The sequence below is a fragment of the Dendropsophus ebraccatus genome, chromosome 1 (assembly GCF_027789765.1).
Source record: "Dendropsophus ebraccatus isolate aDenEbr1 chromosome 1, aDenEbr1.pat, whole genome shotgun sequence".
Lineage (NCBI taxonomy): Eukaryota > Metazoa > Chordata > Amphibia > Anura > Hylidae > Dendropsophus > Dendropsophus ebraccatus.
This window is the reverse complement of record NC_091454.1, coordinates 185,219,498-185,337,737: the sequence shown is the minus strand read 5'-3', so window position 1 is coordinate 185,337,737 and position 118,240 is coordinate 185,219,498. Positions and strand designations below refer to the sequence as shown.

The following is a 118,240-nucleotide window of genomic DNA, read 5'->3' as shown; positions in this document are numbered from 1 at the left end:
AGGGGTTGCTCATAAGTCTTTGGCTTTACCCAGAAAGATACGAGATAGGAAGAGGAAACTTTATATTTATTCCACTCTCCATGTCTTACATCGGTATTCCAAGTTCTATAAACCTTGCAAAAAAAAAAGGATTTCATCAGGTTTGGAAACAGATGATAATCGGTGGGAGCTAAATTTGGGGAATAAGGTGGGTGGTCAATCAGCTGGAAGCCTACCTCCACCAGTTTTGCCGTGGTCGCTTGTGCAGTGTGAGCGGAGGCGTTGACTTGCAGGAACAAGGTTCCTTTGGACAGCTTGCCGCATCTTTTGGCCTTCAGAGCTGCCTTTAATTGGTCCGAAAGTTCAATGTAATACCATGCATTGATGTGGAACCATTTTGAAGCTAGTCCACTAGCAGCATACCCTCCTTATCCCAGAACACAGACACCATCACCTTTTGCACCCTGAACCTCTTTGGACCAGGAGAACCCCTGTGCCTCTACTCTTTTTACTGCTCCTTGGTTTCAGGGGCAAACAAATAAATCCAGGTCTCATCCATATTGACCAGTTAATCCAGAGGTTCTTATCAATCTGGAAACGTTGACAAATGGACTGGGAAGCTTTTACTCACATGCTTTTCTGATCTGTTGTTAGACATTTGGGGACCCACTTTGCAGATAGCTTCTTCATGTTCAAATCTGAGATGGAAACTCAAAGACTTTGTCTGCTGATGTCAAAATAATAAACAATCTATACTCACCTACCCTGAGCCCCTGCAGCCTCCTTTCCAATGCTCCTGTCAGGAATGTGCAGTGAGCCTGGTGTGAACTGGGCTTGTTTTTACCTTTTGTCTGACACACCCGCTTTTCTTCTAGCCTCCTGGTCAGGAGTTACACTACTCACTGCTAGCCTTGATTGCTGCAGCTGAGCAGTGTTTTTGATTAACAGATGCCTCTACCTGTCTGGAACCTTGAGGATCAGAGTGCCAGTCTAATGGGGATCCGGACCGGGCTTTTGATCCTTATAAATGAAAGCAGAGCCAGTTATTCTCTGGTGGCAAATAAGGTTCATTCCCTGATCCCAGCTCCCCCTGTCTACTCCTGCAATGCCCGTTCCTAATTCCTCTGTTTGCTTGACTCGTTATCTGACCTCCCGCTAGACCTTTTGACTATCCGTTTGATCCCTCATTTTGTACTGTGTTGTCTGTTTGTGTTGTGTCCCATATTGTGTTTGTCTGTCTATCTCGTTTAGTGTTACACTTATTAAAGGACAACTCCGGCAGGACCCCCCCCCCCCAAAAAAAAAAAAACACAGACACACACAGACACCATACTCACCATCCCTCCGGTGACGATCGCCACTCCATTCGCCCGCCGTCCGCCTCACTGTCACCTGCGTCCGCCGTCCAGCGATGTCTCTTGCTTCCGGGTCCATGAGAGAGAAAAGGCTGCCAGTGCGCTTGCGCACCGGCAGCCTTTTCATTGGCTGGAGCGCATCACATGGCTTCCAGCAAGCTCAGCCAATCAGGGCTGAGCAAGCTGGAAACCATGTGATGCGCTCCAGCCGATGAAAAGGCTGCTGGTGCGCATGTGCACCAGCAGCCTTTTCTCTCCCATTCACTCTCAATGAAGACGCCGAAGAGGAAGAAGACCCGGACCGCCCCCCAGCTCTGACGTCACCCGACACCAGAGAAGAGGACCGTGACGACCGTAATAGGTAATGTATACATTCTTTAACTTCCGGGGTGGGGGGTCGGGGGTCGGAAAGTGGGGGAAGGGGGCCAGACCGGGTATTTAACCACATTACAAAGTTATATAACTTTGTAATGTGTGTTAAATAAGCCAAAAAAAATTTTCGCCGGAGTTGTCCTTTAAGTGTAGGGAACGTCTTTGTGGTTGTCCGCGGCCGCCTAGGGCTGACTGAGGCAAGTAGGTAAGGACAGTGGGTGGGTTCAGCTTCAGGGCCCACTGTCTAAGTCTTGTCTCATAACCCCCATCCTGACAGCTCCCTGTTCTTCGCTGATCACTGCCTTCTGGTTCCTGTAACAGAAACTGCCCTGTTTAGTCATTTATTGACCAAGATGTAACTTTGCAGGAACCAGAAGGAATCTGTTACCTGCCGAGTACCAGAAATGTCCACATGGCAGCTGCGGAGGAGTGAGGTAGGTGAGTATAGCTTGTTTATTGTTTTTAAGCAACTCCTAGGTTTGTCAGAGATTTCTTTTCCCAGACAATGCCCCTAATACTTAATTAAAATACTCAATAAAAGTTTCATAGAGTTTTGATAAATACAAGAACATAGCGTACGTTTCCATTTAAGCTTGTTGTATTTTGATGGGATCAATGCATCTAGTAAAGGGGTTAAATGGGTGAGATTAGACTCGGACAATAACCTATAACAGCCATGCATAGTATTGCCACTGTTTTTGGAAATAGGGCAGATCTTTTATCTAATTTTAAATACCTTAAAAAAAATTCTTAGAAATGTAAGCAGGTGCAGGCTTCACATTCAGCAGAGATGCATTATGATGCAGTTTTATTATTAAAGCTGGGAATGGATCCAGAAAGAGAAAGCGTATATAGCTATTAATTATACTTATCCTTTACTATTGATTATGGCTTTAAAGGAATGCAAAATCGGTCTTGTGCTGTGAGCTGTCCGTCTTCTGCTTTGCTTGGCTATGGATACATTTCTCTGCATGGGCATTTTACCCACCAGAACAATTCGTGCATCACAGTAAACCACCAATTACATGTGTAAATTTACATCCAGCCAGCTATAGTGCCACAACTACTATTACCAGCCACATTGCTCCCTAATAAGAGTCAGCCAGTGCCTCCATCCAGGGCCTGTCAATGTCCTCGAAAAAAATCGGATCACAGCCCTGGACCCCATTGCTAACTACCGCTCATTGCTTCTGGTGATGTATAATGTGAGCAGGAAATGCCCTGGGGTCCATTGATTGGCTCAGTGGGGGCTGTTTAGAAAGTTTAGTCAAAAGTTCTTGTAGAATCTGGGCAAACAAAACAAAACTACAAGCAGTAATTGTTTGTCTGCCCAAATCCTGCAAAATGAACAGACACCAGAAAGAAACTCAACGGACCCCATTGAGGTCAATGGGAACTTTCAGGTATCCATCTGTATCAGTTAGTGTCCATTCTTCAACACTCCGTTCTGTCGCACTGAATGGACTAGTTGATGGGGGGATCCAAATGGAGCCTCAGTGGAAGTGTAAACCCAGCCCTAATAAGATAAGAAAGGGTCTATATCACATCAGTCTATCTGTCCCACCACCCTGCACCATGACTTCATAACCAGCCAATAGCGGTGTGGCACAAAGACATTCTAGAACTCATTGTTCTTATGAAAGGGGTTATCCAGCGTTAGATAAACATGGGCACTTTCTTCCAGAGACAGCACCACTCTTGTCTTCAGGTGTGGTTTGCAATTAAAGTGTCACTGTCATTATAACTTTCAAACTCTAAATCCACAGTAGATGTGATATAAAGCAAGTTCGCAATTTACATGGAAAACGCAGCAATTTTCGCGGCAATTTTCATGGAAAATGCGGCACTTCCTGTTTTCTGTTTTTTTTTTTTTTCTCAAAGAGTCAGTAAATAGGAAGTCCTGTGTATCCCAGGCCATCTGAGCGCTCACAGAGAAGGCAGTCATGTGACTGATGGACACATTGAGCTGTGACTCTCTGTACTGGACCCAATTCCTGTGTTTAGGCTTTTTTTTTTAACAACCAGCACAAGTCAGAAAATCTGCCTTCAGGAGACTGGACCTGGATTTCTGGTAAGTTCTGCTTTTTTACAGCATGATAACAGCAAAAATAATAATGAATGTATATTGCAAACTTGCTTTATATCCCATCTACTGTTGATTTAGATTTTGAAAGTTATAACAACAGTAACACTTTAAAGTAAAATAGGTCAGTACAAAGTATTGGTAAGTGTACTCACTGTATATACTGACAGCAGCTCCCTGTGTACCTCATAGAGCCAAAATCAGACTCCCCTTCACCAGGCTGGGCTGCCCTGCTCTGTGGTGTTTCTGTCCATAAAATGGCTGACATGGAGGACCATGTGACCAGGCCCTGTCCCCTGTGTCTTTCATAGACATATACAGGCTCAGTGGTGGACACTGGGGGGCGGGGCATGGTCACATGCTCCTCCATGTCAGCAATCTTATGGACCAAAACACCACAGAGCAGGGCAGCCCAGGCTGGAGGAGGGGAGTCTGATATTAGCTCTATGAGGTACACAGGGAGCTGCTGTCAGTATATACAGTGAGTGCACTTACTAATACTGTACACTGAGCAGTTTTACTATAAAGTGGCCAACCCCTTTAAGCTCCATTCACTACAATGGAACTGAGTTGCAAACCCCACCCAAACTGGAGACTGGAGACAAGAGTGGTGCTGTCTCTGGAAGGAAGTGGCCATGTTTTTCTAATGATGGATAACCCCTTTACCTTATAGCTCCCTTCTTTCTTTTTTTTTTTAACATAACAGAAAATATAACACATCATTTCCCTTGTCAGCATTAAGATGGTTAAAATAATTGATCATTTTACAGTGGAGACTACCAATGATTTTTCTGTCCCGTTAAAAAATTCTCAATGCGTCGGTCCTTTTTTAGCAATGTTATCAGCTTGGCAGCGAATGCAATGTATGCATAACCTAATGCTATGCTATATGACTACCTTCCCACCTGCAGGATCTGCAGCACATCTGGCTGTGTGTTCAGTCATTTCCTTACATTGATAGCTACAGCAGATTCTCTACATATGAATTCATGTATGTATGTATGTATGTATATATATGTATGTATACTGTATATGTATGTATGTATATATGTATGTATGTATATATGTATGTATACTGTATATGTTTGTATGTATATATGTATGTATGTATGTGCATATATGTATGTATGTAAGTATGTATGTATATATGTATGTATGTATGTATATATGTATGTAGGTTTGTATATATGTATGTATGTATATATGTATACTGTATATGTATGTATGTATATATGTATGTATGTATATATGTATGTATGTATGTATGTATATATGTATGTGTATATATGTATGTATGTATGTATATATGTATGTATGTATGTATGTGTATATATGCATGTATGTATGTATATATGTATGTATGTATGTATGTATATATGTATGTATATATATGTATGTATATATATGTATGTATGTATATATGTATGTATGTATGTATATATGTATGTTTTTTTTTCCCAGCCATAAGTTATTGCAAAAAGGTGTGTAAGAAGTGTCTGGTTGTAAGGTGATGTCAGCCCAGTCTGCTGGGGCCACTATACTGCCTCCTACAGCTAGGGGACCTGGTGTTACACATCTCAAGGTCTCCATCCCAAAATCCAGCCTCACTCATGCAACCTGTTTTACTGTAATGCTGCAAACATAATTGCACGCTTATGTGTGGCTGTGTAGGTAAACTCTTTTCTGCTGTATGACACCATATATAAAGTGAGACCACTGTACATTGCCGCGTCCACAATGCCCCCTGTCTGCACAGCGCCCTATCACTCACACACACACACAGCTCAGTGTCGCCGTCCTCTCTGGGTACCAACAATTATTGTAGCGATGATGGGGATGCGAGGCCACGCCCCCTGACCGCCCCTCTCACCAATTAGCAGAGAGGGCTTCTTTCTTTCCTGACTCTGTCGCTCATTGGACTCCTGGACGTCAGTCACTTTTTCTGCGGCTCTGATTGGTCGGCTAGATTGTAGAGGCGGGCTGTGTCTGCAGCACAGCCCGGCGGGCGCACTGTGACCCGGAGCGGGTGTGTACCCGTTGCGTGCCCGGTTTCGGGATGATGTTAAGTCGCTTAATGAGCGGAAGCAACCGCAGTCTGGACCTTCCATGTGTGTGCACCGTGAGGCTGCTGGACGACTCGGAGTATACGTGTAATGTGCAGGTGACAGGAGGGAGCAGGGGGACTGGATGGTGGGGGACACGAAGGACAGGCAGGGCACGGGTGGGCCTGTGTGTGGCCGGGGGGTGGCATGTCATGGATGTGAGCTGCAGCTATCGCCTGGTGCACATACAGTCACCTTGTGTAGTACAGACAAGTCCATCAGTATGGCTGGGGGCAGCCTGGCACACAATGCCCTCTCCTGTGCCCACACTGGCTATAGAGTTCCTCCATATCCTCAGTGCATTGGATTCCTAGCTATTCCTCTTGTCTTCTCCATGGCTGCTTTAGGTATCTTACCCCTAGGGGGCACCATCTAAGGGAGATTACTTTGCATGGGGCAGTACCCATCTTTGACTGCAGGGGGCAGCATTTTTGAAGCTGCACCCTCCATCATTGTTATTGTCACTTACATACTTTATTATAGGTGAATGCACAACTGTATGCAGCTCCTGTGCAGAGCTATAGCACCCCTAGTGGTGGAGGCAAGCACTGAGATCTTTTACTAGTAGCTGGAGATGAGCTCAATCTACTGGACATTAAAGGGAACCTGTCATCACTTCCATGCTGCCTGAATGACAAGTCATTGGACCGGATCCCTGGTGGCTTCTCTTTGCTCCACTGGCTTTGTTTCATAGGTTTCTTCCTATACCCAAACAAGAAAAGATATATCATTTCATGTTGACAGGTCGGGAGAAGCCTCCTGGGATCGCCATGATGATTCGGGCAGCATGGAAATGACGACTGGTTCCCTTTAATCTAATGAAATGATTCATTTAGTCTTGAAAAAGTCATTCTGCTTTCCAAGGGTTTCAGATGCCTTCGGGAAGTCTGGAATGACACTGTCCTGGGAGACCTCGGAGTCTTATAGAAGATTTCTCCAGGGAATCAGAACACTTGGAAGGGGAACTACTTTTTTCGGGACTAAATGAATGGACGACTATTTCATTAGATTCCGTTTGGGTGACTGTTACTGTAGACTCACTCATCTCTCTTAGTAACTGTAAGGGGATGGAGGACTGATGCTCTTGGCTATAGATACCCATATTAGAGTGTTGAATATAACCTATAGAGGACATTTACTATTGAGTCTAAAACGTACGATTTTTTACTCGTATTCGTTTGTTTTATTACCCTAATTAAACAAACATTCATAAATTTGTGGATAAAAATTTTTATGTCTGAATATTCACAGAATAATCGCCAAAAAAAAACTGATTAAAAAGATTCACCTACTACAGGCCAGATGTGGACGGCACCTTTTTGTGCAATTTTTTTTTTTTTTAATTTGCAAATGATTAATTGGGCGCTAATCCCGGATTATCTAGATTTTTTGGTGAATACTCAAAACAGGCAGACTTTAAAAAATTGCATCTAAAAAATATCCGCCTATCGAATACTGGTTCATAAATAGAACTTGGGTGCAAAAACATATATATTCACCAAAAAATAGGCACATCGTCCTTGATAAATGTCCCACTATGACTTTTCTTAATGTATAAGTAACTTGTTTTTTTTACCTATTGCCTTTAAAGGGGCTGTCCACTTTGAACAATGTCTAGTCGATGGGGTCATTCTATGGTGCGTTTACACAGAGAGATTTATTAGACAGATTTTTTAAGGCAAAGCCAGGAATGGATTTGAGAACAAGAGAAATCTCTGTTTTTTCCTTTTGACCTGTTCTCTGTTTATAGTCTGTTCTTGGCTTTGGCTTCAAAAATCTGTCAGATAAATCTCTCTCTGTAAATGCACCATTACATAGAAAGATTATCCTGCAGATTATCTGCCAAAGATTTGAAGCTAAAGCCAGGAATTGATTTGAAAAGCAGCAAAAATCTCAGTCTTACCTTTATGACCTGATCTCTGTTTATAGTCTGTTTCTGGCTTTGGCTTCAGATCTTTGGTAGATAATCTGTCAGATAATCTTTCCGTGTAAATGGACCTTTAGTTCGGAAATAACCTGATCACAATGAACCCAAATGATCAGGTGGAATTTGTGGAGAAACCTGGAAGTAATTGTTTAGCTTCCCTGCAGCGCCACCACAGGGGAACCTTGGCACTACACCTTGTCCATTCATGTGAATTATCTTTATAATCCAGGACTGGACAGGTCCTCCAGAATGAGAGATGTTCTTTACACTCTCCCCTTTCATTTCCCAACCTCACCAGCTGCTGCACGACTACCACCCTCATAGTAGTAATATTCTTATTTATAGAGCACCAACAAATGCAGCTCTTTACAAAACTTGATGATGGTGAGAGTTGTAGTTTTGCAGTAGCTGGTGAGTTATAGTATATAATATAATAGGACACTGGCGTTTTCTAAACTTTTAACTCTTTAAGGAGACTATGTAGCATGCCAGTCATGTATGTGCTGTATGGCCATACAGTAGGCTTTTTGTTACAGGGCATTTGATCTGCTGCGTGCAATACTATCAGCCACACAAGAGGACGTCTATTCCTGCGCCTGTCACGCATAGCCAAGTGCATTGTGTATAGTACATTGCAGTCGTAGCATTGAGTCCAGTTGTGTTGCACAGCCAGATGCTTATTGTAGTCTTACCATTGGATATATTGCTAAAATATCCATCACTTTTTTAATTGGTAGAGATCTGACCGTCAGACCACAATCCTAAATTTAGCTGCTTTAGCCTTGCATCCCTGCTGCAGTTTGTTCCCCCAGAGCAGCGCTTTCAGCCACCCAGCTGTGCAGGGAGCTGCAGAGCGGCCCCATTTATCCCATGCATTTCTGTCTTTATCTTCGTCCTCACTTTTTGAGATAAGAAAACCCATTTAAGATAGGCATAATCACAGAGCTGGGCTAGCACTGGGCGCTCTCGGTAGAGAGGGTGATTATGCATGCACGACCTGGTGTCTACCAGTAGCCGGGGGGGTCCCGGCAGCTGGACCGATCAGTGTTTTATTATCCATCCTATCACTATGTCATAAAACTGTTGGGGGAATAGCCCTTTAATTGCATTTGTCATTGACTCACAAAAGAAATCTTCTTGCAGCCTTTGTTAGACTGTATGATTGTAACAATTACGTCTAGTGACCGAGGATAATTCTGGCGATGGATCTATTTTCCGGTCAGCTGGATCTGATTGTCCCCGCAGACATGATGATTATCACTGTGCAGTCAGATTGGCAGAAGTAGCCTCACTTATGTGGCATATGTAGATCTGCCAGGATCAGAATATATGGAACATTATGCACAGGCACAATGACATTTACATTGTACGGGAAACTCCAACAAGAATTGGGATTAAGAAGGGTATGTCCACATGACACATTATTCCGGCGGACCCTCAAATTTATGCCGCAGATTAGCATTTTCACGCTTGGATTTGGAGGCAGATTATCGCCCCATTCAGTCAGGCTGACCTGTGTCTGACTCCTTGTGTATCAGGAAGTGACATTTGACGTCTTTCTTTTTTCCATGACTTGCGCCAATGTCTTTGGCATACTTCATAGGTGAGATCAATAGAAACCAAATTTTACTAGGATTCCAATGTAGGTTGAGTGTCAGAGTCCATTTGTTGTGTGAACATCTCCTAGGAGTATATTCACATGTTCCAAACATGTCTGCAGCAATGCCATGACATCCCTGTACTGAACTCTGAAGCAGCGCCATTTAGACTTATGAAACTGATTGTAAATTTCTGAAAAAATCTGCTGCGTGTGAATTTACCCTTACTGTTCAGAAAAGCATTTCCTCCCAGCCTGTGGTTCTACAGCAGTTACGGTATTACAACTCCCATCATTCGGCAGTAAAGGTTCCAATACACCTTAGGGCCCTATTACATCAAAAGATGTCTAACAGATTATTTGAAAGATTTTTTCAGCCAAAGCCAGGAATGGATTTAAAAATAAGGGAAATCCCAATATTTCCTTTACGACCTGTTCTTTGTTTATATTCTGTTCCTGGCTTTGGCTGAAAAAATCTGTCAGATAATCTGTCAGACATCTGTTGGTGTAATAGGGCCCTTAGACTATAGCTGTCTGTACCCACCGCTCAATCTGGGATGTATGGGGCTCCCCCGTACAACCACCCACAGATGCTGTTGGTGGTGATAGGGGTCAGGTGTTTTTGAAAATTATAGCCCGACCCCTTTGTTCAGGGAGAGATAAGACACAGCTAGAGCAGCTTGTCCCCATAGAGAATACAGGAATGCCCAGCCTGTTCCTGTGTAAGGGGAAGACGGGTGGTGGGCGGGAGAGATAACTGATAATTCGGACGTAAGTTATTGAAGGTGTATGGACACCTTAAGGATATGATGGGAGTTTTGCTATAACTGGAGAACCCCACTGGATTAGATGCTCTATACAAATCCCTGATGTATACCTCCTTACCTGCGGAACTGTACAATACAAATATTGTTGACCAGCTGGTTAGTCACAGTAGATATAGATGGTGGATGACAACACTCCAGGTCTTCTAGGTGCTCGGGGGAATTTGTTTAGTTCTTTGCCATATGTTTGCACGGTGGACATTTGGTGCAAAGAATAATGGACTCCGTAACATTAAAGGGGTAGTTCACCAAAAAATTTTTTTCTTTCAAATGCCAGAGATTCATAATTTACTTCTATTAAACATTCTCAAGTCTTCCAGTACTTATCAGCTTCTGTATGTCCTTCAGGAAGTGGTCTATTTTTTCCAGTCTGGAAAGCAGGAGAGGTTTTCCGTGGGGAAAACTGCCCAGGACAGTTCCTGAAATGGACAGAGGTGGCAGCAAAAGCAGTGTGTCAGACTGGAAGGAATACACCACTTCCTGCAGGACATGCAGCAGCTGCTTAGTACTGGAAGACTTAAGATTTTTTAATAGAAGTAAATTGCAAATCTCTGGCACTTGCTGGTTGATTTTAAATAAATTTTTCTGGTGAACAACCCCTTTAAAGATAATAGGACACCCGGTAAACCTATGTATATGACATATGCCTGTGACATGTGGCTTGGACATGGTGTGAAGACCCCTAAGCAGAACACTCTTCCTCTCATTTTCTCTTATACTATCTCTGCATTTATTGCATTGCTACAAATAGTAACCTGGTGGGATAATGGTAATTTGTATCTTTTTCTGTGTAATTATGTAAATCATGGCAGCTGCACATCACAGTACGTTGTGTGATAGTAATAATAATCTTTTTATGACAATTTATTTATTTATTTCCCATTGTTTGCATGGTGCAAACATAGTCCAGAGTTCTGTGCATGACAATGGATTGTAGTCATGTAGTAAAGGGAACAATCCCAGACCTCCAGCAGCTATCCCCTGGGTGTATGGCGTATCCTCCATCCCTCAATCACCTGCAGTTTAATTTGACTATATTAAACACACATAATAACCTACCCTAGTGTGTGCTATGTAATTGTATTAATGATCAGGACTCCTATCCAGCTATGCACAACTAGGCGGCTATATGTCTACATATGTTGATCCCCATGAACAGTGCTAGTCAATATGTTCCTCCTCGCTTTATTATCTTTGGATGCTGCCAAGAAGTGACACGTGCAGCCAACATATTGCATGCCACTTCCTGGCACTGATCTTTATGAACAGAAACTGGTGGGGGATTGGTATCAGGTCTCCTCTTGTTTAATGAATTTTGTATTTTAACTACCATTTGTATATGATATTTCATTCCATTTAAAGTGTATCATCAGTACATTCACTTTAAGATTTTCACATGGATAGAACAGTGCCACGGTCCATTTTTTAATTCGCGGCCCATTTCCCGCGTACGCCGCCGTTCTATTCCTGGAAACTGGCAGGGGGTGAAGCACTGGAGGCGGGCCGTCCAATGGGAGGAAACCCCCACCCCTCTATGATGCGGCTTCATTAGAATCAATGGAGTCGCCTCATAGAGCGGCAGGGGGAACCGGGCTGCAATTCAAAAAAAGGACCACGGCGTGCCGGCACCGTTCTATCCATGTGAAAGTCTTAAAGTGAATATACTGATGGCACATTCGCTTTAATTATTATTTTTGCCCCGCAGCCAGTCCAGGCATTCATCCCTGATAGAGTCAGCGTTGGGCCTGGTTATCCACATCTGAGATCCCTTCTTCTTTTTAGTTTCGGTCACCAGAAATGAGACCCTCTATCCCAGTGGTGGGGATGCCGTGACCCTCCAACCATAGCAAAACTACAATTCCAAAGCATTCTGATGGGAATGTTAGTTTTGCGACATCTGGAGGGCCAAAGTTTCTGCCTTATAATAGAAAAATAAGAGAAAAACTTCTTCTGAGACCCCCTATCGGTAAAGACCAGACCAGATTATTGTTGTCTTTTTAAAGGGTTTTTACCAAAATAATAAAATTCTTTCAAATCAACTAGTGCCAAAAAGTGCCAGAGATTTGTAACTTACTTCTTACTTCCAATACTTATCAGCTGCTGTATGTCCTGCAGGAAGTGGTGTATTCTCTCCAGTCTGACACAGAGCTCCCTGCTGTCACCTCTCTCCAGAGCAGTAGCGAATCCCCATAGAAAACCTCTCCTGCTCTACAGACTGGAAAGAATACATCACTTCCTGCAAGACATACAGCAGCTGATACGTACTGGAGACATATTTAAGATTTTTTTTTTTTAAATAAAAAAAGTAAATTACAAATCTTACCAGTTGATCTGCAAGAAAAAAAATTGGTGAACAACCCCTTTAATTCTTAATAGATTCTTATCTGGTTCTTGTCTATGATTCTGTGAGAATTACTGCAATCTCTCTGCATTGATGGCTCTTGACTATGATCACTTTGTCTACAGCACAAAACACTTCTTCTCCTTGTGGCGTCTCCGGCGACTGAATGAGGCTTTGTAAGCGGTGAATGCTCTGTATTCTGTCCAGTCTAACGTGATAACAGGGACAGTGAGCTCTGTGAGAGGTTTCCTAGCACCATTTGGCTCTAGTTCAGTAATATATAGTGTTCTGACTGACTACTGTGCGTGACACACAGTTCATTACATGTGAACACCCTAAGGCGGCCTGAGCTATGGGGTGACATTTCTGGGCCAGAAGTACGGTATATGGACGTTTTTTTGCAGGAACAGCCTGACTCTTTCAGGGAGGCTTGTCACCACATTGCTGCGAGTGACAGTAATTCAGCCACAAGCCATTGGCGGATAGTAGTCAGTTCAGAGCCCAGTGCTTTTTGTAAAGTAGGAGAAGAGTCTTCTAGACAATCTTATATCTTTTGCAGCCATCACTTTGTACACTGTAGAAATAACAATATTTCCCTTTATATTACTATTGGCAGTATGCATTTTTCAAGCATATTCTCCTGGCAAGACCTCCACCAAACCTATTTGATATAAAATATATCCATAGCCCTATGGCGGTGTGGTTTCATCCCAACGTATGTCATTGCATTAGGCTGGGTTCACACTACGGAACCCGAGCGGAGAATTTCCGTCAGATTCCGTCGCTTGTAGCCGTTCACGGCCGTGCACCTCTCCGCCCGTGCCATAGACACCATTCTATGCACGGGAAGATTCAGCATTCCGCCGAAAGACTTGACAAGTCAATTCTTTCGGCAGAGGCCTGCGGCCATGAACGGGTACGCGCAACGGAATCCATCGGAAATTCTCAGCTCGGGTTCCATAGTGTGAACCCAGCCTCACAGTGATTTTGGGGGTGTGTGTGGTTGCTCAGCAATAAAACATGGAAGTATATTATTGCATTATTTTAAAGGGATTGTGCAGAAAAATATATTTCAGTGTCTAAACATGCTTAGGGTAGCAGGGAGTTTAAAAAAAAAAACTGTGTTCCCCTCCCCCTTGTGGTATACTGATGGTGCCAGTCTCTGTTGCAGAGCACCTGCTGTTTGCATTCTGCATGAAAATGCCTGCACAGCCAATAAGTGACGGAGGCGGGTCACTGTTTTGGCCAGTGATTGGCTAAGCAGGAATTTCTTGTGCATTAGAGAACAGGAAGCTCTGAGCATCAGGAACAGCATAGGCAGAGGATCAGTGGCAAGTGGAAATGTGTTTTATATACTTCCAGTCACACAAGTCATGTAAAGACATTAAAATATATCTCCATTTCCAGACAACCCCTTTAAGATGAGACTGTTAGTAGAGACTATTACATCCAGAGACAGAGGATTTTGATGCATTTTGGGGGAGATTTATCAAACATGGTGTAAAGTGAAACTTGCTTAGTTGCCCCTAGCAACCAATCAGATTCCACCTCTCGTTCCTCACAGACTGTTTGGAAAATGAAAGGTGGAATCTGATTGGTTGCTAGGGGCAACTGAGCCAGTTTCACTTTACACCATGCTTGATAAATCTCCCCTTTGTGTTGCGGCTCTTCTTAGACCTGTATTGTGTTGATCTCAGACATTTCTACTTTACAATATCAGGATTTTTAGCTGACTGCGAGCTAGCTGTAGGAAGGCAGAAATGTGCTGGACTTATGACAGTGAAAGATTAAAGGTGAATTGAAGGTGTATTGTCAAGGGAACACATGAAAAAAAAAAAAAGGTTTTCTTCAAAAGATTGTTAAGACATGCAGCTAGGGCTTATATTGGCCTGTTCAGTATTTTCGACAGGTATAGAGCAGTCTGCAGAGCTATTCATGCTGTTAAAATACAAGAATTTAAAGGGGTAATCCGGCAAAGACCCTTTTCATTCAAATTAACTGGTTTCAGAAAGTTAAATAGTTTTGTAATTTACATCAATTTAAAAATCTCAAATCTTCCGTTACTTATCAGCTGCTGTATGTCCTTCAAGAAATTGTGTTTTCTTTCCAGTATGACACAGTGCTCTCTGCTGCCACCTCTGTCCATGTCAGTAACTGTACCGAGCAGTAGCAAATCTTCATAGAAGACCTCTCTTGCTATGGACAGTTCCTGACACGGAGAGAGCACTGTGTCAGACTTGAAAAAATACTCCACTTTCTGCAGGACATACAGCAGATGATAAGTATGGGGACACTTGAGATTTTTAAATAAAAGTAAATTACAAATCTATATAACTTTCTGAAACCAGTTGATTTGAAAGAAAAATATTTTCACCAGAGTACACCTTTAAAGGGAATGTGTCAAAAAAAAAAAAATGGAATGACCTCTGTGAAGGTCATAGAGATCACCCAAACACCTTTCCTATTCATGTCATGGGACATCTCCTGTCCATTGTTGCCCATATCAATGGGGTTTGCTCTAAAGCATATTTCTAAAGGCTCTTAGAAAACCAACTTAGAAAAGATGAGTACCCACATAATAATGAACAGGAAAAAAAAAAGAAAAAAAATATAATTGGAAAATAGAAACCAGTTAGAATAAAGAACATGTTTCAGTATCTGACTTTAATCAGTACAAAAATAAATCTAGGAAATACATTCCCTAAGGGTGCACAGCAGATTTGATGGCGCAGATTAGATACTGTGTTCACTTATTTAGCTACATTGATATCAAATCTGCTGCAGATTCTGTACGTGTGAACACACTCTTAGGGTATAAACCCACACACCGTATAAGCAGCGTATTTACTGCTGCGATACGCAGCAAATACGCAGCAAACACGCAGCAAATACGCAGCAAAAACGCAGCAGATTATATCTAAATAACTGAACACAGCATCAAATCTGTACCAACAAATCTGCTGCGTATTTGCTGCGTATTTGTTGCGTATCTGCTGTGTATACGGTGTGTGGGTTTGTACCCTTAAAGCAGAAGTGGATATGGCATCAATTATAAACACATCGATAACCTCTTTATAGGAGAAGTCCGGGGGAAAAATTTTATTAAAGTATTATATTGCCCCACAAAAGTTACACAAATCCCCAATATAGACTTATTACGGGAAATGCTTATAAAGGGCTTTTTTTCCCTGCACTTACTACTGCATCAAGGCTTTACTTCCTGGATAACATGGTGATGTCACTTCCTGGATAACATGGTGATGTCTGCAGCATCACACTATTCAGTTGCATGGTACAATGAGCTAATGCCTTGGACAACCTCTGAAATGGATGCACCTTCCAAATTATGTAGTTAATAGTTTATTGTGCGCTGGGTTCACACTATGTATATTTCAGTCAGTATTCTGGTCCTCATATTGCAACCAAAACCAGGAGTGGATTAAAAACACAGAAAGGATCTGTCCACACAATGGTGAAATTGAGTGAATTACCGGCATATAACAGTAAATAACGGCCATTATTTCAATATAACAGCCGTTGTTTTCAAATAACAGCAAATATTTGCCATTAAATGGCGGCCATCCACTCAATTTCACCATTGTGTGAACAGATCCTTTCTGTGTATTTAATCCACTCCTGGTTTTGGTTGCAATATGAGGACCACAATACTGACTGAAATATACGTAGTGTGAACCCAGCCTTAATGGTGTGTTTACACAGGCAGATTTAGCTGACCGATTTTTTGAAGCCAAAGCCAGGAACGGACCATAAACAGGGAACGGGTCATAAAGGAAAGACTGAGATTTCTCCTCTTTTGAAATCCATTCCTGGCTTTGGCTTCCAAAATCTGTCTGATAAATCTGCCTGTGTAAATGCACCATAAAGAACCACACTGACACACTTTTTTTTAATCAATTGTTAAAGGGAACCTGTCACCCCCCGTGCCGGGGTGACAGGCTCCCGACCCCCCGTTAGAGCCCCATATACTTACCTAATCCCGCCGGATCCCGCTTCTGGAGGTGGTCGGGTGACGGAGATCTCAGCCGCTGCAGCCCGGCGCGCGCGCTGAGAGATGAGTCCAACACCCATAGAGAATGACAGGAGAGTCCAGCGCTCCGTCATTCTCTATGAGCGTTGGACTCATCTCTCAGCGCACGCGCCGGGCTGCAGCGGCTGAGATCTCCGTCACCCGACCACCTCCAGAAGCGGGACCCGGCGGGATTAGGTAAGTATATGGGGCTCTAACGGGGGGTCGGGAGCCTGTCACCCTGGCACAGGGGGTGACGGGTTCCCTTTAAGAGCAGTGCTTCTCAAACTTTTTCTACTGGAGCCTCACCCAACAGACCAAGGCAATGCCTGGGCCTCACCAGACTGACCAAGAGGGTGCCTGGGCCTCACCATCTGTGGTGAAAGTCCATTTAAAAGCTGAAAATAATGCTAGGGTTACCTTTCACCTATCTCCCAAGCTCAATATACTAATAAAGAAAGTACAAAATAAGTTAATAATTTTGCTAAAATGGAGATTTTTGCAAACAGCAAAAAGAACTGTGCAGATCATAGTTGCTTTGTGAAAAATGGCTCCCCAGCTGGGCCTCTCAAACAATTATGGATAGATAGATTAGATAGATTGTCCAGTCCGTTGAACACACTAACACTGTAATGGTTAAAGAGGACCTGTCACCCTCCGTGCCGGTGTGACAGGCTCCCGACCCCCCGTTACAGCCCCCTAAACTCATCTGATCCCGCCGGGTCCCGCTTTTGGATCCGGTCGGAGAATGAATGGGGAGTCCGATGCTCCGTCATTCTCTATGAGCGTCAGACTCTCCTGTGAGCGCGCGCACCGGGCTTCGGGAGCTGATATCTCCGTGACCCGACCGGATCCAAAAGCGGGACTCGGCGGGATCAGGTGAGTATAGGGGGCTGTAACGGGGGTCGGGAGCCTGTCACCCCGGCACGGGGGGTGACAGGTCTCCTTTAAAGTGGATCTCCTTTATTCAAAGATGGCAGGCAGTATATATATCCTGGGCGCGGGTGTTCTTCTACTAAGGCTCGTGTCATTACTACATACATAAGCTTTAAGGAGTGTGAACATCTCTACGGGTTCAGAAGGTGAGCGCCATATTGTATTGGCTTCCCTAAATATACAAAATATAATCTCGACATCCTCAACACCGCTACTAAAAGTATGGTGATGGGAGAATGAGTGCTGGTAAACATCAAAGAGGCAGCAGCACTTGCCTAAGTTCCACGGCACCTTCAAACAGCTGATCAGGTGAGGTGCTGGGAGTCCAACCCCCTGCCAATATAATATTAATAGCCTTTCTTGAGAATAGGGCCACTAATTTTAACCGCTTTACCTATGACTAAGCAATGTTCACACATTTTTGACAATCTGCAGCCACCCTGCACGCATTGCACCTGGTGTACCATCTGGTGACCCATAGGCTGAGATTGGGCGCGGTGCCAGACCCGGCATAGTTACTATTCAGTGTGGTTGCATCACATTGCAATTTTTTTTTTTTTGCTTGTGACAATAACATGCCAGATGTCGGTAACCACAAGAGATATGTGAACTTGGACTAAGTAAGCTTATAATAAACCACACAAGGGACCAAAGTTAACCCCCCAGTAATTCTCTCTAAGCACCAATCTCTATGAGCTGAACCATGGAGCACCCACAGTGACTGAGTCGCCTATTAGGGTTGGCAGGGATTCCCTGCACCGCTTAGCTGACCGCCGTGAAAAGTGGTTTTGGGTGGTAGCAAATAGTAATGGTACCTGATGAATATTCATAGTCTCGGTGAAGTGGGTCACATTAACTAACAATCCCACTCATGACCCAGAGGATCTCCTACGCTAGTTTTTGGGAGGTCTGATCTAAACAAATGTAATGTGGGACTGAGAAGACATCAAACACTTGCAGGATTACAGGTCGCCTGGGCTAAAGGTAATAACAATCCAATATTGATAACTGTATTTAAAAAGTATCCAGGACCATGAAAATGCTGTATAATCTACGGAGGAAGAGGATTGATTTATAGCTGAGTGGAAAAAGATTACGTAGAACTGATTAAAATCCTTGTTTTTACTGTGCTTTGGAGTCCAGGACATTCTCACTTAGTGAGCCTTTTTCATTAGCTTGCATAGAGAAATGTCTGTCAGTCACTGATTAGGACCGCCCACTTGACTCCTAAGCTCAGAAGGAGCAGTGATGAATGAATATTTTTTTAGGTCTCTGCACATCAGGAAGCTTTTTAGCTGTTCTCTTGTCTTGACTTATTTGGGTATTTGCAAAGTGCCTTATTAAAGGGATCGATTTAACTGCAGCTTCTTCTTAAAGATAACCTGTTATCACTTTCATGCTGCCCGAACCACAAGTCATTGGTGGATTCTGCCTTTTTTGCATTAGCCTTGATTGATAGATCTCTACCCTATACCCAAACAGGAAGAGATCTACCAATCAAGGCTAAAGAGAAGCTGCCAGGGACCGCCCCAATGTCTCTTGGTTCAGGCAGCATGAAACAGATGATAGGTTCCTTTTATGAATATATATATATATATATATATATATATATATATTTATTTTCTCAGAAGGTCATAGACTTTTCCCTTCTTTAGTGGGGGTTGCGGGTGTGAAGGTGCGGATGGAGGAAGTATTTGGTGATAATAAGGAGTTGCTGGCACGTGCTTGTGCGTTATCACAGGAATTAGTCAGGGTGAATTCTATTAAGAGCCGTGCGAGAGAAGGAGGGGAAACTATAGCTGGAACAGGCAGAGAGACTCCAGTAAACCAGAGCTCAGGGAATAAAGAAATTAAATGGCTTGATGAGAAATCTGTGTTCTTTCATCAGACACTTTCTTTTTGTGCGACGTCTCTGGGGGTACGTGCTAAAGCAAATGCTATTTAAAGGGTAAATATGCTGGCAAAAATGAAGATATAGCCGGCATACTTCTGCAGAGGCTCAGAGCTGCTCAGATCAGTATCATCTCATTACAAGCATTAGCAAATATTATATTACACGCAATATGGAACACGGTCATAGCACATGCGGAAATTATTCACAGTATGTGAACATTGTCATGTACACAAGATGATGAGAACATGCTCCTTACTATGTCCATCATTTATATGGCCCATGCATAAAGCTGTATTACAAATCTCGGTTGTGCTGATCCGTACCCGCGTCCATGGGGTACCATAGCATTCATGGCATACCATAGAGTCCATGGTGTACCATAGCGTCCATGTCGTACCATAGCGTCCATGTAACGCAGTCAGTTCAGGTCATTAACCCTGCGGATGCAGAAGTACAGCCCTATTATGCTCCAAACCTATGGCAGTATCCAAGTTTTCCAGGCGGTTCTCAGGTTGCGTCCACCTTTTCCCGGCAGTGGGATTCAAATGCAGATCATACGTAATGCTGCCATACGTAATCTTCTTGTATATAAAGGAAAAAAACAGGGTGCTTTACAATCCCATGTATCATGATAATACAGTTGTTATCATTTTTGTCCCCTGATATTGTGCATGTGGTGGCTGCAGAGCCATAGCCCAGGAGTAGGAGCACAGTGTGTGAGCGGCCTGATAGTGTATGCGGCAGGTGAGGGGAATAATGCTGAGCCACAGACAGCACATCAGCTCACTCCACGCTCCCATTTCCCTGCTAAGAGATTATAGCCCACTCAAGCACACAATAAGATCAGAGCCGCTCAATTTAACCCAAGCCCTGCAAGCCCCACGCCTGGCATCGATAGGGAGAGGAAGGCAAGGCCTAGCAAGAAAACAGTTTTTTTTTTTTTTTCACTCTGCTTTCCCCAATTGAAGATTTTATTACTAAAAATTGACTCACCAGAATATTGTGTAATGATCTGTGAACCATCATTGCCTCACAGAGACGGGACGCAGTAATGGCAGGAGTCTGGGAACGCTTTGAATTTGCATATGCCCAATGCTGCAAAAATGCTACATTTTTGGATATTCTATTACAAGTTCTGGTCACATCGGTCAGTTCAGGTAATCAGAAATGTGTTCCGGCCAAGACTTTTGGCCATAACGCAGATGCAAAAATGTGGAGGTATAATAGCTGTGGGAAAGCGGTCTTGGTAGTGTTTTTCCCAGTTAGTATGTTTTAGTGCATGTAGATTTTTCTCTTGCATCATATAATTCATTGACCATATGATTAAAGGGATTCTGTCATCACTAGTATGTGAGAATTATTATAATTATCACTTTCATGCTCCCCGAACCACAAGTAATCATGGCAGTACCTAGTGGCTTCTCTCTGCCTTGCCATCCTTAAACGGTACCTATCATTTAAAACTTCTTACATGCATGTCATATCGACATATGAGAGGTTTGTATCGGACTGGGTTCGAATGCTGGGACCCCCGCCAATCGTTAGAATGAAGGGGCAGACGTCGACGGAATTATAATAAAGCCTTATGGAGCTTCCAGTACAGTGATTATCGGAAGTTTGATAGGGCTCCAGTATAATTACATTGACTTCTACTTTAGTAGTGAGACAGAAATGAAGATGCAGAGCATGTCTGCACCTTCATTTTAACAAACGGACCCGGACCCCGACCAATACAAACCTCAGAGTTTTGTTTAAATGATAGGTACCCTTAAAAACTGATTTTATCTGCACATTAAAGGGAAACTAATTGCAGGTTAGACACATCTAGCTTGCTGATATGTCCCTATAGTTTCCTTACCTAGATCCCTATGCTAATAAGGCTGTTTGGTGCAATGGGGGATGAACTACCACCCTCATTGCACTGCTGCTCCCCCGCTGGCCCCCCCCTTCTTATGATTATTGGTGGGCGCTAAGTGACGTCACTCCATTGCGTATGACTGCAGAGTGCCGGATAAATATTCATAAAGAGGGACTGGTCGGCTGGGGCGGATCATCAGTGGTGGCCCCACCCCCCAGTGCACCAAACCACTTCATTTGCATAGGGAATAAGCTACAAACCTAATAAAGATAGCGCTGAGGATCAAGGTAAGATAGGTACATAACAGCAGGTTATGCTGGGTTTACACGGAACAATTATCGTTCGAATTTGCACGATAACGATCGAATTCGAACGATAATCGTACGTGTAAACGCAGCGAACGATCGAACGACAAGCGAGAAATCGTTCATTTTGATCTTTTATCTTGTTCTTAAATCGTAGTTCGCAAAAAATTAGCCGATCGTTCCATGTAAACAGTCGACCCGCGAAAGTCCGGCCGCCTGCAGCCCGGCCCCCCGCTCATCCGCAGCCCGGCCCCTCGCTCATTCGCAGCCCCCTGCGCTGGCTCGATCGCCACCCCCACTGCCCCTATCGCCACCCCCGCCGCTGCTCCGATCGCCGCCTCTCCGATCGCCAACCCCCAAACTGCACCCCCCTGCCGCCGCCTCCGCTCCGATCGCCCTCGATCGCCACGAGCATACGTTACCTGCTCCGTGTAGCAGGTCTTCGAAATCCCCGGCTCCCCTCTTCAGTGCATTGATCCCCTGCGCCGCCCCGATCGCGGCAGCACTGATTGGTTGAAGAGGAGCCGTTTGAAATTCCCGGCTCCCCTCTTCAGCCAATCAATGCACGGCAGCACTGATTGGCTGAAGAGGAGTCGTTTGAAATTCCAGGCTCCCCTCTTCAGCCAATCAGTGCTGCCAAGCATTGATTGGCTGAAGAGGGGAGCCGGGAATTTCAAACGGCTCCTCTTCAGCCAATCAGTGCTGCCGCGATCGGGGCGGCGCAGGGGGCTGCGGTTGAGCGTGGGGACGGACTGCAGATGAGCCGGGGGCCAGGCTGCGAGTGGGGGGGGCGGGCCGGGCTGTGGGCGCGCGATCGCAAAACGATTTTCCGTACGATATATCGTACCGTCTAAACGCTGATCGTTATGAAAAAAAAATCGTTACTCCGACATCGTTAATCGTACGATCGGGCCAATTATCGTTTCGTGTAAACCCAGCATTAGTGTCTAACCTGCTGTTAGTTTCTTTTTATTGGCTCTGTTCATCCAGATCATGCTGATTCATGAATTTGGGATCATTGTGTAAAACATTAGGTGCCCATTAGTGGCAACTGTTAATTTAGGAAAATATATATATATCTATCTATATCTGAGCACAACTAATTTAAAGGGATTATCCTATCTTCCTAAACGCCCTATTCTATGATACGGAGCTGCCGGGGCCTTTGCAGCCAGTTCTGATGGGGGGAAGGGGGGTTCCCGGTTTGCGGTCCTGCTATTGGCCAGAGTAGTCATGGGTTCACAGAGGTACTTAGCATTCCTCTATTCCTGGAAGCATTTCATTAGCCGTGGCTCATGAGTATATATAAAAGGCAACAAGATGAATGAGAAGTCGGCGTGTGCTGATAATAAGCAGTAAATGAGGAGCTCCCGGATGTGAGTGATCTCCAGTAATGGTGTCTCTCCCGGGGTGAGATGCTGGTGCCCTGCCTCCTATTTTCCTCTTGCATTATTTTTCATTACTGGCGTAATCCTCGGGAGATTTAGGAGACGTGTTTTAGCGGGAGTGTACTTAGTATTAGGCATGGTAGGGCTTTGCCTGGGGGAGATAAAGGCTTCCCCTGCGCACAACATTTGTCAGACGGATTTTTCTTCTCTTCTTTTTTTTTCTCTTGAGAAACAAAAGTATAAAGTGTGTGAGGGGAGACAGCAGTATACACATACAGTGTATACATACAATACTCATAGCTGTAGTATATACATAAATACACACCCACTTAACACCACTATATACATGTGCTTAGTAACAATATTCACATAACTACATACACCCACCCACATAGCAGTATATATTTACATAAAAACACATAGTAGCAGTCTATATATACCATATGCATAGCTGCAGTATATACATACACATAGTAGTAATGTTTACATAACTACATACACCCACCCACCCACCCACAAAGCAGTATATATATATATATATGTACAAACACATAGTAGCAGTCTATATATACCATATGCATAGCTGCAGCATATATATATAGACACATACTAGAAATATTTTCATAACTACGTACACCCACCCAAGTAGCAGCATATATAACAACAGTAACAACAGTATATACATACAAACAAACAAACAAATGCATAGCAGCATATATATATATATATATATATATATATATATATATATATATATATATATATGTATATTTACCATACACATAGCTGCAGTATATACATACACATGGTATCAATATTTACATAACTGCATACACCCACTCACATAGCAGTATATACATACACAAAAACATAGCAGCGGTATATACATATACACAAACACATAGCAGCATATACATATACAGACCCACATAAAAGCAGTGTATGCATATACACATTGCACCAGTATACACATACACGCACCCACCCACCCACCCACCCACCAATATTACAAGAGTATATTTAAACATAAATGCACATTCACGTAGCAGTAGTATATACAAATACAGTATACACATGTCAGCAGTTTATACACACATACATATAACAGCAGTATATAAATCTACACATATACATTTAGCAGCATTACAAACATCCACATGCTCACATAATAGTGGCAGTATAGACACACATGCACATACATTAGTAGTATATACTGTACATATATACCTAAATAAATGTATACTGTATGCATACTCACACATACACATAGCAGCAGTATGTACATACAATCCCATAGATACACAGAGTACCTATATATACATACTTACATTTACACCTATCAGCTTTATATAAATACACACAAGAATACGCATAGCAGCAGTGCATATATACATATCTGTAGCAGCAGTATATACATACACAATAGAATCATATAGCAGGACTTTATGAAATTCCTACTGAAAACAGTTTCCCATCCCAGACACATCACTTCTCTGATTGTAGGTGATTGGTGGATGGATGAGGAAACCATTATGGGGAATAGGTAGTTGTGCTTAAAGGGTTGTGTTCCCAATGTTTTCAGCTTCTCAGTTACCCAAGAGGAAAGATCCACATTAAAAATTATAAAAATCACGTATAGAAAATAGTTTATTTATATTGCTTTATGATTGATGACCTAAAGCGTGATTACTATGGGTAAATCTACCATCGTCAGCTGTTTCTTTTTGCATTATCAGCTAAATTCAGGGGCGGAATAACTGCTGGACATTGCTTCAGTAAATGATACCAGTGACAGAGCAAATTCTCTATGTCTGAATCACTGCATAAACATACTGTATTAGAATAGTGTATAGTAGGATGGCCTGCTGCTGCTGGGACACACATCAGTTGCTGCAATCTTTACAGGTTTCATCAGTATAGCGCCACCACAGGGGAGAAGAAGCATTACACATATACGCTTTTTTACAACTTCTCTCTGCTTCAGGAAATTAATGACAGTCTGGAACAGGGAAGAGGGACCTTCGTCCTCCATGTGTTGCAGAACTGCAATTCCCATCATGTCTGGACAACCACAACGTTGGCTTTGACTGTTCAAGCGTGATGGGAATGATAGTTTTACAGCAGCTGGTGGGCCACAGGTTCCACTTACCTGGTCTAGAATGAGGGACCCCCTGCTATTAGCACTGAATGCCTCAACAGGGTATTTGAAAATAACTTTTCTTACCCAGACATTACATTTAAAGGGATTTTAATGGGATAATAATGATGGGTCTTGTGTTATGTGATAAAACTGGACCTCAATTACCATTGCTGCACTTCATCCATCGCACCTTCTTCTGGAAAAATGTTATTTAATAGTTATATACTGTTGTTGTGTTGTCTTGCAGAGAGATGCTAAGGGCCAGCAGCTGTTCGACCTCCTTTGCCACCACTTGAATCTGCTGGAGAAAGATTACTTTGGCATCCGATATGTAGATCCCGATAAGCAGAGAGTAAGTGAAAGAACATCTGTTCATGTTGTTTTATTAAAATAAGAGAGCGATACTTCAAACCATACTTGTGACCTTGATTGCTTTGACAAACTTATTATATAACACTGAAAAGATACAGGTCCACCCAGATTTAGGTCATGTTCACACAATGTAAGTTTTAAATTAATCACGGCCATTGTTGCTGATTTGCAACAACAGCCGTGTTTAATTCAAAACTTATGTGCACTGCAGACTGAGGAAATCCCGGCCAGAGTGCATACACATAGTATGCATTCCCGACTGACATATCAGTTTTGTGCGGCCGCTATTCATTGAATAGTGGCCGCACAAACCTGACAGGTCACACAATGGAGAGTGCAGCTCCGGCCACACTCTCCATTGTCGGCTATGGTGAATTAGGATGTGGGCGCACACAAATGCTCCAACATCCCAATTCAGCACAAATGAAGATCATCCGATGATCTTCACAAACACCTGCCGTTCTGTGACCCAGCCGGGTTTTTTCCAGCTACAAAAACTGACCACAAAAACAGTGAGTGAAAATGGTTTAAGGCTGCTCTTACAGGCTGGACCAGGAATTGTCACTTTGGGCTGCATTCCACCCCCCTTATGTTGTTACCAATAACCACACAATGTTGCTGGCAATAATCCCAGCAACATTACGTGGTTATTGGTGAAGAAATTGGAGCATGGTTTCTGCCGCATTCAGAAACACAAATATGAGATTGTAGCCTTAAAGCGGTACTCCAGCTATTTTTCTTCTTTCAAATCAACTAGTTTCAGAAAGTTATATAGATTTATAAATTACTTCCATTTTAATTACTTCCAAGTCTTCTAGTACTTATCAGCTGCTGTATGTCCTCCAGGAAGTGTTGTATTTTTCCAGTCTGACACAGTGCTCTCTCCTGCTACTTCTGTCTGTGACAGGAACTGTCCAGAGCAGTAGGAAATCCCCATAGAAAACAGAGGGGGCAGCAGAGAGCACTGTGTCAGACTGGAAAGAATACACCACCTTTTGCAGGACATACAGCAGCTGATAAGAATGGGAAGACTTGAGATTTTTAAATGACAGTAAATTACAAATCTATATAACTTTCTGAAACCAGTTGCTTTGAAAAAAAAAGATTTTCACTGGATAACCCCTTTAAGCAGTGGCAATTCCAGATGCAGCCTGCATTTATCAGTAAATTGCCAGCATTAGCTGCAGTCACTAGCGCTGGCAATTTACCGATATTGATGGGCTGCACTAAACAAGCCACTGCTTAATGTTAACAAGTGTAAGTTAGTAAGTGTATCTGACATAGATTTCAGTCTGTGACTCACAAACAGCCAAAGTTGTGGCTATTTTTATATGAGCTGTGCACCTCCTTTATAGATTTAGTTTAGATGGACAGACCCATGCCCTATACAAGTACCAATATAGTAGATAGATGCTCATTCAATGATTGTCCTTCACTTACATCATTGTAATATGCAGATCTACTGTCTAGACTGGGAGATGTGCGGCTGATCAACAGTGATTTTTCAGTGCGCACAATTCCAGCAATCACATGATCGAGCAGAGAACGTTGTGCACTTCGGCACCACTAAGGGTACAAACCCACACACCGTATATGCAGCTTATTTACTGCTGCGATACGCAGCAAATACGCAACAAACACGCAACAAATACGCAGCAGTTTAGATCTAAATAACTGGATACAGCATCAAATCTGCACCACCAAATCTGCTTCAAATCTGCTGCGTTTTTTCTGCGTATCTGCTGTGTATACGGTGTGTGGGTTTGTACCCTAAAGGTAGTTGTGGTTACAGGCCGGGGTATTAGAGGATCATTGAAGATCTCTCTGTTGACCTTTCATATATTTATACATTACACTTAGGTCACCCCATAATCCGTCTTTTCTCCAAACTCAGTAATCTTTCTTTGCACAGAAATCCACACATTTCCTAATGACCTTGGTCATCAGTATCTAAACCCTTTCAGCTCTGCTATGCCTTACCTATATAGTGAAGACCAAAACTATATGTACTATTCCATGTGTGGTCTATCTGGTAAGTTCTAGGAGTATACTTGCACGTGTACAGATATGTTGCAGAAATTTTGTGTGAATTCACCCTAAGGCCATGTTCACACACAGTATTTTTGCTTTGTATTTTTCTCAGTATTTTGCAATCAAAACCAGGAGTGGATTGAAAACACAGAAAGGCTAGGCTCAAACACGCAGGCTATGTTCACACAACGTATATTTTCGCAAAAGTACATCCGTTGTTGCAATCGGCAACAGCGGCCGTACTTTTTACGAAAATATACGTTACCTTGTCTTCTATGGAATCCCGACCGGAACATATACACATGGCACACGCTCCGGCCGGGATCTCTCGCAGCGCTGTAAGAAACTGACATGTCAGTTTTGTGCGGCCGCTATTCAGTGAATAGCGGCGGCAGAAAACCCTGTCAGTGCACACTATGTAACGGAACGAACGGTGTCTTACATAGTCTGCACATGGCCACACTTTTGAAATTGAGTGGATGGCCGTCATTTATTGGGAAATAATGGCCTTTATTTTAAAACCACAACTGTTAATTTGTAATAACGGCCGTTATCTGCCATTGGATGATGGCCATCCACTCAATTTTAACAGTGTGTGAACATAGCCTTTCTGTGTTTTCAATCCACTCCTGGTTTTAGTTGCAAAATTACTGATCAAAAATACTGTGTGGGAACATAGCCTAAGGCCAGTTTCACACGTAACGGATCCGCTGTGGATTTCACACTGCAAATTCGCATCAAAATCCACTGCGGATTCCTTGCCTGTCAATTTCAATGAGAAGACAAATTATTATTATTATTATTATTATTATTACGTATGTATGTGACAGCCCCCTTAACCCTCCCCCACTGGCTTGCTTCAGGGGCTCCCGGCGTCTGGACATCCCACTCAGCTGAGCGGGACATCCAGCCGGGAATCCCTGAAGCAAGCCAGAGTGTGGAGCAGGTAACGTATGCTTTGGCCAGCAGGGGGTTAAGGGGGCTGTCACATACATATGAGTATGTCTGCTCATTGAAATTGACAGGCAAGGAATTTGCAGCGTGAAATCCGCTGCGGATCCATTACGTGTGAAACTGGCCTAATGGTATGCTCCCTTGTCGTGCCTGAGAGACAGCCATGATGTATTTGAGAACTGTCCAGAAATACTCTTCATGTGGTTTTCTAATTGACTGTTTCCTCCAAAAACAGCAAAACTCTTCTCCTCAGTGTGTGTGCAGTATTGCAGCTCACTTCCATTGAAGTGACCTGAGCCGAGCTGCAATAACATGCACAACCCGAACACAGATCCAGCACTGTTTTTATAAGATGACATGAAATATTTTACTATTCCTGGATAACCCCTTTAATAATCAGTGTACTCTATGGAAACATAATTTTAGCAAACATATTGATGCCTATTAAGAATCAATAGAATAAAGTGCACAACAGCATGTTTATGTGACCTTACCCTAAAGTGTGCTTCTCATGTACACCGAGGCCTCATACACTAATATGCTTTGGTAGCAGCTGCCTGACATTCCACTGTGCAGAATGGAAGTTTTCCAGGGTTGGTTTATCTAATTATTGCTGGAGGATTTCCTGGTTTATCTCATTATTGCTAGGAGAACAGCCATAGATTTGCTGCCTTGAGTCACTGCATGTGTATTATTCTAAGATTTCTAGGAAGATGATAGTGTGGCCATACAATGACTCATGTGACCATGCAGTATCTCTTGCACTATGCACTTCCATGCCAATGTGACAATAGGATAAAAAACGTCCATCCAAATTGAATGCCAGCGGCTTTTGGTTAATGAAGTAATAACTACTAAGAGATCTGGGCAGAAATACATTGGCTTGGTGTTGTCTTATCCAGACCAGAAGTGGTCCTTGGGGCAGACTTCATAGTAATGGTTCCAGGGCTTTGGCTGGAGGTTTACGCATCTGGCAGATTATCTACTCGCAGTGTCTATACCATCACCGCCCTATGCTGCCATACACATAAGGAAGCTGTTGGCTGAATGCTCCTTTGGCTGATGGCTAGCACTCTCTTCTTCCACATAAACATGCATGCAGGGACCGGCCAAGTGTGCATATTTATTTCTTCAGGGAGAAGGAGACGAGCCGCTGCCAGAGGCTTATCCTTGAGTGAATAAAAGATTAGACATGCTGAAATCCACGACACCTGCTTTCACGAGCAGCCGGGCAGCTCTTACACTTTGTACTACCATCTGATTATAATGGAATTGCAGGTTTTGGTTGCTGTTTTCCAATTTCTTTTTATTGATTTTCAACATATCCACATATCTGCAAATATAGGTATAGGCTAGATTGTAGATGACACAATGCCTTATTATGCCTGCATGGAAAATCACTTGTATATTGACTTTACTGTCACATCCAGCATGATGCTACATCCACCCAAACACCTAGGAGAAAAAAAACATTCATGTGAACCATTCCCATTGCTGTCATAGTGAATGCAATTGTGTAGCTGGGTGCAAGGTAAGGAGTATTTTTAGTGAACTTCCCCCTCACTAGCTAAATATAGTTATCTGCATTTACTCTAAGAATAGTCCTGCTCAACTTGTGGAGCATGGTTATAGCATACATATCCCAAGAGTACGTTGTTACAGCTGCAAAGATACAGCAACACCTAAACCCTCTGTGTTTTCCCAATACTGTTCTCCAGCTATAATTAAAGGGGTAGTTCACCAAAAAAAAGTTTCTTTCAAATCAATTGGTGCCAGAGACCTATAATTTTTATTCGTCCTCAATTCACTTTTCTTTAGACCATGATTAAGCGCAGAAGCGTGAAACGCGTAGGTCTTTGTTTGCCCACCATGGGATTTTAATGCACGAATAAAAGTTATATTTTATCCACTACGTCCCGGAGTGCCGACTTCCCAATCCCCCTTCTCCTCTTGCTGTTATTACTAACCCCAGGGATATTACCTTTTGACCTTTTAAATCACCAGGAATTTTGAGGTCTGTAATACACGACTATTAGAATAAATACCATAGATCACCAGACATATAACAGGGCTGTTTAATAAAGCACCTTCTGGCCATAAAACCACAAGGGTCTATACATCTACTCTTGCACTGGATATAGGATATAGACAGTGGAAAGTAGGTCTATACAAATACACATTGTCATATGACAATGGCTTTAGCCTAAGGATAAAATGTGAAAGAACAGCCACTTGGCATTGGGTATATGAGCAGTACAAACACTGACATGCTTTGGCCACCAGGTGTCACTGTAGTTTCAAATTGCATTGATTTATAGTTGTAATACAGAGATGGGGAACCTTCGGCCCTTCAGCTGTTGCAAAACTACAATTCCCATCATGCCTGGAAAGCCTTTGGCAGTCCAGGCATGATGGGAATTGTAGTTTTGCAAGAACTGGAGGGCCAAAGGTTCCCCATCCCTGTGTAACAGTCGTAACTTTAGCATCTTTTCTTATTTCCCAGTCATTTATACGCCATCTTAACAGACCACAAAGAATGTAACTTGTTTTCTCCTTAAAAAATACACATTTTATAGGATTCAAAAGTTGTATTTATGCAGAGACTGGGCCAGATCTTTACATTTTTGGACTCAAGACACAATTAAACCTAACTTGGGCAAACCTGAATATAAATGTTGTCCCAGCTATGATAAGCCTTGTGCTGAAAATCTGGTCAGGGGCTATCACATGAGGACTACATTGGGTTGCACCATGTGTGTGGCTGTGATGTAGCAGTCCCTGATTTCTTGCACTACAATAGCATCCCATACAAGGGAACTGAAACAGGTGTACTCCAGTAGACATAAATGAGAACAAAGGCTCTCATGTAACCGTCACACAATGATTCCTGTGCACTTTTATTAAGATGCATGAATGTGGTGCCAGATTGAGGATGCATTGCCATTGTCATCATCCAGCACTGGCCTACATGTTGGTCATGTAGTGGAATATAAGATCTCTGGTCTATATGTGACTGTTTTTTCTTCTTTGTTTTCTAGCACTGGCTGGAGTTTACTAAAGGGATTGCCAAACAGATGAGAGGTAAGATAGAACAGGCTTGACAGCTCATTTGTGTTCTTATGTGCCTGGTACATAAGGTGACTATATATGCCCAGCACATTCAGGACTTGTACAGAAGTAAGCTTGTGGTGATGTCTGGAGCTTCAAGGTAGGTTATAGGATGCATTGCCTTCCTCAGAAAATTGCTTAGATGGTGCTTGTACACTAAGTGCACTACCCAGTCATAAAGAACAGATATCTGTCTCACCCAGGAGGGAATAAAGTATTCTAGACCTTGGAAACCAATAAAACTAGCCCCAGTTTTAGTTTATTTTTTATTGACTAGAGATTAAACTTTCTTTAATAATGCAAAGTACTGGCACAGCAATCTGACAAATACTATAGGAAGGCTTTAGAGCAGTGCTGGGAAAGAACCCAGGAAAGCATGGATACAGCCTATGGGCTAGGTTCACACTACGTACAAATGACAGCCGTCTTTGATAACAAAGGCCTTAATTGCACAAATAATGTCCATTATTTTAAGGGGACATTATTTACACAATGACGGTCGTTATTATGAAGGATAGCCGTCATTTGTTTGCAGTGTGATCCTAGCCTAAGGGTGGTATTACACGAAGCGATTATCGTTCGAATAATCGTTCAATCGGTCGTATTTGAACGATTATCTTTAAGTGTAATAGTAGACAACGATTAAACGACGAACGATTGGTCGCTGGTCGTTTAATAGGTTTTGAATCTATTTTTATCGTTTGTCTTTTACACATCGTTCGCACATCGTTCGTTTGAATAAGATGTCGTTAGCCGTTCCCTGTTCATTCGCAAATTGAAAGGGGAGTGTTTTTGAATTTTGTTGCTCCAATATAACCGATAATCTTTCCGTGTAGTAAAACGAACGATTATTAGGCATCCGCTATTGCGATCGTTGGAGATCGTTTATCGTTAATCGTTAATTGAAAAAAATCGCTTCGTGTAATACCACCCTAAGGCTGTATCCATGTTTTCCTGGCAGCCCTAGGGCGTCATCCAAATTCTGCAGCCATTGGGAATTGAACACTAAGCGATTGGGTTCAGATAAGATTGCCAAACCCAAACATTTTGACAAATCTGCTCAACACTACCCACAGACCATCTTCACAACCACTCTGCCCTACCCCATAACTCACTTCTCTACTAATACTGACAAAAACTCCAAACTACTCTCCACATCGCATCTCAACACCTGAGCACACTCCTATCCCACCTTATCCCCCAATCATATTACAATGTGTAATCCAGCCCTAACCCATCTCTTCAGTCTATTACTAACCACTTTCCTTAACTCTGACTCAACAAGGACTACTGCAACATCCTCCTCTCTGGCTTTCCATCTAAATGTCTCGCACCCCTCCAGTCTATCCTCAACTCATCTTGCTCCTCATCTTCCTCTTTTCACTGCCAGCCCCATTTCTGGTTACCCATTGTCCAATTAATTCAGTCTAAAGGGGTAGTTCCGCAAAAACAAAAATTCTTTCAAATCATCTGGTGCCAGGGATTTGTAATTTACTTCTATTTAAAAATCCTCAGTCTTACAGTACTTATCAGCTGCTGTATGTCCTACAGAAAGTGGTTTATTCTTTTCATAATAATAATTTGCTGGAAAAACAAGTCCCATCCCAGAACTTAATGGATTGGCTTCCTACGTCTTAAAGTTAGATACCGCAGGACACCTTCAGGGATCCATTGGTTGAAGCTGCGTTGGCAACAGGAATATTAGGTTTCTTTGTTTTTTTAAGATATTTTATTAGAGATTTTCACATATAACAATACAGGTATGATTTCGGGAAGGTTTTTAGAAATAATACAGATTATGTCACGTCTGATCGAGATGCGTATATATTTCATTCTTAAAGAGATCTGAGCTGTGTGCTGGATCACCAGACACTGAATAAAGGGATCCTTTGACGCATTAACATTCGGATTCACCGACGTCCATTTTTCTGTATGCAGATGGCTGCACTGATGCGTGTGTTGATGTTTTAGTTGAATGTGTATGTGTATATAATTGCAGCAGATGGTAAATATAATTGTTGGATGAGGTAGTTGGATTGTATTACTAACCTCCTTATGTTCATTTCCTGGCCATCTCCAGCTCGCCCTCCCTTCATTCTCTGCTTTCGGGTAAAGTTCTATCCTCCAGATCCAGCAGCCCTCAAGGAAGAAATCACCAGGTGAGTGACATGCCTATTGTTTATCATCCAGTAGGATTTTTAAGATGTTCCAGCCTGGATGTCTGACACGGGGTCTTTTCTGCAACCCATTGGCACCCATATGGACAGGGGGAGCAGCTTCTTGTATTTTAGAGGGGGGTGCAGATTCTTGTATTATAGACAGGGGGAAAAGATTCTTGTATTTTAGACAGGGGGAACAGCTTCTTGTATTATAGACAGGGGGAACAGCTTCTTGTATTATAGACAGGGGGAACAGCTTCTTGTATTATAGACAGGGGGAACAGCTTCTCGTATTATAGATGGGGGAACATCTTCTCGTATTATAGACGGGGGGGGGGGAACAGCTTCTCGTATTATAGATGGGGAACAGCTTCTTGTATCATAGACGGGGGAACAGCTTCTTGTATCATAGACGAGGAACAGCTTCTCGTATTATAGACGGGGGAACAGCTTCTCGTATTATAGATGGGGGAACAGCTTCTCGTATTAAAGACGGGGGAACAGCTTCTCGTATTAAAGACGGGGGAACAGCTTCTCGTATTATAGACAGGGGGAACAGCTTCTTGTATTATAGACAGGGGGAACAGCTTCTTGTATTATAGACAGGGGGAACAGCTTCTTGTATTATAGACAGGGGGAACAGCTTCTTGTATCATAGATGGGGGAACAGCTTCTTGTATCATAGACGGGGGAACAGCTTCTTGTATCATAGACGGGGAACAGCTTCTCGTATTATAGACGAGGGAACAGCTTCTTGTATCATAGATGGGGGAACATCTTCTCGTATTATAGACTGGGGCAACAGCTTCTTGTATCATAGACGGGGGAACAGCTTCTTGTATCATAGACGGGGGAACAGCTTCTTGTATCATAGATGGGGGAACATCTTCTTGTATTATAGACAGGGGGAACAGCTTCTTGTATCATAGACGGGGGAACAGCTTCTTGTATCATAGACGAGGAACAGCTTCTCGTATTATAGACGGGGGAACAGCTTCTCGTATTATAGACGGGGGAACAGCTTCTCGTATTATAGACAGGGGGAACAGCTTCTTGTATTATAGACAGGGGGAACAGCTTCTGGTATCATAGACGAGGAACAGCTTCTCGTATTATAGACGGGGGAACAGCTTCTCGTATTATAGACGGGGGAACAGCTTCTCGTATTATAGACGGGGGAACAGCTTCTCGTATTATAGACGGGGAAACAGCTTCTCGTATTATAGACAGGGGGAACAGCTTCTTGTATTATAGACAGGGGGAACAGCTTCTTGTATCATAGATGGGGGAACATCTTCTCGTATTATAGACTAGGGCAGCAGCTTCTTGTATCATAGACTGGGGAACAGCTTCTCGTATTATAGACGGGGGAACAGCTTCTCGTATTATAGACGGGGGAACAGCTTCTCGTATTATAGACGGGGGAACAGCTTCTCGTATTATAAACGGGGGAACAGCTTCTCGTATTATAGACGGGGGAACAGCTTCTTGTATTATAGACGGGGGAACATCTTCTTGTATCATAGATGGGGGAACATCTTCTCGTATTATAGACTGGGGCAACAGCTTCTTGTATCATAGACGGGGGGAACAGCTTCTCGTATCATAGACGGGGGAACAGCTTCTTGTATCATAGACGGGGAACAGCTTCTCGTATTATAGACGGGGGAACAGCTTCTCGTATTATAGACAGGGGAACAGCTTCTCGTATTATAGACGGAGAACAGCTTCTCGTATTATAGACGGGGGAACAGCTTCTCGTATTATAGACGGGGGAACAGCTTCTCGTATTATAGACGGGGGAACAGCTCCTCGTATTATAGACGGGGGAACAACTGCTCGTATTATAGACGGGGGAACAGCTTCTCGTATTATAGACGGGGGAACAGCTTCTCGTATTAAAGACGGGGGAACAGCTTCTCGTATTACAGACAGGGGGAACAGCTTCTTGTATTATAGACAGGGGGAACAGCTTCTTGTATCATAGATGGGGGAACATCTTCTCGTATTATAGACTGGGGCAACAGCTTCTTGTATCATAGACGGGGGAACATCTCGTATTATAGACTGGGGAACAGCTTCTTGTATCATAGACGGGGGAACAGCTTCTAGTATTATATATATCAGTATCATTTATACTGTGGCTTTTAGTCATCAGGTTTATTGAATGTAAGAACGGGAAGGTCACATACATGCAATGCATAAAGGGTTTGTAAAAGTCTCATTACATCAGTAATACAGAACAGAAGATCAATATGTACACATACAGATATTAAACCAAGACCCTGACTGATCTAAACCTTTGACATGTCTATGCCACTTGTCAGAAGCTTATTTAAATTACACTTTAAATGCTTTGCTCCATTCATTAGGAAACTGCATTTATAGTAATCTCTAAAATATTCCTGTATCAAGAGATATCCTGTGTCAGCAGTGATATCTGGCCACCCGCAGTCTCCTATTACAGACTGCTCTCTTAATATCTACTGGGAAGTGCAGCCACACTTCATATGACATTACTCCTGTAAAAAGCAATAAAGAGATTATCTATGATAGTGTTTCTGAATGATCTCAGAACTGAAGATATGTGAGATGACAACATGGGGTAGACATATGTCTATTGGTCAGCCAATGTCTCCTCAGCATGAAAAACTGGAAAAGTGTGAATTGGACCTCATAGGGCCCCAAATGAAGATCTGCAGGAATAGTCCAGCATCAATCTATATCAATCAATAAATAGACCCTCATCAATCAACTGTTATGATCTCGGAAAACAAACACATTAATATTTCTGCTATAGTGGCCACCACTGGAGAAATGTGGTATTACATGACAAAAAAATGTATTACATCACAGTATTGTAATCGACAAATACAAAGCAGAAAATAAAACAATACACATCACTCATATTCTATATTGGTCAATGCTATGTTTTAGCCAGTGGTTACAAGCAGAGAATTTGAATATGGACGGGACTGCAGTGTAAGAATCACATCTACAGCTCACAGTCACATCCTTATTTACACACTATACTATGCTTCTCCCTTCTTGCCTTTTTTTTTACCTCTTGCTAAGAAATACTTTGTGGACATGGCCATACTATGTACAAGGGGTACTTCAGAGAAAAAGAAATCTTCTAATTTTCAGCCCTACCTCCGGACATAAAACATAGCCTCTTACTAAGGGACACAATTAAGGCATGGCAGCAGAGCAGGAAGCTAATGGGTCTACATAGCCAGATTAGTCAACATATGGATCTCTGGCATCACCCCGAGTTCCATCAGGGACGCCAAACGGCAGCTTTCACACACTGGAAGGAGGCTGGTATAGTGATAGCGAAAGATATGATGCAGCTTTCTTCCCGGAGATATATGACATTCCCTGAGATGCAAACTCATTACGGGCTGGGACAGGGCCACTTCCTGGCATATCACCAAGTTCATAACTTTTTGTTTTGCAGGCTGAGGAACTTAAAGGGGTTGTCCGGCGATAAAAAATTATTCACAGAATAACACACATTACAAAGTTATACAACTTTGTAATGTATGTTATGTCTGTGAATGGCCCCCTTCCCCGTGTTTCCCCCCACCCACGCTAGACCCGGAAGTGTGGTGCATTATACTCACCGCATGTCGTGTCGTCCACGGTCTCCGATCGTCAGCAGTGACGTCTTCTTCGTGAGTCCGGCGGATCTTCCCGAGTGCTGGCCGCCCTCTGCAGCGTCATCAGCTGCTCAGCCGCGATTGGCTGAGCACAGTTATGCTCAGCCAATCGCGGCTGAGCTTCGGATGACGCTGCAGAGGGCGGCCAGCACTCGGGAAGATCCGCCGGACTCACGAAGAAGACGTCACTGCTGACGATCGGAGACCGTGGACGACACGACATGCGGTGAGTATAATGCACCACACTTCCGGGTCTAGCGTGGGTGGGGGGAAACACGGGGAAGGGGGCCATTCACAGACATAACATACATTACAAAGTTGTATAACTTTGTAATGTGTGTTATTCTGTGAATAATTTTTTTCGCCAGACAACCCCTTTAACCGGGGAACTAACCTCCAACCCCATAACAACATATGTAACAACACCTAGTCCCATACACACGCTCTCATTTCTTTATCTTACACTACGTGATGCCATTACAAGTGACGTACCACATACCATGTTTAAATATTGGAGAGAGAAACTCCCCCTTCCTGAGCTTCAGGAGTTGATCCTAAAGGGTTGGGGCGTTATCAGGAAGGCCATAGTAAATGACCAATGTAGAGAGACACAATTCCGCATAAAACATCATGCCACATATGGTTACGCCCGGACAGGATAGATGCATGTCCGAACTGGAATATGGTACTGACCTGTATCATGGTCTATTTACGTGTCCAAGGGTTTTCACCTTTTGGCAAACCCTTATATCCTTCATGAACGATAGGTTAGATGCCTCCATGCCGGTGGACCCCCACCTGTTGGTATTGCACATACCTCCAGATGAGATGCAAATTACCCATTTACAGCATGTCTTTATACTAGTCGCAAAAAGATGCTTGCTCTCGAGATGGTTGGTCTCGGAATTGCCCACGGTGGAACAGGTCCTCCAGCAGGTTAAAAGGTATCTGCACATGGACCAACTAGAGGTGGAACCCGCTAGGGAGAAAAAAGCCTCACCCTTCTTTAAAAAATGGAAAAGGTTTCTGGTTAGTTTCTTGGAACCGTCTGAAATTCATGAGGTGGTGAGGCCCTTCAAAGGTACGAAATGGTACATGGAAAAAGAAGTAGCGGGCACCTTAGGCTCTTTACAGATCCCGACTACGCGTAGATTAGCGGGTGAGACGCCCAGCAGTAAACTGTGTGAATTTTTTTTTGCTGAACCGTTTTGGCTAGGCAGTTCTAGTTCCGCGAGCCTGGAGGGGGTGTTGGGTTAGGGAGGGTGGGGGAGTTTGGTCAGGGGTTGAGGGGGGTTTATAGTACTGTATACTTACCTTCTATGCTTGAGCAGCACCGTGTTTGACATACAGAGACTAAGGGTCTGTGTACCCTACTGAGGCGTATTGTGCCAGTTGAGTGAGGTTGAATGTATCATTATTATGGAAAACGAATAAAAACTAAGTTTGAAAAAAAAAGAAAAAAAAAAAGAAATCTTCTAAATCAACTGGTGTCAGAAAGTTATATAGATTCGTAATTTACTTCTATTTAAATATCTTAAGTCTTTTGGTACTTATGAGCTGCTGTGTGTCCTGCAGAAAGTTGTGTTTTCTTTCCAGTCTGCCAAACCTCTTTTGTTATGGACAGTTCCTGACACGGACATAGGTGGCAGCAGAGAGCAGACTGGAAAGGATACACTGCCTCCTGCAGGACATACAGCAGCTGATAAGTACTGGAAAGCTTAAGTTTTTTAAATAGAAGTAAATCACAAATCTATATAACTTTTTGGCACCAATAGATTTAAAAAAAAGTGTGTCTGATTGGTGGGGGTCCTGACTGCCTGCACCCCAACTGATTACTAGAATGGGGTCCCATGCTCCCAGTAGGACACCAATGCTGCTACACCGTTTAACTCTACAACCCAGAAGAAGATAGCCAGCCGCTGTTCTCAATATCAGTTGGGTGCCTGTAGTTGGACCCCCCCCCCCCCCCCCCCCCCCCCCCCCCCCCCACAGCAATCAGGTACTCTTGTGAAGATAGTTAATAAGGGTCCTTTGTGGTAAAACTTCAGTACTCTGCAATGTTAGGGCTCCCTATAGAGAATTACTTGAGCGATAGCCATGCCCATGCAGTGTCCTCCATTAATTCGGGGACATAGTTTCCCTCGATTCACATAATCCACCCCCCCCCCATTGATCTTCTTTTTTCCTCTGTCCCCTGTGGATAGGGGATAACTTTTAGAGATGGTGTCAGAAAGTTATATGGATTTGTAATTTACTTCTATTAAAAAATCTCAAGTCTTCCCATACTTATTAGCTGCTGTATGTCCTGCAGGAAGTGGTGTTTTATTTTCAGTCTATGAATCCCCATAGAAAACCTCTCCTGCTCTGGACAGTTCCTGTCTCAGCCAGAGATGTCAGCAGAGAGCACTGTGTCAGACTGAAAATAAAACAACATTTCCTGCTGGACATATAGTAGCTGATAAGTATGGGAAGGCTTGAGATTTTTTAAATAGAAGTAATTTACAAATCTGTATAACTTTCTGACACCAGTTGATTTGAAAGAAAAAGTTTTTCGCTGGACAACCCCTTTAAGCCATACATGATATGGGGTGCCTAAACCAAGACTTTGTCAGTAAGTTTTTTTGCATCATTTAAAGGAATTGCACAGTAAGACAGCCTGCATTAGCTGTAAGCCATTCTGGGACTATGAGTTATTCTAGGACTGTTTCATTTCTGGGATAGCTGCCCTGTACAATGCTGAGTTTTTCCCCTCTCATAGATCCTTCTTTGCTTCTGTAACTTCCTTAGACTTGATCCTCTGCCATGTATCAGTTCACTTGTGTCTTAATCTTTCCATCTTGTATCTCGCTAACCAACAAATCCTTTCCTCATTACTACGGTGTCTTATTCCCCTCTGGGATGTTTCAAGCAGTCTGCCAAACATGTGAAAGTGATGTCATCTCTAAAAGGTGTTCACTACGTGTAAACTGTACGGCCGTGTGGAATTGTTATACAGAGGTTACTTTATCTGCTGACTTCTAGCCAGTGCCAGGAAACTGTTCAGCGATGTTGAAGTTATGAATTAAAAATGAAGCTCCAGTTTGGTCCTGTTAGGGCACTGGATAAGTAACAGACCTGTAATATAATGCTATTGTTAGAATCCGGCCCTTTACAAGGTCCAATAATAGCCCTGCAGGGCTGGGAGGAAATCAGCAGTCAGCAGTAGTGCACTGTCAGAATACAGGCTGCCAGCAACCCACCTGGGATTGGGGGCGCTCAGCTGTTATATAGTTGTCATTCTGAGGGACTGGGACAGATTCCCAGTAATGTATACATCAGAATTTACAAGCATGTAAAATTGCTTGATCAATAAGTAAGAGGGTGTCAGCTGGAAAGAACCATAGATCTTACTCAGTCTGCCTTTTATTGTGTATGCAACCATACATAAACATATCTATGCACTATATTTCAGCGGTGTAAAGAGGTTTTGTGTTTTATATGCATTTCTAGGAACATTTACTACTGCTGTTTCATTATCAACTATGAATGTGGTAAAAACATGCTAAGTGACTCTGTACCCACAATCTGTGCCCCCCAAACCACTTGTACCTTCGGATAGCTGCTTTCAATCCAAGATCTGTCCTGGGGTCCGTTCGGCAGGTGATGCAGTTATTGTCCTAAAAAACAACTTTTAAACTTGCAGCCCTGTGTCAAATTGGTGTGGCCTAGAGTATCTGTGCCCTAACCTTGCACCACCCCTCTGTCCCTCCTCCCCACCCTCTTCGTTCATTAGGAATGCCACTGGCAGGATTTTTCCTATCCCTCTGCAGTGAACACTGCACAGGTGCCATAACGATCCAGCCCATGTGCAGTGTTCACACAGGTGAGGAATAGGAGACAATCTGCCTGGAGCATTCCTAATGATGAGGAGGGCGGGGAGGAAGGATGGAGAGGTTGTGCCAGCCTAATGCACAGACACTCTAGGCCACGCCAGTTTGGCACAGGGCTGCAAGTTTAACAGTTGTTTTTTAGGACAATAACTGCATCACCTGCTGAACGGACCCCAGGACAGATCTTGGATTAAAAACAGCTATCCGAAGGTACAAGTGGTTTTGGGTGGGCAGATTGTGGGTACAGAGTCACTTTAAATGGGCGCTGTCACTTTAACAGTTAAATTTTACATGTCAACAGTGTTAATCTGTCTTCAGATTTAGAATGAGCTTGGAGAAATGCTTTGTGTCAGGTTGCTGAGACAAACTCCTCATTTAAAAGGTCCTTTTACATGGACAGACACAGCAGGACATACTTACCAACTTGCGTTGCTGCAGTGATCCAGCATCCTGTTCTTTGTCTCTCCCGTCCAGCTGCTGTGTCTTCAGGCCCCGACTCCTCCATGCTGTCAGTTTGCCTTTATCGGCCTCACATTCCCTGTTTACACATGATAATTTAATGATAAATTTTAAAGTATGTTCTAAACGCATGATCAGCTGAGGATCAGGTGTTTTTTTTCTATTCTCAGCTGATCACTGTCACTTTTACCCTAGCCGATTGGCAGCGTTTCCGGCCCAAAATGATCAGAAAAGTCAGGTGACCCTCCAATTTTGCAGAGATCAGTCAACTGGCTAATGTATGCTTATGCAAATGTCAACTGGTTCTGAAGCTGTAGCTTCTTTCTCCAGATCAGAGGGGGGCTAGAGCTTGGACCACCACCAGCTACAAAGGGATGGTATAGCATTTTGTAAGGTATCAAAAGCAAAAATTGGGTATAAAACTTCAGAAAAATGCAAATACTACCTGAAAAGTAGATACTTTGTAACATTTCAAGAGCATTTCCAAAACTTTATAAGATAGGAGTACCCCAAACAGCTGCTGCAGCCTGTCGCTGATGTCAGCAGTCCAATGCCTTATGTACTGGTGCAGGACATCATTGCTTCTCAGAAGTGAATCAATCCTATCAACTTAAGGTCCTATTCCACGGAACTTTTTCGAACGATTATCGTTCATAAAATCGTTCAACTGACCGCTCGTTAACGATATTAGTTCTGTGGAATAGCTGTAAACGAGCGAACGACAACAGCGAAATCGTCGTTGAGTTGTTCACAATTTTTTTTAACATGTCGAAAAAAAATCGTTGGTCTTTCAACAATAATTCGCTAATCTTTTCGTTGAATAAAAAATCTTTCAGTCGTTCTTGAAATGTCTACCTTCATTTCCCCACGTTTTAAACGACCATGTAATGATGTAACGACCGCCAACAAATCGTTACACTACAGATATCGTTCACGTTCCCACACGTATTATGTGTTATCGTTCGCTTTAAAAAATTGTTAAGTGCTCGTTAACGAGCGATCGTTGGATCGAGTCTATGAACGATAATCGTTCTGTGAAATAGGGCTATTACATTGCAGTACATTTGCCTCCACAACAGAGTGATAGTTACCCTTCAAAGTGATTCCAGATGTACTTGCAGTATGCCAATCGTCAGTCCAGTATCTAAGTATGGTTTAGCATCTTTGCCATGCTGTAGCTGTGTGGGCATGCTAATGATCTAAGTAATTGATTCTTACAGATACCTGGTGTTCCTACAAGTAAAGAGAGATTTATACCATGGACGATTACTATGTAAGACCTCTGATGCCGCTTTGCTGGCAGCGTACATATTACAGGGTAAGTTCTTCTGACAAATTGTCTCTGCTTTGTAATTTATGGCTTTGTTAATGCTGTCTCTGATGGTTTTGTGTCCTTACAGCTCTGTTCACACTGGCACCATGATCTCCATTTTTAGGAGCCATGATGGATATATGGTATCCATCATGATCTTTTTCTTCCCATAACTTATAATGCTACTCTACTGTAATCACCAAAAACAATTGCACCCAGACCTAAAGGTGCTACACAAGTTATACTATGTTCACAACCATACAGCTATATGCATGGTACAGATTTACCATTTTTTTTAGCAGTGGGACCCTATGATGGATGTACTTATATATTTCCTAGGTTTCCATCAAAGGTATACTTTGGGAGCTTTTCCAATGTATAAGTCAGATAAATCCATTACTATGATGTGAATATGGCCTTATAGACCTTATTCTTTTATTTCCTACCATCATTATGTCACATTATAACCCCTGCAGACTGTTTGATAATTTATTAATGTTTTGTCCCTTAACAGCTGAAATTGGGGATTATGACCCGGGGAAACATCCAGAGGGTTATAGCTCCAAGTTCCAGTTCCTTCCCAAACACTCAGAAAAGCTGGAACGACGGATTGCTGAGATTCATCGGAATGAGCTGAGGTGACTACCAGGATACAGTGCAGATGTTATGCATTTGCTGTGTTAAAGGGGTTGTCCAGTGAAAAACGTTTTCTTTCAAATCAACTGGTGTTAGAAAGTTATATAGATTTGTAATTTACTTCTATTAAAAATTCTCAAGTCTTCCCATACTTATTAGCTGCTGTATGTCATGCAGGAAATGTTGTTTAATTTCCAGTCTGACACGGTGCTCTCTGCTGACATCTCTGGCCGAGACAGGAACTCTGTATAGCAGGAGAGGTTTTCTATGGGGATTCATAGAAAACTGAAACAGAGTTCCTGTCTCGGCCAGAGATGTCAGCAGAGAGCACTGTGTCAGACTGAAAATAAAACAACATTTCCTGCAGTACATATAGCAGCTAATAAGTATGGGAAGACTTGAGAATTTTAAATAGAAGTATTACAAATCTATTTAATTTCTTACACCAGTTAATTTGAAAAAAAAACTTTTTTTTCGCTGGACAACCCCTTTAAAGTGTCACTGTCGTGAATTTTTTTTTTGCAGAAATCAATAGTCCAGGCGATTTTAAGAAACTTTGTAATTGGGTTTATTATCCGAAAAATGCATTTTCATCATGAAAAAGCAGTTTGAAGCTCTCCCCCCTGTCTTCATTGTTCTCCTATGGAGAGAGCTAAAGAAAAGACCAAAACAGGACAACAAAGAGTTAATCTACAAATCCCTCAGGGGATATCTCCTGTGACAGTCACCAGTGACCTGTCTGAGCTCAGATTACAGCTGTCACCCAGCTCCGTGCCTGTAATCCTCTGTTATCTGCTTTCTGCTGCCGACTAACTCCCTCCTTCCTCCTCCCCCCTCCCCTCTCCCTAGAGCAGACAGGGGACGTCTCCTGCAACAAGTCACAATTTTCAGATTTTTCAGAGTGGATGAAAAAGAGGAAGGAGGGGGGGACCTGGGAAAAGGCTTTTTACATGCAGATAATGGCAGATTTGGCTAATAAACCCAATTACAAAGTTGCTTAAAATCGCCTGGACTATTGATTTCTGCAAAAAAAAAAAATACGACAGTGACTCTTTAAGTTAGCAGCCTGTGTACAGCCGATCACTGGGGAGTCCCATCATCAGGACACCTGACCACTTTATGTTTGGGGGATTGTTTCACAGAAGCCACATCTCCACCTGTGTCTTCTGTCAATTCAGCTTTGTCTGTGTTATATAGACCCCCACATCCCCCATATCCTCCCCACAGCAGACAGAACGGGATGCGGAGGGTAAAATGGAATCCACTGAATTTACTTATGACAATGCTGAATTAACATGGAGTACAGACAGAAGCATTGTCAGTGAAAGACTTAGGCCCTACAACGCCTATGTCTAATTTTAGAGGTAAGACATTAAAATAATTTCCTAACAAGCTTTTAAAGGGGTATTCTAGGTTAAAACAACTTGTCCTATCTAGTGATTGCGAGGAGATCTGACTGCTGGGACCCCTGTACTCTTAAAAAATCAAGTCTTTGTTAAGAATGGAGCAATAAGTTGCGCACCACTGCTGTATTCATTCTCTTTGGCACTACTGAAGATAGTTGAGTATAGTCCTTGGCTACCTTCCGCAGCTCCCATAGAGAATGAATGGAGCAGTGGTGTGCTTTGCCGTCTGGTATTTATCAGGACCTGTGGATAATGCTGATTTCACACGTCTTTTGGAAAACTGTCTGTGCTGTTTTTGTGCAAAAAAACAGAAGTGGATCCAACAGAAAAGAGAAGCACAAGTTTTCCCTTTATATTTGCCATCCTGTTTGAATCCACTTCTGGGTTTGGCACAAAAACTGCAATGGCAGTTTAAAAAAAAAAAACTGCCATGTGTGAAACCAGCATAAAAGAAACATTATTTTACCTCAGAATACCCCTTTAAAGAGCTTGAGGGGTCCCTTAAAGAAGGGCTTATTGCAAGGTTAAGCCACGCACTAAAGGCACTAAACCTAAAGACGCCCTATCTTCACTCACCAATTAGCATAATGAAGAAATGGGAGCGTGGTTTCAGCCACATGCATTTCTCCACATGAAGAAACATTGTCTGAATCATGTTTTTCATGGTTTTCATAGTAGGTAATAGCTCCAGGCATCACATTTAACACCGCCACACTAGAACTGGCCAATACCACCACACCTCCCTCCTCCCACCCCCCCTCGAAAAGACACCAGATTTACTGGCAAGTCGGAACAGAAGGTGGAAGACTAAAAAATAAAAACAAAAAAAAAGTTGTTTCTTTCCCCCTGCTCCTTGGTACTGCCCCCCTGGAAGGTGCTGCCCTAGGCACCGGACCACGGGTTCCTAGTGGTAAATATGGCCCTGGCTTTAGGACAACACTCTGGTCCATGCCACCGCTCTAGTCACTGTCTATGGTTGTTGCGCTACGTGCAGAAGTCCCATAGGCCATAAGTGGAGCTGTGGCCGAGCATGTGCAGTGCCACGTCATTCACTAGGGAGACAAATGACTGCTGTTCTTGTCATCAGTGTGAATCCAAACAATCAGCTCCCCATTGATCGGCTGTTGTTCCCTATACTGTAGATAGGGGATAACTTAATCTTGTGATTGCCCCTTTTAAAACACATAAAATACCATCTTACTTGTGTATATGTAAAGATGTTGTTCTTCAGCCCCGTCTCTGGATTCCATTGCAGCGGCCTGTTGCCTGCTCAAGCAGAGCTGTGTTTTCTGAGGAAAGCTCAGACCCTGGAGACATATGGAGTGGACCCTCATCCGTGTAAGGTACCTCATACCTCAGTTGTTGTTATGTGCAGCCTCCGCTTTCCTCTCTCTAGCTCCCACCTTTTCTTTCCCTTCTATTCTCGGTCTCCCTATCTTTCAGGATGTCTCTGGGAACTCTGCATTTTTGGCCTTTACTCCTTTCGGCTTTATCGTGTTGCAGGGAAATAAGAGGGTTCACTTTATAAAATGGTGAGTCTAGAAGAGCACTATCTCCAGCTGTATAATTTCTTGCTCTGTGTCTTTCCTCGCTCTGGATGGTGAAGTATCCACATAATGCAGTTATATAATCATATGAGTATTGGAAGGAGCAATAGCATGATGCATAATTCACACTTAACAACTCGACTGCGCCGTGTTGCAAGCAACAGCAGCGAAGCATAATTATTGAATGTGCTGGAAGCCGAGGTTGTAGAATGACAGACAGGTTGCTGCGGAGCATACAGGGACATGTCCTTTATGTACTCTTTAACCCCTTTTTGACCACCTATGTATTTAACCAAACTGTTGGGGTACCCTATGGAATTGGCTGTATTAGCTACAGAGTATGATTACCAGAACAGTCCATCTTTTTGTCCTTTTATATTTGCTGTGTTTGTATATCTGTAGAGATTGCAGCGTTCCTTTTCCCCAGGGCTTCTCTCCTATTTGGTAACATACCCTGTGGCTATCATATCACGTCTCCTTGGGAACACCGCATCCTCTTCTCTCAGGCTGTAGAAATGCATTAAGGATACCTCTCATATGTGAAAACTTCTGATATGTCATAATGTTTTGACTATTACAGGTCGGGGTGCTGAGTGCACTGCTGATTGCTTTGCGAGTGGTGTACAGATTCATAGAATACCCCAAGTCATCCTTCTAAGAAAAGCCTGGGAGAAACAAGCAGAAACTAAGGGGCACTTCTACCCCTGCTTCATAGCTTATGGCATGTCAGACATTTGTAAAAATTATAGGCTTTTATTATTCAGTAGGTAACAATGAGTAGTTTAAATAAGCAAAACTGTAGCAAAAAGATACAGTGCCCGGCACTACTGCACCCAGCAATCCAGCTCCTTTATTGTAAACTTCTTTAAAACATTATTAAAGGTTTAGCCGCAGCGAGGACACCAGTACTCGCGAGGCAGCGTGACAACTTGTTACGTGCACATACGCAATGATGTTTTAAAGAAGTTTATAATAAAGTTTACATTTTTACAGTGAGTGCCCCCCACACTATAATTTTTCTACTTATGAAGATTTTAAATGGGCAAAACTTTTGAAGTGTCCTAGAGATATGTCACCAGTTTTGATAATTTAGGATTTGGGTGCTCAGGCCCCCAGCGCTATAGGTATCAGTAGGTTAGATGTTTAACCTGCTGATAGATCCCATTTTAAGGTTTACCTGTCTAGATACATGTTAAAAGTTTTGATCAGTCAGGATGTGGGTTCTCAGACCCCTATCAATCACTAGAATGTACTAAAGCACCTGCTAAGCACAGTCTCTAATTGCACTGTTCTTGGGGCAAAAGACAGATTTTATAGTAAGTCTATGGACCCGTCTCCTTAGCTGCATGCTGCCCCCAGTGCACTGATATGCTCCCAGTGGGCCGGCTGGGGTGGATCAGTGCACTGGGGACAGTAACCCTGCCCCCAGTGCACCAAATTGACTTATTAACATAGAGATTAAACTCCTAATATCAAGGAAACCTGCACAAAGGATGAAGGTAAGAGTTTTACCTTCATCCTCAGTGCCCCATGCGCAATAGGGAGATACCAGCAGGTCAGTGGTTGTTTCAGTCTGTCTAAAATGATTGGATGACTGTTTTCTTTTCATACTGGGAATATATAAATCAGGGTCCTTAGAAACACTTGCAAATAATATCTTTCATCCACTATGTTTCGCCCAGTAGATCCAGATAGCCTCCTTCTTATAAACACCACTGGTTTGATGCCGATACAGAAAGCAACGGCCCGGAAGTTTATTTAGCTGAACCTGTTTCCCCATTAGCCAAATTACATATTCTTTATAGGAGCGATTTTCCTCTTAAACATGGATGCTATTCCCTAATACATACAAGAGAACTTTCACCTAAGGTCCGCTATTTTGCTTTTAGTAGGAGCCTCACAGCTCAGAAGCGAGTTTTCCCCATAGACTAAGCAGTGACATTTTGTAATTGGGTCAGATGCTCCTGTGCGTCTTCTTGGGGAGGCATCGGCTCGTGATGCCTCACAGCGGGTGCCAGGGGCTCTATCCAGAAGGCACACAGTTTCAGTCTCGTCTTGTAACCTGTTCTGCAGTGTGCGCTGTCATCATCTGTGTCTGTGTTCTGTACCCCTTCCGAAAGTCCTGTCTTATAACATTGATGTGTTTTTTCTGGATCTTAATACAATGATACTGTACATAAAGTTTGATCATCTAATGATTTTCATAGATGGGACATAAATTGGTACTATGGATCATAGTTCATTGAATCACATGTTATCATCCAAAGGTTTTACCGGCTTCATTAGTTTGCTACATCAACTTGCAGAGTATTTTTCATTTAGTGCAATTCCAAGAATACATGGAAAATATTTTTACAGTAATAAATGTTCTAATCCAATGGGTGAATGGTTCCAGTAGTACCAGAAGTCCTGCTTACTGCACATGAATGTGAATGATAGCTTACCTGCAGACCCTCATTGCCAATGGCATCGTTGTGTGAATGTAGCATCATTGCATCTAATGTGAAGGCAATGTTTAGACGGATAGATAAAGCTTTCTACCATGACTTGTCCAGCTTTCATGTGATCTGACATCATAGGCCAACCATCCTCCACCGCCATCTAGTCCACTGTTGAGATCCCCCATGCCACCTCTGTCTTTGTAGCCCCATGCTTCTTGCTGGTCACACAATGCACTGTTTTTGTCGTATGTCCCGTTGTTCTGTTTTTCCTTGTGGAAGTCTTTGTGATTTTTATTTCTTTTTGTTTGTTTTGTTTCAGGAGTGATGCCACAAAAATGAAATTTGAAGGAAAAACATTTCATTTATATGTGAGAGAGAAGGAGGTAAAATGTCAATATATACCCTGACAGACTGGTATATACATATGGACTGGTATATATACTGGGTGACTAGATGATATGTAAACCTACATATATAAACATATATATATATATATATACACTAACTGACTGGAATGGTTATTATACTTGATTAACACAACCTAGGGGCTGTGAGCTGAAGCTATATATACCTTTACTGAATGACTGATGTGTATACATACAGGATGTGATAGGTATACACACCAACCCTAATACCACTATTCAGCGGAGTGGTGGCCCCAGGTTTATGTGGGCCCCTTTTCAATGCAACTCACGCAGCGGCAGAAAAACTGCAGAAACTACTGACACCAATTGTAAATGCTGGGCAGCTTTCAACAGCCTTCAATGTAGTAAGGCCCTCTATAGGCATCCATATAGTGGTTAGGTCTCTTTGTGCATCCATACAGTAGTTAGGCCTCTCTGTGCATCCATTGAGTAGTTAGGTCCCCTTTTTACCCCTATAGCAAGGCCCCCTATGTGTATCCATATAGTAGTTAGGGCCCTCTGTTCCCCACAACTTCCCCTCCTTAGGACGTTAGCCCCCATACCCCACCAGGTAGCCATCTCTTCTCTGTAATATATATATAAATATATAAAAAAGAGCACAGTTGTGACCTTGTCCTAGCTATTTCTAGCAGTATCAGAATTAAGACTCCGATAGATCAAAACTTTTGAAACGCCTGTGCGAGATGTAATGCTTTAGGCTAAGAATTACACAGTCTATAGGAGGTTATTAGGGATGATCAAAACATTTCCAAGCATATACAGTTTTTAGCTGGACTCAGAAGTGGCTCCAAATAGTTTTTCTGGCCAGTAGCTATAGCTTTATTCCTCCATTAAGGCTGGATTTTCCCTCTACTTTTTAAACATGTATGTTGGGAAATGTATGCATAGGGATCCGCTAGACAGACAGTCTTTTCCATCTGGCATTACTTTGAAGGCAAGGCACTGTGTTTCCCTGAAAATAAGTCAGGGTCTTATATCAATTTTTGCTGTTAAAAATGTGCTAGGTCTTATTTTCAGAGGATTTCTTATTTTTCCACTAAGAAGAATTGACACGTCACATGCACAGCAGGGACAGAGCGTACGGTATGGTGGCTTTTGGCCACCAGGGGGAGCTCACCACAACACACTCGTACAGCACAGCAGGGACAGAGTACGGTATGCCATATGGCGAAGGGATAATGGCAGACTGTGTGCAGCTCTACATCTGGCAGTAGGGAACAATAGGGATGGCGGCAGGCAACAGACCTCTTGATGCCTTTCCTGCACATTTACAAGTGACGGACGCAAACAGGAACATCAGGGTTAGCAGCAGGTGGCAGTCTTCATGTCCTGCATGCAGTTAGTATGTAATGGACGATGAAGGTAGGGGACAGCAGCGGCGGGCTAAAAGAAATCACAGCTGCATGCCCTGGTGTTCTTTTAAAGGGTGCTTCCAAATAAAAACTTTGCTAGGTGTTACTGTTGGGGAGGCCTTATATTTAGCAATTCAGCAGAACCTCTACTAGGCCTTATTTTCTGGGAAATAGGGTAGTACTGCAACTCACAGGCAGCCAGATATTTTTGTGGAGTCACTTGTGTCCTTCACACTTACATAGTATTTCAGTGTTTTAAAGTGCAGGAAAGAAACAGCACATGGCACTAACCCTCAAAATGCCACAAACCAAAGCACAAACCACAAGTTGCTTAAAACTATACCTTAGCTTATAGTAACAAATAGAGGGATTATTACATTGTCATCCATACTGTACTGAAAGAATGACTGATTTGACTGACTGTAATAGGCTGACATTTTTACTTCTTTCAGTTTGGGTAGTAGTTTTCATAAATGTCTGATTATATATATAAGTTATTTACTTATCATAATGGGCACCAGCCCTCACGTGTAAAAAGCGTATTTATTGTGTGTGTATTCATCAGTCATATAAGCCCTATATATACCAGTCAGTCAGGATATATATAATGTACATGGGTAAGCAACCATCAGATAGTGAGGCTGTCAATCTTTAGGCCCTTCCCTGGTCAGGAGTGACATGATTTGACAGCACCTTAGTTGTTCTTCTCAGATGTGTGTAATTTAGGTTAAAGTGTCTATTTGAATGTTTCTCTCTATAGGAAAAACGCTTGGTGCTGACATTCGTAGCACCTACTCCAGAGGCCTGCAAGCACCTGTGGAAATGTGGAGTGGAGAACCAGTCTTTCTACAAGTCAGTATTCTGTCTAGCAATCCAGCCATTATAAGTGACTTTCTGCTTACCATTCTATGTGTGTGGTTACATAGACAACACAGTTTCTTCTTAACCACATATCATATCTTCTCTCTGCAGACTTGAGAACTCCAACCAGGTCCGCACAGTTTCCAGTAGTAATTTGTTCTTCAAAGGAAGCCGCTTTCGATATAGGTGAATCTTCTTAAATTGGCTATACAAGTAATAGTTATTGAGGCTGGAAACTGTATTCCTTATTGATCGTTGGTGTTTTTTTCCCATACATTTACTATGCGAGTTTGGGAGCGTCTTAATAGGCGTACATTAGTTAAATACTCTTTTGGCTTCCATCTGGTGGATATACATCAGTATACCTCAGCAAAGTGGTAAAGCAACACCACAATGCAGAAATAAGTACTGCTCCACCTGTAGTAAACCAATGCTTTCGCTCAGAAATAAATAATGCTTCCCTGTAGTAAACCAACACCACAGTGTACCAATACATACTGCTCTACCTATAGTAAATCAATAACACGATACAGAAATAAATACTATTCATTGTGTAGTAAACAGCACAGTGCAGAAATACATACTGCTCCACCTGTGGTAAACCAGCAGCACAGTGCAGCAGTCCTATCCCCATTCCCACCCTTTTACCCCCCTGGGCTGTTTCCACATCCTTGTGCACCACCTATATCCATTTAACAGATCCCACATTAGTTGCTGGTTGGCATGCCACTGGCATGTAACAGCCTCCATTTAATGTACATGTATAGAGCTACAGTATACAGCACTACCAATACTATTTGTCCTGGGGGGGGGGGGTGATTATGGTCCCTGTAATCCTCCTAAATTAGAAGGTCCCCAGTCCTTTCTGGCACATTATTCTGCACAGTAATATCTGCGTGGTCTGGCAAAAAGTACTACGAGTGTGTGGCTGGCATTAGGCCACAGAAGCTCTACTGAAATTTTCACCACTGGTTAGCTCCCTGCCATGTCCTGTGTTGCTAATTCCACCATACTTTATGGTCCTCTGAAGTGTACTTTGCAGTCCACTTTTAATTCTCCCAAATCTTGATCATGTGTGCCTCTTTTGTCTCTAGTGGTCGAGTCGCTAAAGAAGTAATGGAGTCAAGTGCCAAAATCAAAAGGGAGCCTCCTGAAATCCACAGGTATGGCGGTTTATTAAACCTCTGACTTCTTTCTAACAACATGTGCTCACATATTATAGTTGGTCTACAAAGGGATTATACAGGATTAGACTGTTTACTGTGATATACATCTGCAAATCCTGTATACCGCAGAATACCCTTACCATATCCATTAAGTAGAGTGGACTCAAGGTGATCTAATAGTAACAGTGATAGTAAATGTAGTGTTTGTTGAGATGTAATACCTTTACAAAGGAAAATAGCATTACTCTTCCCCATGAGCTGTTTCGGGATGTGCTACTTGGCCTCAAGAGGGTCGAACTGCAATACCACATACAGCCCGTGAAACAAAGTGTTTTTCACTTTTAGGCCAGGTTCAGACTATGTAACTGTGCGGCTGTATTTGCGGCTGTAATTGTGCGGCGGTATTTTTGGTGGTTCATGCGTACGCTGGAAAGTATAGGATATACGGCTGCACAGTGCACACTATGTATGAATCTACGGCCCGATCGTAAACGGACCCGTAAAAAATGAACAAGACCATTGTTTGCGGCTGGACATGCGGCCGAGGATTGACAGGCGGTCCGTAGGGAGTACTTCAAAAATAGCCGGCAATGATGCCGAATGCCGATGCCTCTAATAGTTAATATATTAAATTAATAAAACACATTTTCTTTGTAATAAAGTCCCTTTCGTTGGTCAATAATTTAATTCTAACGAATCCATCATTTTGCAATTAAATATACTGTTAAAATAAATAGATATATAAATAAATGTATATTTATATATATATTTATTTTTTGACAGTATATTTAATTGCACAATGATGGATTCGTTAGAATTAAATTATTGATCAACGAAACTGAATTTATTTAATCGAAAATGTGTTTTATTAATTAAATATTAATTAGTACAGGAAGCTCCATAAGCCGTTAATTCATATTCCCGGTAATAGAGCATTCTGTACTAATCATCACTTTACTTTAATGAAAACATCAAATGTTTCTTCTAATTATGTTATCACAATAGCATTATTAGAAGAAACATTTAGAATTATATGTGCGCTCAGCTGATTGGCTGATCGGCTGAGCGTACATATAATTAGCGGGTCCGCAGCACAGTGACTTCATTGTGCTGCAGACCAGCGAAGAGGACACATCGGGGTGAGTATAAAGCTCTCCCCACCCCCTCCCCAGCACTGCACCCCTCCCAGCAAGGAAGGGGGGGTCAGTTAACCCCTTCCTTGCTGGGATGGGTGCAGTCTGACATCAGTCTGGCCCCCAAGGGGTTAAGGGGGATGCAATACATCCTCCCTTAACCCCTTGGGGGCCAGACTGTAAGCAGCGATCTGTAAAGATGCTGCATACTGTAAGGTGCACAACACCGCTCACAATGATGGGTGTTGTGCTCCTGTTGGTGTGTTTTTTGTGTGTTTCTCCCTTTTTGTTTTTCAGATATCGGTATCCTGTGGACTACGTCGATGACCAGCGTTTTTTTAATGTGTTTTTTTTTATAAAATGGTCAATGAGGGGTGTGGGGGTGTTTTTATTTGAATAAAAAATTTTTTTAACTTGTGTCTTGTCTTTATTTCTTTACTTTATAGACTTAGTAGTGGAAGCCATCTAATAGACGGAATCCATTACTAAGTTGGGGCCTAGTGTTAGCCGGTATAAAATGGCTAACACTAACCCCCTATTATTACCCCAGTACCCAATGCCACCAGGGGTACTGGGAAGAGCCGGGTGCCAGTGGTCCCGGAGCGTCAAAATTGGCGCTCCTGGACCGGGCGGCAGCAGGCTGGTAAGATTTAGGCTGGGGAGGGCCTAAACCAATGGCTCTTCCCACCCTGGTGTTACCAGGCTGCTGTCGTTTGGTTTTTAACCCGGCTGGTTATAAAAATAGGGGGGACCCTATGCGGGTTTTTTTTTTAAATAAATAAATAATTTAAAAAAAACGCATAGGGTCCCCCCTATTTTTATAACCAGCCGGGTTAAAAACCAAACGACAGCAGCCTGGTAACACCAGGGTGGGAAGAGCCATTGGTTTAGGCCCTCCCCAGCCTAAATCTTACCAGCCTGCTGCCGCCCGGTCCAGGAGCGCCAATTTTGACGCTCCGGGACCACTGGCACCCGGCTCTTCCCAGTACCCCTGGTGGCATTGGGTACTGGGGTAATAATAGGGGGTTAGTGTTAGCCATTTTATACCGGCTAACACTAGGCCCCAACTTAGTAATGGATTCCGTCTATTAGACGGCTTCCACTACTAAGTCTATAAAGTAAAGAAATAAAGACAAGACACAAGTTAAAAATTTTTTTTATTCAAATAAAAACACCCCCACACCCCTCATTGACCATTTTATTAAAAAAAAAACATTAAAAAAACGCTGGTCATCGACGTAGTCCACGGAATCCGACGTAATCCACAGGATACCGATATCTGAAAAACAAAAAGGGAGAAACACACAAAAAACACACAAACAGGAGCACAACACCCATCATTGTGAGCGGTGTTGTGCACCTTACAGTATACAGCATCTTTACAGATCGCTGCTTACAGTCTGGCCCCCAAGGGGTTAAGGGAGGAAGTATTGCATCCCCCTTAACCCCTTGGGGGCCAGACTGATGTCAGACTGCACCCATCCCAGCAAGGAAGGGGTTAAGTGACCCCCCTTCCTTGCTGGGAGGGGTGCAGTGCTGGGGAGGGGGTGGGGAGATCTTTATACTGACCCCGATGTGTCCTCTTCGCTGGTCCGCAGCACAATGAAGTCACTGTGCTGCGGACCCGCTAATTATATGTGCGCTCAGCCGAACAGCCAATCAGCTGAGCGCACATATAATTCTAAATGTTTCTTCTAATAATGCTATTGTGATAACATAATTAGAAGAAACATTTGATGTTTTCATTAAAGTAAAGTGATGATTAGTACAGAATGCTCTATTGCCGGCAATATGAATTAACGGCTTATGGAGCTTCCTGTACTAATTAATATTTAATTAATAAAACACATTTTCGATGAAATAAATTCAGTTTCGTTGGTCAATAATTTAATTCTAACGAATCCATCATTGTGCAATTAAATATACTGTCAAAAAATAAATATATATATAAATATACATTTATTTATATATATATTTATTTTAACAGTATATTTAATTGCAAAATGATGGATTCGTTTAAATTTAATTATTGAACAACGAAAGGCACTTTATTACAACGAAAATGTGTTTTATTATTTTAATAGATTAACCATGAGAGACATCGGCATTAGTGCAGAGGATCGCAAACCCCGGTAATAGCAATTCATGTAAACTGTGTTCCCTGCTTTCCCAGATGCATCCAGAGGTGTTTGCATCACTTTCTTAAGATTTTGTTTGTTATTTTTAGTTGAACCAGATTTCAAAGTAAATGACCGTATGTTTTGAGCCGCATGTCTATTTTTTCCCACGGCCGGAGTTTCACCCGCACATTTACAGCCGCATAAAAAATACAGCCGCACAGTTACAGGATATAATATTAAACTATGGTAGCCTGCCACACAAATCAAGGCATTGGCTAAAATGCTAATAATAAATTTTATCTTTTTTGCTGCATAGAGCGGGGATGGTGCCAAGTCGTAGTTGTCCATCAATTAGCCATGGACTGAGGTTAAGCAGTGTTCCCCGGACACGCAGACGTGCTGTTCATATATCCATCATGGAGGGTAGGTAAAGCTGTGGAGTAGAGTCACCCCTTGGATGCAGTAAACACTGTTCTATGCCCCTGCCACAGGTGTAAAAAAGTGGGCTTTTCTTTTTCTGTGCATGGTGCACATGTCTGCCCCCCTCCTCTCATGTATTATTGACACTGTTAGCATTCATTCAGAACACCTCTGGAGCTGTTAATCATAGTGGTCCAGAGTGGCCAGGAAAGCTTTTAATGCGGCCTCTACTTGAACTTGCATTAAAAAGAGACAAAAGCAGACAGCTCTGTTCACTGTGCAGTGACCTTGCTGTGTTACTGCAGAGCTGCAGTAACCCAGAATGAACACTACACAATGTACGGCACTGTCTGCTTCCAGGTCCATTCACTGTATGAGCTGGAGCCGCTGCTCTGGCAAACAACTGATCGGCAAGAGTGCTAAGGGCCCTATTCCACCGGACGATTATCGTTCAGATTATCGTTAAATCGTTCGAATCTAAACGATAATCGTTCGGTTGAAATGCAGTAACGATTAACGACCGAACGAGAAATCGTTGATCGCTTTATAAGGGCCCTATTCCACCGGACGATTATCGTTAGCATAATCGTTAACGATTAACGATCTCAAACGACCGCTATTGCGAAAGACCTGAAAACGTTCACTCATTTCCATGGAACGATAATCGTTACTTATGATCGTAATTGCGATCGTTTCTTCTTCCGTATTTATTCGCTATTGCGTTCGTATCTATTGCGAACGACCGAACGATGTCTTATTCAATGCGAACGATTTGCGAACGAGCAACGATAAAAATAGGTCCAGGTCTTATAAAGCGATCAACGATTTCTCGTTCGGTCGTTAATCGTTACTGCATTTCAACCGAACGATTATCGTTTAGATTCGAACGATTTAACGATAATCTGAACGATAATCGTCCAGTGGAATAGGGCCCTAAGACCTGGACCTATTTTTATCGTTGCTCGTTCGCAAAACGTTCGCAAATCGTTCGCATTGAATAAGACATCGTTCGGTCGTTCGCAATAGATACGAACGCAATAGCGAATAAATACGGAAGAAGAAACGATCGCAATTACGATCATAAGTAACGATTATCGTTCCATGGAAATGAGTGAACGTTTTCAGGTCTTTCGCAATAGCGGTCGTTTGAGATCGTTAATCGTTAACGATTATGCTAACGATAATCGTCCGGTGGAATAGGGCCCTAAGTCTGATTCCCACCAATCAGATATTAATGGCCTATCCTGAGGAAAACATGAAAAACATGGCTGCTTTCTTCCAGATACAGCATCACTCTTGTCCTTTCTTTGGGTACGGGTTTTGAAACTCAGTTCCAATAAAGTGAATGGAGCTCATTTGTAATAACACACACAACTTGAGAACATGGGTGCCGCTGTTTTTGGGAGAATGCATCTATGTTTAAACCCCCTTAACTTGCCATTAGTTACTTTATACAAAGGCATTCTCTTTGCACCCTTTATGACAGTATCATGCCATGCAAATTTGAATGTTAGTATTAAAGCATTACTGAGCGCTTCACTACCTGGCTCTGTGGTCAGTCTGACTGATTAAAGGACATTGGCACCATAGACTTGAGTGAAGAGTTGAGGAGTAAAGAGCTCTGCTGTATGCTTCACCCGACAATAACTAATGATCAGAAGGGAAATCAGACTCATTATAATATTAACAATATGTCCCCAATGGTAACAAGCTTAGTTTCAGAAACCCAGGAATTATATGAAAGTGGAATAAGCACAGTACTGAACAGTTAAATCCTCTTCATTTGGTTATTGAGTGTGTAGATGAGGACATTTGTCTGGGAAGTGGGACTGTGTCTGTGAGGGGCTGCCGTCTTCCATGTGGAGTGGTAAATGACAGCTGGGCACGTATTCTCCTGATTCTGCTCAGTAGTAAATATACTGGTTCCCAAAATAGCGTTCTGGAGCCAGAAGCTTCACCTTGTATGTCAGAGCATAGAGAGCGAGGAGGTGGAGAGATACAGACTGGAGATGAGGAGAGGCAGAAGTCAACGGAGAAGAGGAGAAGTGGAAGGCTTAAAGAAAGTGTCTATAGAGAGAGGGGCAAGCAAGTAGGGATCAAAGATAGAACTGTAAGTGAAGGCTGTGTGCATTATATAGGAAGTCAGTGCAACCAGATATCAGGACTAGCCTCCATTCATCATGGTGAAGTGTCTCATCCGTATCAAAACCAAAGTCAATGTTCACCTGCGCATGATCAATCACTGTTACCGCGATGTGAAGATTCGGGTGCTTAGTCTGGGTCCGCGACTCTTGGGTAGAGCACTGGGGGCATTACCCCTTTTCCCAGCTCTTACGGGAGTGATCCCTGTGTCCACTACACCACCTGCAACTGAAAAAGAGACAGGAATAACAAGCGAAGGAGGAGGGGCCCCTGCACCGAGTAAACCGTCAGCAAGTGTGAGAGAAATTGGAATATCAGGTAATTTTGACAATGTGGAGCATGGTTGTATCTGGAAGCGGCTGGGGGGTAAGTCCTGTCCCCTTTACACACAGCTCTGAGCTCGTGTCGATTTACATTACAATTTGGGCCTGTGCACAGGTATAAGTTGTAGTAAATTAGATGCAGGGGAAGGTCGCACCTTGCCCCTTACCTCTGCCCCATGCTCAGTATAAAATCTATGCTTAGCGAACATTTGATAAATTTCTATGGTCCTCATATGCATGTCTTTGTGTGGTCCATTGCCCAGGTATACATGATTTTCTTTACTCTCCTAAAGTGGTTATCCGGGATTAGAAAAAGCACAGCTACTTTCTTGTGAAAACAGCAACACCACTGTCCTCAGGTTGTGTGTAGTATTACAATTCAGCTACATTCACTTCAATGAAACTGAGCTGTAAAACCCCCGCCCAAACTAGGGACAAGAGTGGTGCTTTTTTTGGAAGAAAGCAGCCATGTTTTTCTAAGCCTGGATAACCCCTTAATTCATGCTTCTTCTGCAGGTCTGGAATCTCTACGTGACAGTGCCCACTCTACTCCGGTTCGTTCTACAGACAGCCTTGATGCTTTATCTCCTTGCACCTCTCGGGAGACGGTGATAAGCGATGAGGCATACACACCCTGTTCCAGCATCCTCCCTACTCCTGTGCGTGAATCCAACCTGGAGTTGTCGATTGGGCAGCAGGTGAATGGAACAACCTGCACAGCCCAGGATGAAGAGAGTGACCTGGCTGCTCCCAGCATCCCTGACCTGGAGATACCTCCACCAGCTCTACCTGGGCCAGAGCGAGCAAGTCAGCGGGAACCTGAAGCCGAACAGGCAAATAAGTTTCTCCAAAGTGTTCTGCGTCTTCTTGCAGTCACGCTGTGTCTTCTGTTGGCGTTACTGTTGTTGCTGGTTATATTGGCAGAGTCTGACCTGGAGTTAGCATTTTTGAGGGACATCAGGTTAACTCCTGAATTCCAGCAGTTTCATTATCAATACTTTTGCCCTTTGCGCCGGTGGGTATCATGCAAATTACACCCTCTCATTCGCCTCATTGACTCTTGATGTTATGTGCCATGGCCCTCATTGACTGTGAGGAGTGATGTCTTCCAGTGTCCTCCCTTTCCCATCCCTGTCTTGTCTCACAAACCCTTCATCATACAAAGGTTGTCTGAATAAACCTTTGCTTAGGGTTGTCCAGTGTGAATGGGTGGATGAAAATGAGAGGTGGAAGGTAACCCAAGACATTGCATGGGGGGTTGTGTAGCCACTTTAAGCTGTGTTATGTCACACCCATGTATCCTAAATATGGGTCCAGCAGGATTATGTTTCATTAACTTCAGAAAACAGACTAGAGTTTCTACATTCAAGCCTCCTGCCTCAACACACAGCCCGAGCACAGGCCAGGAATGGACGCTTAATAGCAGACATACTGCAAGCTGTCAAACCTGTACTTACTGTATTGTTTACTTACAATAGTCAACATGACCTAAGCAGACCCACAGTTGTTTTTTTTTTTGGGGGGGGGGGGGGTGTCATATGCTGCGGAGCTTTGTCAACATTGTATAAATCATGGGTCCAATAAATGGCCACTAAATAGCATGCAGCTGTTACTGTTTCCACTACTGCAAGTGGAACATTCTTGCTGCTCATCAGGCTTTTTAATATTTCAGTTTACAGTGACATCTGGAGGCTAAATGTAGGTACTGCACCCACAACATTAATTCCTGCAGTTAAATTATTATATAAAATAGGTTTAAATTATTTTTGATGTTACTGTAAAAAAAAGTCTTACTATCAAATAAATTAACTTTTGACATATCAGATATGTTAAAAGTTAAAGATCACAAAATATACTTGAGCTGCCATGAGATCCGTCCCAAGAATATAATGAAGCAAATAGGTCAGATTTGATTGACAGCAGGGAGGTCACCTGGCTATATATCATGGTCTTTGTAATCTTTTGATGTGTGGGATGACATTTCAAAAGTTTATTTACTTGATATTAACGCTTTAAATCTATTATAAATTATGCCAGGCATTGATTTTTTTTGTTATATGAGGATAACAAAAGATGGCTGCCATGTATATGCATAGGTTGGAATCTTGCTTAAAGATTAGACTTCTCTAAGGGTTTTATGGTCATGTTGCACTTTTTGATTTTTACAAAATTGCTGCAAAACTGTGTTGTTTGGTTGGATGGCAGCAAAACCTATAACATGGCCACGGCCTAGTGTGCAATAGCATAAGGATACATTCACATGTTGTGGGAAGAATCCATAGCAGGATCCTGAAGAATCAAACATATCCACATTTATGGTAGGATTTGCCCCAGATCTGATCCATTATAATACAGTATGTAAGATCTGCCGCAATATACATGGGAAATCCGCAAAAAAGCAAGCCATGCTACTAATTTTTATTCGATTTAGAAACAGTCCATTCCCTTCCATTATTCTGTACATTTGGTGGGGATATAATGTCACAAGCAGCATTTTTGGGAAAAATGCCACTGCACATGGATTCCTAGTAGAGAGACAGCCCAGTCTGTATTATAGATAGCAGCATGGGGGACAGACAGCTAAAGAATGGCGCACTATAGTTATAAGCTATATGTTAAGGCATGAGTAAGTGACTGTAAACTGTAGGTGAATCCACACAGAGGAAGCTGCAAGTCATAGCAGGTGATCAATCCGTTTTATACCAAGATGGGTATTGAGAGTTGGTGAGAGATATGTATAGGGATATCTGTGTATTAGGAGGAGGTGAGAGCTGTATACACTGGTGTTTGTGTATAAGAATGAGGTGTACTGTATAAAAGCTCTATGCCCTGATGTCTGTGTATTGGAACATGAGAGCTCTATGTCCTGATGTCTGTATATTAGAGGAAGGTCACAGCTCTATGTCCTGATGTCTTGTATATTAGAAGGAGATATAAGAGCTCTTTGTCCTGGTGTCTGTGTATTAGGAGAAAATGAGAGCTTTATGTCTGTGTATTAGAAAGAGGTGAGAGCTCTATAGTGTGATTTCTCTGTATTAGGAGGAGAGGGAGCTCTATGTCCTGGCGCTTGTATATTAGGAGGAGGTCTATGTCCTGATGTCAGTGTATAAGAAGGCGAGAGCTCTATCCTGGTATCTGTGTACTCAGAAGAAGCGAGGTCTCTATGCCTTGATGTCATTGTATGAGAAGAGAGAGCGCTATGCCCCCATGTCGGTGTATTAGGAGAGCTTTATGTCCTGATGCCTTTATATGACAAGGAATTGACCTTTCTATGTTTCAATGTCTTTGTACTAAGGAAAGAGTGCTATGCCCCTATGCGGTGTATTAGGAAAGCTCTATGTCCTTATGTCAGTGTATGAGATGGTGAGAACTGTGGGTTTAGTTGGGATTGTGCTGGTCATTGTGTATGTTCTTTATTCAAGTAGTAAAAGATGTGTACAGATGTAGTGAATGATAGCTGCATATCTGAAGATTATATTGGTGTCTGTCCCTGCCATGTGTTTTATCATTACAGATTCTGGTCCTAAGGAATATCCCCAAGTGCTGTATAAGAAGCTGAGATTCCAAGGACTAACGTGCTGATTATTTATTTACAGCGGATATATATATATATATATATATATATATATATATATATGTGTGTGTGTGTGTGGCTGGGCTGGAAGAACTATTGTGTATAGATGCACATTTACCCGTTTACTATCTGTTCACCATGTGCATACACCTTGGGTCTGTCCATATTGGAATGACTGCTGTGTGGTTTTCCCCCCCACAACCCTTGTTGTCATGTTGTGCTTTGTAGCTAAAAGCCTGTATCGTCATTATTATTGGACCTTCTACCCATTCCCTGCAGAAGTGGGGATCTATTTGCCTCCAGACATATTATTGTACCTTACTTTTGTATCGCAGAGACTGTTTCAAGGTTATATTTTAAGAAAATAGTATTATTTTGTTATCAAAATTACCTTTACTTTTTTTAATTGCTTTTTAGAGTTTGTTTTGTTGGCGTGCTATGTGTAATAATAAAAAGGAAAAGGAGAATTGGAGTGAGTTATAGTCACAGAGCAACTTTACAGCAAAAAAAAAAAAAAAATAAAAAATTACCCAGGCAGGATTAAAAATGCACAAGGCAGGAAGAGACCTATTGGATGGGTTGATGCACAAAGGAGGAGGAGTTCAGCCTATATCCATTGGAAATCTTCAGTCTAATACAATGATATCTTACAGCATGGTGTCTGCATTCTAGCCGCTTGTAGGTTTTATCACTTCACTGGTGTCAGCTCCATGACGTTATTTTATTTAATCATTTTCAAATGACATTATCACTGGTGAGTAGTGTTGAGCGAACTTGCCAAACTATTTGGGTTTGGCAACAATCTCAGAACCCAAGTGCTCTGCATTTGACTCTCAGCTGCTGGAGAAGTTGGATGCAGCCCTAGGAAGTCCTGGAAAACATGGATACAGCCATAGGCAAGTTCGCTCAACACTACTGGTGAGCTATAGGGTGGTGACAGATATGACTGGAGCTCTTCTGTAAGGGCACAATAGAAATGCATTGCTGGAAAGTTACAGAACAAGCCTCCCACTAATGTCTTTGGGCTCCTGCCATCCGCACTAATACGGCTACGCTTGGACTATGCAACACAAGTCAGGACAGCAAACATAATGCACCATTGTAAAGATGTATTTGCAGCTTAATTTAGGGTTACGATTAGTAGAAGTGCCCAAAGCGAGTTTATTTTTCTCTCAATTCTGTCCTCTTGGCAGGAGACAGACTTCCATAGAAGCCCACAGGACTCCCTCTTGTCTATGATGGTTCTAGCAAGCAGTGGGGTCTAAATCCCTGTCAGGACATGTCAGAAGATTTTTAAAGTGACAGGTACACGTTAAATGGAATGTTTCACCAGGACAAGCACCTTTTGAGTGCTCTAGGGAGGGCTATAATGGATTTGTTTCCTGCCCGGCAAGATGTATCAATATTGTGTCATTGTGGCAATTCAATGACTTTTCCCACTGCCGGCATGATATTGACCAGCAGGGAACAAATCTATTACTCACCTTCCCCATCCGTAACGTCCGCAAAATTGCGGACATGTGAATGCCCCCTTACTTATTCAGGTTTTTTTGCAAGTTTATTACATGTAGTTTTAAAGCTAAACCAGGAGGGCATTTAAGAACAGGTTGGAGTAGTATTTGGCCATGTTCACACACAGCAATCCAATCCACTGGTAATCCAAAACTGTTTCATTACTCTTAGACAGTGTAAACTAAAGCCCCTATTCCACAGGCCGACTGTGAGGAGCAAACGAGCGCTTTCAGTGGTCGTTTGTTCCTCGTTCCCCGCTCGCTGCCACCGATGTTACATGCATCCGCAGCGAGTGGGTGAGTCTGGGAGGGGCCGCAGGGAGCTGTGGGGGGGCTGCCTGGATGATCGCTAGATTGTCCGATCAGCCCATAGAGGATAGTGGCGGTCTGCTACCGCCGCTCCTATTCCACGGAGTAATGGCAGCAGATCGCTGCTATCACAGTGGTTTCAGCTACAATTCACGTTCCAAACTGCTGACATGTTAGACAGAAGTTAGGACAAGGTGCCGCTTAGCACCTTTCACATCGTCTGTGCTTCCAGAGAATACTTTTATTCTCTGGTCCCAAGCTCCTAAGGTGCTGCAAGCTGGGATGCCTCCAATCTTTCTCCCTCCCAATACCCCTTGAGGGTCTGTGTATTAGACCATAAAGCAGACATTTAAATGCAACCACATTACAACTCTATGGCACCACCCTAAGGCTCCCTCCTTGCCCAATTGGCAATTGGGGGTAACATTTGTAATGGTGCCCAGTAGTTTCTCTTCAGCTGGCCAATATACAAACACCTTAATTTAAAAGTACCTGTCCTGGTGTTGTTTTCCTTTTAATAACAGTGATAACAGTATTGGTAACCAACCAGCACATTACATCCACAAAAGAAGCCTGACTTAGGAAACAAAGCCACATAGATGAAAGGAGCCATTTTATCCGCCATGTGCTTAGTGAACATTCCATATTGCCTGTCTTCTTCCTCCTCATGCATAGCTGGTCTCTATGCACCGTTCACATGGAGCAGTCCCGTCTGATCTTGTGCCAATACTGAACCGACTGAAGACCAGACACGCTCCTGACATACAGTTATGTAGAGGTAGAAAAGTTGTATTCATGGTCTGTTAAAAATCCTTCTATGCAGTTTTCTTTCTAGAATAAAATCTAGAAACATTTGAACTTATTCTGGTGCTGAGTTGCTTTGTGACTGTATCGAGCATTATAAAAAGCAGCCATACGGGGGGCACCTCCCATGGCATAGAGAAGTCATCATGTGTTTCCCTCATATTTGCCCGTTTCCTGTTCTGCGCACATGTAGTGCGGTCGAGCATGAGTCTATAGACCGCATGATGAGTTTGCCGGGGAAACATACTGCAACTGTGAATCTTTAGGCTTCATAGACGAAAAATGATGTCCTTGTGCCAATACCAAGTCATGTTCTCTACAGCGCCTCCAGTGTGGTATGGAGGAATGACATGCATAAAAGTCCTAATGGTGGACAGTATTTTTAAATAAATAAATAAAAATTCTAAACTTCTTGAACTGTGTGTTTTTTTTTAGTTATCCTTGCTATGAATTTCTTCAAGCATCATATAGACTGGAAGCAAGTAAAAGGTGGTAAGAGGTTGTCTTTATAGAGTATACTGTTTAACCTGTGACTCCCCAGCTGCTGCAGAATAATATCACCCATGTGATTTAGACTGCATTTAAAGGGGTTAGCCAACGAAAATCTTTTTCTTTCAAATCAACTGGTTTCAGATAGTTATGTAGATTTGTGATTTACTTCTATTTAAAAATCTCAAGTCTTCCCATAGTTATCAGCTGCTGTATGTCCTGCAGGAAGTGATGTTTTCTTTCCAGTCTGACACAGTGCTCTCTGCTACCTGCCACCTGTCCAAGACAGAAACTGTACAGAGCAGGAGAGGTTTTCTATGGTTTTCCTGCTGCTCTGGACACTTCCTGACATGGACAGAGGTGGCAGCAGAGAGCACTGTCAGACTGAAAAGAAAACACCAGTTCCTGCAGGACATACAGCAGCTTATAAGTATGGCAAGATTCGAGATCTTTAAATAAAAGTAAATTACAAATCTGTATAACTGTTTGAAACCAGTTGATTTGAAAGAAATAAAATTTCACAGGATAACCCCTTTAAAGAAGCACACTCAGTTGAATCTCATAGAGATACACAGACACCAGTGACTTCTGGTATTTTTTTTCCGTATTCAAATCTTTTTAAAAAAAAGTTATGTTATTTTTACTGAATGGTGAACTGTGAAGAAAAAAACCCAATGATAAGCATTGAAGATTATTCTGACAATGGTTTATCAACTGTCTGGATGCCACAGTCTATAGCAACCACAGGCGCCAGCCCTGTCAGTGTTCCAATTGCCCCCCCCCTCCCCCATGACACCATGTGAGGAAGCTGATTGCTGAAGGCCTCCATAGCTGGCATGTTGCTACTTTTACAGCCACAAGCTATGAATAATAAATTATGGAAATGTCAGCACACTGTAGTATTGCAGTGTACAATATAAATACTGTTATATAAATACTGTTATGTCACTATAGTGCACAGAGTGCTGAGGATGAAGGTAATTTGCTTACCTTGATCCTCTGCACTGTTTTCATGAACGTTGTAGTTTACTAGGTATGTAAATTAGGTCCTTTGGTACATTGGGGGCGGGACTACCACTCTGCACCCATATACTACTACTAATGAATATTCATCTAGAGCTCTGCAGTGATGAGGGTCACCCCAGTATTTATTAGAGGGGGTGAATTGGTGCACTGAGGGCAATAGTCCCTCCCCCAGTGCACCAAACACCTCAATAGCCTATGGATTAAACTACATGAAAACTCTGCCGAGGATGAAGTCGAGACTTGGTTCTTCCCAGTCATGGGGTTTAGCTGGCTCTATAGCAGCTGTCTGTTTCCCATAGCTTCTTGCCACCTAGTGGTCAGGTCCTGAATAGCTCCAGTGTAGCCTTTTCCTAGTGAATTGGCTATTTCCCATAACTCAGAAGGATTTGGTCCTTCCCAGTCATGGGGATTAGCCAGCTCTTTAGCAGCTATTTCCCCATCATCTACAGTGGCCATTTATTTCCCTATTAGAGAACGTGCACACTATGGAATCCTGACGGAAAACCCGTCATGGATTCTGCAGCTCGCGGACTCTGGCGGCTGCAAGCATCTCTGCTGCTTTCATAGTCTTCATTCTGTGGTTTGACTGATTCTGCCGTCTGCCCAAAGAATGATCCCGCTGATTGTTCCAGTGGACAGCAGAATCTGTCAAATCATAAAATGAAGCCTATGGAAATAGCAGAGACGTGCGTGGACGCCAGAGTCTGCAAGCGGGTGCAAGCTGCGGAATCCGTAACGGGTGTTCCATCGGGATTCCGTGGTGTGCACGTACCCTAAGTTTGGACCTGATCTATCACAGGATTTTCTCCATAAGGACTGGTCTCTTAAAGCCGCAGTGATATTTTTATTTGTATTTGGTTCAGTTTGTAGCATTGAATAAAGTGACACCAGTAAACAGTGGATAATAAAGTCTTCATAGTGATTTTATTGTGTGTTGTGTGTAAGGGTACGGGAGGAATCCTGACATGAGATCCCATGTTACTGCCACAGTAGCACAACTTTAAAAGTATGGAATCATATTCTATGATTTGTCACAAGTCATTTATGATCATTACATAACCTCTGAACTTACCGTGTCTATTGCACAGCCAAAGATCACTATGCAACCCTCGTTTTCATACAATAAATAGATCCTTCTCCGTGATCGGATTTAGCTGGCTCAAATAGAAATGTCTGCTTCCCAGAGCCCCCCCCCCCCCCACACTTCCCCCAGTGTGTGTGCTGTCAGGTCTTAGGTAATATAGGATACTAGGGGGGGGGGGCGGGGGGGGGCGTTACGGTCAATAATCGTCCAGTGGAATAGGAGGCAGCGATCAGCCGACATCGTTCATGTCGGCTGATCGTTGAAGTCATTTGTCTTTCAATGTTGAAGGACAAACGACTTTATATAGCAACGATCTGCTGCCGTCGCTCCGTGGAATAGTGGCAGCAGAGAACATTTGCTCCTCATTGTTGGCCCATGGAATAGGGCCTTAAGGGGGAACTTATTCAGCTCTGCTACATGAACGTGGAATACATACTGGAGTGATGTGACATCAGAGAAAAAAACAGACACGGGCGCAATTATATATGGTTTTCCACAGATTGCAGAGAAAAAAAATAGCTGAGGTTTATGAGGCCAGGAAAAATCACTGAATGTGTGAATGAGGCCTTAGTAGCAAAGTGCTGCGCAAGGCTGGGTGGGTGGCTTGTCAGCCCACTGCCTTTGAACTCTGTTCTGCTCCGCGTGCCTGGAAAAGCTGGATCCAGTCTTGGGAAACTTCTCCCAGTTTCCTAGGACTGGATCCAGCTTTTCTTAACACCCAGGGAGGAGCAGCACAGTGTTCAAAAGCAGAAACTAAGAAGCTGACCACCGAGCCTTGTGCAGTGTTTTTTACTACTACTGTAAATTTGCTTATCCCTAGGGGACACCATCAGACTGCTTTCACTACTAAAACAAAAAGAAAAAAAAAAAACACGCACTAATCCAGAGGCGCCTCACAAGCATTTTTTATTCAGAGGAAAAGAAAACTGCTTTGTTTCTTTAGTTGGGTCTTGATTCCTGCTAATCCTGGCTGATCCTCCCTGTAAAGGGTACAAACTTTTCCTCAGCATCTGGCCCAGGCCTCCAGGATGATTTCTTGCAGCTACAGTTCATCTCCTCAGAAACTGTCAGACAAACATCTTAGGCTCCGCAAATTTCCAGCAACTTCCTTCCCTTTTCCCCACCTCTAGGCTCCTATACATTACTCAGGTGTAGTGAGTAGATATGTTGGTTGCCCCTGTATACAGGTCATACTTACCTGACAATGCTCCCACCTGCTTCTCAGTCCCACAGGTCACTGACAGCCCGCCCAGCCAATCAGTGGCTGCGGTGGGCAGTGAGTCAGGAGACAGGGAAGCAGGCAGAAGCTTGGACAGGTAATGATATGCCCCTTTCAGCTAGGTATGCTTCTGGTGCCAGATATGTTCCCTGCAGCCAAATACATCCCCTGCAGCCACGTATGCCCCTTTTGGCTTGGTATGCCTCTTGCAGCCAGGTATATCTCATGGAGCCAGATGTGCCCCTAGCCATGTATGCCCCCTGAAGCCGGATATGCCCCTAGCCAGATGTGTCTCATGGAGCTGGATATGTCCCCCTGCAGCCAAATAACAACCCCAACAAAGCCAGATACCTTTCCCCTTAGATACCTTCCCTCTTGCAGCCAGACACCTCCTTCTATGTAGTCAGCTACCTCCCCCAATATACTGACACCTCCACATGTATCCAGATACCTCTTCATGTAGCCAGATACCTCCCTCATGTAGTCAGATACCTCCCCATGTAGTCTGATACCTCCCCATGTAGTCAGATACCTCTCTATGTTGTCAAGACACCTCCTTCTATGTAGCCAGATACCTCCCCCAATATACTGATACATCCAAATGTAGCCAGATACCTCTCCCATGTAGTCAGATACTTCCTCATTTAGCCAGATACCTCTCAGATGTAGCCAGATACCCCCCCCCATCATAGTCAGATACCTCCCCGATGTAGTCAGCTACCTCCCCATGTAGTCAGATACCTTCCCCATATAGCCAGATTCCTTCCCTTATATAGCCAGATACCTCCCCATGTAGCCAGATACCTCCCCCCATGTAGTCAGATACTTCCCCATGTAATCAGATACCTCCTCATGTAGTCAGATACCTCCCCATGTAGTCAGATACCTCCTCATGTAGTCAGATACCTCCCCCTGTAGACAGATACCTCTCCCATGTAGTCAGATACATCCCCCATGTAGTCAGATACCTCCCCATGTAGTCAGATACCTCCCCCATGTAGTCAGCTACCTCCCCATGTAGCCAGATACCTACCCCATGTAGACAGATACCTTCCCCATTTAGCCAGATACCTCCCCATGTAGTCAGATACCTCCCCCTATGTAGCCAGATACCTTCCTCCATATAGCCAGATACCTCCCCATGTAGCCAGATACCTCCCCATGTAGCCAGATACCTTACCATGTAGTCAGATACCTCCTCATGTGGTCAGATACCTCCCCATGTAGTCAGCTACCTCCCCCATGTAGTCAGCTACTTCCCCATGTAGCCAGATACCTCCCCCATATAGCCAGATATCTCCCCATGTAGCCAGAAACATCCTCCATGTAGTCAGATACCTCCCTCATGTAGTCAGATACCTCCCTCATGTAGTCAGATACCTCCCCCATGTAGTCAGATACCTTCCCCATGTAGTCCGATACCTCCCTATGTAGTCAGATCCCTCCCCCATGTAGTCGGATACCTCTCCGTGTAGCCAGATACCTCCCCATGTAGCCAGATACCTCCTCATGTAGTCAGCTACCTCCCCATGTAGCCAGATACCTTCCCCCATATAGCCAGATACCTCCCCATGTAGCCAGATACCTTCCCCCATATAGCCAGATACCTCCCCATGTAGCCAGAAAACTCCACAATGTAGTCAGATAACTCCTCATGTAGCCAGATACCTTCCCCCATATAGCCAGATACCTCTCCCATGTAGTCAGCTACCTCCCCATGTAGTCAGATCCCTCCCCCATGTAGTCGGATACCTCTCCGTGTAGCCAGATACCTTCCCCCATATAGCCAGATATCTCCCCATGTAGCCAGATACCTCCCCATGTAGCCAGATACCTTCTCCATGTAATCAGATACCTCCCTATGTAGTCAGATACCTCAGATACCTCCCCATGTAGTCAGATACCTCCCCCATGTAGTCAGATACCTTCCTCCATGTAGTCAGATACCTCCCTCCATGTAGTCAGATACCTCCCCATGTAGTCAGATACCTTCCCCCATGTAGTCAGATACCTCCCCCCATGTAGTCAGATACCTCCCCATGTAGTCAGATACCTCCCCCATGTAGTCAGATACCTCCCCATGTAGTCAGATATCTCCCCCATGTAGTCAGATACCTCCCCCATGTAGTCAGATACCTCCCCATGTAACATGAAAAAGGAAAAAATGTCAGCTCACCTTTCTTGCTATAGTGGTTAACTCAGTTGGCAGTGTTATCTTGAAGCACGTGGGAAAAACATATTGCGGGCCACAACCCGTAGAGCAATGAGCAAAAGGTAAGCGTCCACAGCTTCTTAGGATACAAAAAATCTTTAATATAACATCAAGAGCATAAAAGGACAAACAAAAAGTGAATAGTGAGCTAAAAAACGCCTACGCGTTACGAGGTTCTACCTCTTAATCATGGCAAGGTTAAAGCATGAATGACAGATTTTTATACATTGCTCTATGTGATGCAACAGGAATAGGGAACGCCCCTCTAAGGGAGGCGAAATCTCTCGTCAAATCGATCACATGATCGGCTTACAATTTATATACAAGAAAAGAGACGAAAGAAAAATAACAAAACACAAAATGATAAATACTCCCAAAAAATAAATAATAAACAGCAGTTAATACCTGGTGGACTCAATAGATATATAGTAAGTCTGATTTATAGTTCAAACCTCTCGGGAATCTAGTATCTAGAAGGAGAATCCACAAGGCTTCTCTTTTCCGTAGGAGAGAAGTCCAATTACCTCCTCTTCTGGGTTGTTTAACCCTTTCCACGGCACTAATACGGAGACCACTGATGTCACCCGAATGACGCTCTACAAAGTGTTTTGCTAAACCAGATAGCGATCTGCCAGATCTACCTAGAGAGTGTGATCTAATGTCCGTGAGGTGTTCCCCCAATCGGATTTTGAGTTTTCGTGTACTGGATCCTACATACTGGACATTACAGATATTACAACGTGCAACATACACCACGTAGTTAGTGTTACAGTTAATGAAGGATTTTATAGGATAACTACGACCTGTACTACTAGAGGTGATAGAGTTGCTTTTTTCCGCGAATTGGCAAATACCGCATCGCGGTACCGCACATCTAAAAAATCCCTGGATTGAAAGCCAAGTATGTGCCCCTCTATCAGATACACTAGAGGAAACATCACTTGGTGCAAGTAGGTTACCCAAAGTGAGACCACGTCGTGCCACACACTTAATGCCGGATTTAAGGGCTAATTCACATTTGCTGTCCTGATAGAGTAAAGGCAAATATCTATTGACAATTTTACAAATGTCCTGAAATTGTGGGCTATATCTGGTGGAAAAAACTATGGGGTTATGGGAATGGTTAGATTGTGGATCATTCACACTATATTTTGGTGTCTCATGTCTGTCTTGCAAATGAAAAGAGCGGTCCCTACGTTCTGCTAGGGTCCTCGCTCTGGTGATGACATGCTGTTTGTACCCTCGAAGGGTCAAGCGGTGAGTAAGTTGCTCAGCCTGGCGAGTGTAAGTGTCTTTACTTGAACAATTACGTATAAGGCGAATGAATTCACCTATGGGTAGGTTTCTAGTGACATGTGAGGGATGGCTGCTAGAAGCATGAAGTACTGTATTGCCCGCACTGGATTTTCTGTATAGCTCAGATTGTATTCTGCCTCCCGCAAAGCTCAGGGTAACATCTAGGAAGGAAATGGAATCTGCTTCAAATTGGAAGGTGAAACTGAGGTTAAGTGGGTTATCGTTGATAAACCGCACGAAAGCTGCAGCCTCCTCATGTGAACCCCGCCAGACCAGGAGGAGGTCGTCTATGTAGCGTCCATACCAGGCTACCAAGCCTAAAAAAGGGTTATGGACACTACACAGATGAACCTCCTCCCAGTACGCCATGAATAAATTTGCAAGGGAAGGGGAGAAAGATGCGCCCATGGGACAACCAAAAACCTGTAAAAAGAAATCCTCACCAAACTGAAAAAAATTATTGGTCAACAGAAAAAAAGTAACTTTAAGTATAAATTCACACAGTACATTGCTGTAGTTACTATATTTTTTCAAATGAAAAGCCAGAGCGGTAATAGCGACATCCTGGGGGATGTTCGAGTATAGTGCAACAACATCACAAGAGAGCCAGGAAACATCCCGTAGCACTGGAAGATTCTCTATACTAGCCAGTAGACTTTTACTATCTCGAACATACCCCATGGTCCGAACCGCCAGCGGTTGTAATAGGTTGTCCAACCAAACACAAAGCCTTTCTAACAGGGAATTTATGCCAGAAACAATAGGGCGGAAAGGAGGGGGAAAGATGTTTTTATGGGTTTTTGGTAACGCATGGAAAATGGGGATAACAGGGAAAGGGGGAGAAAGATAGATACGTTGTTTATCAGACAAAACATTCCACTCCACCCCTGTGTCCAACAGATCTAATAATTTATTTCTAATGATCTCAGTTGGATCGCCCGGCAACTTTTTATAAGTTGTCGTGTCATCCAAGATACTGCGGACTTCTCGTGTGTATAGGTCCTTATCTAAAATGACCACAGAACCCCCTTTGTCAGATTTTCTAAATACTAGATATGGATTGTTTCTGAGTTCTGTCAGAGCTGTACGTTCCCCCCTCGTTAAATTATCCTTATGTGCATTATCCCCAGGATGTGTGTATAGGTCCGTTAAAGCTTCTTCTACCCTGTGTTGGAATAAATCCATTCCAGAGGTTCTGGATTGCACAGGGTAGAAGGTTGGGTTGGGGATAGTCAACCTACTACTGGTGTTAGTGATATTTAGTTCATCAGTTAAACCCAAAGCTTGCAAATCAGAAAGCTCCTGGATACACATCTGTTCGGGAAACAACAAGTTAGTGGGAATAGTACCTCTGCCAATTAGATTTAAATCCGACCCTACAGTGTTAGCGGTAGCATTTTGCAACATATTATCTGGCAATAAAACAGGTGTGATGTCCTCTAACACACTAGGCATAAAATGTCTTTTAACTGTTATCTGGCGTACAAACTTGTTGACATCCTGGATGGTGTCATATAGACAAAACTTTTTAGTGGGGACAAAAGTCAAACCAAGGGACAGTACCTTCATTTGTGCATTGGTAAGTGTGCACGCTGATAAATTGTAGACATCCAAAGTAGCTGGTGTTACCATCTCCTGCGGACTCCTCCGTGGCCTCCACGATCTGTGTTTACGCCCGGCTCGGCGGGTCGTTGGGCGTTTTTTGGCTGTTGAGAATCAGGTGTGCCTTTAGAACGTGTTACTGGCGGGTCACGGTAAAAATTTCTTCTTTTGTTGTTGTTTCTACGGCGAGTTCCGCCAGTAGGATTGCGGTTCCTGTTGGTGGAAGAAGTGGCCACTTCCTCTTGTTCAGAGTAATCTGTTTGAACATCCGAACTGTCCGCATCTGAAGTGTCGAAAGACACAGATTTTTGGCTAGAGGAACCTTGATTAGGGTTTTTCAGGATTGGTGGGAAGGAACGCTGGATACGTCGCTGTTCCCACCAGGTATAAACAGTGTCCGTTGAATAATCTTTTAGATCTCTATTAAATTTAGTTTTCTTTGTTTCAATAATTTCATTCTCCACTTCTGTTAATGATTGATGTGTCTGATCCAGCATGGTGGTGAACCCAGTAATATGATTGAATTGCTGAAGGGTAATATCCATATCGGCAAGTGATTTGTTAAGGTCTGCTAGCTTTTGTTCGCTCTTTTTAATAATCATATCCATAATGGTAAAAGAGCAAACTGAAAGGGCATCGTTCCATTCAGAAACAAAAGCTTCACCTTCTGCGGCATTGGGGGGTTTGCGAACTCTCAGTCCCCTTGGTATCATCTTTTTTTCCGCATATTTTTTCAAGGTGATGATATGCCACCAGAGTTTAATCTGTTTGATTTTTTGTTTTTCAAACAGCCATATAGTTTTTTTGTAGTCATCAGAGTTATGTTCAGTGTCTCCACCTGAGAAGACCGCTGCTGCCTTGAGGAGGCGTTCCTCGTTATCCAGAGGGGCCTGTACGGCCATTTCCAAAATAGTAAAAAACTTCAAACTGCCAATAGTGTACTGAGAAAAAAGAAAAATATAAATAGTTCCACTTAGCTGCGGGAGCAAGACTGTGCGGTCAATGTAACATGAAAAAGGAAAAAATGTCAGCTCACCTTTCTTGCTATAGTGGTTAACTCAGTTGGCAGTGTTATCTTGAAGCACGTGGGAAAAACATATTGCGGGCCACAACCCGTAGAGCAATGAGCAAAAGGTAAGCGTCCACAGCTTCTTAGGATACAAAAAATCTTTAATATAACATCAAGAGCATAAAAGGACAAACAAAAAGTGAATAGTGAGCTAAAAAACGCCTACGCGTTACGAGGTTCTACCTCTTAATCATGGCAAGGTTAAAGCATGAATGACAGATTTTTATACATTGCTCTATGTGATGCAACAGGAATAGGGAACGCCCCTCTAAGGGAGGCGAAATCTCTCGTCAAATCGATCACATGATCGGCTTACAATTTATATACAAGAAAAGAGACGAAAGAAAAATAACAAAACACAAAATGATAAATACTCCCAAAAAATAAATAATAAACAGCAGTTAATACCTGGTGGACTCAATAGATATATAGTAAGTCTGATCTTATATATAGTAAATCAGACTTACTATATATCTATTGAGTCCACCAGGTATTAACTGCTGTTTATTATTTATTTTTTGGGAGTATTTATCATTTTGTGTTTTGTTATTTTTCTTTCGTCTCTTTTCTTGTATATAAATTGTAAGCCGATCATGTGATCGATTTGACGAGAGATTTCGCCTCCCTTAGAGGGGCGTTCCCTATTCCTGTTGCATCACATAGAGCAATGTATAAAAATCTGTCATTCATGCTTTAACCTTGCCATGATTAAGAGGTAGAACCTCGTAACGCGTAGGCGTTTTTTAGCTCACTATTCACTTTTTGTTTGTCCTTTTATGCTCTTGATGTTATATTAAAGATTTTTTGTATCCTAAGAAGCTGTGGACGCTTACCTTTTGCTCATTGCTCTACGGGTTGTGGCCCGCAATATGTTTTTCCCACGTGCTTCAAGATAACACTGCCAACTGAGTTAACCACTATAGCAAGAAAGGTGAGCTGACATTTTTTCCTTTTTCATGTTACATTGACCGCACAGTCTTGCTCCCGCAGCTAAGTGGAACTATTTATATTTTTCTTTTTTCTCAGTACACTATTGGCAGTTTGAAGTTTTTTACTATTTTGGAAATGGCCGTACAGGCCCCTCTGGATAACGAGGAACGCCTCCTCAAGGCAGCAGCGGTCTTCTCAGGTGGAGACACTGAACATAACTCTGATGACTACAAAAAAACTATATGGCTGTTTGAAAAACAAAAAATCAAACAGATTAAACTCTGGTGGCATATCATCACCTTGAAAAAATATGCGGAAAAAAAGATGATACCAAGGGGACTGAGAGTTCGCAAACCCCCCAATGCCGCAGAAGGTGAAGCTTTTGTTTCTGAATGGAACGATGCCCTTTCAGTTTGCTCTTTTACCATTATGGATATGATTATTAAAAAGAGCGAACAAAAGCTAGCAGACCTTAACAAATCACTTGCCGATATGGATATTACCCTTCAGCAATTCAATCATATTACTGGGTTCACCACCATGCTGGATCAGACACATCAATCATTAACAGAAGTGGAGAATGAAATTATTGAAACAAAGAAAACTAAATTTAATAGAGATCTAAAAGATTATTCAACGGACACTGTTTATACCTGGTGGGAACAGCGACGTATCCAGCGTTCCTTCCCACCAATCCTGAAAAACCCTAATCAAGGTTCCTCTAGCCAAAAATCTGTGTCTTTCGACACTTCAGATGCGGACAGTTCGGATGTTCAAACAGATTACTCTGAACAAGAGGAAGTGGCCACTTCTTCCACCAACAGGAACCGCAATCCTACTGGCGGAACTCGCCGTAGAAACAACAACAAAAGAAGAAATTTTTACCGTGACCCGCCAGTAACACGTTCTAAAGGCACACCTGATTCTCAACAGCCAAAAAACGCCCAACGACCCGCCGAGCCGGGCGTAAACACAGATCGTGGAGGCCACGGAGGAGTCCGCAGGAGATGGTAACACCAGCTACTTTGGATGTCTACAATTTATCAGCGTGCACACTTACCAATGCACAAATGAAGGTACTGTCCCTTGGTTTGACTTTTGTCCCCACTAAAAAGTTTTGTCTATATGACACCATCCAGGATGTCAACAAGTTTGTACGCCAGATAACAGTTAAAAGACATTTTATGCCTAGTGTGTTAGAGGACATCACACCTGTTTTATTGCCAGATAATATGTTGCAAAATGCTACCGCTAACACTGTAGGGTCGGATTTAAATCTAATTGGCAGAGGTACTATTCCCACTAACTTGTTGTTTCCCGAACAGATGTGTATCCAGGAGCTTTCTGATTTGCAAGCTTTGGGTTTAACTGATGAACTAAATATCACTAACACCAGTAGTAGGTTGACTATCCCCAACCCAACCTTCTACCCTGTGCAATCCAGAACCTCTGGAATGGATTTATTCCAACACAGGGTAGAAGAAGCTTTAACGGACCTATACACACATCCTGGGGATAATGCACATAAGGATAATTTAACGAGGGGGGAACGTACAGCTCTGACAGAACTCAGAAACAATCCATATCTAGTATTTAGAAAATCTGACAAAGGGGGTTCTGTGGTCATTTTAGATAAGGACCTATACACACGAGAAGTCCGCAGTATCTTGGATGACACGACAACTTATAAAAAGTTGCCGGGCGATCCAACTGAGATCATTAGAAATAAATTATTAGATCTGTTGGACACAGGGGTGGAGTGGAATGTTTTGTCTGATAAACAACGTATCTATCTTTCTCCCCCTTTCCCTGTTATCCCCATTTTCCATGCGTTACCAAAAACCCATAAAAACATCTTTCCCCCTCCTTTCCGCCCTATTGTTTCTGGCATAAATTCCCTGTTAGAAAGGCTTTGTGTTTGGTTGGACAACCTATTACAACCGCTGGCGGTTCGGACCATGGGGTATGTTCGAGATAGTAAAAGTCTACTGGCTAGTATAGAGAATCTTCCAGTGCTACGGGATGTTTCCTGGCTCTCTTGTGATGTTGTTGCACTATACTCGAACATCCCCCATGATGTCGCTATTACCGCTCTGGCTTTTCATTTGAAAAAATATAGTAACTACAGCAATGTACTGTGTGAATTTATACTTAAAGTTACTTTTTTTCTGTTGACCAATAATTTTTTTCAGTTTGGTGAGGATTTCTTTTTACAGGTTTTTGGTTGTCCCATGGGCGCATCTTTCTCCCCTTCCCTTGCAAATTTATTCATGGCGTACTGGGAGGAGGTTCATCTGTGTAGTGTCCATAACCCTTTTTTAGGCTTGGTAGCCTGGTATGGACGCTACATAGACGACCTCCTCCTGGTCTGGCGGGGTTCACATGAGGAGGCTGCAGCTTTCGTGCGGTTTATCAACGATAACCCACTTAACCTCAGTTTCACCTTCCAATTTGAAGCAGATTCCATTTCCTTCCTAGATGTTACCCTGAGCTTTGCGGGAGGCAGAATACAATCTGAGCTATACAGAAAATCCAGTGCGGGCAATACAGTACTTCATGCTTCTAGCAGCCATCCCTCACATGTCACTAGAAACCTACCCATAGGTGAATTCATTCGCCTTATACGTAATTGTTCAAGTAAAGACACTTACACTCGCCAGGCTGAGCAACTTACTCACCGCTTGACCCTTCGAGGGTACAAACAGCATGTCATCACCAGAGCGAGGACCCTAGCAGAACGTAGGGACCGCTCTTTTCATTTGCAAGACAGACATGAGACACCAAAATATAGTGTGAATGATCCACAATCTAACCATTCCCATAACCCCATAGTTTTTTCCACCAGATATAGCCCACAATTTCAGGACATTTGTAAAATTGTCAATAGATATTTGCCTTTACTCTATCAGGACAGCAAATGTGAATTAGCCCTTAAATCCGGCATTAAGTGTGTGGCACGACGTGGTCTCACTTTGGGTAACCTACTTGCACCAAGTGATGTTTCCTCTAGTGTATCTGATAGAGGGGCACATACTTGGCTTTCAATCCAGGGATTTTTTAGATGTGCGGTACCGCGATGCGGTATTTGCCAATTCGCGGAAAAAAGCAACTCTATCACCTCTAGTAGTACAGGTCGTAGTTATCCTATAAAATCCTTCATTAACTGTAACACTAACTACGTGGTGTATGTTGCACGTTGTAATATCTGTAATGTCCAGTATGTAGGATCCAGTACACGAAAACTCAAAATCCGATTGGGGGAACACCTCACGGACATTAGATCACACTCTCTAGGTAGATCTGGCAGATCGCTATCTGGTTTAGCAAAACACTTTGTAGAGCGTCATTCGGGTGACATCAGTGGTCTCCGTATTAGTGCCGTGGAAAGGGTTAAACAACCCAGAAGAGGAGGTAATTGGACTTCTCTCCTACGGAAAAGAGAAGCCTTGTGGATTCTCCTTCTAGATACTAGATTCCCGAGAGGTTTGAACTATAAATCAGACTTACTATATATCTATTGAGTCCACCAGGTATTAACTGCTGTTTATTATTTATTTTTTGGGAGTATTTATCATTTTGTGTTTTGTTATTTTTCTTTCGTCTCTTTTCTTGTATATAAATTGTAAGCCGATCATGTGATCGATTTGACGAGAGATTTCCCCTCCCTTAGAGGGGCGTTCCCTATTCCTGTTGCATCACATAGAGCAATGTATAAAAATCTGTCATTCATGCTTTAACCTTGCCATGATTAAGAGGTAGAACCTCGTAACGCGTAGGCGTTTTTTAGCTCACTATTCACTTTTTGTTTGTCCTTTTATGCTCTTGATGTTATATTAAAGATTTTTTGTATCCTAAGAAGCTGTGGACGCTTACCTTTTGCTCACCTCCCCATGTAGTCAGATACCTCCCCATGTAGTCAGATACCTCCCCATATAGCCAGATACCTCCCCCATGTAGTCAGCCACCACCTCCATGTAGCCAGAAACCTCCCCGATGTAGTCAGCTACCTCCCCATGTAGTCAGATACCTTCCCCATATAGCCAGATTCCTTCCCTTATATAGCCAGATACCTCCCCATGTAGCCAGATACCTCCCCCCATGTAGTCAGATACTTCCCCATGTAATCAGATACCTCCTCATGTAGTCAGATACCTCCCCATGTAGTCAGATACCTCCTCATGCAGTCAGATACCTCCCCCTGTAGACAGATACCTCTCCCATGTAGTCAGATACATCCCCCATGTAGTCAGATACCTCCCCATGTAGTCAGATACCTCCCCCATGTAGTCAGCTACCTCCCCATGTAGCCAGATACCTACCCCATGTAGACAGATACCTTCCCCATTTAGCCAGATACCTCCCCATGTAGTCAGATACCTCCCCCTATGTAGCCAGATACCTTCCTCCATATAGCCAGATACCTCCCCATGTAGCCAGATACCTCCCCATGTAGCCAGATACCTTACCATGTAGTCAGATACCTCCTCATGTGGTCAGATACCTCCCCATGTAGTCAGCTACCTCCCCCATGTAGTCAGCTACTTCCCCATGTAGCCAGATACCTCCCCCATATAGCCAGATATCTCCCCATGTAGCCAGAAACATCCTCCATGTAGTCAGATACCTCCCTCATGTAGTCAGATACCTCCCCCATGTAGTCAGATACCTTCCCCATGTAGTCCGATACCTCCCTATGTAGTCAGATCCCTCCCCCATGTAGTCGGATACCTCTCCGTGTAGCCAGATACCTCCCCATGTAGCCAGATACCTCCTCATGTAGTCAGCTACCTCCCCATGTAGCCAGATACCTTCCCCCATATAGCCAGATACCTCCCCATGTAGCCAGAAAACTCCACAATGTAGTCAGATAACTCCTCATGTAGCCAGATACCTTCCCCCATATAGCCAGATACCTCTCCCATGTAGTCAGCTACCTCCCCATGTAGTCAGATCCCTCCCCCATGTAGTCGGATACCTCTCCGTGTAGCCAGATACCTTCCCCCATATAGCCAGATATCTCCCCATGTAGCCAGATACCTTCTCCATGTAATCAGATACCTCCCTCCATGTAGTCAGATACCTCCCTATGTAGTCAGATACCTCAGATACCTCCCCATGTAGTCAGATACCTCCCCCATGTAGTCAGATACCTTCCTCCATGTAGTCAGATACCTCCCTCCATGTAGTCAGATACCTCCCCATGTATTAAGATATATCCAAAATGAAGACACACTTTCTATATAAATAGTATGCTCTCAATAGAGCCACTGAAATACCTGTAACCAACACAGTCTCAATAAGATATAAATAATCCTCCAAAGAAAAAGAGAGACCTTTAGTGTAATAGTATAAATCAAAATAAACTAGATACTTATGTAATAAACCATACCTTTATTATCTATAATCATGTATAACAATGAAATCGCAGTAAAAATCAGAGTATCACACATGGAAGACAACAACCCCGGAAGAGCAGCTAAGGGTAACCTCATGATACAGGCTGCACAATGCTGTAAAGTGGTAGATAAAGACTGACCATCGCACAAGTCACCATGCAAAAATGCATAAATACATAATCTTGCTAATAGATGAAAAACATGAATGAAATATATATAAAGCTATCTGTAATAAAGTGACTGGTGCTATATAAATAAATAAAGCAGAGTGCAGAGCATACCCATCACGCAGTGTTACTGCTCGTCCTGGATGCCGCCAAACCCCGACGTACGTTTCGTCTCCTTCATCAGGGGGTGACGTCATAACAGCAGGACGGATGTTATATACTAGATCACCATCAACATGTGACAGAACAAGCACCTGTGGTTAATAATCGGCGTCATGCCTCGTGTGGTCCGGGATCGTCCCTCCGGATGTGACGTCACCAGATGCGCGCGCCGGGGGGAAGGCCGGCCACGGCAAACCACGTCACCGAGGCCCGCCCCCCCCCACGACAGCGCCTCCAGTAGAGACGCCCACCCCGAGGGATCAGTCCTTTTCAACACGCCGCATGCGCACTAACCACTGGTATGATCCATGAGACTGAATAAAGAACAGATAATACTGAGATGGGTATACCGCAACAATAGCGCAGATAGAGGGATCAATCTAAATCGGAATGTCCTAAAAGACTTTAACATGATAATCCATAGTATAAAATATAAAGTGAATACAGTGAAATAATTATTATATATACAATGTTATATATAAGAATAAAGTGCATGTGTTATACCATCTGTTGATGTAAAAGTGCTAAAGTGCTGAAAGATAATGTTAAATGCAACACAGACAAATCATTAGTCATAAAAATATGTATATAATTTATCTATATAAAAAAAAGATAATATAAAGTGGAAAAAATACAAAAAAATATATATAGCAAAAGAATTTATTTTCTCTATTGTGGTGTAAAAGTGTGCATATAAAAATGTTACTGTGGTAAAAAAGACACACAGTAGTGTGATAACCGTCAATCCATAAAAAGTGTACAAATGTATAAAAGTGCTGCAGTGCAAAAATCTGCAAATATATATGTATCTATAATTGATAGCAACGATATCATATAAATCCCTGTAATACACCCTAATAAAAAAGTTTTTTCCAAAAAATGTTTAAGTCCTATTCCTTTCCAATTCTTCTTTCCGTCTACGATCTGTCGCCTCTATCTTCATTCCCAGATATCTTCAACGCATCAAACCAGTTTGTGGTCCATGAGTAATGTACAACATCATAATTGGTGCTATAATAGATGGAAAAACACAAAATGTTAAAAATAAATAAAAACACACATAAAAACACTTAAAAAAGAACCTGCTGAAAGGTCATATAGTGCTCAGAGAAATGGCGCAAAGCTCATCACCTCATTTAGACCTTGGGGGTGTAGTGTCTTTAGTTTCCATATCCATTTACTCTCACATTGTCCAAGCCTCTTAGTGATGTCACCTCCACGTATATCATTAACAATGCGATCAATGCCCTTTACTTGAAACAAAGTCGGGTCACAATTACAGATTCCGGAAACACAGCAATGGATTTCAAGACCAGGGAACAATCCTGGCTATCACAAGTAGATGCGGTATTTAATGATGAGTCCACACTGGTTGGTTTTAGTGCTCAGAGAAATGTGAATGAACTACAGGGAACATTAAAAACTTTACTACATAAGCGCATGAAGATTTGGTGGAACAAGGCATTCCTAGAGAAATATGTGTCTAAAGGATTGATACCTAGGGGGCTAAGGATCCAAGTCTTTCCATCGTTCGAGATTAATGATGAAGATTTTATTACCAAATGGGAGGAAACATGTAATGTTGGTTCAAAGAAATTCATGGAACTCTTGATTGGTTTAAACAAAAAAACAATTGAACAGCTGGACATAGAGATTGAACAGGTAAAGGAACAATTACAACAAGGAACCACGGAGGAAGTAAGGAATAACTTCACAACCGCTATGGAGAAACAATACCCAGTTTGGGAAAAAGACATCCAGGAGCTCAAAACCAAGAAATTGGTTAGAGACATGAACGACGTGCAACAAAAACGTGTTTACAAGTGGCGAAGAGGTGAAGGACCACCGAATAGATCAAGAAGTAGATCGTCATCTATATCCTCAGTGTCATCCCAGGTAACACATAGGAGTGACAGAGGGAGATCGCCGCCCAGGAGACACTGGAGATATACAAGATTTGAACCCCGCCAGACCAGACGACGTAATTATGATGGATCGGAAGGTGGAGCAGATCGAAATGGGACAACAAATTCTAGTGGTCCCTCAACAAGTGGAAAATTAAAGGTAATTAATCTTTCTAGTCACATCTTATCCACCACTGATATTTCCGTTTTGGAGAAGGGCTTAACATTTGCTCCTTCATCACCCTTTGATATATTCACAGCCATAAAAGATCTACACATCTTTGCACGTTCTCTCATATTTAAAAAGTGGTTCCATAGGAAAGACCTGGATGTGGACTTCCCTACAATAGAAGAACATAATGCAATAAATACTTTGGAAGATCTTTTACATGATCAGGAATTCGGTTTTGAAGAAAGAGGTAAGGTTCCGAACGTATTAAAACAAAAATCAAACAAATTCCCACCTTTGGGAATTTGTCCAGCAGTTGATTTATTTGTCAAGTTAGTATCCTCTGAGTTTGAGAATATGTCTAGTCATATTACAAATGATAACCTATCCAATGAGGAGAGATTGAGTCTAAGAAAAATGCGAGGTTGGAGAGATATAGAATTTAAAATGGCAGACAAAGGTGGAAATGTTGTCATATGGCCAAGAACGATGTATGAAAAAGAGGCGTACCGCCAACTAAAGGATGGCAGATGCTATAAAAAACTAACTTATAACCCCATCTCTTCCTACAGTCGGGAATTGTGCACAATTTTGTCAACGTTTAAAGATCATGGGAATGTGTCTCAGGAATTATACAATGCCCTATGGGTCCAACAACCAAGAATACCTACCTTTTACCTTCTTCCGAAGGTACACAAAAAAGCAGATGTACCACCAGGAAGACCCATCGTATCAGGCGGAGGATCCCTGACTGAGAAAATTGGTAAGTACATAGATGTGAAACTCAAGCCTATTGTAGAATGCTTACCATCATACATACAAGATTCAGCGGACTTACTGAGGAAAATTGAGAACATCCAACTTGAGGACGATACATTATTAGTCACGTGCGATGTTGAGTCGCTGTATACTAACATAAGACATGAAGATGGCTTGAGAGCAGTGGCATATTTTTTGTCTATGAGCAACATGGATGGAAGAGAACAGGAGTTGTTGTTGGAACTGCTTGATTTTACCTTGAAACATAATTTTTTCACTTTTAATGGGTCCCTCTACCTACAGCTCCAGGGGGTGGCGATGGGGGCGCCTTGTGCGCCCGCCCTCGCCAACCTTTTCCTGGGGCTGTGGGAGAGGGACCTGTTCCTGTCAGATCACGTGGCGTCGATGGACCGTGTCATATTTTGGGCACGGTTCATCGACGACATCTTTATGATCTGGCAGGGGACAGAAGAGCAATTGAGAACATTTTTGACTGACCTCAATCTGAATGACAGGAACATACATCTTACATATAAAAGCAGTAAATGTAGCATTGATTTTTTGGACATCATCATTAAAAAAGACATATCTGGCTTCTTACAGACTGACGTGTACCGGAAAGAAACCTCAGTGAATGCATTCCTCCATGCAAGCTCTTCGCATCCACAACAAACCATCCAAGCAATCCCAATTGGCCAATACTTGAGAATGAGGAAAATATGCTCCACAGATGGTGATTTTAACAAACAAGCACTTGATTTAAAGCACAGATTTAAAGAGAGGGGATATGGACAACGATGCCTCAAGAAAGCATATAAACGGGCACAAGGAACAAACCATCATGAATTGATACATATGAAAGGACCAAGACAGGATGATATTAAGGTAAGGTTCATCACCCAGTACCACTCAAGATGGAATGGAATGAGAGAGAGAGTAGCAAAATTGTGGCCTATCTTGTTAACAGATCCCATCCTGGAGAAATACTTGACTCCACAACCAGCCATTACAGCAAGAAGGGGAAAAAACCTAAAAGATATACTGGTTCACAGCCACTATAGACCGTCAAAACCAGGTGAGATTTTCGGGTCTAGAGGCCCGAAATGGGGTTGTACCCCATGTGGCAAATGTGTTGCGTGTCCCAATATAGTGAGAGCAGGGGACTTTGTGGACTCCACAGGAGAAAAGACATATAAGATTGTGCAAACAATATCGTGCAATACAAAAGGAGTAGTTTATTATGCGAGCTGCCCTTGTCCCAAGATATATATTGGTTTGACAACTCGTGAACTTAAAGTGAGGATTCGCGAACACGTGAGGGACATTTTAGCTGCAGAAAATGAAGAATTGGTGGATCTGTTAAAACCAGTGGCGAGACATTTTAAATTACACCACAATTGTGACCCGACTTTGTTTCAAGTAAAGGGCATTGATCGCATTGTTAATGATATACGTGGAGGTGACATCACTAAGAGGCTTGGACAATGTGAGAGTAAATGGATATGGAAACTAAAGACACTACACCCCCAAGGTCTAAATGAGGTGATGAGCTTTGCGCCATTTCTCTGAGCACTATATGACCTTTCAGCAGGTTCTTTTTTAAGTGTTTTTATGTGTGTTTTTATTTATTTTTAACATTTTGTGTTTTTCCATCTATTATAGCACCAATTATGATGTTGTACATTACTCATGGACCACAAACTGGTTTGATGCGTTGAAGATATCTGGGAATGAAGATAGAGGCGACAGATCGTAGACGGAAAGAAGAATTGGAAAGGAATAGGACTTAAACATTTTTTGGAAAAAACTTTTTTATTAGGGTGTATTACAGGGATTTATATGATATCGTTGCTATCAATTATAGATACATATATATTTGCAGATTTTTGCACTGCAGCACTTTTATACATTTGTACACTTTTTATGGATTGACGGTTATCACACTACTGTGTGTCTTTTTTACCACAGTAACATTTTTATATGCACACTTTTACACCACAATAGAGAAAATAAATTCTTTTGCTATATATATTTTTTTGTATTTTTTCCACTTTATATTATCTTTTTTTTATATAGATAAATTATATACATATTTTTATGACTAATGATTTGTCTGTGTTGCATTTAACATTATCTTTCAGCACTTTAGCACTTTTACATCAACAGATGGTATAACACATGCACTTTATTCTTATATATAACATTGTATATATAATAATTATTTCACTGTATTCACTTTATATTTTATACTATGGATTATCATGTTAAAGTCTTTTAGGACATTCCGATTTAGATTGATCCCTCTATCTGCGCTATTGTTGCGGTATACCCATCTCAGTATTATCTGTTCTTTATTCAGTCTCATGGATCATACCAGTGGTTAGTGCGCATGCGGCGTGTTGAAAAGGACTGATCCCTCGGGGTGGGCGTCTCTACTGGAGGCGCTGTCGTGGGGGGGGCGGGCCTCGGTGACGTGGTTTGCCGTGGCCGGCCTTCCCCCCGGCGCGCGCATCTGGTGACGTCACATCCGGAGGGACGATCCCGGACCGCACGCGGCATGACGCCGATTATTAACCACAGGTGCTTGTTCTGTCACATGTTGATGGTGATCTAGTATATAACATCCGTCCTGCTGTTATGACGTCACCCCCTGATGAAGGAGACGAAACGTACGTCGGGGTTTGGCGGCATCCAGGACGAGCAGTAACACTGCGTGATGGGTATGCTCTGCACTCTGCTTTATTTATTTATATAGCACCAGTCACTTTATTACAGATAGCTTTATATATATTTCATTCATGTTTTTCATCTATTAGCAAGATTATGTATTTATGCATTTTTGCATGGTGACTTGTGCGATGGTCAGTCTTTATCTACCACTTTACAGCATTGTGCAGCCTGTATCATGAGGTTACCCTTAGCTGCTCTTCCGGGGTTGTTGTCTTCCATGTGTGATTCTCTGATTTTTACTGCGATTTCATTGTTATACATGATTATAGATAATAAAGGTATGGTTTATTACATAAGTATCTAGTTTATTTTGATTTATACTATTACACTAAAGGTCTCTCTTTTTCTTTGGAGGATTATTTATACCTCCCCATGTAGTCAGATACCTTCCCCCATGTAGTCAGATACCTCCCCCAATGTAGTCAGATACCTCCCCATGTAGTCAGATACCTCCCCCATGTAGTCAGATACCTCCCCATGTAGTCAGATACCTCCCCCATGTAGTCAGATACCTCCCCATGTAGTCAGATACCTCCCCATGTAGTCAGATACCTCCCCCATGTAGTCAGATACCTCCCCATGTAGTCAGATACCTCCCCCATGTAGTCAGATACCTCCCCCATGTAGTCAGATACCTCCCCATGTAGTCAGATACCTCCCCATGTAGTCAGATACCTCCCCATATAGCCAGATACCTCCCCCATGTAGTCAGCCACCACCTCCATGTAGCCAGAAACCTCCCCATGTAGTCAGATACCTCCCCCATGTAATCAGATACCTCCCCATGTAGTCGGATACCCTCCCATGTAGTCAGATACCTCCCCATGTAGTCAGATACCCTCCCATGTAGTCAGATACCTCCCCATGTAGTCAGATACCTCCTCATGTAGTCAGCTACCTCCCCATGTAGTCAGATACCTCCTCATGTAGTCAGATACCTCCCCCATGTAGTCAGCCACCTCCTCCATGTAGCCAGAAACCTCCCCCATGTAGTGAGATACCTCCCCATGTAGTCAGATACCCTCCCATGTAGTCAGATACCTCCCCCATGTAGTCAGATACCTCCTCATGTAGTCATCTACCTCCCCATGTAGTCAGATACCTCCTCATGTAGTCAGATACCTCCCCCATGTAGTCAGCCACCTCCTCCATGTAGCCAGAAACCTCCCCCATGTAGTGAGATACCTCCCCATGTAGTAAGATACCCTCCCATGTAGTCAGATACCTCCCCCATGTAATCAGATACCTCCTCATGTAGTCAGATACCTCCCCATGTAGTCAGATACCTCCTCATGTAGTCAGATACCTTCCCCATATAGCCAGATACCTTGCTATATAGCCAGTTATTTTGATAGTTGATTTGATGTTGCTATCTGTAATGCTGAACTGAGAGAGGTCTGTGAGGTGTCACCCCTTGGAAATTTCTTTTTACCTCGGAGCACCTCTACCAAATAACGTTCTATGAAATACCAAAAAAAAACAAAAAACATTCAGTAACTCACAGGTGATGTCTTTTTTTATCTGAGGTGTCACTTTTCCTCTCCATCTGGCCCAGGCCTCCAGGATGATTTCTTGCAGCTACAGTTCATCTCCTCAGAAACTGCCAGACAAACATCTTAGGCGCTGCAAATTTCCAGCAACTTCCTTCCCTTTTCCCCACCTATAGGCTCCTATACATTACTCAGGTGTAGTGAGTAGATATGTTGGTTGCCCCTGTATACAGGTTCCCCTGCTGTACCCCAATACAGTAATAATATCTCCTGCTGTGCCCTTCATATAGTAGTAATATCTCCTGCTGTGTCCACATATAGCAGGGGTGGGGAACCTTTTCCATGTCGAGGGCCGGTCGGGCATTAATAAAATCATTCGAGGGCCGCATACTGTGCGCGGCAGTTAGTAGCGTGGGTTTGCAGCACATGGGGCAAGGCAAAGTATTGTTCCCCCAGTGCCCCTGCTATTTTAGTTAACCCCCAGTGATGCCCCTTGTAGTCTAGTTAACCCCCAAGTCATGTCCCTGGTAGCCTAGTTAACCCCCCCCCCCCCCCCCCAGTGATGCCTCTGGTAGCCTAGTTAACTCCCATCAGGCATGTCCCTGGTAGCCTAGTTATCACCCCCATCAGGCATGTCCCTGGTAGCCTAGTTATTCCCCCTATCAGGCATGTCCCTGGTGGCCTAGTTATCCCCCCCATCAGGCATGTCTCTGGTAGCCTAGTTTTCCCCCCCATCAGGCATGTCCCTGGTAGCCTAGTTATCCCCCCCATCAGGCATGTCTCTGGTAGCCTAGTTATCCCCCCCCCATCAGGCATGTCTCTGGTAGCCTAGTTTCCCCCCCCATCAGGCATGTCTCTGGTAGCCTAGTTATCCCCCCCCATCAGGCATGTCTCTGGTAGCCTAGTTACCCCCCCCCATCAGGCATGTCTCTGGTAGCCTAGTTATCCCCCCCATCAGGCATGTCCCTGGTGGCCTAGTTATCCCCCCCCCATCAGGCATGTCTCTGGTAGCCTAGTTTCCCCCCCCCCATCAGGCATGTCCCTGGTAGCCTAGTTATCACCCCCATCAGGCATGTCCCTGGTAGCCTAGTTATCCCCCCCATCAGGCATATCCCTGGTGGCCTAGTTATCCCCCCCATCAGGCATGTCCCTGGTAGCCTAGTTATCACCCCCATCAGGCATGTCCCTGGTAGCCTAGTTATCACCCCCATCAGGCATTTCCCTGGTAGCCTAGTTATCACCCCCATCAGGCATTTCCCTGGTAGCCTAGTTATCACCCCCATCAGGCATGTCCCTGGTGGACTAGTTATCCCCCCCATCAGGCATGTCTCTGGTAGCCTAGTTATCCCCCCCATCAGGTATGTCCCTGGTAGCCTAGTTATCACCCCCATCAGGCATGTCCCTGGTAGCCTAGTTATCACACCCATCAGGCATGTCCCTGGTAGCCTAGTTATCCCCCCCATCAGGCATGTCCCTGGTAGCCTAGTTATCCCCCCCCATCAGGCATGTCTCTGGTAGCCTAGTTATCCCCCCCATCAGGCATGTCTCTGGTAGCCTAGTTATCACCCCCATCAGGCATGTCCCTGGTAGCCTAGTTATCCACCCCATCAGGCATGTCCCTGGTGGCCTAGTTATCACCCCCATCAGGCATGTCCCTGGTGGCCTAGTTATCACCCCCATCAGTCTTGTCCCTGGTAGCCTAGTTATCACCCCCATCAGGCATGTCCCTGGCGGCCTAGTAATCACCCCCATCAGTCTTGTCCCTGGCAGCCTAGTTATCACCCCCATCAGTCTTGTCCCTGGCAGCCTAGTTAACCCCCAAATAAAAAAAAAATAAACATCCCTCTCACCTTTCCTCCGCTCCCACGCTGTCCAGGTCCTCTTCTGTCCCAGGTCCTCTGTGCCGGTCTTCTCCTGCCGGCGGCGCGCGCTGAAATGACGTCATCGCGCGGCCCGCAGGAGACGGAAGACACGCGCTGCTCTGTTGGGGAAGAAGCCGGCATAGACAGCATCCTCCTGTATCCGGCAGCTGTCACAGACACCGGAGGATGCTGTGTATGCCGGCTCCTTCCTCCTCCAGAGCGGCGCGCATCACAGGGGAGCTGCGGGCCGCGGGCCGCATTGGGAGGTCTCAGGGGCCGGATGCGGCCCGAGGGCCGGAGGTTCCCCACCCCTGACATATAGTAATATTTCCTGCTGTGCCCACCATATAGTAATAATGCCCCCTGCTGTGCCCACATATGGTAATAATATCTACTGCTGTGGCCCCATATAGTAATTATGCCCCCTGCTGTGCCCTGATATAGTATAATTTCCCCTGCTGTGCCCCAATAGAGTAATAATGCCTCCTACTGTGCCCCATATAGTAATAATGTCCCCTGCTGTGCCCCATATTGTAATAATGTCTTCTGCTGTGCCCCATATAGCAATAATGTGTCCTGCTGTGCCCACATATAGTAATAATGTTCCCTGCTGTGCCCTCCATATAATAATAATGTCCTCTGCTGTCCCTCCAGAAAGTAATAATACCTCTCTTCCCTACCCCCTGAGCCAGGAGAATCAGAGTGAGCCATGGCGCCGCAGAGTGAGGTCTAAAGAGGAGAGAGGAGGTGAAGGGGGGAGAGAGAAGATGATGGTGGGAGAGAGGAGGAGAAGAGAGGAGATGGTGGTGGGAGAGAGGAGAAGGGGGGAGAGAGGAGGTGAAGGGGGAGAGGAGATGATGGTGGGAGAAAGGGAGAGAGAGGAGGAGAAGGGGGAGAGAGGAGGTGAAGGGAGGGGAGGACAGTAGGAGAGAGGAGATGACGGTTGGAGAGAGGAGGAGAAGGGAGGAGAGAGGAGGTGAAGGGGGAGAGAGGAGGTGAAGGGGGAGAGAGGAGGAGAAGGGGGAGAGAGAGGAGGAGAAGTGAGAGGGTTGAATTTGGTGTTCAAGGCGCAGTCGCCCCATAGCACCTGCGGGTGGGTGATGCTGCTGGGAGGGAAGGAGAGAAGGCAGGGCCGTTACTATCAGCCGGTGACCACGCAGGGTGCTGGCAGTAACATCCCCCTGGACCCCACTCAGACTCGATAGGACACCGACTCCCCTTCCCTCCTGGACCGCACTCTGAGGATAGCGGCAGCCCTCCCCCTGGCTCAGCATCGACTGGGTCCTGAGATGGAGGGAGCTTTGGAGGGCGATGAGTCCCTGGATGGAGAGCGATGGAGGTCCTTTGCGACGCTTGTGACCCTGACACCAAGGGCGCATAGCATCCGCGCCCTCCCTGGACCCAATCGATGCTGAGCCAGGGGAAACAACCCTGACTTCTCTCCTTCCCCCCCAGAATGCTAGCACCGCTGGTGAGCTGCTGTTGGAAGGAGGAAGATCAGAGCCTCCACAGGGATAGGTGTCCCGACACTGCTGAGTGATAGCAGTGTCCCTTTACCAAAATCAAAATCCAAAACCACTTGTACCTTCGGATAGCTTCTTTTAATCCAAGATCTGTGATGCAGTTATTGTCTCCTATTGCAGATTGTGTCCTATTCCCCACCTGTGGCAGCCCGGCACATGGGCTGGATCGTTAAGCAGCTGTGCAATGTTCAGCATGTAGAAAATGTTCCAGTGGCATTCCTAATGATGAAGAAGGTGGGGGGGAGGGACGGAGGGGTGGTGCCAAGTTAGTATTTTAGGACAATAACTGCATCACCTGCCGAACAGACCCCAGGACAGATCTTGGATTAAAACCAGCTATCCGAAGGTACAAGTGGTTTGGGGGGGGGGGGTTTAGATTGTGGGTACAGGGTCGCTTTAACAGAAGTAAATTACAAATTCTTGAAAGCCTTGATCCTCAGTTTTTATATTTCAGAACGTGCCTTCCTGACTTTGGACTCCTCCTTAGTGACTTTTTGACTGTGCACATAACAGTGTTGTACTACAGAGTATATACTGTATGTGTGTAGAAAGACCAAATGCAAAAAAAAATTCCATTTTTTCCTTTAAAACATTTATTTATTAAAACTTTTATAACATCGATAAGTAATAAAACATAGACAAGACAACAGGAAATTGCTAAAAGATTATCCAACAAAACCAAGAAAAAGTCCAAGTACATGTAAATATTTGGTCTGTATTTTTATCCGAAATATAGGAGTGGGTCCAAAATACCATAAAAAATAGTATGACTAAGGGCCCTTTTACACAGAAAGATTATCTGACAGATTATCTGCCAAAGATTTGAAGCCAAAGCCAGGACTGGATTTGAAAAGAGGAGAAATCTCAGGCTTTCATGTATGACCTGATCTCTGTTTATAGTCTGTTTCATGGTTTTGGCTTCAAATCTTTCAGATAATCTGTCAGATAATCTTTCTGTGTAAATGGACCCTAATGCTGGGTTTACACGGAACGATAATTCGCCCAATCGAATGATTAACGATTTTGAAGCAACAATTTTATTTTTATAATGATCAGCATTTAGACGGAGAAAAATCGTTAGAAGATTCGTAAGAAAAATCGTTATTGCGATCGTTTTTAAGATCGTTTAAGCCCATCTTTCACATAGGGTAAATCTTTGAAAGACTGTTTACACGAAGCGATCTGCGAATATTTAGCGAACGACGATTTGAGAACATATTGAAAGATCAAAATGAAGATTTTTCGCTCATCGCCTGATCGTTTGCTGTGTTTACACGGAATGATTATCGCTCAAATGCGATCGTTATAGTTAATCGTTCCGTGTATACCCAGCATAAGACTATGTATGAACCCAGCATGGAAAGGATTTCAGACTTACCACCTGACAGCTCGTGTCAAATCGGTTTTACTAGACCAAGGTGTGAAGGCAAACCATCACAGGACCACCCATGCTCCATGATTTCTGTGGATTTTGAGCACTGCCGTAGTCTTTGGAGAGAGGTCAATAGGTAAATAATCATTTTAAATTATGAACATATATTCTGTGTTTTCTTTTAAAATATTCATACTATCCACGTAATTTGGTTTGTTCAAAAGATAGGCACAACCTAAGGATCAGGTTGCCAAAGTACAGATCTCACGCCCGGTGACTTCCAAGACTGAGCCCTGTTCTAATTCATATTGGCAGCAAGGTGGTTCAGCGCTATATAAATAAAGGAATTATGATAAAGAAAACAAACCGATGTGGGACGTTTCCAGAGCAACCCCATCCCTCAATGTGATCTGTGTCCCTCCACGCCGAGCTGTGGGGGCAGTGCATAGTAACCTGTACCCAGGAAGGTACCTTCCTCACTACATATTCAGTCTCTCTTCTCCGCTCAAAGAATGAAAATGTTCTCTCATTGTTTGAGCGGAGAGAAGTGGCGCAAGAAAAATCCCATTGTAGAAATAGAACTGGCAGAAGAATCTGCCACGTGGACTCCGGTCATCTTTTGCAAGGGCCCTAATAATGGCACCATCAAGTCCAGGCTTTCCATTTTGTGACGCTGTGGGACTTCTGGTACTCAGCTCCTACCAGTACCCCTGTGGTGGTTGGTATAGGGGTAATAATAGCTGTGTGTCACGTGATTAGACAGGCTGCGCAATAGACACAGATCGTGCAGCAGTGCGGCCCTCTTCCCGCTTATTCTACTGATTGGTCAGGGTCTTAACATTCAGACCCTGACCGATAAAAACTTTTGACTTTTTTTTTGACAGGTACACTTTAAAGGAAAAATCCAGCACAGGGCCAAAAAATTATTCCAGGCTGGGGGAACATAAAAAAAATATATATTCACCTGTCCCTGTTCCCGCGCAGCACTGCGTGCCGATCATGGACCCCAGCCGGCTTTCTTTATAGCTCCCCTTTGGCTACAACACGACCCGATTGACGGATGGGACTGGGGCGGACACCACTGCAGTCACTGATTGGCTGAGAAGGCTTAATCCCACCCGATTGTGATGTTGATGGTGAGGTTGTGACATACCCGGAAAACAGGAGGACACCCGGCGGGATACAGGAGCTCGGTGACGTGTATCTGCGTGGGCACAGGGACAGGTCAGCATATTGTCTTTTTCAATTTCCCCCCACTCCGTGCCCATAATGATTTTTTGCCCCCGCAGGCCTTCTCCTTTAACATGGCAAACATGAGCATGGCTTATTTTCTCTCTAGGCGACCAATAACCAATTGAGGGGGTGTCAATCAGCTGTTTGGCACAGCTACAGCACCTGGATACACACAATATACAAAGCCAGAGGCTGACAGCGATATACATTGTGTGGTGGCCATTATATTCATAGTAACCAGGTGCAGCCACTAGACGTGCAGAGCCAAGGCTACCAGCGATGTTTATTGTGTATATTCTAGAGATGAGGGAACCTGGAGCATGCTCGAGTCCATCCGAACCCGAACTTTTGGCATTTGATTAGCGGTGGCTGCTGAACTTGGATAAAGCCCTAAGGCTATGTGTAAATCATAGATATAGTCATTGGCTGTATCCATGTTTTCCAGACAATCTTAGAGCTTTATCCAGATCACTTCGTGTAAACAGTCTTTTAAAGATTCACCCTATGTGTGAGATGGGTTTAAGCGATTGATAGGCTTGATCTTAAAAACGATCGCAATAACAATTTTTCTGTCTAATGGTGCGTTTACACGGACAGATTTATCTTCTGACAGATTTTGGAAGCCAAAGCCAGGAATGGATTTGCAAAGAGGAGAAATCTCAGTCTTTCCTTTATGACCTGTTCCCTGTTTATAGTCTGTTGCTGGCTTTGGCTTCAAAAATCTGTCAGATAAATCTCTCTGTGTAAACGCACCCTAAATGCTGATTGTTATAAAAACCAAATCGTTGCTTCAAATTTGTTAAACGATCGATTGGACGAATTATCACTTTGTGTAAACGGACCATTAATGGGATCCATGAAAGATAGCTGTAAGGGTCCATTCAGAGTCCTATTCCATGGGCCGATGGGGGCCCGATCAATAATGTAAACGAGTGCCGATGTGTTAGATCAGCTTGTTTACTGGGCCTATTCCATGGCCTGATAATCGTTTAGCGAGGGCTGCAGGTACATTGTTACGGATGTCCTTGCAGCCCTTGTTTTAAAATATCATACATTACCTAGCATGTTGCAGGTCTTCTCCTGCGCTCCTTACTCCCCCTGGTCCTGCGTGCAGCAGCAGCTTCGGTGCGGCTTGTCTTAGCTGACAGACTGCTCAGCCAATAACTGGCCAGGACTGCCGCGGCCAGTGATTGGCTGAGCGGTCTGTCAGCTAAGACAGGCCGCAATGAAGCTGCTGCGAGCGGGATCGGGAGGAAGGAGCGCAGGAGAAGACCTGCAATATGTTAGGTAATGTATGATGCTTGTGAGATCATCGGTTGCCCGTCGGCTGATCGTTGTCGCGGTGGGTGCCCGGTGATTTTAGGTTAGAACCTAAATAAACGATCAGCTGATGACACAATCATCATCATCAGCTGATCGTTCTCTCTATTCCACAAAGCGATAGTCGGCCCCTCACACAAAAAGATTATCTGCCAAAGATTTGAAGCCAAAGCCAGGAATGGATTTAAAAAGAGGAGAAATCTCAGTCTTTCCTTTATGACCTGTTCTTTGTTTATAGTCTGGCTTTGGCTTCAAATCTTTGTGTGTAAATGGACCCTAACACCAGGCGGGTGTGGAGGAGCTGCCCAGCATAGGGAGGCCTGCATTGGTTTTTTAACCCTTCGCTGGTCTTCCCTGATAAAAGTGAAGAGAACAGGCAACTTGTAACAGAGAAGCCTTATAATGATTGGGCTGTACACGCACCCCCGCCGCTTCAGTATTACGCCGTGTACACACGTGCTTGACGTGCCAAGCGGGGAAAACTCAGACGATTCAAAATCGCGTCCGGTTCTGTCGTGCAGCAGACACGGCTGCTGCGTGTGAACAGAGCCTCACAAAAAACCACCTAAGCAGGCGGCCTATCCTCCGCACACGTGCTCCTAAGGAGAAGGCACAAAAGCGGCTTTTCTTAGAAGCGCGGCCCCGCACTGCACCACGTGACCCTCACGTGCTCCCTCCAAGATGGCGGAGCACAGTGCCACACTGCCGGCCGCTCTGTTGCCTCCCTCCGTCCAGTCATGCACAGGAAGTGCTCCTGACAACCGGCCTGCAGCAGCAGCGCTAGAACACTGGAACTACTTCACCGGCAGGCGCCTGTGTAAAACTATATGGATAAGTTGGGAGTAGCAAGATGGCGCCGGCCGCGGCACAGGGTGGAGTGACGCACTTCCGGCGAGGGGCCCACTAGTCCTGAGTGTGCTGCGCGGTGAGTCAGTGAGAGCCGGAGCGGCAGCGGGAAGCCATGGCGGAGACCGACAGCTGGGGTGAGAGCACAGCACCGACCCATAAGTTCTCCCGTTATGTCAGGGACACGTGGTCCCGGCCGCACCACCCTCTCCCCGGGGCCCCTAGACGCTGGGTGCACTCCCGGGCCCCGGCACATCCATATGGCCCCTGAGCTCCTCGTGGATGTCTCTGCCCTCTAGTGGCGGGACCGCGCCCATCCCCGGGTCAGCTCCTGCTAGTATCCTCTGTGGGGCGGGGGTCTCCTCCGCAGTCCCGCTCTATGGCAGGAGACAACTTCTCCGCACTTTACGGTGTGCTGTGCGGCCTGGCCAGCAGGGGGCAGCCTGAGCAGAGTTACCCAGCTATGTGGCAGTACTCATAGTCTATATAGGCCTCATGTGGCAGTGCAGGAGCTGCTCATAGACCTACATTACTGGTAATCTCAGTGCTCGCCATCTGCCATCACTCATATGACACATGGAGGCCATAGCAGCCATTAGACCTAGGCGGCAGGGTATATGACCATGGCTCTCAGGCCTGGGACTGACAGCTGTCAGAAATGTGGTCCTGCTGGGACTTGTTACTACAGAAGCAGCTGTGTGTGTACTGCGCCCATAGGCCGAGCATACACATGAGATTGCTGACTGGCTGATGGCTATCCCCCCCTCCCCCATACACCTGCATGCACAGTACAGCTCAGCGTGTGTCTAATGGGGAGGGAAAGCACAGCTAGACGCCTGGTGACGGCTTCTCCTCCCTGAGGGGGTAAGGGCCCTATTCCACGGGACAATTGTCGTTCGGATCTAAGCGATAATCGTTTGGTTCAATAGTAGTTAACGACGAACGAGAAATCGTTGATCGTTTATCCCTTTAAGGACAGGGCCAATTTTCGTTTTCGTTTTTTCCTCCTTGTGCTTATAAGGCCATAGCACTTGCATTTTTCCACCTAGAAACCCACATGAACCCTTATTTTTTGCGTCACTAATTGTACTTTGCAATGACAGGCTGAAAGTACACTGCGAAACCAGAATAAAATTCAATGTGTGGTGAAATTGAACAAAAAAACGCATTTTTTTATTTGGGGGGGGGGGGGGGACTGTGTTTTTACACCATTCGCCCTGGGGTAAAACTGACTTTTTATGCATGTTCCTCAAGTCGTTACGATTAAAACGATATATAACATGTATAACTTTTCTTGTATCTGATGGCCTGTAAAAAATTCAAACCATTGTTAACAAATATACGTTTCTTAAAACCGCTCCATTCCCAGGCTTATAGTGCTTTTATCCTTTGGTCTATGGGGCTGTGTGAGGTGTCATTTTTTGCGCCATGATGTTTACTTTCTATCGGTACCTTGATTGCGCATATACGACTTTTTGATCGCTTTTTATTAAATTTTTTCTGGATTTGATGCGACCAAAAATGAGCAATTTTGCACTTTGGGATTTTTTGGCGCTGACGCCGTTTACCGTGCGAGATCAGGAATGTGATTAATAGTTCGGGCGATTACGCACGCGGCGATAGCAAACATGTTTATTTACTTTTATTTAAAACCTGGGAAAAGGGGGTTGATTCAGACTTTTATTAGGGGAGGGGGCTTTTTACTAATAATACTTTTTTTTTTTTTCTTTTTTTTTTACACTCATACTAGAAGCCCCCCTGGGGGACTTCAGTATATACACTTTGATCTCTCATTGAGATCTTTGCTGTATACTTATACAGCAAAGATCAATGAGATCGGCACTTGTTTGCTTTCGGCTGCTGCAGCCGAAAACAAACGAGAGACGGGGACGGCGCCGACTTGGAGAGGTCCCCGGCCCACTGGACACCAGGGATAAGCTGTGTCCGGTAATCGGATGCTGCTGTCATGTTTGCCAGCTGCATCTGATTACTGTATTAGCGGGCACGGCGATTGGACCGTGCCCGCTAATACCCGCGGTCCCGGGCTACAAGGGGCACCTGGAACCGCAGCGGTTCATAGCAAGGTCGCCGCGCGGCCCCGCTCTGAACACCCCTTACAGGCGCATGACGTACCGGTACGTCATGCATCCTTAAGAAGTTAATAAGACCTGGACCTAATTTTATCGTTGCTTGTTCGCATTGATTAAGACATTGTTCGCAGTAGTGACGAACGCAATAGCGACGACAAGATGACCGCAAGAACGATCATAAGTAACGATTATCGTTCCATGTAAATGGGTGAACGATCTCAGGTCTTTCGCAATAGCGGTCGTTTGGGTTGTTTATCGTTAATGATTATGCGAACGATAATCGTCCTGTGGAATAGGGCCCTAAGGATCAGGACTGTTTACCCTGATATCACGCACGAGCTGCTTGGCCAGTCTGATGTGTAGCCTTATAACACACACGGCCTCTCCTCGGGATGCACCATCAACATTAGATTGGTGGAGTTGGGCCTTCCATTCTATAAGCCGGGAATCTGACAGCTGTAACTCATGTTCCAAACTGCTGACAACTCACGCTGCGAGTTCGCAACAAGATCTTCTACGGACTCCTTCATTGTCACTTTCTATATGATTACATACTCGCAGTGCAATTGTCAGTGGCTGTGGCAGGGCAGCAAACTGTTTGGCTGAGTGGGATGTCCAGACACTGGGAGCCCCCAATACAAGCCGGAGCGTGACCGGAAATGTATGTACCGGGCCGTGGGGGGTTAAGGGGTCTGTCTTTTACATATTTGCAGCGGGATTACAATTCTGCTGCGAGTATGTAATCATATTGACAGTGAAGGGATCCGCTGCGGATCTGTTGTGTGAGCCCACCCTTACCCTACTATATCTGATCCTGCTTGGGGCTCAGCTCCCAGGTGTCAATCAAGCAGGGAGGGAGAGGAGGCATTACAGCTTGCAGCCATTCAGGAGCTTAGGAAAAGTCTTCTTGACACCTTATACCAGAGAATAAAAGCATTTTCTACTTTCTGCAATCAGATGAATATATAAAAGCTACCAGGTGTCTCCTTGTCCTAACAGCTATCTAACAGTGTCAGCAGTTCGGAATGTGAAATACAGCTGTCAGATTCCCTTTAAGGTCAGATTCCCTTTAAGGGCAGCTTCACACAGGGCGGATTGCAGCAGAAATCTTGCTGCGAGATCCGTTATGATCCAAGTTCCTATGTGAATACGTACTTGCAGCGGATCTTTCAGACCCCTGCGAGTATGTAAGTCACCTGCCCTCTTAATCCACACGCTGCCTGCACATACATTACCTGTCCTCGCTCTGGGTTCCTGCTCTCCCGCCAGACTGGGTAACGCAAGTATGTAGTCACATAGGAACCGACAGGACCTTGGATAGTAATGGATCTCGCTGGAAAACCCGCAGTGAGATTTCCGTTGCGATCTGTCCTGTTTGACGCTGCCCTAGGGACTTTTATCTTACACCATTGGTGTTATTGTAGATGCCTTGTAATACTATGTTTACCTAGCAGCTGCTTCTGCTGCATCCCCTGGTGATATCACCGGGTTACCTACAGCACAGGTGTTAAACTCGCGGCCCTTCAGCTGTTGCAAAACTACGATTCTCATTACACTTGAACAGCCAAAGCTTTAGACGTCCAGGTATGATGGAAACTCTAGTTTTGCAACAGCTGAAGGTCTGTGACACTCCTGACCTATAGGTTTAGCAGTGTGGCATCGATTGATAACTTCTAGCACCAAGTGCTGATTCAGATTCTTGTTCTTGTGCCATGCATACAAAGTGTTGGCAGGTGGGAGATCTGGAAGCAGGACTTTGCTTCCACTTACCTGTCAATAAAGCAGCAATATAAATGGAAGGGGGAGCAAGGAGATGTTTCAGCCCTTCAGGAGCTTAGAAATGCCTCTTTGACTCTTCTTACCACAAAATAAGTGTTTTTGTATGTTATAGAGGCACAGACAGATATGATACCACATGTCTCTTTGGCCTAACAACTATCTCGGTGTTGGCAGTTTGAAGCAAGAATTGCAGCTCACAGAGTCACTTTAAGGCTTCGTTCCCACTGAGCATAACTAGCGGAATTCCGCGGCGGAATTGTCCGCCGCGGAATGCCGTTAGCCACTTTCTCATAATGGGAGTCTATGGGAGGCGCGCTCTCCTGCTCTGTCCGCGCTGAAGAATGAACATGTTCATTCTTCAGCGTGGACAAAGCAGGAGCGCGCCTCCCATAGCCTCCCTCTCATAATGGGAGTCTATCGGCATTGTCCGCCACGGAATTCCGCTAGTTTTGCTCAGTGGGAACTAAGCCTAAGAGTATGTTCACACTGAGGAATAGGCGAGTATTCAGCGAGGAATTGAAAAAGAAAGTTTTCTGCTTGAAATTCCTCACCTATTCAAGTAGGATTCAAGCAAAAAAAAGCCCCCACTGACTTCTATAGGATTCCTCTTGCAGAATCCGCCCAAAAGCCCTGTTCACAATGTGGAAAAACGGCGGAATCCTGCCGTTCTCAGTGTCCTGCTTTGAGTGAATGAGAAGGTGCGAGGGGAGGAGTGGGACATGTCACTACTTTGGGCAGAAAGTGGATGTGTGGCAAAAAATTCTGCTTGGAAATTCTGCAGTGTGAACAGCAGAGCGGAAATCCTATTAAACACAATGGGACATTGCTCTGTTCATATTTTACGGGAGGAATTTCAAGCGGAAATTAAGAGCGGATTCCTCTTCAATTCCTTGCCTATTCGGGCGGGTTCACACTACGGAATTCTCGCGGACAATGTCCGTGGAATTCCGTCAGCTGTCCGCCCGCACCGGCACGCGCTTTTCCGCCGGCTCCATGGACACCATTCTATGGGCCGGCGTATTCCACGATCCTCGAAAGAAGTGACATGACACTTCTTTCAGCGTAAAGCAGAATAGGCCGGCCCATAGAATGGTGTCTATGGGGCTGGCAGAAAGGCGCCCAGATGTGCGGGCGGACAGCTGACGGAATTCCGCGGACATTGTCCGAGAATTCCTCAGTGTGAACATACCTACACAGTATTTTGCAGCCAAAACCAGGAGTGAATATAAAACACAGAAAGGCTATGTTCACAAACTGTTAAACTTTGGTGAATGGCCGTCATTTAACGGTAAATAGCGGCTGTTATTTCAAAACAGTTTTAAAATAACAGCTGTTATTTGCCATTAACTGGCGGCCATCCACTTAATTTTAACAGTGTGTGACCATAGCCTTTCTGTATTTTCGATCCACTCCTGGTTTTGGTTGCAAAATACTGTGTGTGAACATAGCCCCCAATGTGTTTTCTGGGACCTTTACTCTGGTAGCATAGCTACAGGATAGGCCATCTGTCTGGTTGGTCAGGCCCACACTGGAGACCCCCGCAGATCAGCTGTGCAGCAGAGCCAGTGATTTCGGCCAGAGTGTCTGCTTCCAGTTACATCTCCTGTGTATATGCCACATCTGCACTTACCGACTGATCGGCGTAGATGCTGGGTGTCTGCATCCCACTCATCGCACATAGATTGCCATAAATTCCCAAAAAGTCCCAAAAAGCTACTTTTTAATGGTGACGTCTACGTTTCAGTACTTTTCTTGGAGTGGAATAGTGTCTGGGGATATGCAGAAATACTTTGTGTTTCTGCTGAATTTTTTTCAAACACCCAGCTTCAGATCTGGTTCTCTTGTGTTCTGCTGGACAACGCAGCCAGAGGTCACTATACATATAAAGAAGAGTGCCTGTCATTGTCAGCCTCTTTCTCCACAGTCTATTATATTGCTTGTAAGCGGTTTTATCAGAGCATTGCTTTACACCAGGGTCCTGACCTAGTGTCATCCAGGCTATGGGCTGAGATCTCCTATGCAGAGTCATTAACAGATTCCACCTTCACAGCCCTTTATTTGCTTTGGGACCTTCTATCTCCTTAATAGACTTTTATTTCTTAATGTTTACAGAGGTGGATGACTTTGAACCAGAAGAACCTGTAGTAAAAGCTGGTCCTATAACTGTAAAGGACCGCTGGGAAGGAGAAGATGAAGAGGAGGATGTTAAGGTGGGGAAAAGCTGAAATAAACTAAATGCAATGTATGAAGTCTTATTGCCAGCACTTTATCTAAGGGGCCATTCACACGGCGCATGGAATGTATATTGCAGACCGGATCTCGGAGCTTCCGGCATCAGCATTCATTATGATGCCGGGAGCTCCGTAACGGTTTGTCTTTGCGCTACTATGCATGGTGTATCAGTACAGTAGTATGAATACTTAAACTATATATAGCTATATATCTCACACACACTATCCACACTTGACTTGCTGACCAAGGGTCAGAAGTTGCTTAGACTCCATGAATTGCTCCACATCGAGTAACTTAAATAACAAAAATTTTTTACCATTATATTTTAACTCACAAGTGGCTCAGTCAAGGGCTGTTCTTCAAAGCCATATTGTGGCTGATGTGGCACATTCTCTTCACTTTCTTTAGCCACATACATCCTATCTCTGGTAGTTCTTGGTTATCTTGGATGTGAACCTTTTCTCTCGTTTATCAGTCAGCCGGCCACCGCCTGCTCCTGCACAAATGTAACCTGTCATGCAACAACAATAAAGCAGTTTTGCTAGAATGCATGCTTTTATGCATGTTTTTTTTTTCTTAATTTATTGCAGTAATAACTAAAAAATAGGAATATATTGCTTGTCGCAACCTTTTTGTACCAAGAAAACATCTGGGATGGCTGCTTCCTTCCAGAAACAGCACTTCTCCTGTCCTCATTTTGGGTGTGGGCCATGCAGCTCAGTTCCACTGAAGTGAATGGAGCTGAATTGTAATACCACATACAACCTAAGGACAGCAGTGGTGCTGTTTTTGTAAGAAGTACCTGTGCTTTTTCTAAGTCTCATCCAGTTCTAAATGTGTTTCATAAGCAAATGGTGCCCTCCAGCTGTTTTAAAAAAACAGCTACTAAGGAGCTGCAGATTCCCCATCCCTCTTATAAGATGTCGAAACAGTGTGTTTTGTCAGCAGATTTATATTGGGTCTTTTCTTTTAGGATAACTGGGATGATGAGGAGGATGCAGAAAATAAACAAGAACCTCAAAAAACAGGTAGGAAATGATGACAAAGTTACCGCTAATTATTAAGGAAACCTTCTTTTACACTGTCCTGAAGCAACTATTATTATATACTCAGTTTAGAACTACAAATACATCATGGTCTGGTTTTTTTTCTAACATATCCCCCAGTAGAACAGAAAGTCCCTGAAAAGAAAAAATTACAGGAAAAAATAAAGGAAAAAGAGCAAATGTCTAAAAAGAAACAAGAAGAACTGAAGAAAAGGGTAAGTAATCCCACGCCCTATATCCATATAGGAATACCTTCTGTGTAATACCACATTTTATATTGAGCTCTCTTTCCTTTATAATAAATAGTTAGAGGAACCTGAAGAACCTGTAGAATTGTCACCTGAAGAACAACTAGCAGAGAAACTTCGGCTAAAAAAATTGCAAGAAGATGCAGACCTAGAGTTAGCTAAAGAAGCTTTCGGTAAGGACTGGTGGATTATGGGATTTGTATGCATATAACATAGCTGAGTACAGTACTCATTTCCTTATTAGCTGTATTGTTACCTACTGTTTCCATCACACCCTCTTCCCTTTTCCTATAGGTGTAGTCAGTGTTAATGGAATTGATGCCATGAATCCGTCATCACGAGATGACTTCACAGAATTTGGCAAGCTGCTGAAGGAGAAGATCACACAATATGAGAAATCACTTTTTTACCCTACCTTCCTAGAAACACTTGTGCGGGATATCTGTATCTCATGTAAGTTATAACCATAATAAAGTATACATATATTAACAGGTGCAGAGTGGGACCGGCAATGATAAAGACAAATATATACACAAACATACCATCAATACAAGCATGTTAATTGCAAGCTTACATTGTAACACAGTGCATGTTTGATGTCCGGGGTCCCTTTGGTTTTGTCTTTTAGTGGAGCTTGATGACCTGAAGAAGATATCGAATTCCTTAACAGTTCTGTGCAGTGAAAAACAGAAGCAAGAGAAGGTGAGACTCAGTTTTAAGATATCTGTATGTTACCCCTTTTCCCCTATTAGCAATTTATTTTAGAAAATTAAAGGGGTAGTGCGGCAGTAAACAATTATTCACAGAATAACACACATTACAAAGTTATACAACTTTGTAATGTATGTTATGTCTGTGAATCGCCCCCTTCCCGTGTCCCACCACCCCCGCACGTGTACCCGGAAGTGTGGTGCATTATACATACCTGATCCGTGTCGCGCATGTCCGCCATCTAGTGCCAAGATGTCATCTTCGGGAGGCCGGCCGAACTGCTCCGACCGCCCCTAATGCCGGCCGCCTTCTGCGGCGTCAGATGCTCAGCCGCGACTGGCTGAGCATAACTGTGCTCAGCCAATTGCGGCTGAGCACAGTTATGACGCGGCAGAAGGGGGGGCGGCATCAGGGATGGCGGCAGCGATTCGGCCGGCCTCCCGAAGATGACATCTTGGCACTAGATGGCGGACATGAGCGACACGGATCAGGTATGTATAATGCACCACACTTCTGGGTCTACGTGCGGGGGTGGTGGGACACGGGAAGGGGGCGATTCACAGACATAACATACATTACAAAGTTGTATAACTTTGTAATGTGTGTTATTCTGTGAATAATTGTTTACCGCCGCACTACCCCTTTAAATGTTAGAACTTCATGTGGAGATACTAACTTTTTTCATGTTTTAAATACTTTTTTAAATCGACCTGAGGACATTTATGTGCAAACATTAGATTGCTTATATTGATCAATGCTATGCTATCACAATAAGCAGTGTAATCAGTGCTTTGTTTGTACAGCTAGCCTTAAGCAGATTTACCATTGAGGAAACTGAGGCCTTAAGAAGGCCTCTGGCTGCCAAGATAGCAGATTAACAACCCATAATTGTTGTGGGGATGACGACCAGACCCCTCAAATGTGCAACACTTGTCGATTAACTCTCTACCGGCTGCATTTGCTTTTCATCACGGCATGTAGAGGGTTAATCTTCCAGGATCAGACTGAAGTCACACTGGGTAGTTTCAGGCTGGTCTGATACAGCCAGCACCCACTGCTTATAAAGTGAGATCAGCTCCTCGGCACACTCTGTATGCAGTGACTACCAAGCCACTATTGTCTTTATTCTTGTCATGACAATTCAACTCAATTCACTTCAATGAAACTGAGCTGCAAAACTCACACCCAAATGGAGGACAAGACTGATGGTGTTTCTGGGAGAGGCAAAGCTTGGAATAACCCCTTTAATTTGACATCAAGCACTCACCTTTAACCCCTAAAGGACACATACCATACCTGTATGGCATGGGTCCGCTAGGAGAATTCAGAGGGGCCACTCCACGACTGTTTGTGTGCACAGGCTTTTCGCTGCGCCAGCTAATTACAGTAAAATGTAGCTGTCAAAATTGACAGCTGCATTTAGAAGCCTTCAAAAGCCTATTAGTGGTGGTATAGTGGATGAATGCAACCCCGTCTGGCCACTTTATTGCTCTCGGCTCCAGCAGCCCAAAGTAATGGAGCACTAATGGATCAGTGCAGTATGTATATAAAATGCATTGATCTCTGAGGGATCGGTGCAGTGGTATTAGAAGTTCCTCAGGGGAACTTCAAATTACTGTGTGGGAAAAAAATAAATAAAAAAATACCCTCCCCTAACAAGTTTAAATCACCCCCCTTTTCCCATTTTATAAATAAAAATAAACACATTTGGTATCACCGCATGTACAATCGCCCGAACTATTAAATTATCACATTCCGGATCTCGCACAGTAAACGGCGTAAGCGCAAAAACCTGCTAAAGTGCAAAATTTATTATTATTATTATTATTATTTATTATTTTCTTTTTGTCACATCAAATCCAGAAAAATTGTAGTAAGTGATCAAAAGGTTGCATATATGCTAGCCAGGGACAGATCAAGGCGCCAAAAAAAATTACACCTCACAGCCCCATAGACCAAAGGATAAAAGCGTTATGAGGATGGGAATAGAGCGATTTTAGGAACATTTCGTTTTTAAAAAAAGTTTTTAATGTTTTAAAAGACGTAAAAAAAAAAATGTACAAGTTGCCTATCGTGTACTGACTTGAGGAACATGGATAACATGTCCGTTTTACCACATGGTGAACGATGTAAACCCCCTGAAATGAAAAAAAACCCTTATATATAAGTAGTATTATACCGTATTTTCCGGCGTATAAGACCACTTTTTAACCCCAAAAAATCTTGTCAGAATTCGGGGGTCGTCTTATACACTGGGTATGGTCGCCCCATACGGTGGGGGAGGCTCAAAAAATGGTCGCATCCCCACCCAAACAGTTAACTCACCCGGGCCCGTTCCCTGGCGCAGGCAGTCTAACAGAGAAGACGACGCGCGGAGGCCGGGAACGGGCCCGGGTGAGTTAACTGTTTGTCATTTTATTCATTTAACTGCAGTTAACACCTGCCTGATTGTGTAGCAGCGCTGCAGTCAGGAAGGAGTTAACATTTTCCGGCGTATAAAGTGAAACCCTGACAGTCTGAATGTCAGGGGTAGTCTTATACGCCCAGTCGCCTTATACGCCGGAAAATACGGTAAGTATTTTTTGGCCAGTTTTGCAATGCAATTTTTTTCCTCGGTTTCTTAAAACTTTTCCATAAAATATTCTAAGTCTGTAGTTGCAAAGTATAATTTGCAAAAATATGGACTCGTGGGTCTGTAGGTGGAAAAACATGAGGAGGAAAAAAAGTTCAAAAGCGAAAATTGGCTCTGTCCTTAAGGTGTTAAAGGTGTTTCCCATGGTGGACTTATCACCTCTCTGCAGCATAGGTCTTGTGTGTTTAATCAGTGGTGTCCAACTGCTGGGACCCTTACTCTTCACAAGAGTAGGGTGTTACTTGTCTCCTTAGAGTCTCAGTGGGATTCTGCCACCTCACTCAACCCCATGGGCCTGAAGTAGATAGCAGACTGCTTTACTTTGCCATCTTAAAGCCAGCCTTTTATTAGTCACTCCAACTGTGATCAATTCTTGGGTGTGGTGGCTCCTGTATATGTACATGCAGTGCAATGAAACCATACAGGAGAGGCACAGTGACTTGGGGTGAAGAGCAGGATAAAGCAGCAAGGACTTGTTCTTCGAGGTGTGAGAAGATTTGCATGTCAGCAACCTTCTTGCTCTGAATTTTCATCTCCTCTTTATATTGTGTTGTGAACTGTTTTTTTTTTTTTTTTTTGTTTTTTTTGTTTTTCTCCCGTTAGCAAAATAAAGCCAAGAAGAAGAAAAAAGGAGTGGTTCCAGGAGGAGGTTTGAAGGCCAACATGAAGAGTGATCTGGCTGATTATGGGGGCATCGATGATGAATATGGAAGAGAGTTTGAGGATTTCATGTGACACTCATTCAATACTCACGACTCTGAATGTGAGTGTGCTCTCCCCTCTTCAGGACTCTGCCAAATGCTACAGTCAAAGAATTTACACCCTTCACCTTTCCTGAAAGTCAGGATTGGTGAATCTGGATACAACAGGGTTAATAAACCCATATTACACCCTGCTTACTTGCTCATGCACTATATTTACTGGCCTGTGATCTCTTCCACTCTGCTTGTGGCATACATGTACACTTGTGCCATGTTACAAACAGAGTGGTCTGTGCTTCCCGCCCACTCTTCTACCCACCTAAGAGGAAACTCCTTCTAAGCAGTGCTGGTTTCCTAGTAAGAATCCCCTCCCCATGTGATCTTTGCCGACATGGCACTGATTTCTTCTCTGCCCCCATTAGGTTCTACATGGCAGTTACTGAGCCTTGTACTAAGCTCTGGTTTGTGCTAAGACTCACTCTTGACACAGCTCAGTGCTTTTTTTTTCATATGTTCAAAATAAAGACTTAAAAACCACATGGAATTATCTTGAACTCTGCTACCATGAACATGCAGGAACCACAGATGCCTCCGATTCTGGGGTCATTTATTGGTCCTCAGAGAGAGACTTGAGCTACCATTGTGAATCTGCGTGCCACGTGTGATGCCCATGCTTGAGAGATCATAAATTCATGGGTCTTTTAACTTTCTTTTTTTTTTTTTTTTTTGGGTGGCTTCATATTTATTTAGTAGTCGAAAGTTGCCGTGGTTTCAAGATTGGTTAGATGCTTTCTGACTCTTGCTCAGAGGTGCAGGGTCCGACCCTTTCTCTTAAATTCTGCTCACTTAATGGATGATGCTTTGCAAGCAGGTCCTTCCATGGGAGAATTGTTATATTAACAATGAGACTGCAATGTTTGTTTTATAAGACAACTAATTTAATAAATTCATCCTTGTGACAAGGTGGCTGCTTTACTTTCTGTGCAGTTACTGGGGGCTGTTCAGTCTAAGGGATATTCTCAAGATTACATTGCTGGCTCAGTGCCTGCCAATAAAAAAAAAAAAAAAATGCCCAAGTACATAAAATTAGCAAAAATCCTTTTTTTTTTTATGTATACAACAAAACGTAATCCCCCACCCTATACTTACCTTCTATTGTTACTGGAGCCTACCTCTAGTAGTTATGTTCTAAAGCTGGCCATACACCTTTTATTAACTAAATCTGTCAGTGGTCATTCAGGAGCTTTATACACCTTAAAGGGTACCTATCATTTGGAGCAGGTGTCAGGATACGTCACAAATCCTGCTGCTAGGCTTTCCTTCCGGGTGCATGCCGAAGACTGACTTTGTGCCGTGCTGTGGAATACTGTATTTATTAGACATATGCTATTTATGACGGAGTGAATTATATTTGCTGTATACCTATCTGTCCCATTTTCTGCTATGCATATTGTATGGAAATCCCCTGTACATTTCACAGGAGCAGATGATTTTTACTATAGCATAAGTATCTAGCTTTCCTAGTCTCATGAGTTACAAGAAGCTGTTAGCAATGTCTCACCCGGGGCCTGCACTGTGGATTCATAGAGAAGAATCTAACTGGATGCATAGCACAGAAGCAAGGTCAGAGGTAGATATAATACTGTGGCAGGGTATAAGGAGACTGGAAGCTGCCACTGCACTGTGTGTGTGTGTATATGTATGTATATTATAGATAGATAGATATAGAGAGAGAGAGAGAGAGAGAGAGAGAAAAGCCTCTCACTGCAGACATGGCACAAGAGCTGGGACAGATGTGAATGTTATTTTCTAATGGTGGTGTCTGTGCTGCTACACTTCTCTCAGGCACCTCTGAAGGGTGTGGCAATTTTGGAAGCACAGAGAGGGAGCTGCAGAACACAGCTGATCCTGTTGGTCTCTGAAGGGTGGAGTGTGATAGAGCTAAGAGAGAGAGGGGGGGGGGGGAGATTTGTTCCACCAGCCTCCCATGGGTGCTACCAAAACTCCCCAAGACATGTATGCAGAAGGGGCTGCTGAGAGCTTGGATTCTGAAAGTACAGCAAAGACCCAAGTTCACAGGGAGCTTTGATAAGAGCCAAGGAGATATTAAGGTCTCGGGGAGACTCAAAAGAACAGCAAACTTAGTATACCTTTTTCATTTTCCTGTCTCTCTGTGGGAACAGCCTATACTCATGGTTCCTGTGTCCTACAGTGTAACAACTAGAAAAGAGGGGTGGGGTATGTTTACACCTCTTAAACCAAAAGTCTCATCTACACTTGTCCCTAAAGAAACACCTTCAGGTTTTTAGGACAACCATTGGGGCTTTAAAGGGAACCAATCACTGGAAAAAAGCATATAGAGCTTTTGAAATGTGCTGTTAGAGCACACAGCACACTTGCCACACGTGTTTCCATAGCCTCCGTGCCTTCCCCGTGTAAGCCGCAAAGTAACTTTATAAAACTGGCACCCTGTATGCTAATTACCTGAGGTAGTCACCTGGGCGGTGTTCGGCTAGCAGGTAGTCACGGTCCCCTGGGCGTTCTTCCGCTGTAATCACGCCCCTCTGGGTGTGATTCAAATGGCAGAGTGGCTGTGGCGTCACTCGGGAGCGCGCCGTGCCCAACGTCGGCGGGCTTACGTACTGATGCTGGACGCCGCCGCACATGCGCAGTGCAGCCGCTTCCATTCCGGTTGCACTGCGCCTGTGCAGAAAAGCCTCGAACTCCGGCTAACAGGCTATTCGAGGCTATTCTGCACAGGCGCAGTACCGCCGGAATGGAAGCTGCTGCACTGCGCATGTGCGGCGGCGTCCGGCATCAGAATGTCACAGCTACTCGGCCATTTGACCGTGGGGACCGTGACTACCTGCTAGCCGAACACCGCCCAGGTGACTACCTCAGGTAATTAGCATACAGGGCGCCAGTTTTATAAAGTTACTTTGCGGCTTACACGGGGAAGGCATGGAGGCTATGGAAACACGTGTGGCAAGTGTGCTGTGTGCTCTAACAGCACATTTCAAAAGCTCTATATGCGTTTTTCCGGTGATTGGTTCCCTTTAAGGGGTTATTCAGCGCTACAAAAACATGGCCACTTTCCCCCTACTGTTGTCTCCAGTTTGGGTGGGGTTTTGAAACTTTGAAGTAAATGGAGCTTAATTGCAAACTGCACCTGAACTGGAGACAACAATAGGGGGAAAAGTGGCCATGTTTTTGTAGCGCTGGATAACCCCTTTAAAGGAAGTGAAATACAGGGGAGAAAAAGCCATATTTTCCCTTGCGTCCCATTGGCATCACAACATATGGGGTATTATCGCCCCTGCGAGCCCCTGGGACGAAGGAATATTTAATGAAGTAATCAAATATACAAATATTTTATTCCCCTCCTCCAGGAAGTATAAATAGGCCCCGCCTCCCTGGATCATCAGTCTTTTTTTCTTCGTCTGTCTGTTAGCCCTAGGGGACTTTGTCCCTCCTCCTTAAACCTTGTGTTTTGCTCTTTGTAGGTACCTGTAGGTTTGCAGTTGGACAGCCTGCGCAGGATCCTGGGGCAGGCTGTGTATAAGGACTTTTTCTCCTTTCTGTAGCTTCTGCTTAGGCAGTAGCTGCTGGTTACAGCGTTCAGGCCGAAGTGGAACGCAAAATGCGTTCCAAATGACGTACTTCCGGTACGTCACTTCCGGTCTATGGAACGCATAGGCACACATGCGTTCCACACTGCGGCGCGGCGTCTGACGTCATTTCCGGTGCGGCGGGGAGCGTGGATCACCTCCTCCAGTCCGGAGCTCTTATAAGGTAACTTCCTTTGCTGATCTGAGGTCTGTCTGACTTGTCTGACTTACCAGGAGCAAGAGAGGGAAGCTGTGTTGTGGCTAAACTTCCTTGCTGAAGTCCGTTTTTACCTTATCATTGTGGGATTATTACATCCACTACAGGTATGCTGTTCTGTACTCTGGTGCCATCTAGTGGCGTAATGTGGTATTGCATCTCCCTGATAAGACTAGGTCTAATACAGGGTGTTAATATGCATTTATGTTTATAGATGTCTGAAATGGATACCAGCCCATCTAACAAAAGGCCTGGGAAAAGAAAGCACTTTCATTGTGCGGATTGTGAGACTCCTCTACCAGACGGCTATGAATACCGTATGAAGAACATCTGATCAGATAAGATTTTTATTATGTTTTTTCATAAGAAACTTATAGTACCTATATGTTTCTAGTGCGTTGTGAATCCTGCAGACCAAAAGCTCTTCCGCCTAATAATGAGGAACCAGATGTGCAAGATGTGGTGGTCTGGGTGAAGGATTATGTGCAAAAAACATTAGCTGTATCTAAGGATTGTCGTCATTCCTGTCCTAAGAAAAAGAGTAAGAGGAGTATCTCTCCTTCCACTTCTCAGCCTGTGAGTATATTTCTTCCGGCTGAAATAGAGGATTAAGATTAGTCACACACATAGTTATATTGTTTCTACCCTAGGGGTCTGAACGGAAAACTGTTGATGAAATACGATCATCATCCGACTCTGATTCTTCTTCTTCCACCTCTGAGGATGAAAAAGAATTATTTAAAGGATATTTTACCACGGATAGAATTTTCAAATTACGTAAGGCTGTTCAAGCTGAGATACATCCAGAAGAAGTAGGAGAAGGTTCGTCCTCCGCAAAAAAGCCGAGGGCTTTTCATGTGGGTGAGACGTCAAGGTCCATGTTAGAGACCGAATGGAAAAAACCTGAGAAGGCTCCAGTATTGAGTAAGAGGTTTAAAACTTTGTATGTCCTCAAGGAGGAACATTGCAAAGAATGGATGGAACCTCCTAAAGTGGATACGGCTATAGCAAAATTATCCAAACGCACTGTGTTACCAGCAGAGGATGGGTCCAATATGAAGGACCCTATGGATCGAAGGGTAGAGGTAGCCCTCAAAAGATCCTATACGACAGCTGCTGCCCAAGGGGCGGTGTCGATATCTTCCTTCGAGGTCTCTAGGAGCCTTAGAAGATGGCTAGCCAAGGTCCAAGAAAACCTGGAGTCTGGAGTGAGCAGGGACAAGGTCCTTCGCTCCTTCAAGAAAGTTAATATGGCCATAGATTTCCTATGTGATGCAGCATCACAAGGAACGAGGTTGGCTTCTAAATCTATGGCACTCTCCACCGCAGGGAGGAGAGCGTTATGGTTAAAACCATGGTTTGGAGATGCAAATTCGAAATTCCAGCTTTGCAACATGGAATTCCAACCTGGTAGATTATTCGGCACTGAACTGGATAAACTAATGGAGGAGATGTCTGATAAGAAAGGGAAATCTCTTCCATTGTCATATAAGTCACGTGATTCCTTTCGTAGACAAAGATCGCCTCAGCGTGGGAGAGGAAGATATCAACTCGGAGGAAGAGGAAGATATAATTCCAAGAGAAACGCCGGAAAACAGAATAAGGATTCCACAAAAAAACCAGATTTTTGACGCCAGAAGTGTCCCGGTGGGGGGGCGTCTCTGTCTATTTCTCCCAGCCTGGGAAACTCTAATAAAAGATACCTGGGTGATAAACATTATTCGGAATGGATATGTCCTTCATTTTTCTCTTCCTCCTCCTCCAAGGTTTCTTGTATCCCGCAGACTAAGGCCAGAGAAACAGATAGCTCTAGAGAACGAAGTTCTTCACCTCCTATCCATAGAAGCTCTAGAAGACGTTCCTCAGTCGGAAGTTGGTCAAGGCGTGTACTCTCCGATATTTCTCGTGCCGAAGCCGTCAGGAAGGTGGAGAACTATTATAGATCTAAGGTATCTAAACAAATTCATATTGAAAAGAAGGTTCCGCATGGAAAACATAAAATCTGTAAAGCCTCTTCTCCAGGAGGGAGACTTTATGATAACAATAGATCTACAGGATGCCTATCTCCACATTCCAATAATGACGGCCCACAGGAAGTACCTGAGGATTGCTGTTCAGGTACAAGGGAACATAAGGCATTTGCAGTTCAAGGTTCTTCCATTCGGGATAACCTCCGCCCCCTTCGTATTCACGAAGGTAGTGTCTTCCATGATGGTCCTATTCCGGTTACAGGGAATAAGGATCATACCATACCTAGACGATTGGTTGATTATGGCTCAGACTCAGAATCTTCTGAGCCTACAGTTGAATTATGTCCAGGACATTCTTCAGCAACTAGGTTGGCTAATCAACCACGAAAAATCAGATCTGGTACCATCCAAGACAAAGATATTCTTAGGATTTCTGGTAGACTCCCTCCAGATGAAGTTGTTTCTTTCAGCACCCAGAGTGGATCGGATTCAGACAGGTGCGCAATTCCTTATTCCTCCCCGACAGGTTTCAATAAGAACTCTGATGAGATTTCTGGGGCTCCTCGCATCAGCAGCGGATGCTGTACCTTGGGCGCTATGGCACATGAGGTATCTCCAGACAGAGATCCTATCCGTTTGGAACCGGAAGTTCGAGGATTTGGATGCGATGCACGCCCTGTCCACACAGTCAAGGCAGTCCCTAATCTGGTGGAGACAACTGAATCATGGAGTTTCGATTTCAGAACCACATTGGTCAATAATCACGACGGATGCTTCAGGGTCAGGATGGGGAGCTCACCATCTAGATCTCACAGTCTCGGGGAAATGGAGTCCATTAGAATCCAGCCTACCTTCGAACGTAAGAGAACTCAGAGCAATATATCTTGCTCTACTTCATTTCTCTCCAGTCATTCTACACAAAGCAGTGAAGATCAGAACAGACAACATAGCCTGCGTAGCATATCTAAACAAACAGGGAGGTACCAGATCCCCTCTGCTTCTCAAGGAAGTAGAGAAGATTTTTACATGGGCAGAGACCAGGGTATCCAGGTTATCTGCCATTCACATCAGAGGTATCCACAATACTCTGGCGGATCGCTTGAGCCGGGGTCTCACAGTGCCGGGGGAATGGTCTCTTTCCAGGAGAGTCTTCATTCAACTAACCCGCAGGTGGGGAATGCCCCAAATAGATCTAATGGCATCAGCAAGCAATGCCAAACTGAGCCAGTTTTGTTCCCTTTACACCTCAGACAATCCGATGATAGTAGATGCAATGACCATTCCTTGGACATTCCATCTGGCATACATCTTTCCACCGATAGCTATGATCCCCAGAGTGTTGGTAAAGATCAGACTGGATCAAGCATCAGTGATCATGGTGACACCTTTCTGGCCGAAGAGGTCTTGGTTTTCCCTGCTCATGAACATGAGCAGGGGAGACTTCTGGAAACTTCCTCTAGATCCGGATCTGATATCCCAGGGACATCATTTGTGCAGGGATCTAGCCAGTCTCAGCCTAACGGCTTGGAGGCTGAAGGGCCCATTCTAAATACGGAGTATTCTGAGAAGGTTTTACATACTCTTTCTCATGCCCGTAGTGAGGCCACTAATAGATCATATACTCGTATATGGAAGATTTTTCAGAATTGGTGTTTATCTAAAAATATTAACCCGGCTAAACCGTCCACTCCACAAATTTTGGAATTTCTTCAGGAGGGTTTTGACAAGGGGTTAAAACCTAATTCCATTAAAGTACAGATATCTGCCCTTTCTGCTAACTTAAACTTGCGTCTGTTTCAATTTATGGAAATTAAAACCTTTGTCAAGGCTGTAACCAGGTTAAGACCTAACCTGGTGAGGACTGTGGACACTTGGGATTTATCCCTTGTGTTAAGACAATTATGTCTTCCGCCTTTCGAACCGCTGGAAGATACGGATCTCAAGAGTCTTACTCTTAAGGTTGCCTTTCTTTTGGCTGTTACTTCCGCCAAAAGAGTAGGAGAACTCCAAGCCCTTGGATCTTCTCCACCATATGTGACGTTTTCTCAGGATAGGGTCATATTGAGATTCCTTCCAGGGTTCCTACCTAAAGTGGCTTCCTATGCTAATATAAACCAGTCAGTAGTCTTACCGGTATTTTCTCCCGCAGCATCTTCTGAAGAACAGTTGGACCTCTCGCTGCTTGATGTTGTAAGATCTATCAGGATATATCTAGATAGGGTAGTTGCATTCCGGAAAGAAGAGAATTTTTTTGTCCTGTTTGCCGGGAACAATAAAGGGAAGAAGGCGTCTAAGCCTTCTCTATCCAGATGGATCTGCGATGCCATCTCCCTATGTTACTCTACCGCTAATCTAACTCCACCAGAATTCACCAAAGCACATTCTACCAGGGCCGTGGCTTCCAGCTGGGCTGAAAGATCGTCTGTACCTCTTGAAGATATTTGTCAGGCTGCCACCTGGTCCTCTCTCTCTACATTCATTAAACATTATAGAGTGGAGTCCATTTGTTCTACAAGAACAAGGTTTGCCAAGTCGGTGCTTAATGTTGCTGTGATCAGTAACCCACCCGATGGGGACAGTACTTGCTAGTTCCCCATATGTTGTGATGCCAATGGGACGCAAGGGAAGTGAAAATTATTATGTTAATTTGTTTTCCCTAAGACCCATTGGCATCACAAGACTCCCTCCCTATTGTTGATACTCTTTATAATTGACTGATGATCCAGGGAGGCGGGGCCTATTTATACTTCCTGGAGGAGGGGAATAAAATATTTGTATATTTGATTACTTCATTAAATATTCCTTCGTCCCAGGGGCTCGCAGGGGCGATAATACCCCATATGTTGTGATGCCAATGGGTCTTAGGGAAAACAAATTAACATAATAATTTTCACTTCCCACCCTTACACTCACCTGCATAACTTCTGAATACTCAGGGTCACCCTTTTAATAACTAATAAGCATACAATTTACATGGCTGAGGCTGCAGGGGACATAGGTGCTGGCAGAGGAGGAAGCACAATGCAGGTGACGTTTTCTTGCACCCTATACAAGTTCAAATAGCAAGGAAAGCCACTACTGACAACTCTGAATGAGGTAAAAAGGAAAGCAGGAATTAAACCTGTTTCTATCACCACATCCAACACCAACAAACTGATAAAGCTCACATCCATCTACCTGCAGGACAAATGCCTGCCCACCTGAACTATTTTACTCTTTGGGGGGTATGATTCCACTGCAAGCATACCACAGGCAGAGGAACCCCAACCTTCACATTACCAGTATTTCCTGAGACTTTAAAGCATGGTTCTTCAAACTACGGCCCTCCAGCTGTTGCAATACTCCATTTCCCATAATGCCTGGACAGCCAAATCTTTAGCTGTCCGGGCATGATGGTAATTGTGGTTTTGCAACAGCTGGACACCGTTTTGACACCCATGCAAAAGTATACCATGAGGACCTGCTGCCAGATCAGTGGCAATGTCTTCTCTTAGGATGTGTTCACACGTACAGGATCCGCAGCAGAAAGTTGGGGTCCACAATGCATGTGATCCTCATTCTGATCTCATGGGGAGGAGGTGTTACATGCATTATTACATCTCATCTCATTTCATTGCATCTGTATCCATAGGCAGTGTGCCGTCATGAAAGGTACACTTTAACAAGATGGTTGCATAAGTTAGATCCTGGATGTTTTTATATGTAGCCCTGTGTCTTCTTAGGGCCCTATTCCACAGGAACGATATTCGGCCGATTATCGCTCGGTGGGATAGAGAGGACAATCAGCCGATGATCGTTCATTTAGGGCCAGACCTAAAATCCTCATTCCCCCACCACGCATCGCTACGGTGGAATAGCGGTGCGCGGCAGGCGACCGACGATTTGAGAAGCGCAGTATACATTACCTGTCAGGTCTTCTCCT

At 43.7% G+C, this 118,240-nt stretch overlaps 2 protein-coding genes across 5 annotated transcripts; both read left to right on the top strand.

The window, feature by feature from the left end:
* Positions 1-5,820: 5,820 nt before the first annotated feature.
* On the top strand, positions 5,821-60,523 carry FRMD5 (FERM domain containing 5). 3 transcript variants are annotated; one of them, XM_069986584.1, is made up of 14 exons: positions 5,821-5,950; positions 25,376-25,480; positions 31,524-31,566; positions 33,674-33,752; positions 42,963-43,060; positions 43,569-43,692; positions 46,352-46,439; positions 46,540-46,628; positions 49,404-49,467; positions 51,622-51,713; positions 51,834-51,908; positions 52,817-52,885; positions 56,458-56,564; positions 59,543-60,523. In XM_069986584.1, exons 1-14 carry the CDS (start codon positions 5,846-5,848, stop codon positions 60,088-60,090), a joined length of 1,686 nt encoding a protein of 561 aa, XP_069842685.1. In that variant the 5' UTR covers positions 5,821-5,845; the 3' UTR covers positions 60,091-60,523. The 3 variants fall into 3 exon arrangements, with proteins under 3 accessions (XP_069842685.1, XP_069842694.1, XP_069842701.1); XM_069986593.1 differs by lacking the exon at positions 5,821-5,950 and adding an exon at positions 14,333-14,373; XM_069986600.1 differs by lacking the exons at positions 5,821-5,950; positions 25,376-25,480; positions 31,524-31,566; ... (1 more) ...; positions 42,963-43,060; positions 46,540-46,628 and having other exon boundaries at positions 43,615-43,692.
* Positions 60,524-96,944: 36,421 nt separating this feature from the next.
* Positions 96,945-109,485, top strand: EIF3J (eukaryotic translation initiation factor 3 subunit J). 2 transcript variants are annotated; one of them, XM_069942597.1, is made up of 8 exons: positions 96,945-97,221; positions 103,066-103,163; positions 104,159-104,213; positions 104,352-104,446; positions 104,538-104,652; positions 104,774-104,932; positions 105,108-105,181; positions 108,426-109,485. In XM_069942597.1, exons 1-8 carry the CDS (start codon positions 97,200-97,202, stop codon positions 108,555-108,557), a joined length of 750 nt encoding a protein of 249 aa, XP_069798698.1. In that variant the 5' UTR covers positions 96,945-97,199; the 3' UTR covers positions 108,558-109,485. The 2 variants fall into 2 exon arrangements, with proteins under 2 accessions (XP_069798698.1, XP_069799511.1); XM_069943410.1 differs by having other exon boundaries at positions 96,947-97,221; positions 104,355-104,446.
* The last annotated feature ends 8,755 nt before the right edge of the window (positions 109,486-118,240 follow it).

What these genes read in the sequence shown, in the direction of transcription:
- FRMD5 (XM_069986584.1), top strand. Translation starts at nt 5,846, where the DNA reads ATGATGTTAAGTCGCTTAATGAGCGGAAGCAACCGCAGTCTGGACCTT. An exon ending in GAGAACCAGTCTTTCTACAA is followed by an intron (nt 51,714 to 51,833) that starts GTCAGTATTCTG and finishes TTCTCTCTGCAG; the next exon opens with ACTTGAGAACTCCAACCAGG. An exon ending in GAGCCTCCTGAAATCCACAG is followed by an intron (nt 52,886 to 56,457) that starts GTATGGCGGTTT and finishes TTTGCTGCATAG; the next exon opens with AGCGGGGATGGTGCCAAGTC.
- EIF3J (XM_069942597.1), top strand. Translation starts at nt 97,200, where the DNA reads ATGGCGGAGACCGACAGCTGGG. An exon ending in ACAAGAACCTCAAAAAACAG is followed by an intron (nt 104,214 to 104,351) that starts GTAGGAAATGAT and finishes CATATCCCCCAG; the next exon opens with TAGAACAGAAAGTCCCTGAA. An exon ending in GTTAGCTAAAGAAGCTTTCG is followed by an intron (nt 104,653 to 104,773) that starts GTAAGGACTGGT and finishes CTTTTCCTATAG; the next exon opens with GTGTAGTCAGTGTTAATGGA.